Genomic DNA, 144,179 nt, shown 5'->3' with positions numbered 1-144,179 from the left:
ATCTCCAACTTACGTCTTTTGTCTCCTCAGAAAATATGCTGGATCCTTCACAATACGGCTTCCGACAGGGACATGGCATGGAGCCAGCCCTAGTCATGGCAGCAGAGGAGCTTCGCTCTACCCTGGATAACGGTGCAAAGGCCGCCTTGATCCTTTTAGATCTCTCGGCAGCCTTTGACACTGTGAACCATGACATTGTTATCTCGAGGCTTCTGAAGATGGGAGTTTCAAGTTCAGCCTTAAGTTTGCTCAAATCCTATCTCACTAATAGGCGTCAATTTGTGCAGATCGACGACTCTTTTTCGAAACAATTCTCACTTCCTTGTGGGCTTCCGCAGGGCTCATCTTTGAGCCCTACGCTGTTCAACTTGTACGTCATCCCCCTAGTAGATGTCATCAGGAAGTTTGGTTTCTCACTAGTGTCCTACGCTGATGATACTCGGATCATAGTCTCTATCTCTGGTAATCCTGATGAAACAGTGGTTTGATTTAATCAGACTATTACCTGCGTGGACCTCTGGATGAGTACAAACTGCCTGAGGTTGAATGGAAGTAAGACTGAGGTACTCCGCCTGGGCTCTGATCCCTCTATTTGGTCAGAGTAATGGCGGCCTCAGACCATGGGAACGCCTCCAAACCCAGTGTAGAAGGCCAAAAATTTAGGAGTCATCTTTGATGACAGCCTTACATTTCAATATCAAACCAATAAGGTTGCTTCTCAGGTACACCTAACTTTAAAGTTAATTCAGAAGGTGAGACCCTATATTCCACCAGCTGCAGTAAAAACACTAGTAACAACTTTGGCTTTGGCCAGACTGGACTACAGTAATGCCCTTTACTTGGGCCTTCAGAAACAACATCTGCTTAAACTTCAACTGGTCCAAAATTCCGCTGCTAGGATGTTGCTGAATATCCCTAAGTTCCATTCTGTGTCCCATCGCCTAAAATATCTACATTGGTTACCGGTGAGGAAGAGAGCGGAGTTTAAAGCCCTCTGTCTGGCTTTCAAGGCCCTTCAGGGGACAGGACCCGAATACCTTAAACAGCACCTGTTACGGTATTATCCAAACAGGACACTTCGTTCAGCCACAAGTAAACTCCTTCAGGTGCCCAAATTTAGGAGAGCACGTTGGGGAGGAAGTAGCTTTCTTCTTCACACTGTTAAGCTGTGGAACACACTCCTGATATCCATAAAGAATTGCACAACTCTCCTTTCCTTCAAAAAGCGTTAAAACCCTGTTTTTTTCAATCTAATCAATCTTCATCTCTGGTTCTTCCTCCGCTGCAGCGCCTAGACGCCCTCTGGCATTCAAGCTCTATATAAATCTTAAATTCATTCATTTATTTTCAAGGTAGCAAAAGTGTTTTGCAAACTAAACCTGGGCTCTGAGGGCTGGGGGTATGTGTGGGGTGTGTACTATCGTAATCCTAGTGTCCACTCACATCTAACACTAAAATCCAGTTTGAGGGGGGCTCTGTACCCACAACAAACACCGAGACGCAAGTCTGGTAGGACTAAGCAGGGTCCCCCAGCAACTAGACAGTGGATACACAAGCATTGTCTTGAAATCCTCTTCTCTCTCTTTAAATTGTTCCATAAAAGTTACATGCAGCTCAACAGATCTGTGGTGTCAAAAAAGGTGCCCACAGCCTGCACCCTTCAAATTCTGTGTAGTTCAGAGGAGTCAACTTTACCCATTCAGGTCAGTCTATAGTTTACTCATAGGAGGCATTTCACACCTTTTTCACACCTGTTCAAAACCGAGCACAGGTTGAGAGCTGGCAGAGATTTATGCTAATTAGCACCCTGACATTTAAGGTAGATAAAGGGTAAACTTGACAAAGTTACTTTTCCTTAATATTTATTAAACACCAAACTTCACTCTTGAATTGGATTTTTAAAAACTAATACAATGGTGGTTTATTATTTATCTAGGTATTCTCAGTCCTGAGTTATAATATTAGTATTTTAATGTGCATTCTGGTTTTCTACATAGGACAGCTAGGCCTGCCACAGTGAAAACAGCTTTTAGGGCCTTGACACTGTAGGGCCTTGACACTGCAGAGACATTAACTTTCAACATGTCCCACTTTCAATTACTGCACTCTACCTTGTGGGTTACAATGCTTACATAGGGGTGACTTACTAATATTTAAAGGGGAGGTTTTTACCTGTCAAAAGGGATTTATTTTGACAGGGCACAGTGCGTGTTTACAAAGCAACAGTCAGGCTATAGTCGCAGCCAGGAAATCATGTTTGCACTTCCTCTTTAGTGAATGGCACAATAGGTGCTGTAGGCTTCTAGTGGCATTTAACTTCAAGGCCATTGGGTACACTTGATTCACCATACAGTAGCTACTTTGTAGGCAAGTTAAATACATTAAGCAAGCGTAGGCCAATTCAACTGTGTTTTAAGGGGAGCACAGACACCTTTATTACTCGTTAGCAGAAGTAAAGTGTTCAGAGTTCTCAAGCCAGTAGAAATATAGAGTCCAGCAAAAGGTGGAAAAACTAGAGCAACTATGCAGAAAAGGCAGACTTCCTAAAGTGGGAAATTAAAATGTTAAATATAGAATTTCTATATAGGGCAACAATACAATGTCAGCCGTAATAGAATCTTCATGGGAAACTCTTCGAATGGCTCTTCAGGACACTTAGGAGCATATTTATGAGAGGCTTGCGTCATGTCTGCACCATGCAGCGTGGTACATGTGTGATGCATACCTCTAAGTCAGATGTTTGATGCCACGCAACTTTGTGTGGCTCTGAGTGGCTCTAAAAATATGGAGTAACGCGACACAGCTCAAATTGCTGAGTTGCGGTACTCTGCCCAGGGAAGTCATTCCATGGTCATTGCATGGGTGTTCCCAGGCAACTCCCATGGTTTTTGACACGTTCCCAGATTTACATGAATATGTAAACTTGGGAATGCATCAAAATCGTACACCTTTCCACAGGAGGCTTAACAGGAAGAAATATCTGTATAACTGTAGGACCAACACTGCATAAAAACTACTCATATATTTTGTTTGTGTGAAGAAATGTATATCTATAACAAAAGCAACACTTCACTACCCAGCAAATTAATAAATATCACACACAGCTTGCACAGCACTGTTGTAGCAAGAGAAAAGAACGCTATACGTTTTTACAGGTTATTGGTGATTTGTTATTAATGTGTGCATTTAGAAACAGCTGATTTAGAAATATGTGTTAATTGATTTTCACAGGCTTTGTATTGGAGATGTTGAGGTTTCAAATAATAATAATGCTTTACTACGTAAAATCGATGCTTTAGGAATAAACCCCCAGATGCATCAAAGTTATGTTTTGCGAGTCCTTAATAGCGAATTTTAAGGATTCGCTATTAAAGACTCGCAAAACGGGATGCATGTAGGAATCGCAATATTATTTGCGATTTCTACTGATTCCTTATTTGCGATTCGCTAATTGCTAATCGCAAATAAGGAATGGCTTTCCCATTTATTCCTATGGGCCTAAAGGCCCATAGGAATGAATGGGGAGTCATTCCTTATTTGCGATTCGCAATTAGCGAATCGCAAATGTGCCGCAATTTCAAGGGTGCCAGGGTGTCCAAAGGACACCCTGTTGCACCCCTGAAATGGTAATGTTCATTGGTGTTGCGCACGCACATGTCCCAAGGACATGTGTGTGTGTAACATACAACTTAGAAAAATGCACTAAAGTGCATATTTCTAAGTTTTTGCTATTTACCACGTAGTTTGACTTCGCGGTAAATAGCGACCCCAGATTGCGAATTCGCAATCTTGGAATGGTTCATGCATTGCATTTAAGGAATTGCAAATTGCGATTCCTTAAATGCAATCGCAATTTGAGAACTCGCAATTATTTGCAAATTCTTAAATTGCGAGTGCATGAACCCTTGATGCATCTCAAATGCCATTTTTGCGGGCGCAAACGGCCGAATTTTGCGATCCGCACCGTTTGCGCTCGCAAAAATGCTTGATGCATCTACCTGAAAGCCCCATGTTTAAACGTAATCTCTCTCAAGTGCCTCCTTTATGGGAGAGTAAATACACAGAAGCTGCGACTATGACTGCGCATGCCCAGGTGTGGAAGCGAGGTCACAGGAAGTGTTGTGGTGCAGTGTGGAAGGTAAACGTAAACACTGTGAAGCCGGCTCCTTCTTCCACTCCAAAATCAGTGAAGGATGACTTCAAACTCCTCATGACAGTACCTTTGATAGCTGTAGGTCACACTGAGGCTGAAAGTTTGACATCATATGGGGATGAGATGGCCTATGAGATTGTTCCCGAAACAGTGAGGCTGCGTTTAGAATTTGTTTATGTAACATGTTTGTAAGGGTTTGAAGTGAAGCAGTGGTTGGAAAATTCAATTTAAGGTATAATTCCTTAATCCCGCAATGGACAGCGTCCCATATTTTTCAGAGAATGAAAAGAAAAGACATAGACATAGTTGACAAGTTGCTCTAAGTCATGTGTTTCATCTCTAGCCAGGCTTTTATCCATAAGACAACCACTCATATCATGCAGGCACATACTTAAAATATTTGAAGTGAAACTTCGCGTACCAGCATGCAAATAAACTGTTGGCTAAAAAAACAGGACTTGGTGATGGTTCCTCAGATGGCATGTTGCCAGTGAACATTTGATAAAATGAGGTTAACCACTTTTTAGAACCCATTCTGCTACCTGCTAATGTGAAACCGCGTTTTATATGTTTGTGGAATATATTTATAATTTATTATGAAATTAATTGCAGGTAGGCCCATGAATGCGGCTTTGGATCACTAGATGCATTCAAATTACACCAATCCCTCTAAGTAAATGCAAACCATAACTTGTACACCTTCAAGGAAAACCATAACGCCCACCCAAATGCAATGCTCATGACCTAAAATATTACGCTAAGCAATTACCAACACCAAAACACTGAAAAAGCACTACTGTTTAAAAAACAAAAGCCACTGAAGTTCGTCAGATGTACATAGCTAACATGAATATAACTTCACTTTAATCTTTGTTTTTTAGTGAATTTCTGTGTTTCTTTCTACTTAAAGTAATATCTTATTATCATATGGTTGGGGGCAGCCACTAACTGCGCATGACCTTCGGCTGTGTGCTGCAGGGTGTTGCCGCAGTGCCTGGCCAGCCGCCAGGCCCTGTGCACTACCTCCTCCTGGTGGCTAACTCCCAAGTCCTGCTCCCAAACGCCTGCTGGCAGCCAACCCCCCTGCAGCATGCAGCTGTCAGCCACAGAACCACCTGTTCTGTTCATAAACTTTATTCGACAATTAAGTCATAAAAGTGTACATACATAAAAAGAGAATTAATAATTTAAAATCCATTAAAATTCGTACAATAAATATTAAAAAAGAATTAAACTACAATAGACTATTGCCAAATATCAACTTACATTGTTTCAAATATAACTTAAAATCAATCTCATCAATATACAGTTCTTTCAGAGGAATATAGCACAGGAGCTCACAATCGGTAACCCTGATTTTTATGGGTATAAACAGCTAAATCTTCATATGTTGGTCCCTATTTGTTTTGTGCGGATTACCCAAGCCCATTTTAGGAACTTGGGGCCAGATGTAGGTAATTCCTATTTACCGACTCTTAAATAACGACTCATACCGAATCGGTATTTAAGAGTCGGTAAATAGGAAGGAGGCAGATGTAGGTAAATAATTACCGAATCTGTAAGAGTCAGTATTTACCGATCCTGTAATTACAGAATCGGTATTTGCCATTGATTCCTATGGGCCTTGAAGCCCATAGGAATCACTGGCAAATACCGATTCTGTAATTACAGAATCGGTAAAAATACCGAATTGCCAAGGAGGAAAGGGTGTCACTTTGACACCCTGTAGCACCCCAGTTTTTGCCTTGTGTGCAATGTGACACACATACATGCCCTTAGGGCATGTATGTGTGCCACATGGCACTGTTTAAAAAGCAAAAAAAATGCTTTTTAAATGGTTTTCTTAATTTACCACCAACTACTAGTTGGTGGTAAATTAAGAATTCTTAAACCCTTGTAGCACTGAAAACAGTGGTACCTACATCTGAAATCGCAGAATCGGTAATTTTACCAATTCTGTATTTTACCGAATCGGTAAAATTACAGATTCGGTAAAATTACCGATTCTGTAATTTTACATGCCCCTACATACCAATGTCCAAATACCGGTCGGAAACGGCAGAAAATCGGTATTTTTGGCCGTTTCCGACAGGTATTTGGACACCTACATCTGGCCCTTAGCCACAGCAACAGCCATTGTAGGGGTCGGGTCTGTACATAGGATTCTAAGAGCCTCTCCATGCCTATGAATCCCAAGCAATTTACATATAGGCTTGATCCACATCGTTCTGGGGGAAGTATACATGGGACAGAAGAAGAGAAAATTGCTTAAAGACTCTTGTTCCTTCCCACACTTTGGACATCTGTCGTTACCATTTTTTCCTGCCCAATTTGCTGTAAAATACCTTACTGGGAAGGTGCCCACTCTGAGCTGAAAATAGAGCTTACGATCCAGCGGTTTCCCAATAGTGTCCCAATAAGGTTCCACAATCGGATGGGCCTTAACATCCATGAAACGACCTGTCAAGTGCCGGGAGAGACCCTCTGACCTCTCTTCTGCGATCACCATCTCCCAATACTTTTTTTAAAGAACATTTTTGGAGGGGAGAAGAGCGTTTTCCGGGTCTTCCCACAGTTCCCTCATTCCCAATTTAAAAAGTAAAGACCGAATGGCCTTCAACCAGTGTATTTTATGGGAGGAATCCTTAGCCATTATCTCCCTCAGGCCCTGAGCATAGTGGTATAGTTCTTCTGTGGTCCATAGGCGGCGCCAGTAAAGTAGTGGCCGCAAAAGGGCAAGGTCCTGCACCGCCTTTTTTCCAAGGTCCCACATTAGTGGTGTTAACGGGGGAATACTTGCGGGAACGCTAGTAGCTTTTCGCAGAAATTCGTTTTCTGCTAGCGTCAATTTCCTTAGATCTTCAAATCCCCAAAGTTCGGCTCCATAAAGGGCCGAACTTAAGACCTCCATCCCATATAATTCTAATAGTGGGCTAATGGGCTTTGTCAATGAAGAGGAACATTTTTTCAGGAGAATGCCTGCCTGTTGGCGGTGTTTTAGGACTACAATGTCTAATTGTCTAGACCACCCCAGATCTCTCTGGAGGGTAACCCCCAAGTAAGTGAAGGCGTCTACCAGCTCCAGCGGGGAGCCATTCATATATATCATCCCTCTAAAAGGCCTGGCAGTCCCATGAGCTTTACGGCCAGTAAGGACCATAAACTTGGTTTTTGCTGTGTTTATTTCTAAGCCCCTATCGAGACAAAAATCTTCAAAGCGCCTCAGCACTTGCTGGAGCCCACTAGGTGTCTTTGAAATGATGAGGGTATCGTCCGCAAACATGAGGATCGGGACCCGCTCACCAGACAACGCAGGGGCGTCGGTCGGGACCAGGGAGAGGAAGTCCGCAACCCCGTTCACAAAGAGCGAGAACAGGGTCGGTGCCGTGACGCAACCCTGCCTCACTCCCCGTTCTACAGGGAAGGGTTCCGTGACCTCCCCCTGGCGACCCCACTGGACCAGAGCGAACGTGCCCTCATGTAAGCGGACGATCAAGCTCAACAGTTCAGGTGGCATCTCCTGCCCCGCAAGAACTTCCCATAATGTGTTGCGTGGGACCAGATCGAAAGCCGCCTTTAAATCAACAAAGATGGCAAACAAAGTACCCTTTTCCAGGACCACGGTACGCCAGTATAACATTATAAACCGGAAGACCTGGTCTATGGTACTTGTTTTTGGGCGGAAACCAGCCTGGAGGTGACTCAAAATATTGTCGTTATCCATCCAGGTCTGGATTCTGCCCAAAACCAGCCGTCCCATGATTTTTGTATGCAGTCAATTAGACTTATTGGTCTATAATAGGCTGAAAGCCACTTGTCCCCCTTCTTATACACCGGCACTATTTCTGCCCCTTTCCAAGATTTAGGTACTTCCATACCTTGGGCTACGGCGTTAGCCAAGTACAAAATGTAGACCCGCCATCGCCCTCTGTTGTTTAGAAATAAATCTGCAGGGACACAATCCATGCCGGTGGCACGACCCTCTGTGACTTGGTCCAAAGCCCTATCCACTTCCCCCAAATTAAATACAGGCTCCTCATAAAAGGTATAATCAAAAGATCCTTCGCTGTTATCAGAAGCACTACTGGCGTATTGGGGCTTAAAGTAGTCAACCCATGAGTTTCGGTCGACATTATTATGGGGCTTCTCACGATGCCCTCCCCTGTCCCATTTAAAAATGTCCCAGAAAAGTTTGGGATTCTTTGCATTACACGCCATTTTTAGATCCTGCCACATGCCCTCTTCCCATTCCCTTTTAGCTTTGTGTTGCTTGAGCCTATAGTTTGCACGGGCCAATCTTATTGTACCCATATCTTTGGATTTTAAGGCTTGACCCAGCTCAACCCTGGCTTGGTGGCAAAATCCGTCATACCAGCTCTCAGGTTTTTTAATTTGGGTTCTTCTTTTTCCTGAGCTAGGTTTACAGAAATATGTTTTTAGTTTGGTGAAAAGCCTATTATATACCTCCAACAGAAGATTAAGGGGAGATCCATTCAGGGTGACTACCTCCATAGCCTCTAGGGCCCCTGCCAGATCTTCCTCAAGATTGCAAATAATATCCTGTTAGTCTGCAACTTGACACCATTTAAGGTGGCGCTCATCGTTTGCCAGGACTAAATCTGGAAGAGTTTTACCCTCATAGGGATCGTCCACTTTATGTATACCCAGGTTAAATATTGCGGTCAGGGGATTGTGGTCACTCTCAATACGAGTCACTACCTCCATATCAAGGAGAGTAGACCACATCTTAAGGGGGACAAGTAAATAGTCAATATTGCTTGCCCTGGCGCCATTGTCGAAGGTTTCCTTTCCCATTTTATCCGACAATGTGCGCCCATTGGCAGCTCGGAGCTCGTTTTCAATGCAGAGGCCCTATAACTTTATTGCGGCCTCGGTCCATTTTCTTATGGGTTTAGTACCAAGCTGAGGAACTCCCCACCTGGCATCCTCATCCTCTGTTAAATGTATGTCATCCAAGCCTAGGGGTTCAAAGGTAGTGTTAAAGTCACCGGCAATTAGTGACAGTATATTGGGGGGGGGCGGTCGCCTGAAGTAATTTATCCAGTTCCACTACAACTTCAGATTTCTTTCCACCCTGAAGCCCCCTTGCGTAAACATTATAAATATCAATTGCTAAGTTAGCAGGGAAACTAAACCTAACACTAAGAATATCATTACTTACAACTGGGAGCAACTGGGTTTGACATTTTAGAGACTGCCTAACCCACATCACTAAACCCCCCATAGGTCGACCTTTTTTTCTTAATAGCAGGCACAAAGAAATTCAAGTATCCCACTCTAAACATTGGTTCAACCGTCCACACCTCTTGGAACAAACAAATGTCAAAGCGGTCAATGAATTCTGCCCAAGCCTGGGAGTTGAGTTTTGACCCCAGTCCCGCAACGTTCCATGAGACCAACGATGTCTGACGTGGTGGTCCATCGGTTGTTGCGTCCAATTCGCCCCTTAAGGGGCAACCCCCTGTGCCAAGATGTACATTATTATGCTTGCTCAGGAGCAGATCTACATTTGACACCTCAGTAGTGACATCACATGTATTACTTTGGCCAACCTCAGCTTCCCCTACTTCCCTAGTACTCGAAGGGGACACTTGCCCTATCCTGGTCTCTGTCCCCTCCCTTATATCCCCAGCTCTACAACCCAGAATAGACCTTTGCGGCTCATACTGTCAGTCACAGTCCCCTAACCCCGACAGGGCCTGGAATCTATTAAACAACCTTACGTTCCCTAATGGACAATGGTTTGGTAAGGCTCCTTGTGGGAACGTATCCCTCTCAAAGGAAACCGGAATCAGGGGGTCATAAAAATAAGCTAAGGGTAGAACGTGTATCCCATTTGACTGATCATTATGGGGCCAGTTACAGATATAGTTTACACATATCTGGTCTCTAAAATTGATAATGATACAGTCTCCTGCCACCGTCTTACATCCCCTGCCTATCCAATTAACTCTCCTAACTCCTGTTATATCAGCTTGCATATTAACTGGCAGAGGGCGGTACTTGTTAAGCCAGAAAATACATTTATGCTTTAGGTCTAGGTATGATTCTCGTTTCCCCTGAACTACTGGTGGAACCCCTACCAAGACTACCACAAAGGGGGCTGATGGGGGAGGGAGATCAATGTAGGGTAGAGAAGGCTCATTGTGAGCCCTGGGTAAGGCAGGCAAATTTTGCTGTCTAGCGTCCAACCTGGTAGTATCCCCCTGATTTCTCTCTTTACTCAATGGTGTCACTCCCACCCCTATATGGTTGGGCACCTGGGGGACATCTTTCTGAACCAAAGAAGTTTGGGGCGCCCCACTATCCTTGCGTGTATTTCCCGCCCCTGTCGAGGCAGGGGGTTAAGAGTTAGTAGTGTGCACCTTGTCGGTAGCCACGGTTGGCCCAACCCCCTGTCCTGAGCGGGCACCACTATTGAGACCAGTTGAACCATGGGCTACAGGTGTTTTCGCCTGAGCAATGTGACCGCTGTGCCTTGGTCCTGCCTGTTTCTGAGCTGTTGCCAAAGACAGTTCAAGGCACACTAATCTATTTTCAATAGAGTCCAACCGCTCATGCAATGGGTGGCACATTTTCTTAAAAGTGCCCTCTAGTCTTTTCCAGAATGAAGGTCCCAAGTCCAAATATGGCTCCTCCACCCTGGTATCCAAATGGCTTTCTTGCCCATTTTTGTCGGCCATGCCATGTTGTACCAGGCTATTTGGTGTAGACACTGCTGGGTCATCAACCGGATCAGTATTTTTACATGCCCTTGCTTTTTTCCCTCCTGCATTAGTTTGCGGCCCAGGACGCTTCCTTTTTGCTTGCACTCTCCCCTTCGGCTGGACCATGATTGGTTTTATTTGCCCAGCCGATCGAGTTTTAATGTTAGAGGATGGTGCTCTATCTACGTCACTTGCAGGAACTCCATCACCTAACAAATTTTCACTTATATTCAGGATGGTTTCTGACTGAGGCGAGAGGGTAGTTGCCACTCCCGACGGAGGAAGCGTGCCCTGTGAGTCGGTATGTAAATGTATCAGAGATCTGGCTGCTGCCAGGGGGCCCAGGGAAGACCTTTTGTGAAAAGATGTATCCAAGGATAGTCTTTTCTCAGTTAGTTCAATATCCTTAGCAAGTACGGTAGATACCCTAATGAGAAAGTTATCTAGGGTTCCCAATAATGATCCACCCATGGATTTCCTGCTGTTTGGGCCAACGTCTGGTGGAGTAGCCATCCTTGTTTAGTCCTGGATGTTACTCAGTGCAAATAACGGGTAATGGAAAATAGATGGCACAACCAATTTCTTGCAAAACGACACTGACCTTTTTGATGCTACGACAGATGTGAGAGGGGTGGCCCGTCCCGTCCTTGTCTGGTCTTGAACGGGCTTAAACGGGACCGCCCTTGGCCCAGGCTTAGCCCGGCGACCGCCCGCGCGCGTCCCGTGAGGCGGGAGATGAAACGCCTTTTTCTAGCACCTCCGGGCGCGTTTGGAGGCGTGGGCAAGCTGAGGCTCCTGGGTGATGTAGTGCACAGTTCCCCCCGCTCTGCGGCTGCGCCTGGTGAACTGCGGCGCTTGCGGCGGGGGGGAAAGGCACAGGGCAGCAGGGCAGAATAACAGCTGCAGACTCCCGGCACGAAAAGGAGCAAAGGAAAATTCCTGGACGTTTGGCGCAAAGAAGGTGAGCTTCTCGATTCTGGCAACCCACTCGCCTGTAGGTGGAACGCCTTTTTCTAGCGCCTCCGGGCGCGTTTGGAGGCATGGACAAGCTGAGGCTCCTGGGTGATGTAGTGCACAGTTCCCCCCGCTCTGCGGCTGCGCCTGGTGACCTGCGGCGCTTGCGGCGGGGGGGAACAGCACAGGGCAGCAGGGCAGAGTAACAGCTGCAGACTCCCCGCAAGAAAAAGAGCAAAGGAAAGGTCCTGGACGTTCGGGGCAAAGAAGGTGAGCTTCTGGATTCTGGCAACCACCGTATTTGCCTTTTAAAAAAAGTTTTTTCCATTCCTGTGGAAGTACACGGCATTTGAGCAGAATCCCTCTGGACTCCTACAGGACCACAATATGGGGGCACGCTAGCACCTGCAGGAGTCCCACTGTACCACACAGGGAGTCCATGCTGGCTCCTGCAGGAGTTTCACAAGACCATGCTGAACGTGAAGATTTGTTTTACATTTTTGGCCCCAGAGGGGCACAGTTAGGGTTTCAGTGTATCCCTACCCTGGCACCTTATGTTTTTTTTGCTTTGTTTTTCAGGACTCGGGCCCCCAAGCCTGTAGTGGACTGGGGAGAAGGGCACTAGGACCCTGCACTGGGCAGAAGGGCAGGGAGGCAACTGGACACCACTTCCGGTCAAGGGTTGGATAAGCAGTCTGGGATAAGTGAGGCGCGAGGACGGACGTGCATGTGGGCAGGGAACTAGAACAATAAAGAAGCATCAAGCAAACTTACCTGGTCTCCTGTGTGGTTACTTGAGAACAACAACACGACAACTGGCAATGAAGCTGGTGGGATATCGAAGCCCCACCAAACGCATGCACCGCGGTCCCTCGCAACCACCAAAGAACGTAACCAGGAACCCACCCTGGTCCCCCTCCTGCAGGAGAATACTGAATGCGATCAGCTGTGATATCCGGAGCCCACCTGGTTGCAGGAAACAACGGAGCCAGGAGCCCACCGTGGTCCGAGCACGGAAGAGAGAGGAATCGCCCAGCTGCAGAAGAGACGCGGTAAGAAGCCCCCCCACTTGCCTGAAGACAAGCGAAGTAAAGTGAGGACATCACGGTGCACCCGACCACGTCCCCACCGCTGCTGCACTAGGAAGAGCCCCGCTTCACGCGTAGATTCAAAGACAAATCTCGTGTGAACGCGGCGGCCATCTTGTGGTCAGGCGGGAACAACCAATCAGCACTCAGGAAGTCCCAGTGGCCATTTTGGAAGGCCAAGCACCGGAAATCTCGGTCTCGCAAGATGGGGCAGCCATCTTGAAGACAGGCAAACTAGCCAATAGAGTAAGAGGAAGTCCGGGAGGCCATTTTGAAGTCAGGCAAAAGTGAAAAGGTGCCCGAAAAGTAAAGAAACAGGCCAGGAAGCCAGTTCTAAGTAGAACAATATGAAAATAAATAAGAACACAAAGGTGCATGAAAAGAAATAGAAACACAAAGGTGTATCAAAGAAGAGAAAGAGAATAAAATGAATAAAGTGAATGTAAAGTGACAATAAAAGTGACAATAGAGAAAGTAAAAGTACAGCTGTCGCCAAAAGACAGAAAGGGGTTACAGAAAGAAGGCTTTCACAGGAGCCGCACAGCAATGAAGAAATGGTTGACACAGAAAGCAACAAGAAGAGTCCACAAGCAATATTTAGAAGATCGCTGCCATTCATCTTATCAGAACCACAAGCTGGCATCAGGTGGGAAAGGTGCATTAGGCAGTTCGAGCGCTACATGCGCGCCACGGATGTGGTAGACAGTAAACACCTGGATCTCTTTCTGAATCTCGTAGGGGATGAAGTGGAGGATTTGCTCATAACATTTCCCAGCGAGCAAACAGCGACTTACAAAGGGTGGATACAGTGTCTCACAGCGAGATTTGACCCTCAACGGAACATTGACTTTGAAAGATACACTTTCAACAACAGCGTGCCAGAGAACAGAGGAGTCCTTGGATGACTTCGCAACACGACTGCGGAAACTGGTCACATACTGCGAGTTTGACAAGTTCGACAATGAGCAGACAATACGACTGCGCATCATTGAAGGCTGTCAGTCTGTAGAGTTCCATGCACGGGTCCTGAAAATACCGACAACGCTGGAAAAGATACTGATAATGGCTCGCGCGGAAGCGAGAGCAACAGCACATGCCAAAGAGATGCAGCTGGGGAAGGAGAAAAGAGTGGAACAGGCAAATCGCGCCACAGGAAATGTCAAGAAGAAAGAATACCCAGTGGCCTTCCCCGCAAAGAGAAATACACAAACATCATGCTACAGATGCGGACTCGACTTTCCGCATGTTGGTGTGTGCCCGGCAATGGGTCAGAGATGCATGAAATGCAACAGAGACAATAATTTTGCATGAGCAGGCAGTTCAGGAACGAGCGGGGCAGAGCGGCGAGACCACGGACGACCAACAGCCGGTATTTCCGGCACATGAAAATGGCGAATCGCAGTTCCTTTGAAGAGTCAGAAGAAACAGCAGCACCTGTGAGTGTGGCACATCTGTATCTCATGTCTCATGCCCCCAAGGCAGACCAAGGACCAGAGCACATTCATCTCATAGAGAAAGATAAAATAAAGAAAACAGCAACAGTGGACATTGATGTAGGGCGGCAAAGTACTCAGTTCGTGCTTGACAGCGGGGCCACGTGCAACATCATGTGCATGTCAGAGTATGTGAAAATGAAAGTGAGGCTGCCGCTATCACCATCTACGGTTGATGTGTTCACGTGGGGCTCCAAGAAGCTGGTAGAGAACATGGGGAAGTTCACAGAGACCCTAACATACAAAGAAAGGTTGTGCCAAGAAGAAGTACATGTGCTGAGAGGTGACGTCCCAGCACCGTGCCTACTAAGCAATGTCACTGCACAAGTGATAGGTCTACTGGCGATGACATACCCCCCATCGGAAAAATGGAACATTCTACAGGAACATCCGGCCCTCCTGAAGGGCCTTGGAAAATTGAAAGGGAAACAGATAACGGTGCAGATCAACAAGGCAATCAAGCCGGTAGCACAACATCATCGGCGAGTACCCATACACCTACAACCGCAAGTAGAAGAGGAAATTAAAAGTTTACTAGTCCAGGACATCATTGATCCTGCGGAAGGGCTGACGCCATTGGTGACTCCGATAGTGGCAGTCCTGATAAAGAACACCTCCAAGATTCGCATACGTGTGGACATGATGAGGGTACCAAATACAGCAATCGAGCAAGAACGTCACCGGGGCTACATTTAAATGCGATGATAAGCTGTCTCACGGGAGCCTGTACATTTTCAAAGCTAGTTTTGTGCAAAGGGTACCACCAACTAGAGCTGGACCAACAGTCAAGATATATTACCACATTCTCGAAGCACATGGGGCTGTTTCGCTACAAGAGACTGAGCTTTGGCATTTCGTCTGCAGCAGAAATATTTCAAGAAACAATTAGGCAGGTGATAAGGCCGGTGAAGAACAGCCTAAACTATAGTGATGACATTCTAGTATTCGGATGGTCAGATGAGGAACATGATAGAGCACTGCATCAAGTATGCCTACAGCTGGAACAAGCGGTACTAACATTGAACGAAGACAAGTGTGAACTGGGGAGAAGTGAATTGGTGTTCTTCGGTCACATTTTCTCCAAGAAAGGGATGAGGCCGGATCCCAGCAAAGTAGAGACATTGAAAAAAAAGAAGTCTCCCAAGGATGTCACAGAATTGAGGTCATTTCTAGGGCTTGCCAGCTACTGCGCTTGCTACATCAAGGACTTCGCCATGGTGAGCACACCGCTCCGGGAGCTAACAAAGCAAGGTCAAAAGTTCTTGTGGTCACAAGAGTGCAGCTGGGCATTTGAAGCCATCAGAGAGGACCTAATGACTGTAGATCACCTTGCCTATTTTGACCCGTTGCTATGCACGGAGCTAACCATAGATGCCAGCCCAGTGGGGTTAGGAGCAATACTAGCGCAACACCTGCCGGGGAGAGATTCACCTTGAAGGATTGTTGCATATGCAAGCAAAAGCTTGTCTGACATTGAAAAAGCATACTCTCAACCAGAAAAAAGAAAGCCTAGCAGTAGTATGGGCGTGTGAACACTATCACATGTTCATCTACGGGAAGTCATTCAACATTATCACAGATCATCAGGCTTTGGTGACAATCTACGGCAATCCAGCAGCGAAGATGCCGCTACGCATTGCGCGCTGGGGCATAAGGTTGATGGACTATGATTTCAAAATTGTGCACAAGCCGGGGAAAGAACATAACCCGGCTGACTACAGGTCGAGACACCCTCTACCACAGTCACCAGGGATCACATCAATGGCTGAGGAATATCTACATTTTGTATGAAGCAAAACACTATGGTGCCAATAACACTAGCGAAACTGGAGCAAGAAACAGCAAAAGATGCCACATTGCGGCTAGCCAAAGAAACGACAAGGATGCAGAGATGGAGACACATCAACAACAACTGCACCTGGGGAGAAAAAGTAAACAGGGAGGAAATGCGGGCATTAAAGAAAATACAAGAAGAACTATCGGTGACGGAAACAGGAATAATGATGCGAAGAACAAGGATAGTGATACCAAGTTCACTAAGGAGACAGACTGTGAATGTGGCACACGAGTCACACCATGGAATGGTGGCAACAAAAAAAATGCTAATAGAAAAAGTATGGTTCCCTTGCCTGGACAAAATGGTGGAAGACACCATTGCGACGTGTCACGTCTGTCAGGTAACAGGACAGCCAGCTAACCCTGAACGTTACAAATGTCAGAACTTCTAAGGGCAGTATGGACAACGTTGGCGCCTGACTTCTTCAGGCCACTAAACACGGGCACCTACCTGCTCCTGATCATCGATGAGTACTCACGATTCCTGATAGTGCGATACGTGTCATCAACATCAGCAACAGTGGCGCTACCAATCATGGATGACATATTTGCGGCCTGGGGCTCCTCAGAAATACTGAAAACAGACAATGGTCCTCCATTTTCAGGAGAAGAGTTCAGAAAGTTTATGTCCTACCTGGGCATGCATCACCAGAAGGTAACACCGCTGTAGCCACAAGCGAACGGCATGGTGGAGCGGTTCATGGGAAACCTCAAGAAAGCTACCCAACGAGCAAAGCTGGTGCATATCTCCATTGGACAAGCGCTAAGTCAGGTTCTGCGAGACTACAAAAACACACCACACAGCTCCACGGGAAAATGTCTGGCTGAGCTGGTACTGGGGAGGAACAGCAGAACAAGACTACTACAGATAGAAGCAAAAGGGTCACCAGAGCACAGCAAATTACAGCCAAAGACAAGGAAGCGAAAGAAAATATGAAAGCATATGCAGATGCATATGCCACACCATCACACCACGGGTAGCCACGCGCTCTACAAATCCAATTCCATTCCACCTCAAAGAAGGAGACGCCGCGGTAGTGCTCTCAAAGGAACCTCTCACGATCATAAAGGTGAAGGGCGCAATGATCACGGCTGCATCAGAACATCACCAAATAACACGGAGCATTTCTCATTTCAAAGGACTGAAGACCTTGAATGCAGATGGCCAAGATACTGCAAGTGGAGGAGATGAAGCGATGGATCACAATGGGAAAGGAAAGAACCAGGACGAAGGGCGAGCAGAAGAACTACAGGAAGAGACTTGTCCGAAGACAGTGAGAAGAAGGCCAAGGAGACTTATTGAAGAAATATAGTGAGGAATGCATACGTGTTGTTTTCCCACTGTTAGCAATCTTTTTCTTTTCTTTTCTCACTCTCTCTACAGTTTTTTTTTCTCTTTTTCTCTCTTCTCTTTACTGATTTTCTTTGTGACAAAAGGGGAGATGTAGTGGACTGGGGAGAAGGGCACTAGGACCCTGCACTGGGCAGAAGGGCAGGGAAGCAACTGTACACCACGGCCCAGAAGGGGTGGATGGGCAGTCTGGGATAAGTGAGGCACGAGGACGGACGTGCATGTGGGCAGGTAACAAGAATAATAAAGAAGCATCAAGCAAACTTACCTGGTCTCCTTACTTGAGAACAACACGACAAAACCCTGAGTCCAAAAATGGCAGTTGCAACTTTATACTTCATGTTGCAGCTGCCAATCACATCACACGGTCCGTTGGGTGAATCACAGGACCGGGGAATCAGACCGTTCACTTTGTCTCTAAAATGACTGAACAGAATTACCTTAATTCATAAAAAGCAGGCTTTATGCGAAGTATCTTGCTTCCTGACAAATAGGGTGTAATTCTGATCCACCCTTTTTTCTGTATCATGTGTTTGGGCTTCTGCCTTTTCTGGCCCATGCTTGACACATCACCCTGAAGCTGAAGGAGCTGAGGTGAATAAATATTGTTTTGAAAAGTTTTGTGAAAATTCATCAAACTGCGTCAAAGCTAATAGCAAAACAAACAACATTCTTCCTAAGGAAAATGTAGCTTACATATAACTACACAGTAGCTACATGCTTCGAGCTCTGGTATAGAGACACTCACTCCAGGGACAGGGCGTCCTTGTGGGATTACCGGCCAGCTGCTAATATCTACCAAAATGAGACTCCAATTCATAAAGGAACACTATAGTGGCTAGTAGTTTATTTTGTTTGCTCAGTGCCAATTAAGTAAGACACACCATTGGTAAGCTATATAGATATTAACTAAAAAAACAAAGGTATTCATGGTATAGTTAGGTGGAAATCTCAGTTAAAAATACATTTATAATATAATGTCTGACTTGGTCCACCCGGATCAATCAGGCTTCATCAAAGGTCGACTGCATAGGGTGATCCATTTGATTGAAACGATTTGAACGAGTGGATTGGACCTTTCTGTTTCACACCCCTTGGTGATATGGCTTTTTCAATCAATTGATAGATATGGTGCAAGCCAACTTTGCCCAGCCGAGGTTCAGAGTACTGGTGAACGGAGTGAGTTCGGGTCCTTTTGGATTGGGGAGGGGTACAAGGCAGGGATGCGGTCTTTCACAACTATTATTTGCCTTGAGTATCAAACCTGTGGTGGCTAAGATTTGTTCCATTCGCTCCATTCATGGCCTCTGCTTTTGCTCCTTAGAACAAACAATTGCCATCTGCGCTCCTGTTTGTGCTGATGAGTACCTAGACTTCCCTTCTAACACAACAAACAGTACTGCAGATTTTTGGAAGGAGTAGCAGGCTTCCAAATGAATTGAAACTAATCTTTTTGTTGAACCTGACTCTCTCTACACAAGAAATTGAGCAGCTAATGCAAATTCTGCCATTTCAATGGGCTAAAAGGAGATAACCTACCTAGGCATCAAACTAATGCCTAAGATCACAGATCTTTGTAGAGCAAACTACCCTCTGCTAGTGCAGTACCTAAAAGCTGAGTTCAGGCGATGGGCCCCCCCTTTACATCTCATGGCTAGGCCACATCCACACCATTAAAATGGTGGTACTACCTAACTATTATATCTGTTTTGAGGGTCCCCACTGAATTGGAATGAGACTACCTATCTCCAATTTGCTCACTGATAATCCACTTCATATGGCAGGGACGTAGAGTGCGAATGCCATACAAAGTTCGGAGATTTTTAAGGGACGCGGGCGGCTTAGCCCTCCCAGATCTTCACCTGCATTACAAAGAGGCCCAACTTCGAGTGATTTCTGAATGGTCACAGCGGGAATTTGATAAACATTGGATACACATGGAGAGTGCAATAGCAGGTAGATATGTATGGGACTTAGTATGGAAACCAAAGATGGATCATCCTTCTTACAACTTTCTTAGCACCACAACAAAAACACTCTTAACGTGTGGGATGACTTTTCCTTCCCCATATACCCCAATTTACTATAACACAGTGTTTACCGCAGCACTTCATCCAGGAACCTTTGACCCGTGGAAGGTGGGGGGATATCTTACAATCTCAGACCTTTTCCAAGGTTGGGATATTTTAATGTTTGAAAGTTGTCAGCTGGACTTCCATCTCCTCGACACAGATAACTACTGTGAGATACTTCAACCCGGTCCCCGAAACATACCTATACGCCTGGGTACAGGTCCGCGATCTGGCTGTCAAAGGCAGGATGTGACCCGGATACAAAACAAAGAACCCACCCAGTGTTGAGGAATAAACCCTCCTCAGTATCATGTGTCGTCAAATGGGGAGAGGCATTGGTTGAATCCTGCACCAGGAGGTGGAGCTGACCCCGGAATGGCCTTTGGGGTAGAGAGAGCAAAAGGACGGGCCAGAGGCCACGAGGAGAGAGCCGGAAGCAAGTAGAAGAGATGGAGACAACGCAATCGAAGTTGACCTGCCGAAAGAGCCCAAAGAAGGGCCACAAGAGGAAGTTAAAACCGAGGAAGAAGGCGAGCGGTGGAGGCGAGGAGTGGTGGTGTCCTCTGGAGGATGCGGAAGAGCGGCTGAAATTCAGGCGGTTGCGGAGGAGCAGGTAAGTGCTGATGGGACGGGTGGGTAGCTGCGTGAGAATGAGCGCATGGGGAGGAGGGGATTACAAACGGAAGGGTCATTGTTTGTTTATGACCCTCACTAGGCACGCTCCGAGAGACCCCTCACATCCCTGATTCATGGCACGAAGTAGAAAGACAAGGATGGGGGACACAAAGCACCCGCTGTCAATCACTCTAAAAACAATTGGTGTTCCTTATATTAAATGAAGCCGGAGTTATAACCAGCTAAGAACACACACCCCGGAAGAAGCATTCCGTGGTTTTTCTTTTCTTATTTTCTTTCATTGGAAAACCCCACATTCTTTTGCCTGCTATGGTGAAGGGCGCACGATTCTTTTTTCCTGACAAAAACTCAGCTACTGACTGCTCCTTTCTCTTCTCCTTTCTGAGCGGGACGGAGGAAGCAGGACCACGGTAAGGAGGACGAGGGACTGAATTGGACTGCATACCACCCACAAATGAATGGGTTGGTGGAACGGTACAACGCAACTTAAAAAAAGTACCACGCTCTGGAAACCAGGAGATGGGAGGAGATGATGCCCCTATCATTATTTGTCATTCGGTGTAAGGTACAGAAAAGTACAGGCTAATCTCCTTTTGAGCTGTTGTACGGCCGACAAACCCGTTCTTTATTAGAGAAGGCTTAAGAAGCATTGAAGAGCGAGAAAGACAGAACCAAATCGCTAGTAGAGTATGTGTCAAACCTTAAAATCGATTTGGGACAACTTCGGACCATCGTCCGAAACAACATGGAAGAGGCGCAGACTGCCCAAAATCCCAATATGACAAGAAAGCCAAAGAGAGGTCCTTCAACGTAGGGGGTCCAGTACTGCTGATGATGGCATCATACAATCACAAGATGTTAGGCCAGTGGCAGGGCCCCTATACATCGTATGACAAGGTGACTCCTGTCACTTATAGGATTGAACTAGACGCCACTCGGGGTACATCCCAAATATACCAAATAAATATGCTAAAGAAATGGGAGAATCGTGTTCCGGTGTTAGTGGGGATAACATCTGGACAGACACCGTAGCTTGACCAATGTATAGATACAGACCTTTCTGCCCCCTTAAAACAGAAACTGATAGACAAACTCCGCCCATTGAGAGAGGTGTTTTCTCTTTTCCCTGGTAAAACGTCCTTACTGAAACACTCTATAAAAACCCTTCCTGGGAAAAAGGTGCGCTTTAGATCCTACAGGATACCGGAGGTTCGTAGACCAACTATCAAAGAGGAGGTTCAACAAATGCTGTGCATGGGCATCATAGAACCCACCGTGAGCTAATGAAGTTCACCTATTGTCTTGGTACCGAAACCCGATGGATCGGTACATTTCTGTATAGACTTCAGAGAAGTCAATAAAATATCAGAATTCAACTCCTATCCCAACCCAGGGTTGACAAGATGATCGAACGAATGGGAAAGGCAAAGTACATCAACACCCTGGATTTGTGCAAAGGATACTGGCAAATCCCACTTAGAGACCAGGATAAGGAGAAAACTGCCTTTTCCACGCCGGACGGGCTATACCAATTTACTGTGTTGCCTTTCGGATTGCACAGAAGCCCAGCAACATTTCAGAGAGCTGGTGCGGGGTCTCATACTGGTTTTTGAGACCTAGAAATTGGCGTGAAGATTCTGCCAACTAAGACTCAGTCCTTCCTTTTTCCTTTGATGGTGTGGTTTGAATGAAGTATGAGTGTGAATGTGGTAGTATTTTGAGATTGTGTGTATGAGATCAGGTGGTGTTTCTTTGAAGTACATTGTGTTATTTCTTTGTATATATTTATGATCTTTTGTATTTGTTATGAATTTTGAAAATGTTTATAAAATTGAACTTGTGATGAAATGTCTTTTACAAATTGAAAAATAATGAATAATATAAAATGATGGACAAATTGATAATAAAAAAAATTATAAAATAAAATATGACTCATATATCTGTCACCTAGTTCAGATTAATAATAGGATGTATACTAGTATTTGAAGATTATGGCCAGTGCTGGAACAATCTTTTCGTAGTGATGTCTTTCTCTTCCCCTCTGTTCCTTGGCCACATTTAACCTTTTGAGGGGGGTCCCATCATACCTGCTATCAAATCCCACTTAGAGACCAGGATAAGGAGAAAACTGCCTTTTCCACGCCAGACGGGCTATACCAATTTACTGTGTTGCCTTTCGGGTTGCACAGAAGCCCAGCAACATTTCAGAGAGCTATGAACGTAATACTCAAACCACATGATAAATACTCCGCGGCCTACATAGATGACATCATCATTTATAGTGACACGTGGGACCAATACTTAGAAAACCCATACACAGTGATACAAGCCTTGGGCTTTCACGGTCTAAAGATCAACCCCGCAAAAAGCCACCTAGCTGCACAGATGGTCCGGTATCTGGGGTATTTGTGGGGGAAGGAGTTATTAAACCCAAGAGCAACAAGGTAATGGCTATTTCCCAGATACCTTTTCCCAAGACAAAACGTGATCTCCGAGCCTTTTTGGGTGTTCTAGGATATTACCTTAGGTTCATCCCTAACTTTTTCTCAAACAGCTGCCCCTCTGACGGAGTTATTAAAGGAACCGTAAAAACCGAGGCCATATTGCGGCATCCCTCGCATGATCTACACCAAGCCTGTCAGTCATTTAAAACATCTCTAACTTCCAAACCCAGCCTATTCAGCCCTGACTGTTCACGTCCCTTCATCCTGCAAACCTATGCCCCAGTCAGGGGTCTTGGGGCATTGTTATTTCAAAAGACACTCCAAGGAGAAGAAAACCCCATCTTATTTATAAGCAGTAAACTGTTTCCAAGAGAAAAAACCATGCTGTCACAGAAAAAGAAACACTTTCCATCAAATGGGCATTACTATTTGTATTACTATTTGGAGGGATGTGGATGAGAATTTGAATTATTCACTGATCATGCCTGCCTGGAATGGTTAGCCCGTAACAAAGGCAATAACAAGTGGGCATTAAGATGGTTCCTGGCCCTGCAGCCCTATCGGTTTCACACCCAACTTCGAAAAGGGATAGATCAAGTCAACGTGGATTTTCTATCCAGATATCCACAGGAAAACAATACTACTAGAAAGACAGCTATGGAAGGGGAATATGAGATACTCCAACCCGGTCCCAGATACGTACCTATATGCCCGGATACAGGTCCACGATCCGGCTGTCAAAGGCAGGATGTGACCCGGATACAAAACGAAGAACCCATCCAGTGTTGAAAAATAAACCCTCCTCAGTATCAAGTGTCATCAAATGGGGAGAGGCATTGGTTGAATCCTGCACCATGAGGTGGCGCTGACCCCAAGAGGACCTTTGGGGGAAAGAGAGCAAACGGACGGGCCAGAGACCATGGGGAGAGAGCCGGAAGCAGGAAGAAGAGACGGAGACAACGCGATCGAAGCCGACCTACCGAGAGAGCCCAAACAAGGTCCGCAAGAGGAAGTTGAAACCATGGAAGAAGGTGAGCGGTGGAGGCGAGGAGTGGTGGTGTCCTCCGGAGGATGCAGAAGAGCAGCCGCAACTCAGGAGGTTGCAGCGGAGTGGTTAATTGCTGATGGGACGGGTGGGTAGCTGCGTGAGAACAAGCGCGTGGGGAGGAGGGGATTATGAACAGAAGGGGCATTGTTTGTTTATGACCTTCACTATGCACGCTCCGAGAGACCCCTCACATCTCTGATTCATGGCACGAAGTAGAAAGACAAGAATGGGGGACACAAAGGGCCCACCGTCAATCACTCTAAAACAATTGGTGTTCCTGATATTAAATGAAGCCGGAGTTATAACCAGCTTAGATCACACACCCCGGAAGAAACATTCAATGGTTATTCTTTTCTTATTTTCTTTCATTGGAAAACTCCACATTCTTTTCCCTGCTACACCGAACGGGTGAGGTGAAGGGTGCGCAATTCTCTTTACCTGACAAAAACTCAGTTACTGACTGCTCCTTTCTCTTCTCCTTTCCGAGCCTCCGGGGAAAACCCCTACCCAGAAGAAGAAGGCGGGACGGTGGATGCAAGACCGCGGGAAGGAGGACGAGGGACTTAATTATATCACAGTATCCCACTTATAAGTGAGAACTCAAGAACTTCAATAAAAAACATCACCATTAAGAAATGTATCCAGGCTGTTTATACGGCCTGCCCTCCCACAACAACCAACTACAAGCAATTAAAACATTTGGTATTACAACCAGATAGAAGAGACACAGGTATCAGAGAGCTTACACCAATCAAACAATTTGTAAGACGGGTAAGTGGGTCTCGGGGGTTCATTTCCTTTCTTTAATCTTTATTGTTGTCCACTATGAAGTCTCTGCAGCCTGCCATGCAGCTTTTTGGGAACAAGACCTAGGCAGAGCTCTCCCTGAGGCGAAGTGGCAAAACCTGTGGAGAGATATTCCCAGATTTAATCACTCAGTTGATATGAGGGAAGCATATTACAAACTGAACTATGATTGGTACCTTTATCCACTTAGCTAAAAATAATTTTTCCAGATACTTTGAATCTTTGCTGGAGGGGATGTACCTTTCTGGGTGACTTCCGTCACATTTGGTGGGACTGTCCAATAACCCACCCTTTTTGGTCAGAAATTCTAGCCCAGTTTAAAGATATTCTCGGATACTCTATCCCAAACACTCCATGTTTCATATCATTGGGGGTGCGCTATGATTCTCTTAAGCACCAAACAAACAGTGATAGAGCGATAATGTGGATGAGTCTGGGTGCTGCCAAACTCACCCTAGCAAGTGCATGGAAGAAAAAAGACGTACCATTCCAATCCCAATGGCATGTGCCATTCTGGCAAGCGATCACTATGGAGAGGATGGCGACATCCTCCTGGATAAACATAAAAATGATTAATACACCTGGGGCCCCATGGTGGAGTTTTTACCCAGAGGTCCACCTATAGGGGTGTGCCACCCGTGTACTAGGGTGCTCCATCGATTTCAGATTTAGTAGATCCCTTCTCCAAGAAGTTGATGGTACACACGATTTTCGCACTACTGCATGATCTGGCTCCTGACTGCAACCTGACCCTCCTGATTCAAAACAGCTATCAGAAAGTCCCTCACTCATTCACCACAGTTACCAAGAATTGTAGGGAGAGGGGGGTGTTTGTGGGTTTAAAGGTTATGATCTATATACTGATTAGAGATGACAATGTACTCATATTGTTTGCAAAGGCAACTAATGACATCATTAATGGAAAATAAGAAACTGTACACCTCATTAAGTTCTTTTGTGCAATGTAATGATACACAATACCATTGTCACTTATAGTTTTTGATCACTGTAAAACCAATAAAAAAGGTTTGATAAAAATATAATTTTAAACTCAAAAAACACTGACATTTACCAGTTATAGACAACTGAGTAATTACAACTTGTGTACTTGCCCTGCACAGCGATGCCATTAGTGATGTCATTTCAGAAGTCAACAGTGATGTTATCAATGTTGTCATAGAACACGTGAAGAGTGCTATAATGTGTGAGGTCATGAACAGTGCATGGCCAGGGTGCAAATTATAGTTACTTCAGTTAACTATAACAGGTGAATTTCTGTGGTTAAAATTGTATTATTTTTTAACTGACAATTTGACCTAACAATAATGTCACTTTGACCTTTGTTTTTTGTGAATTTGTAGGATTTTTTCAACATGAAGAAAGATATTTTTTCATACCTAACTATCCCAATCCTCTGCACGCATGGCTTTAGGCGGTACACGGCGGGGTTTTGGCACAAGCCCACAACCCCCAATTGGCGCCCAACCCGAAGCCCTGCTCAGCCTTCAGCATGTCAAGGAGAGCAAGCCCTTGAGTCTTGAGATGGTATCTGCAACATTTCTCTTGATGTTGCAGTCAGCTAATCAAAGCACTCAGTCTTGCGGGACTGGACTCTGTCCCGCAGTTCTAGCAAATCAGAATGTTTTATATGTCATTTTTACTTCGGTACTCCCTCTGGAGTACAGCATTGCTATATTGTTATACATTTTTAACCTTAATTTCTCTCAGATGACTAAATGGATTTTCACAAAATGCCAAATAGCGTGATTTCTGGGTAAAAACTCAGGTTTCTGCACATATGGTGTAATTCCATTCAGCTGTTTTGGCTATAGAGTTATCTATAGGTCCTAGAGTGACTGCATGGAAAAAAGTAGTCTAAGACCCCGCCCCTTTTTCTCGCCTCCCCGTATTACAGATCCCTGCAAAACTTTCCAGGAAGGGGCTGTGGCTAATTAACTTTTTTTAGAAAGGTTTTTGAAGATTCATCTAATGGCACCAAGAGCTTTTGGCGCCGTTTGATGAATCTCCTTGAAACTTTCCAAAAACATGCCACTTTTTGACTACTTTGTGCATGTGAAGTTTTGAGGTGATCTGCCAAGCGGGGACCAAGAAAAAGGGGGTCCTAAAACACATTTTCCCCATTCCGTTTTCCATAGGAAATTTAGACTTATCTACAGCCCAAACTGCTGAATGGATTTACACCAAATTTGTCAGAAAGTTAGATCTTGGACCAGAAAACATGATTTTGGTGATTTTGTCCACATCAATTCAGTTGTTTTTGAGCAATTAAGGCTAAAAAAGTAATATATCATGCTGTAGAACATCCGCAGAGCTGACAGATTTCATGCTGAGATCTGACTAGCTTAATAGTAGGGGGGTTAACCCAGTTAAAGTTACGGGGACCTGGGTAATTAGGTAGATAAGAAGAGGGGGTCCCAGTAGCAATGGAACATAAAACCACACAGTTGAAAAATAATCAAGGAAACATAAATTGAGTCCACATTGTTTACTTCACAATGGGAATGCGTATTGAATATGCAGAATAGATACACACAATAATAAAACACTAGTTTACATGGTGCCCCAGAGAGGGAAGCGGGATGGGGTGGTGTAGTGATGGTGGGGAAATGGTGAGGAAGAGAGTGACAATTCGTAAGTGACAGTAAATTCAACAGTTGTCAGTCGTTTGATAGAGTTACACACTATGTACAGAAAAAATGAGACACAAAATGTTCATAAGATTGTTCGGAAACAGTCATACTCCAAGTAGTCCAATAAATGTAGACAGTGGGGAGTGGAGTTGACAAACGAAAATGGATGTCGACGTTTCGACCCTCAAGGATGCAGATATCAGTGGTTATCTTGCTGGGGGGTCTTCATCAGGACTGGAGGGACACACAACCACAGAAGTGGTATAGGTGGGACCGAATCAATTATGTAGAAAATGCCACGGGTTGATCGTAGTATACACCAAACGTTGTAAAATGGTGGCGGGTAGAGAATGGGGTCGTGGATACCTTCGTAGTATACTTCTATCCCGATATCGTGATGTGGACAAATCCGGCAGGGGTAATTAAATGTGTCAGTCAGGTAGGAACGCTCGCATGTAGCGGTCGGTCGTGGAATGAATCCGTCTAAGATCGCTCGTCCTCACGGATCAACACATGAAGCCTACACTGCCGGAACTGTTGGTCCACATTCCTGCTCCCTCACTCTTATCGTAGCTACCTCTAAGTAACGGCTACTATTACCTCAAGGTAGACTCATCCACGCAATCACCAGCTCCTGACCCCGGCTGACATCACTCCTGCGAGCACCTCATGTTCAGTGCCGCCGCCAGCTAATAGAGATCTCAAACTGCTCACTAATTGTCCTCAAGATGATCTTAAATCTATAAGATCGAAACGCCGTCGACCCTTACAACAGGAACTCCTTACATCGTATATAATTCTGTGGAGTTCCCCCCTTATTCTGTTGTCAATGCAATGTTATGCTTTTAAATTCACTATCACTTTGTCACGACACGCCCACTTTTCACTTCATATGAGCATCTGAAAACTATTGAAAATACTTAAAATCTGTGTAAAATAAATTGTCCATTTTACATGACATATGTTACCCTACCCTTCTTTCCCAGTATGACTAATCGCTTTGTTTAAACTTAAAAGTGAGTATCCCCTTAGGGGATCTCACCACTTGCTCTGGACCCACTGTAACCAACATTGAACGCTTTTTTTTCTAAACATTTGCCAACCCCAGGTTCACATATCGGGGTATCCTTGTTCTCCCATACTGACTAGGTACCCAGAAGCAATACCCCTTAGAACTACCACTGCTCCTGTGGTGGCCAGGGCCCTCTTGGGATTTTTTTCCAGAGTGGGTTTTCCTAAATAGGTCTTAACTGGCAGAGGGGCAAACTTCATGTCTAGTTATATTACTGCTATGTGGAAGGAGTGTGGAGTAAATTACAAATGTATCATACCCTATCACCCACAATGCAATGGGTTAGTTGAAAGGTTCAACAAAACCCCAAAGGGCATGATCATGGGCCTCTCAGAAAAGCTTAGGTCAAATCGGGATGCCTGTTGCCCTGCCTTCTCTTTGCCTACAGAGGTTCCTCAGACGGGGGTTTGTTACAGCCCTTTTGAATTTCTGTTTGGACATCCAGTTAGGGGTCCCTTGTGTTTAGTGAAGGAGGGATGGGAGTTACCTCTCAAACCACCGAAACAAGACATAGTGGACTATGTACTTGGTCTCCGCTCCAGGATGGCTGAGTATATGAATAAGGCAAGTAAAACCTTGAGGCTAGCCAAGAATTACAGAAAGCTTGGCATGACCAAAAGGCTGTGCTGACTGTCTACCAGCCAGGACAGAAGGTATGGGTGTTGGAGCCTGTGGACCCAGCAGCTCTCCAGGACAAATGGAGTGGACCACATACCATTCTTGAGCAAAGGAGAGAGGTCACCTACCTGGTGGACCTTAGAACTCACAGGAGCCCCCACAAGGTGCTCCATGTGAAGAGGCTCAAACCATATGTTGACATGGCAGACATGGGCTTGCTCATGGGTACTGATGATGGACAGGAGGAAGAGAGTGACCCATTCCTTGACCTCCTCTCACAGAACCCTGATGATGGCCCAGTTGTTGGTGTTGCCTTGGCAGGCAGCCTCACTGAGCAGCAACAGACTGATTGCAGGAAGGTCCTCAATCAGTACAGGCATATGTTTTCCCTGACTCCTAGTCAGACCACTTGGTGTACCCATGAATTGGACACAGGTGAAAGTCTGCCTGTTAAAAATAAGATTTACAGGCAACCTGACCATGTCAGGGACTGCATCAGGACTGAGGGCCAGAGGATTCTGGAATTGGGAGTGATTGAACCCTCAGATAGCCCTTGGGCTAGTACAGTGGTCCTGGTACCTAAACCTCAATCCCAGTGTGGTAAGAGATACATGAGGTTTTGTGTGGACTACAGGGGGCTCAATGCAGTCACTAGGACTGATTTTCACCCTATTCCTAGGGAAGATGAGCTCATTGATACTTTGACCTTAGCCAAGTTCTTGAGCACATTTGACCTCACTGCTGGATATTGGCAAATCAGATTAGCTGATAATGCCAAACCCAAAGCAACATTTTCAACCCCTAGTGGGCATTATCCATTTATTGTGATGTCCTTTGGCTTGAAGAATGCACCTACCACATTTTAAAGGTTGGTGAACAAAGTTCTCACAGGCCTGGAAGACTACAGTGCAGCTTATCTAGATGAAATTGCTGTCTTTAGTTTCACCTGGGAGGATCACCTGTTCCACCCAAGAAATGTTCTGGAGGCCCTGCAAAAGGCAGCCAAAACCAAAACAGAGAGGAGCCCTTCAGATACAAAGGGAACTGGGTCAAGTAGCACCAATAACCAAAGAGTGTTCCCTATGTGATTCTTCCTCAATTATCAACACACATAATAGCTCATACTCATTCATACATTTAAAGCATACAACTAATAAGCCTGGTTTTTAGTAAAACTTATATCTCCTCCTTTATTTTACAAAACAGATTATGTAATTTGTTGATAAAAACACTTCATGAATACATTTTAATATCCCATTCATTTAAAAACACATTAGTTCTTATTTATAATTAGTTTCTCCTCCAAGCAACAATCCTTTGTTTTAATCCAAGTGTAGAAGAAAGTTCAACAACTTTGAAGTACACATCTCACACATTAGTGATTTATATTGATTTTTTTGATGTGGAATTGTACATACATTCCCAAAGAAAAATATCATGAGAAAGTATTTTCAAACATACACACAGATTGTCTATCCAAGGAAAAAACAATTAGAAAACTAATATCATTAAAAAAATTATCATTTTGTTTAAAACCAAATATTGACGCAGCGTTTCAGTGGACTGGAGTTAGTTGACACCACCTTCTTCAGGAGAGGTTTAGGCGTAAAATACAATATAGTTGATTTTAGAGATGCTCACTACTGAAGTTCTTCATGTTTCATAGAAACTCATTCATTATTTGGCAGGGATGTTCCTCCTATTCAGCTTTCGGTCTGCTTAATCCTTAGATCTGCAATATCAATTTGGGCCGTGGATTTTTCAATGCAATACAGCGGATGGACACAGGACTTCTTATTTTCGATAACCAGTAGTCTGTTTATGTATCTTTGTTATTGATTCGCACGGATAAATACATGTGATTCGGTCAGTCGTTCCTCAGGTATTGAAAATGCAGGCCTCACTCTCAAGGCCACCAAGTGCCAGGTTGGGGAGTAAGTTTGTGTACCTGGGCCACCTTCTGTATGGAGGCCAGGTTCAACCATTACAGAGCAAAATCCAGACCATCATGGACTGGGTTGCTCCAACTACCCAGACTCAGGTCAGAACTTTCTTTGGCCTTTCTGGGTGTTACAGGAGGTTTGTTAAGGGATATGCATCTATAGTGACCCCCTTAAATGATCTGACCTCCAAAAGAATGCCTAAGAAAGTTCAGTGGACAGTTAGCTGTCAGAAGGCATTTGATGACCTGAAGCAGGCCATGTGCACTTGCATCTGGGTTGGGTGTAGGGGTTGTGTTATCACAACTGAATGAAGAGGCTCAGGATCAGCCAGTAGCTTTTATATGGGGAAGGCTGACCCCCAGAGACAAACGTTGGTCAGCTATTGAGAGGGAAGCCTTTGCTGTGGTTGGGCTCTGAAGAAGCTGAGGCCATACTTGTTTGGCCCTCACTTCATTGTTCAGATAGACCATAAGCCCCTGGTATGGCTAAAACAGATGAAGGGTAAAAACCACAAACGTTTGAGGTGGTCCATTTCTCTACAGGGGATGGACTATAAGGTGGAACATAGACCTGGGAGTAACCATGCCAATGCAGATGGACTCTCCAGATATTTCCACTTAGCAAATGAAGACTCAACTGATCAATTAAAGTCTCATGTCCTTTCGTTTGGGGGGTTTCTGTAGGAAAGTAGGATCTGCTTAATTTGGTTACCCCTACTTTTTGCTTGATGTTGCACTGTTGTTGACTAGTCTGACCGGGATCCTGCTAATCAGGACACCAGTCTATCTGCTTTCTCTTTTAAATTTTTAACCAGGTACTCTGGTACACTCCAGATTGAATACTGGGGTACCCTTATAAGCCCCTAGTATATGGTACCCATGTACCCAGGGCATAGGTACCCCAGAGGCCTCCCATGGGCTGAAGCATGTATTATGCCACCGATGAGAGGCCATGCAAAATGAAACTACAGGTCTGCTACTGCAACCTGTGTAAGATGGTGCTAGCACCACTTACTGTAGATATATGTTCACTATATCTATTGGTCACTACACTTAAAACATATAAGTCACTCCTATAGCAGGCCTTATCAATCCTGTAGGCAGGGTGCTGGGTTTTATGTGAGAGGGTGCCCCTGCATGAGCAGAGCCCCTCTGCAGCCTTCGGAGACCATTCTCCCGGGTTGTCTGTGACTCAGCCGGACATATAGGTAGAGGTGCATTATAACCTCGCGGTAAATGCTATCTCAAAAACGGCTGCATAGAAACATATTGTGTTTGGTATCAAACACCTTGGAATCATACCAAGTATGATTCCACCCTTCTGCAGCGAGCTTCCTGGGGTCACTGGTCTATCCGGTGCCAGGCTTCTCGACCCAGACAGCACAAAATGGATGCTGCCGACCAACCAGAGACACATTTCTGCCCTCCAGCTGCTGAGCCAAGCAGATGAAGGCAGCACAATAGGTACCCTGTCACAGGGAGGTGTGACCACCTCCCAGACCGAGTTTAGTGTATTGGGGCTGGGTGGGTGCACTCTGAGAGTGCATAGTCTAACTCAAACCAGTTCTGGGAGCTGTTGGCTCCTGCTCTGGCGCTTAACTGGACAAAGGACATGGGTGTAACCACCCCTCTGTCCTGACCCTCCCCTAAGAGGATCTCCCGAATCTGTCCAACCCTCTCATGGGTACAAAAGGGCTTACTTGGCTGTAAGACTTTAGATTTACATGGACAAGATTCTACAAGAAGATACCACTAACCTTCGTCTGTCTGGACACACTGGACTCCGCTAGACTTTGACTGGGCCTGACTTCATCTCCCTCTCCGTCCAAAGCTTTGTCTGTGCCCTTGCTCCAAACAGGCTCCGTGCAGGACCTGTGGTGCACTAAGGAAGACTGAAGAATCTCCCTTGGAGTGAAGTAGTCACTTCCCTGCACCAGCATGCACCTCAACGCATCTGACTGGTCTACTGATCCCAAGCTCCTGCAATACAGGAGGTGGGTTTTTGAAGGTCCCTGATGTCAATCTGCCCTCTCAGCAAGTTTGAGGCCAGTATCCCTCGTGGGGACCTGCATAACCCGAACCCCTGTGCACAGTGTCCATTTGCAGTTGCATATGCTTGTTGGCGATTCCAGGGCTTGTACACGGTAGTACTAACCCTGAGCAGTATTTGCACCAAAGAACTCTGGCCTCCTCGCACCGAGTGCTCTGTGGGCTTGGATTCCATCTGAACCTTTTTACCTTCACGGCAGCAGTACTTCTTCGCAGCCCTCCGTTGAGAACTACAGTGGTTTCCGACACTACTTCAGACCTATGCACCCGGCTCCTCTGGGATAGGTAACTCGGGTACTACGGTATCCACGGGTGGGGTGGCTCTCCAACCTCTTAAGTTTCATTTAGTGAATATAGGAGGTGATATTCTGGAAAAACAAGCTGCTTTACATTACATCAAGGTTAAGCCTGAAGGCTGCTCTCCACAGCTACTACTAGGATACCTTTCTAAAGGTTATCTTTGATCTCATACATCATAAGGGTCGTTTGGACTGGTGCAAGGTGCCCACTTTAATTAGTGGACAGCATATACCAGGCCAACTTCTCACAAATGCTAACAAACTGTTGGTTAAAAGTGCCAGGTGTTGATGCTAGCACATTGTGATTGCAGTCAAGTGCAATGTGCCGTGATGTAAAAACTCCTCAACATGCTAAAGCCAGGTTGTCAAGCCCTATAAGTCATGCACCTACTTGATTCTACAAACTGTTCGCTTAAGTGCCACCTGATGATAAGAAAGCACTTTGTGAGCATGCATAGTAATAAAGTGCAAGGTGTCCTGATATAAAATCCTTTCCATGTGCTAGGACCAGGATGTCAGATGCCTTGTAAGCATGCATAGCAATAAAGTGAAAAGTAACCTGATTTAAAAGCGCTTTCTGCGTGCTGCAACCAGATTATGAGACCATATTATCTCTAACTTGAACATTATTATGGTGGTGCTAAATGTTTTGAATTGTCCATCCCCCTCTGTGGGCAAACTCCGCACAGGCTCCTTGCAGCCTCATCTAAGAACATGCAAATCCATGCTAGACAACTTTAAGTCTCATTATCCAAATTTCTTCCTGTTGTCTCAATTGTAATTGATGATTGTCTCCTCTTTTGTCTTGCTGCACCGTTTCGAAACCATGGAACTGGAAGCTCCTAAGCTGGTCTTGCTGTGTACATATCAATGTGTGTAAGGCAAAAGGATATTTAGGATCCCTTTGTTTCACCGCTTGAAATTATTCCATCACCCTTTCCTTACCCGCTATCACAGTGCTTTCCCACATAAATCATACCACATTTGTGTAGGAGAAGGGAATACCCTGGGACTGGTCCACAGGCAGCTTCCAATCTGTTGAATAAGTACAGCGCATACACACAAGCGCGCAGAGGAGCAGGACTCTACGTGAACTGAGTAAATATGGGCAGAGGCTATAACCAACAAGACTTGCATTTTATAGCCAAACCACATATCCCCAATAAATGGGGACTGTAGTAATTATTGTTGCTAGAACAAGTTTGTGCGTTAATGGTATTGGTAAGTGGGCAACCGACTTCTCCAGCATTGTGAAAGCAGGGAGTCCCAAACCTGCAGCATCTGGTGGTGTGATGAGTAAGGGGAGGGGTGTGATTGGCAGTAGTTGGGGGTGAGGGAGTGGCTTGGGGAGTTGAGGAATGTGGGATATTCTGAAACATTGGAAGGCCTACTTAGGTACGCAGGACTACACATGGTCCAACACATAATGGGGAGGGGGTAAAATTACCAAAGCCCTAAGATTTGGCCTGGGGCACAAGATCAAAAGCGGAATCATACAGAACTTTCTGCACATACAAGACCCGGACCTGACCTTCTTATAAAAGTCTCATCTAGTGGGTAATATGTGAGGTCCTGGGGAGAGGTGGGCACGGAGTTCTTGTGCACCTGGAATTTACTTCAGGCTCCAATAGGGTGGGAATCTCATTGGCCATGGCATGGTACTGGATTAATCCAGGAGGATGTTGAGCGCCCATCCAGTGGAGGACTGGATCAGAGATAAAATACAGTGGTGACATGGTACATTTCTATGTGCATGCATTGCAAAAGCTGTAGGCCTTTCCTATTAATGGTGATTATATGGACAAATTATGTAGACCTCACTGTGTTGATCTTGGAGGCCATGTGTTTGCAAGTAGACCTAGTTAGAGATCTTATGGTTTTCAATGTTGGGCCTGGAGGTGTGCAGTGCGTTACTAGGTACCTTGTAGAAAATGTAAGCAGGTGTGGTTCCTCTCTGTGGTAAATCTTTAGTTTAGGTGATTAGTACTCTGGTTATCCACAAGGCCCACTTCAGGAATGACTTAATAATGTTGTTCCCACCAAAAACCTGGGTTCTATTATCTATACTGATTTGTCAGTTGTGTGTGTGTGTCTGTGTGTGTGTGTATGTATGTGTGTATATATACATATATATATATTCACTGAAAAAATCATAGGTTTCAGCCACGTTATAGTTAGGAATTAGCATTTAAAAAACCTTAGAAATTCACTGAAAAAACCATAGGTTTCACACATGTTATAGTTAGCTGGACATTTCACTCATACAAAACCATTGAAATTCCCCCGTTATAGTTAGTTCAGCTAACTATAACTCGCGCGCCCGCAATGCACTGCTGATGACGTCACATATTACACCACTCATGACATGGTCAGTGACATCACTGATGACATCTCAAATGACATCACTGATGACATCATCCAGTGAATGTGTGTATTTCTGAAAAATAAATATTTTTTATATATGTATATCTAAAGGTCGATGGAAGAATAAATGGGTAAATAAGTGTCTAAATGGATTTTTTTTTGTAAAATTGATTGTATAACTGACTTATTAAGTGTATCTTAGTGAATACATGTATTAACGAGTAATGTTTAAATATTTAAATATCTGTATCAGTGTCTCACTTTGTGTATAAGTGGCTGCATGGGTTGGTGAGTAGCTACATGAGTGTGTATATGGGTTATTGCTTTGTTTTTTGAGTATCAGTATGAGTGTCTATAGTTCGGTGGAGGATATTACTTAACGTATAGATGCATGAATGAATGACTCACTGTTTGTATGTGTTTTGAAGACAGCATGTTTGCAGGACTGTATGGGTGGATGAGTGTGTGTATGGTTGGGTTAGTGAGTGAATGACTGTCTCAATAGTGTCTTTATGAGTGACTACATATGTTTTAAACTAGTATATGGGGGTATTGATGTTTATAAGTGAGTATATGTGAGAGTGAGAGTTTGGAAGAGTTCCTGTATAAATAAGTCTGTGTTTCTATAAGTGATTGTTTAAGAGAGTAAGTATGTGTACGTTTCTGTAGAAGTAAGTGTAGTGGTGTGTGCATAGCTGTATATGCAAGTAAATGGATGTTTGATAGTTTATTTGCATGTGTGAGTATGTGTGTGAGCAACTCCATGGATCAGTGTCGGTGTGTAACAGGATGTTTAGGTGTATTAGTACATACGGTGAGTGAGTACATGTATGAGTGAATATATAGAACTGTTGGTGAATGGGTGGATGTCTAAGTAGATGTTGGAATTACTGAATAGGTTGTTGTAACTAGTATGGTACTGCAAATCAAACATCCATTTACTTGCATATACAGCTATACACACAGCATTACACTTACTTCTACAGAAACGTACACATACTTACTCTCTTAAACAATCACTTATAGAAACACATACTTATTTATACAGGAACTCTTCCAATCGCTCACTCTCGCATATACTCACTTATAGATATCAATACTCACATATACTAGTTTAAAACATATGTAGTTACTCATAAAGATACTATTGAGACAGTCATTCACTCACTAACACACCCATACACACACTCATCCACCCATACAGTCCTGCACACATGCTGTCTTCAAAACACATACAAACAGTGAGTCAGTCATTCATGCATCTGTGCGCTAAGTAATACCCCCACCAAACCATACAGACACTCATTCTGATACTCAAAAAACCAACTAATAACCCATATAGACACTCATGTAGCTACTCACCAACCCATGCAGCCACTTATACACAAAGTGAGACACTGATACAGATATTTACATATTTAAACATTACTCGCTAATACATGTATTCACTAAGATACACTTAATAAGTTAGTTATACAATCAATTTTACACAAAAAACATCCATTTAGACACGTATTTACCCATTTATTCTTCCTTTGACCTTTAGATATACATATATAAAAAATATTTATTTTTCAGAAAGACACACATTCACTGGATGATGTCATCAGTGATGTCATCAGTGATGTAATTTGAGATGTCATCAGTGATGTCATCAGTGATGTCACTGACCATGTCATGAGTGATGTAATATGTGACGTCATCAGCAGTGCATTGCGGGCGCGCGAGTTATAGTTAGCTGAACTAACTATAACGGGGGAATTTCAATCGTTTTGTATGAGTGAAATGTCCAGCTAACTATAACATGTGCGAAACTTCTGTTTTTTTCAGTGAATTTCTAAGGTTTTTTAAATGTTAATTCCTAACTATAACGTGGCTGAAACCTATGGTTTTTTCAGTGAATATATTTATATATTCACTGAAAAAAAACATAGGTTTCAAGCAGGTTAAAGTTAGGAATTATCATTTAAAAAACCTTAAAAATTCACTGAAAAAATCATAAGTTTCAGGGGTGTTACAGTTAGCTGGACATTTCACTCATACAAAACCATTGAAATTCCTCTGTTATAGTTAGTTGCACTAACTGTAACTCTCGCGCCCGCAATCCACTGGTGATGATGTCACATATTACATCATTCATGACATGGTCAGTGACATCACTGATGACATCTCAAATGACATCATGGATGACATCGCTGATGACATCATCCAGTGAATGTGGTTTCATTTGTTACTTAAATATGTATTATATATATATAGCGATCTGCATTTAAGAATCAGTGGATATATACCTAACTTGATGGAGGATTTAGTAGTAGTGTGAATGACTGTTTAGTTGACTAATTTATAGTGTCTCATTAAATATATTGGATAGTGACTAAACTGTGTGAATATCTGTATTACTTTGTCAGTTGTTGTGTAAACTGATGTACTAGTTGGTTTCTAGCTACGTGAACGTCTATATTAGTTATTGATTAGTTAACTGATTATTTGTATGGGAGAGTGAATGGGGGTGTGTGGTTCGGTGGGGGATCTGTGACTGCCCAAAGATATGTGAGTAGTTAATTCAGTACGTATATGAGGTTAAGACTACATGTTATAATAGTTATTTGGGTGAGTGAATATCTTTATGGATGTGGTGATGAGCAAAAATATTTCTCAATGGTACATGTCCAACAAAGTAGAAAAACAAAAGGCAGTGTATGTGACAGTTCTTGTATATAAATAAGTAAACATAAAACTCATTGATTGCATGAGTGACTGTATAGATAAATGTATACTAGTAATAGGATTTCATAGCACACTAAGTATGAGTTACTATCTATATGAATAAATGAAGTGCTATTTGTATAAGTGTGTAGCTGAGTAAATGTAAATAGGATACATTGTTTGCAAAACTGAGTAGGATGACTACATAACTGAACAGGATGTGTGCTGGTGTGTAATATCAATATAGGTGTATAAGTGTATTTGATAGTGTTCTATTGATCATTGACAACATGTATGAGTGAATCCATAGGTAATTGATTAGATGTGTGTGTAGATCTAGGAATCACTGAGTGGGTTTTTAGATACTTTGTATTGCTGTGTCAATGGATTCAAATATGGTACTCTGTATTTTACAGTGAGTGATGAAAGGTTATGCTAGTGTATGATGAGGTTATCTGATTGTCACGTGAATGATGTCATCAGTGATGTAATTTGAGATGTCATCAGTAATGTCTTCAGTGATGTCACTGACCATGTTGTGAATGATGAAATATGTGACATCATCACCAGTGGATTGCGGGCGCTAGAGTTACAGTTAGTACAACTAACTATAACAGAGGAATTTCAATGGTTTTGTATGAGTGGAATGTCCAGCTAACTATAACACCCCTAAAACCTATGGTTTTTTCAGTGAATTGCTAAGGTTTTTTTAAATGATAATTCCTAACTATAACCTGCTTGAAACCTAAGTTTTTTCATTGACTTTCAAAGGTTTTTTAAATGACAATTCCTAATTATAGTGTTGACCACTTCCTCATATTTTCAACAAGAAACCAAATCTGCAATGCTACTCAAAAAAATAAGCAATAGTGTCACTTACCACTAACAAATTACCATCAACATTTAACTAGTGTAAGGACGTCGACTATGTACTTCGTGAATTACATCCAACTCATACCCATATTTAAAGAGCAATAAGTGATAGAGGTACTAACTATATACTTCCGACACCCAACAAAATCACAATACCCAGCGCCACCATCACTACAACCACCCCTCCTCACCCCTCTCTCTCTACTACCTCAGAGGCAGCGCAAAACAGGACAATAGACCTTCCCAAGATAATATATCCCCTCATCAGCACACTAGATCAATGTTCAGAGATGTGGTAACCAACTATGTATAAGGGAAGGAACTCGCACATCAACAATAATTTACACAATGCCAAGAACTACCAGTGAAATGCTATACACAACTCACTCTAGAAACTAAAAACGTTTCCATGTGTAGATATACCATTGCTATGTGTGTACTGCATAGTGGACGCAACCATATTATCTCAGACTTTGGGGAATATCTCGGCCATGTTGCTGTGTTGTCTCCCCCCCTTGAAGCAGAAGTGGAGTGGGCTGATCCAACATACGCAACTCCAGTGTAAGAGTTAAAATAATTAACCTACGCCTCGGGCGTGGTTCACGTCTGCAAAGAAAAAAGACTCTGCCACAGCGAAGGTCCTCACCCTGCCACGTGACTGCTGCCATGACCACGTGCCTCCTTGATACAGGCCGATTGCGAACTCAGCACACCAGCACCACAGACTTATGTCTGTAGCAACGACTGACTTCGATCTACACTGCGTACAGCAGGGTTCACAACTTGAATTCAGTTTTGGATCTACACTACGCACTGCATTGAAGTTATCCTTCATTTATGTAAGGCAGAGACAATTTTACTCTATGTCCTCAGACTTTGTTAAAATAAGTGATAAAAATTCTTTGTCGGTATCTGTAGTGACTCCTGACTTTGATCTACAGTGCGGTCAGTAAAGTTCACAACTTGACACTAGTAGCACTTATGCACTACAGACAACATTGAATTTAGTCTCGATTTATTTAAAGCAAAGACCATTGTACTATGTCCTCAGATTTTGTTAAAGTATGAACAGTAGGAAATTCAGCCTTAATTTATTTAATGCAGAGACAATTCTACTATATGTCTTCAGATTTTGTTTAAATAAGTGACAAAAAGCATTCCTTCATGTCTGTGTCAACTGCTGCCTTCGATCTACACTGAAGACAGCAGGGTTCACAGCTTCAATTCAGCTTTCCATCTACACTATGGACAGGATTCATGTTAGCCTTCATTTATGTAAGGCAGAGACAATTTTGTTAAATGATGCAACACAAAACATTCCTCAATATCTGTACTGAGTACTGATTTCAAATGTACACTGTGGTCAGCAGAGTGTACTACTTGATACCATTTCATCAGTTCTGTATGCAACAGTCAATGTATGGAGTACATTACAGATAATGCAGTGCAGCCTAAGATCTACATTGCGAACAACAGGGTTCACAACTTCAATTCAGCTCTGTGGGCTTGGATTCCATCTGAACCTTTTTACCTTCACGGCAGCAGTACTTCTTCGCAGCCCTCCGTTGAGAACTACAGTGGTTTCCGACACTACTTCAGACCTATGCACCCGGCTCCTCTGGGATAGGTAACTCGGGTACTACGGTATCCACGGGTGGGGTGGCTCTCCAACCTCTTAAGTTTCATTTAGTGAATATAGGAGGTGATATTCTGGAAAAACAAGCTGCTTTACATTACATCAAGGTTAAGCCTGAAGGCTGCTCTCCACAGCTACTACTAGGATACCTTTCTAAAGGTTATCTTTGATCTCATACATCATAAGGGTCGTTTGGACTGGTGCAAGGTGCCCACTTTAATTAGTGGACAGCATATACCAGGCCAACTTCTCACAAATGCTAACAAACTGTTGGTTAAAAGTGCCAGGTGTTGATGCTAGCACATTGTGATTGCAGTCAAGTGCAATGTGCCGTGATGTAAAAACTCCTCAACATGCTAAAGCCAGGTTGTCAAGCCCTATAAGTCATGCACCTACTTGATTCTACAAACTGTTCGCTTAAGTGCCACCTGATGATAAGAAAGCACTTTGTGAGCATGCATAGTAATAAAGTGCAAGGTGTCCTGATATAAAATCCTTTCCATGTGCTAGGACCAGGATGTCAGATACCTTGTAAGCATGCATAGCAATAAAGTGAAAAGTAACCTGATTTAAAAGCGCTTTCTGCGTGCTGCAACCAGATTATGAGACCATATTATCTCTAACTTGAACATTATTATGGTGGTGCTAAATGTTTTGAATTTTCCATCCCCCTCTGTGGGCAAACTCCGCACAGGCTCCTTGCAGCCTCATCTAAGAACATGCAAATCCATGCTAGACAACTTTAAGTCTCATTATCCAAATTTCTTCCTGTTGTCTCAATTGTAATTGATGATTGTCTCCTCTTTTGTCTTGCTGCACCGTTTCGAAACCATGGAACTGGAAGCTCCTAAGCTGGTCTTGCTGTGTACATATCAATGTGTGTAAGGCAAAAGGATATTTAGGATCCCTTTGTTTCACCGCTTGAAATTATTCCATCACCCTTTCCTTACCCGCTATCACAGTGCTTTCCCACATAAATCATACCACATTTGTGTAGGAGAAGGGAATACCCTGGGACTGGTCCACAGGCAGCTTCCAATCTGTTGAATAAGTACAGCGCATACACACAAGCGCGCAGAGGAGCAGGACTCTACGTGAACTGAGTAAATATGGGCAGAGGCTATAACCAACAAGACTTGCATTTTATAGCCAACCCACATATCCCCAATAAATGGGGACTGTAGTAATTATTGTTGCTAGAACAAGTTTGTGCGTTAATGGTATTGGTAAGTGGGCAACCGACTTCTCCAGCATTGTGAAAGCAGGGAGTCCCAAACCTGCAGCATCTGGTGGTGTGATGAGTAAGGGGAGGGGTGTGATTGGCAGTAGTTGGGGGTGAGGGAGTGGCTTGGGGAGTTGAGGAATGTGGGATATTCTGAAACATTGGAAGGCCTACTTAGGTACGCTGGACTACACATGGTCCAACACATAATGGGGAGGGGGTAAAATTACCAAAGCCCTAAGATTTGGCCTGGGGCACAAGATCAAAAGGGGAATCATACAGAACTTTCTGCACATACAAGACCCGGACCTGACCTTCTTATAAAAGTCTCATCTAGTGGGTAATATGTGAGGTCCTGGGGAGAGGTGGGCACGGAGTTCTTGTGCACCTGGAATTTACTTCAGGCTCCAATAGGGTGGGAATCTCATTGGCCATGGCATGGTACTGGATTAATCCAGGAGGATGTTGAGCGCCTATCCAGTGGAGGACTGGATCAGAGATAAAATACAGTGGTGACATGGTACATTTCTATGTGCATGCATTGCAAAAGCTGTAGGCCTTTCCTATTAATGGTGATTATATGGACAAATTATGTAGGCCTCACTGTGTTGATCTTGGAGGCCATGTGTTTGCAAGTAGACCTAGTTAGAGATCTTATGGTTTTCAATGTTGGGCCTGGAGGTGTGCAGTGCGTTACTAGGTACCTTGTAGAAAATGTAAGCAGGTGTGGTTCCTCTCTGTGGTAAATCTTTAGTTTAGGTGATTAGTACTCTGGTTATCCACAAGGCCCACTTCAGGAATGACTTGATAATGTTGTTCCCACCAAAAACCTGGGTTCTATTATCTATACTGATTTGTCAGTTGTGTGTGTGTGTCTCTGTGTGTGTGTATGTATGTGTGTATATATACATATATATATTCACTGAAAAAATCATAGGTTTCAGCCACGTTATATTTAGGAATTAGCATTTAAAAAACCTTAGAAATTCACTGAAAAAAACATAGGTTTCACACATGTTATAGTTAGCTGGACATTTCACTCATACAAAACCATTGAAATTCCCCCGTTATAGTTAGTTCAGCTAACTATAACTCGCGCGCCCGCAATGCACTGCTGATGATGTCACATATTACATCACTCATGACATGGTCAGTGACATCACTGATGACATCTCAAATGACATCACTGATGACATCATCCAGTGAATGTGTGTTTTTCTGAAAAATAAATATTTTTTATATATGTATATCTAAAGGTCGATGGAAGAATAAATGGGTAAATAAGTGTCTAAATGGATTTTTTTTGTAAAATTGATTGTATAACTGACTTATTAAGTGTATCTTAGTGAATACATGTATTAACGAGTAATGTTTAAATATTTAAATATCTGTATCAGTGTCTCACTTTGTGTATAAGTGGCTGCATGGGTTGGTGAGTAGCTACATGAGTGTGTATATGGGTTATTGCTTTGTTTTTTGAGTATCAGTATGAGTGTCTATAGTTCGGTGGTGGATATTACTTAACGTATAGATGCATGAATGAATGACTCACTGTTTGTATGTGTTTTGAAGACAGCATGTTTGCAGGACTGTATGGGTGGATGAGTGTGTGTATGGTTGGGTTAGTGAGTGAATGACTGTCTCAATAGTGTCTTTATGAGTGACTACATATGTTTTAAACTAGTATATGGGGTATTGATGTTTATAAGTGAGTATATGTGAGAGTGAGAGTTTGGAAGAGTTCCTGTATAAATAAGTCTGTGTTTCTATAAGTGATTGTTTAAGAGAGTAAGTATGTGTACGTTTCTGTAGAAGTAAGTGTAGTGGTGTGTGCATAGCTGTATATGCAAGTAAATGGATGTTTGATAGTTTATTTGCATGTGTGAGTATGTGTGTGAGCAACTCCATGGATCAGTGTCGGTGTGTAACAGGATGTTTAGGTGTATTAGTACATACGGTGAGTGAGTACATGTATGAGTGAATATATAGAACTGTTGGTGAATGGGTGGATGTCTAAGTAGATGTTGGAATTACTGAATAGGTTGTTGTAACTAGTATGGTACTGCAAATCAAACATCCATTTACTTGCATATACAGCTATACACACAGCATTACACTTACTTCTACAGAAACGTACACATACTTACTCTCTTAAACAATCACTTATAGAAACACATACTTATTTATACAGGAACTCTTCCAATCGCTCACTCTCGCATATACTCACTTATAGATATCAATACTCACATATACTAGTTTAAAACATATGTAGTTACTCATAAAGATACTATTGAGACAGCCATTCACTCACTAACACACCCATACACACACTCATCCACCCATACAGTCCTGCACACATGCTGTCTTCAAAACACATACAAACAGTGAGTCAGTCATTCATGCATCTGTGCGCTAAGTAATACCCTCACCAAACCATACAGACACTCATTCTGATACTCAAAAAACCAACTAATAACCCATATAGACACTCATGTAGCTACTCACCAACCCATGCAGCCACTTATACACAAAGTGAGACACTGATACAGATATTTACATATTTAAACATTACTAGCTAATACATGTATTCACTAAGATACACTTAATAAGTTAGTTATACAATCAATTTTACACAAAAAACATCCATTTAGACACGTATTTACCCATTTATTCTTCCTTCGACCTTTAGATATACATATATAAAAAATATTTATTTTTCAGAAAGACACACATTCACTGGATGATGTCATCAGTGATGTCATCAGTGATGTCATTTGAGATGTCATCAGTGATGTCATCAGTGATGTCACTGACCATGTCATGAGTGATGTAATATGTGACGTCATCAGCAGTGCATTGCGGGCGCGCGAGTTATAGTTAGCTGAACTAACTATAACGGGGGAATTTCAATCGTTTTGTATGAGTGAAATGTCCAGCTAACTATAACATGTGCGAAACTTCTGTTTTTTTCAGTGAATTTCTAAGGTATTTTAAATGTTAATTCCTAACTATAACGTGGCTGAAACCTATGGTTTTTTCAGTGAATATATTTATATATTCACTGAAAAAAAACATAGGTTTCAAGCAGGTTAAAGTTAGGAATTATCATTTAAAAAACCTTAAAAATTCACTGAAAAAATCATAAGTTTCAGGGGTGTTACAGTTAGCTGGACATTTCACTCATACAAAACCATTGAAATTCCTCTGTTATAGTTAGTTGCACTAACTGTAACTCTCGCGCCCGCAATCCACTGGTGATGATGTCACATATTACATCATTCATGACATGGTCAGTGACATCACTGATGACATCTCAAATGACATCATGGATGACATCGCTGATGACATCATCCAGTGAATGTGGTTTCATTTGTTACTTAAATATGTATTATATATATATAGCGATCTGCATTTAAGAATCAGTGGATATATACCTAACTTGATGGAGGATTTAGTAGTAGTGTGAATGACTGTTTAGTTGACTAATTTATAGTGTCTCATTAAATATATTGGATAGTGACTAAACTGTGTGAATATCTGTATTACTTTGTCAGTTGTTGTGTAAACTGATGTACTAGTTGGTTTCTAGCTACGTGAACGTCTATATTAGTTATTGATTAGTTAACTGATTATTTGTATGGGAGAGTGAATGGGGGTGTGTGGTTCGGTGGGGGATCTGTGACTGCCCAAAGATATGTGAGTAGTTAATTCAGTACGTATATGAGGTTAAGACTACATGTTATAATAGTTATTTGGGTGAGTGAATATCTTTATGGATGTGGTGATGAGCAAAAATATTTCTCAATGGTACATGTCCAACAAAGTAGAAAAACAAAAGGCAGTGTATGTGACAGTTCTTGTATATAAATAAGTAAACATAAAACTCATTGATTGCATGAGTGACTGTATAGATAAATGTATACTAGTAATAGGATTTCATAGCACACTAAGTATGAGTTACTATCTATATGAATAAATGAAGTGCTATTTGTATAAGTGTGTAGCTGAGTAAATGTAAATAGGATACATTGTTTGCAAAACTGAGTAGAATGACTACATAACTGAACAGGATGTGTGCTGGTGTGTAATATCAATATAGGTGTATAAGTGTATTTGATAGTGTTCTATTGATCATTGACAACATGCATGAGTGAATCCATAGGTAATTGATTAGATGTGTGTGTAGATCTAGGAATCACTGAGTGGGTTTTTAGATACTTTGTATTGCTGTGTCAATGGATTCAAATATGGTACTCTGTATTTTACAGTGAGTGATGAAAGGTTATGCTAGTGTATGATGAGGTTATCTGATTGTCACGTGAATGATGTCATCAGTGATGTCATTTGAGATGTCATCAGTAATGTCTTCAGTGATGTCACTGACCATGTTGTGAATGATGAAATATGTGACATCATCACCAGTGGATTGCGGGCGCTAGAGTTACAGTTAGTACAACTAACTATAACGGAGGAATTTCAATGGTTTTGTATGAGTGGAATGTCCAGCTAACTATAACACCCCTAAAACCTATGGTTTTTTCAGTGAATTGCTAAGGTTTTTTAAATGATAATTCCTAACTATAACCTGCTTGAAACCTAAGTTTTTTCATTGACTTTCAAAGGTTTTTTAAATGACAATTCCTAATTATAGTGTTGACCACTTCCTCATATTTTCAACAAGAAACCAAATCTGCAATGCTACTCAAAAAAATAAGCAATAGTGTCACTTACCACTAACAAATTACCATCAACATTTAACTAGTGTAAGGACGTCGACTATGTACTTCGTGAATTACATCCAACTCATACCCATATTTAAAGAGCAATAAGTGATAGAGGTACTAACTATATACTTCCGACACCCAACAAAATCACAATACCCAGCGTCACCACCACTACAACCACCCCTCCTCACCCCTCTCTCTCTACTACCTCAGAGGCAGCGCAAAACAGGACAATAGACCTTCCCAAGATAATATATCCCCTCATCAGCACACTAGATCAATGTTCAGAGATGTGGTAACCAACTATGTATAAGGGAAGGAACTCGCACATCAACAATAATTTACACAATGCCAAGAACTACCAGTGAAATGCTATACACAACTCACTCTAGAAACTAAAAACGTTTCCATGTGTAGATATACCATTGCTATGTGTGTACTGCATAGTGGACGCAACCATATTATCTCAGACTTTGGGGAATATCTCTGCCATGTTGCTGTGTTGTCTCCCCCCCTTGAAGCAGAGTGGAGTGGGCTGATCCAACATACGCAACTCCAGTGTAAGAGTTTAAATAATTAACCTACGCCTCGGGCGTGGTTCACGTCTGTAAAGAAAAAAGACTCTGCCACAGCGAAGGTCCTCACCCTGCCACGTGACTGCTGCCATGACCACGTGCCTCCTTGATACAGGCCGATTGCGAACTCAGCACACCAGCACCGCAGACTTATGTCTGTAGCAACTACTGACTTCGATCTACACTGCGTACAGCAGGGTTCACAACTTGAATTCAGTTTTGGATCTACACTACGCACTGCATTGAAGTTATCCTTCATTTATGTAAGGCAGAGACAATTTTACTCTATGTCCTCAGACTTTGTTAAAATAAGTGATAAAAATTCTTTGTCGGTATCTGTAGTGACTCCTGACTTTGATCTACAGTGCGGTCAGTAAAGTTCACAACTTGACACTAGTAGCACTTATGCACTACAGACAACATTGAATTTAGTCTCGATTTATTTAAAGCAAAGACCATTGTACTATGTCCTCAGATTTTGTTAAAGTATGAACAGTAGGAAATTCAGCCTTAATTTATTTAATGCAGAGACAATTCTACTATATGTCTTCAGATTTTGTTTAAATAAGTGACAAAAAGCATTCCTTCATGTCTGTGTCAACTGCTGCCTTCGATCTACACTGAAGACAGCAGGGTTCACAGCTTCAATTCAGCTTTCCATCTACACTATGGACAGGATTCATGTTAGCCTTCATTTATGTAAGGCAGAGACAATTTTGTTAAATGATGCAACACAAAACATTCCTCAATATCTGTACTGAGTACTGATTTCAAATGTACACTGTGGTCAGCAGAGTGTACTACTTGATACCATTTCATCAGTTCTGTATGCAACAGTCAATGTATGGAGTACATTACAGATAATGCAGTGCAGCCTAAGATCTACATTGCGAACAACAGGGTTCACAACTTCAATTCAGCTTTCCATATAAACTGTGGACAGCATTCAAGTTATTCTTGATTTATGTAAGGAAGACACAATTTTGTTAAAGGATACCACAAAAAACATTGCTCAATAGCTATACTAACTACTGCCTTCAAATGTACACTGCGATCAAAAGAGTTTACCACTTGATACTTGTGGTGCATCAGCACTACATACAACATTAAATTAATTCTCGAATTATTTAAGGCAGAGGCAATTGTACTGTGTCCTCAGATTTTGTTAACTGTGACACAAAAGCATTCATCGATGTTTGTGTCGAGTGCTGCCTTCGATCTACACTGCGGACAGCATGTTTCACAATTTGAATTCAACTTTGCATCTACACTACGGACAGTAGGGAATTCACCCTTGATTTATTTAATGCAGAGACAATTATACTGTATGTGTTCAGCTTTTGTTAAAATAAGAGACAAAAATAATTCGTCCTTATCTGTGCTCAGTACTGCCTTCGAACTACAGTGCGGACAGCAGGGTTCACAACTTCAATTCAGCTTTGAATCTATACTACAGACAGCATGAAATTTAGCCTTGATTCATTTAAGGTAGAGATAATTCCACTTTATGTCCTCAGATTTTGTTAAAGCATATGACAAAAAGAATTTCTTAATGTTTGTGATGACTACTGCTTTCGATCTACATTGTGAGGGCTCACGATTCAGGTGGAATGGCGATTGCACATGACGTATTCCAGTAGGAAAGAGACATTGTACCAGTGTGACCTGAATCATCGCAGGGTACGCATACTCTGAGTTCTTCAGGTACCACTGACTCACTGCATCACAGGTCATTTCCCTGTGGCCTTATTAAGACAGAATTCACTAGGCAAAAAACATTACTCCTATTTCAGCTGGCACACAACACGCATCATCGCTGGCTGCGTAGACGCTGAGAGCCACACCTACCACTAACTCTATTCAGCTCAAGTCAATGCCACATCGCTGTGGGCCCTTCCAGACGACTGCCTCCGGTCTATACTGCGGACAGTAGGATTCACAATTCTAGATTAGTACCGATGCAAATTGTGTAAGAGATTATAATCGGTTAAGGAAACTAAATGCTCCCAATCTTCAACATCGCCACCAGAAATACGTCCCCATTTTGAGAAAGTTAGAATGCACTGCGTGAAGTGTAATCATTTACTTTGTAATGGGGAGCAATCAGTAGACCTAGTTTGCAGAACAATGGATAATCATCAATGGTAGGTTTTTTTCCCCCTCAAAGTACATGCAATCCAGTATGCAACATTCAATGCTTTGAGTTCAGCCCGTTCAGACCACGCATCATCGCAGGGTGAGCACATGCTAAACACCAGACGTACCACTAACTCAGTACATCATAAATATTTGCCAGAGGCTTTATTAAGGGAAAATTCAGTAGTCAAAAAACATTACCCCCAGTGTGGCCTGTCCGGACCACGCATCATCGCAGGTTACGTACACGCTCAGTCCCAAAGGTACTACTAACTCCGTGCACCATAATTCATCGCCACGTGACAGTATCAAGGCAGAATTTAACTGACTCTTCATTCATTATTTGCAGAGTGCAGTACCAAACTAAATAAAATGTCTCTCAAACCCTATACAATATCCCTTTAGCAGCCTTCCCTCAAAAACTTTTTTTATATCAGTTTTAGGTTTAGTTGAAAAACAAAATTCACGCTGCAAGCCGAAAGGCACACTTAATGGCTGTCTACACTGCGGACAGCACAGGTCACAACTTGAACTATAATGTCCCTGAAACATACACATTTCGACATGTTTCATCTTTTATTTCAATCGTGATTACAGATTATGCAGTCCAGTAGGCAACACGCTGACAACCAGACGTACCACTAATTCAGTGCACCATAAATAATTGCCATGTGGCCTTATTAAGGCAAAATTCATTAGCCAAAAGACATTCTTAGCAGTACGGTCTGCCTGAACCACACATCATCGCAGGTTCCACATAATCCGACCCTACCTTAGTGCACCACAACTCATGAACCCCTCACGATAGAACATTCTGTGTATTATTTTACATGTAGTGCTCCTACCTTTGTACAGCAGAAGTCAAATCATTTACGATTGAATATCTACGTATGATATAATAATTACTATTCTACTTGTTACCAACAGCAACGTAATAAAATGGAGTCGTACACACTTCAACTATCTATTTGTGTCTGTGTATTTATTATGTTTGTAAAATGCTGCTCCTACGCCCTACCACATTATATTGTGCTATAAATAGAGTATACAGCCGTCTTACCTTTGACAGTAAGTGTGGGCTATTCCTCCTTTTTTTTTAGCATATTTATATAGCGCACAATCAACCCAAAACGATATCAGCAATTTACATGAGCACCGTATTTACAGTACATTTTCAGGCATGCATACATTATGTCATTACTCTACAATAACGGGATGTGGACGCAACTCCGAGCCTCGAACACTGATTTCCAGCACCAAGTTCAACAGTATATCTGAATGCCCACATACGTATATATATTATCTGCCTTTCATGTGCCAAAAACTGCAACTTAAACCTTTCACAGCCCTGTATTACTACAGCTACAACACTCCACTGAATGTACAACAAACATTCATAATCGAAGAAATACGTCATGTCCACCATCTTTTATGTATGCAACTATGAATGAATATAGAGTCAGTGATACCCCATACCTTCCATGTTGGCCAATTTTGTGGAACTTTATAGATATAATGACACATTTGCGTTTAAGACCCGGGTGACATCAGCACTACAAGACGGACACCCGAATCACTTGATTTCTCATATAGCTAATGACAGAACCATGCCTATAGCTCCGGAATCATGGATCAGAGCCTCCCGCACCACTGGCATACGCCAGGCCAGCCCACTCCGCTTACGCTTCCAGGAAAAAACAAAAACACAAAATTGCCCAGATTTCCATTGTACTGATTTCTTAGTTCCAGATCTAGTTGTCAGAATGGCACACATACATTCCCTCATGACTGGTATACACCCCCTACCACACCCATGAAATGAAATGAAATGAAATGAAATGCGATTTATAAACGCGCAAACTTAGCCCGAAGGCGTCAAGGCGCCTAACCAAAGAAAATCAAAAAGGCAAAACCAGAGCTAGGGGTAGGCTTTGGCAAATAGCCACGTTTTGAGCATCTTCCTGAAGGCTTGCTTAGTGGGGAGGGATTTAATCTCAGTTGGCAGCGCATTCCACAGCTTAGGGGCCAAGGTTGAGAAGGCTCTACCACCCCATTTGGCTCTGCGGACACGGGGACAAGCCAGCAGGGACTTGTTGGCTGAGCGCAGAGTTCTGGCAGGGGAATAGGGAACCAACAGTTCCCTCAGGCCTCTAACCCCCTTTGAGGCCAGAGCCCCATAGATCAAACAGAGGGACTTAAAGGCAATCCTGGACTCTATCGGGAGCCAGTGCACCCATCCGGCAAATGCGTCACTACACATGTGACCCTACCAATAAAAAAGTAGGGCGCACGTGCTCTACGCCATTTTAGAGTTGCTCCAACTGCAAGCCCTGTCATGGCCCGTCCCAAAGGTTTGGACGCCCCGTGTAGGCCCAAACCACCGAGTAGGGGGGCCCACCACTACGTGCATGGCCTCTTTGGTCACTGAGTTAGTGGTACCGCAAGGACTGAGCGGTGAGGAACCTGCGATAAAGATAGATGCAGGAGTATGTTCTTTCCCATAACGATATCAAGACTCGGCACCATATGTCAGACTTCTTGGTGGCAGAGCATAACTGCATGATGTAGAAGGTGTCCTGTCCACGAAAAGGTGAGCAATGAGGCCTGGGTGCACATTGGAGGGAGTCGATGGAGCGCAGCACACTGGATACAAAAAGGCGACACAGCGGTTTAGGCGTACACAGTCCTATACCGTATCTTATTACATTTATATATTTTTTTCCAATAGCAGGTACGTTTTTATAATCGGTCAAATGTCCGACGCTCGTGATGATCGAAACCACGTGTATCACTTCGCACCACTTGCTTTTACAACCGGATAAAAACATTACTAGTACAGTAGTTTTTCAAAAATCGAAGCCTATTAAACAAGTTGAACTGTACAAATAGTTATTTTTAAATGCGGGAGGGAAGGTGTGTGAAAGGGCGATGTAATTTTACTCCACATTAAGATAGTAACAATTACAATCCTAACATCTTTCTTTTACTATCGTTTAGATGTAGAGCTTCAGGGTGCATTATGTCCCGGCACGTGGTGAAAAACACACCGGTGACAGAAAGATGAGCTGCGAATATTCTTTTCAGTCACTATCTCACTTCCTCTCTCCTTTGATAAAGAAATGACACACAATGTTAACTTCCTTTTTATCTTACAGGTTGTGTTTCAGAAATTGGCGCCCCCCCACACCTCCAAAGCTCAATGTTCGTGCAGTCTGCGATGATGCGTGGCCATCGTAACAACATATGAGAAGGCTGCTTCGACACGTGGTGCACCCTCTTTGAATCACGCCAATGACACAAGGTGAGCAAATAAGCTTGTTTCCAAAACAATGACAAGTCATCTCTGGAAGGAGAGAGTGGGTAGTGTGCAGCAGCTTCACTGCGTAGGAATGTACAATTACCTCCGAGCAGTGAGAATAGGTAGGTTACAACAGTCTAAGGGGCAGATTTACAAGCCCCTTGCACCACTTTTGTATCACTTTTAACATGGGAAAAGTGGCGCAAGAAGCTTGTAAATCTGCCCCTGAGTGCGCAAGAAAAAACACTCACCTCCGGACTCTGGGAGACAATGGGGTGCAACAGTCTGGGTACGCAGTATTGAGAACTCACCGCTATGCAGTGGGAGTGATTGGGATATAGTACTTTGGAAGAAATACAGCGCACAGACACCTCCTTACAGTGGAAGTTGATGAAATACAGTATCCTGTCTTTACAAAGACATAAAGTAAAAATATACTTGTGCAGTTGTATATACTCTGCTATTACTAACTCTATACTATCTTTCAGATCACTAAACTAGAGGGTGCACTATGAACCGGCACATGCTTGGACATACAACGGAGGCAAAAAGGTGAACTACGAAGATTTTCTCCAGTATTAACTGCTCCATCTTTCGTTTCTCGTTTGGTTGCATCCAGTCCTCACATCGGGAAGCTGCCTCCCTCCCATTCTCCGAAGCTGATTCTGAACAGCATCGAGCGTGTGCCCATTTTGTGCCGATTGTGGCAGCAGGATATATCTGTATTGTAACTTTAAAGAGTAGAACCAAACTGGTCCTGGGACCTATTCAAGACTACCCGGGCACCAGCCCATTCCGCTGGGGCATTATCCTGACTATAGGCTGGGAGCTCTGCCGCTCCGTTATAGAACTTTCCTTAAAAACCAAGTGCGCCATATCACATATACGGAGAGGCCATTCCTGAGTGCACCCTTAGCCAACCCCCCGTCAAGCTTCCTGACTGAACCCTGCGCCGAAGTGCTAGGAACGTTGTGACAGTTCCCCCTAATCGCCAATCATGAAATTCCTAGTCAGGAATTCCAGGTACAGTCACCTTTCTGAGAACAGGAACCGGAAGTACGATTGGGTCCGTATTTTAGCACTATTTATTTTTCATCAAATCACTCGTCACATAGCAGCAGCATTTTTTGGTCCTGACGAAAGCCTTGACACCTCGTGGGTCATCACAGCTGAAACATGTTGACCACATATTGTGTGTGAGGAGAGCCCCGGCTTTACTTACCTGGTCATCACTGTGGTCGCTGGTCTTCTTGGTCCCCCCTCCCGCTGCCGCAGCTCCATTCTTCACGGCCTCCGAGCGGAAGAGGGGACTACTGATCCCAGGTTCCTCAGCGGCGGAAGCCGCCCACGCCATTTCCGCGCCCGGAGGCGCATTTAATCGGAGGAGAGCCCCTTTGTCCCGGGACCGCGCGCGGCCCGCGCCGGGCTAAGCCCGGGACAAGGGTAGAACCGTCTGCGGCCGTCACAGGCCGGAGGAGGCCGGGCTGGGCCACCCCCTTACATCTGCTGTATCGAGCCTTGGACTTTACAGGTGAACGAGACTATCATTATAGCTTGATTCTTCCTGCTTGTTATAGGGTTAGATTTGTTTCACTTGTATAATATTGCCATCATTAATAATGTCTCAACCACCAGGGAAAGGGAGGAAGATAGCACAAAGTATAACAGGGGGTACTGTGACAGGGACATTAGACAACTTTATTACTAGAGCAGCAGCAGTGTTGGAGCGCAAAATAGCTCTCACAGAAAAACAGTTATCCCTTGAACTTCTGGGCACAAAAAGGTCCTCTCTGGGCAATATTAAAAATGCCATAACGCCAGAAAGATCTAGCCCAACGAGAATAAGGGAGATTAGCCCGAGGAATATAAATCCAGGTTCAGATGGGTGTAACCTTGTTAATTCTGCGAACATATCAGTGGATAGTATTTCATCTCCTGAAGAACATCGACCCATTGTATTAACCACCAAGACAGTTCCTGTTGTTGTCGATACCGTGAGACCTATAGCCCCATGCCCTACTCACACTGGGAAGAGGAAAAAGGGGCGGTGGCCGTCAAACAGGTAGAAGATCGAAGGTCCCCAAAACGTCAAAAATACCAGTAAAACAACTTCCCCCAAAGAAAAATTCTTTACTAATAGACCAACCACACCAGTGATAGTATTGCCCAACACAGCATCAAATGCCATTTCACACTTTCCTGCAGACGTTACATCTGGACTCAGTGATGTAGTAGGATTAATACCCCAAATAGAACAATTGCTTAAATCCTTTATGCTCCCACTCATAGAGAGACTAAAGATAATTAACCAGAATTTAGGGAAGTTGCAACAGGCAACCTGGGAAAATACACAAAAACTGGAAAGTCTTTCAACTAGTTTACAAAAGGGGGGCATACAGTCCTCAAATACACCTTTTCCATCATGCCTGGCCCCTAACTCTCTTGAGGCTGAGCAAAGGACCACACTTGTTAAGGAACATGGGATAAAAGAAGGAAGAGTCAATACATCAGGGGTTTCTGGTAACACATACACAGTAGGAGCGGCCACTAAGCACCATTCAGATATCATCTCAGCAGCCATTCCAACCAGAAGTATAGGCACCCCCAATGAAGTATCTAGAAACGTGGCTAAACCTCCGGACATTGATTTACCCCCGGAATCCACACCGCTGGTGCTGGTCTTGGGAAATGCCCCATTCCTTCCCGAAGGCATCAAAGAGGATTTTTATCAACTTAAAAACAAGGTTACCCATTGGTTGCACTGTAACACCGGGGAGGGGCATCTGGCCACGCATGACATCATTATGGTTTGCCGTGTGTCTTGGATAGGCAGGTCACGTAAATCTTGAAACGGCGATTGCATAGTGGTAAACTTTAACAATCCAACTACAGCAGAAAGGATCCTTAGAGAAGTGGTGAGAGGGGGGTAACCAGGGGGCAGGGGATAGAGATACTGCTCCATGGCTTCTTTTATAGGGCAACTACACATCTTCAACCCGATACCAGGACTGGGGGCTATTACAATAGGATACCACATTTCAGGGGGCAACAGAGAATGGGGCTACCAATTTTAACACCATCAAGGGTGCCCTCTTGGGGTGGTTATGGGCTCCCTTCACTATTCGAGGCTCCAAATCGCTTTGCAGCACTTTCAGGTCTCAATGAATGCGATTGACTGTGTGGAGACCATATAACCCACAAACCTCATATTAAAAACACTGCATTTATCTGTAGCTGCCCATTAACCAACATAGCGCCTGAGTTTGCAGCTCCAGTGGATACACCAGATGACCTTGTTCATATTCCATCTGTCGAGGTTCAGGAAGATAATTGCTCCGTTACACTCTCGCCCGACTTACCAGGAGAAGTCGTGCAGGGTACTACTGAGACCCACCAAGATCATAATGTTCTTAGTTGGAACAAAGCGGGGTTAGCAGGGAAAGTCATAGATCCCCTATGGGTTCAGTTTGTTATCAAATTCGCGCTAATTTGCTTACAAGAAACGTGGCTGGTGAATTGTGATGTCTCACTTGTAGGGTACAGAGCTTTCTTTGTTCCAGCGACAAGAGCTACTAGTGGCAGAGCCAAGGGATGCCTTGCAATCTTTGTATCATTGGCTCTACGTTGTAGTATTAAGACCATCTCCACGGCCAATAGAAACATTCAGGCTATCTCCCTGGGTCAAAAGGACAGATCCCTCCTGGTGATAAACTTTTACAACGCCGTTAACAAGGAAGATGGTTGCGGGCTAGCAAAACTGAACAGTTTTGTCAAACAAGAATGTGGCCTTCATAGGAAGAATTTGCTTATTGTAGGAGATTTCAACACTCATCCGTGTGGCGACCCAAAGTTGAATGCCCGGGTGAAACTGGGCTGTCCATTGATATCGCGTCTCCACTTCGAGCACACCATACAGGGTAGTGTTCTAAATGCCATTATCGATGAACATGATTTATTCTCTGCAATGAGCTTTGTTGCCTCATTTAGTAACTTTAAGGAGCCCACGTTTAAGGGTCGAGGCTGCGGGACTTTTATAGATCACATACTAGTATCCAGATCCATTTTACCCCTCCTTCAGGGTTTTTCCATCATTCCAAGTTCACATAGTGACCATAACCCTGTCTGTGTGACCATAGGAGGGTGCTAATGAAGATCAAAGAGAAAGCATGCAGCAGGAACAACTTACAACCCATAGAGGGAGGGCATCGTATTAAATGGAGCCAGATAATTCTGTCCACCTTCCACGACTCTCTGAAGGCCGCTTGCAAGGCAGAATTTATTTGTTACCTCAATCATGAATCTTCACCGCCAGGCATTTTAAAATCATTTGAAGGTATTGCGTCCAAAGTAAGTGGCATGTTACTTGCCTATGGCAAGACCAGCATGCCCCGTGGACCAAAATGGTTCTGTCGCTATTGTTCTAAAGCAGCGAGTGATCTTAAGGCTGGGTTGAAAAAAACACCTAGAGACAGAGTTCTGATCTGTACCCTTAGGAAAAACTACAAAATTGCCCTGGCTAATCGCAAGGCGGTAGTCAAAAAAGAATTATGGAGGGAGCTCTTAGATCCCGTGACCCTATCTAGTAGTTCCAGATTTTGGAGCACCATTAACCGATCACCTTTTTTAGCGGAAGGGGTCAGAGAAGTGGGCTCCAATATAACTGAGAATGAATGGGTGTCTCACTTTGTAGGAATATTTAAAAACACATCGAGCCAGCTAGATCCTTCTGATAGGCTCACGGATAAGGAAATACTGACGTTCTCCGTGAATGAAATTGAGGAGGGTATCGCTAACCTGACCAATAAAAAAGCACCAGGCCCCGATGGCATCCCCCCGGACCTTTTTAAATCAAAACCCTCGTTTTGGGATGAGATCCTGACTGCTGTGGGTAATGCTGCAGCCAAAGGAGGATGCCCTGCCTCCTGGGGTGTCTCGACGATCGTCCCTGTATACAAAAAAGGGGACCGAAACAGCACGCTGAATTACAGGCCAATCTGTTTGATTGACTCTGTTGTTAAGGTCATTGGGAGGGCAATCCTAAAAAGATTGTGTACCTCGGCGGAGGATAATAACATCATCTCAGATATCCAGTATGGGTTCCGCCCAGGACACTCTACCATGGCCCAGTGTTTAAACCTCTACTACATCATAGGGAAGTACACCATGGATCGTTCTAGTTCCGTCTACATGGCCTTCATGGACCTCTCATCCACCTTTGATAGTGTTAATCGGGGTAGGCTGTGGTGGACCATGGAGGCCATGGGAGTGGAGCGCGCCCTGGTTGACTTCTTGAGGGACCTCCACAGAGACACTAAGGCCAACATCATATATTCCAACGACCTGAAGGTATCTAGGAACTTCAACATTGAAAGGGGGGTCAGGCAGGGGTGCATACTAGCCCCCTTCCTTTTTAATTTATACATTAATGATTTGGAAGGTTCCTTGCTAGAAACGGGCCGATTTTCCGTATGTGGGAAAGCGAGGACTGCCCGTCTTGCTTTATGTGGACGACGCAGTCCTCTTGGCACGAACCCCCAAAGGGCTTCAAACCCTACTCGATGCTTTTCACGGTTTTATGGACCAGCGTGACCTGTCCATAAATAACACTAAATCGTACGTGATGCACGTAGGGCCGCGTCCTAAAAGAGAGTACTCCTTTGTGGTGAACGGAGTGAGGGTGCCGAACTGTACAACATTCTCCTATCTGGGTGTCCTGCTAGATCATCGGCTTAACTGGGCTGCACTTCTAAATAAAAAAAAGGGTCAGGTAACCAGGCCAAATGCGGCACTTTTTGGCTTTGCTCCCAAAATGGGTAACCGACCAGTGGCAGTGATGCTAAAAATTTATCGGACAAAGTGTATATCCATAGCAAGCTATGGTAGCGATCTATGGGGACATTGTGGCCTCGAGGGTCTTCAGGTGACAGAAAACAATTTTCTAAAACAACTATTGAGCGTCCCAAAGGGGACCGCATATTGTCTGTCCATGAAGAAACCGGAATGCCCTATTTAAGTGATATTTTGGCTTTACTTCCGCTGACTTTGTGGTTGCAATGCTGGCTGAACAAGCGCTTAAACCTTACTCATAATATCCTTAGAGAGGCCCTGAGTCTTGACCATATGATAAATATTCCCTGGTTCAAATATCTAAAAACCCGTTTTTATGAGGTGGGACGCTTGGACTTGTTTTTAAATCCTGAAGGTATTAATAGATTGGACGTCGCGCTTGTAAAGCATTCCTTCACGCAAATTAGGAAAATGGAAAGAGAAGAGAAAGAACTGTTGAAACCTAGTGTGAGGACACACTTGATACTCAAAACCACCCTAGATATAGAGCCGTATCTATTGTGGCCGCTGCCTGCATATGAGCGATTTCTATTAATTAGGTTTAGATTTAACCTTCTTCACTTCTTATTGGCAGTTCCAAGGGGCAGTCATAAAGGGAGTGCGTTGGCATCCTGTGGCTCTAAGTCTTCACAGGACTTGCTTCACGTTATGTTTTTCTGTAAATATTATGAAATGCCCAGGACTATCTATCTGAAATTTCTTTTAAAAAAGTTAAATTTTGTGCAAGTACGTCCCGCCTTGTTTTATTTGCAACTGCTTAAACCTGACTGTATCCCGTTTGTGGCCGGTTTCTTTAAATGTGCAATGAACTACAGAAAATGTTTGGACTTTTAAAATTATTGTGTTTTAACGGTTTTCATTAATGGTCATTTTAGCTTCCTCCCCTTTTCGTATTAATGCCGCTTATAAATTGCTTTTACAACTTTTAAACACTGTAATCAATTCATTGTTTTTAAGTCATTGAATGTGCTGTATTTTAAAGTGTTACTTTTATGATTTCTATGAAAGAATGCCGAATAAAGTATTTGAACATGAACATGAACTGCTCCATCTATAACTTTCTCTCTCTCACAGTTCTAAAGTTGTTTTGTCTCTCTTTCTTTCTCTCACTCTCTCTCACATCGTTTCTCTTTCTCTTTTGAAGTTATGGGCGCTGCTATCCACTCTGCGATAAAAAAATCAAGGCTGAATGTAATACAGTCTGCTGTGTACAACCAAAGCTGAGTTGAAGTTGTGAACTCTGTTCGCCACAGTGTTTACAGAAGGTAAGTAGAGCGGCCTAAATACACAATACCTCTGATTAAATGTGTTTAAAATAAAGGGGCTGATTAACAAGACCCTTGCATCACTTTTGCGTCACTTTTAACAAGGGAAAAGTAACGCAAAATTAGCGCAAGGGGCTTGTAAATAAGCCCCAAAGAATATTGTCCTGCATAATGACTTGATCTCTGACCTAATTCTATCTCATCTCTGAATCATTTTAAAGACCTGTTGGTCCATACTGCAAATCTGACGCAGTAGGCACTCCCGTACAGACACCTCTTGAACGTGGGCCTATAAGAGAGGTGGAATGTATAAGGCACACTGCAGACGTTTAAATTAACAAATATTGCCAAGTATAACCGTAACTTGTAATCTTTGACCTCCTTCAGTCACATCGATCTAATTTTAAACACTTATTTTCATTTTTGTTTTGCAGTTTACCTACCCTACTTCTATTGGAGTCCATATCACATTTAGTTCATTATATTGTTTTATGTTTCTAGTTATTTATTATATTGTTATCTTAAAGTTACGTTTCTATTTATTTATTGTTGTTTTAATAAAAGTTAATTAAATAAGTATATACTTCTTCTTTTTCTGACAACATTTCACTAATATTCAGTGCGATAATCATATAGTTAGAAAACATTTAAAAATAGAAATGATATTTATAACTAGAAGTATAATACTGAGGCTAACTCTTTACCAGCTCTTTTTACCAGAGTCTATAGCTACGACTAACGGTTCCTATGGAAAACTTTTAAAACTCCAACACAGTAACTGTTTCGATTAGCAACATTGTGTGGGGAACTTCTAACCTCTGTACTCACTTAAGTATTCCATGAACTGTTACTATGGTAACACGCAGTAAGCAGATTGGGGTAGGGTTGAAGGTACTGACTGTACAGAAACCATTATATTTACCCAGGATCTTCTACATGACAGAAAGGAAAGCAAAGTTAGACAGAACACTGTGTAGCAGATTTACAACCCCTTGCGCCACTTTCGCGTCACTTTTCCCATTTTAAAAGTGATGCAATAGTAACGCAATGAACTTGTAAATCTCCCCCTATGCACATTACGAGCAAAAGAAGTACACAACTCTTTCAATTCTTTATCGATCACAATTAAACAGTGTTGCTTCACGATTCACAATGACTTCGATAAATACTTCGTGCCTTTTTGAATGGGAGACGGGATTGTCGACATTACAAAACTTAGGGGCATATTTACAAAGACGGCCTTAAAATTGTCGCCGCTTTAACGGCAGCAAACTACAACAAAAACACCGAAAATGGAATTCAAAATCCTTTGTTATCTAACCGGAAGATTTTTTCAACATTGCTGTTTGCTATGCAAGAGTGAGAGCCACCCCCCGGGGCTATAAAAAAATGGTTGGGGGGGCACCAATGCCCCCCGCAAAATTAGAGGTGGGAGGGCCTCAACGCCCCCCCAAGCCCCGGGGACCACCACCTCCCATGGCTTTGTTTATTGTGGGAGACGGGCTGCGTGGCCCCCTCCTGGAGCCGTTGAGGGCCCTGGGGACTGCCACCCACAAGGGCGGGCTCCGGCAGAGTCCCGGGGTGTCTACCCCGGGACACTGCTGTTTGCTATTAGAGGGCGGGAGTATCGCGGCTCCCGCCCTCCCATTGCAATCTTGGGGGCAGATTTATAAGCCACTTGCACCACTTTTGCGTCATTTTTAACATTGAAAAAATGACGCAAAAGTAGCGCAAGGGGCTTGTAAATCTGCCCCTTGGTTTGGATTTTGAAAGAGAGAGCTGTGAAATCTGTTCTCTCTTTCAAAATCCAAACCTGATTGCTTTTCCAGATGCATGTTAGCAGCTCCCCATGTGAAAAAGAAATGCCGGCTTCTGAAGGACGTGGGGAACCGGCTGGATCGTGGGTGCATTGGGGCTTCCCCCCATGGTCCCCAACATATTTTATAAGCCCCAGGGGATGGGTTCCCCGAGGATATTAGAAATTACTAATCGGGGCAATTTTTTCTGGTAAAATTAGAAGTCACGCACTCAGCTTGGCGCTCAGTGCGGCCCCCTGGTGTGCACGCGGTGGATGCACGACTCATAATCTGTAGGGTGTGCGACTCCAGCGCTTTTGGTACACAACTTCTACGCGTTTGGGAGCTGGCATTGCTTTTCCACATGTGGAGCTTCTAACAGGCAGCTCCCCATGTGGAAAAGCAATCTGGTTTGGATTTTGAAAGAGAGAACACATTTCCCTGCTCTTTCTTTCAAAATCCAAACCAAGTTTGCTATGGGAGGGCTGGAGCCGCGAGACTCAGGCCCCATCATAGAAAACAGCAGTGTCCCGGGGGTAGGCACCCCCAGTCTCTGCGGGAGCCGGCCCTAGGGGGTGCTGGTACCCAGGGCCCTCGAGGGCTCCTCGAGGGGGGCCACGCAGCCCCCTCCCACAATACAGAAATACCCAGGGGGTGGTGGTCCCTGGGGCTTGGGGGGGTTGTTGAGACCCCCACCACTAATTTTGCAGGGGGGCATTGGAGCCCCCCCAACCATTTATTTTATAGCCCCGGGGGTTGGAGGTCCCTGGGGCTAGGGGACTTCTCTAGGCCCCCCATACATTTTTTAAATGTGCCCCCTGGATTTGGCCCCCCGGGGGCTAATCATAAAAGAAGCCCCGTTATATTTATTTAGTTTTTTTACGGCAGAATCCGCGCACCCTGCACGCACTTGCCGGGCTTAAAAAATAATAATAATTAGATTTTTGAGCCCTAGGTGTCCCCTAAACAGGTCTAGAGGATCAGGATATTTCTACCCCACCCCCTTTATACGTTTTGCACACTTGTTCGACTGACTTCTACCGAGGCACAAAATGGCTGCCAACAGTTCCTGGTTTCGAATGTTGACAACCACTTGACAGCCAATTAGCATTCAGCGCGTGATCCGAAGGGTGCGCTTATGGTGCGTTCATGCTGCGCTCAGGGTGCGCGGATCCACCGCGACCATAGATATATAAATGATTTTAACTGTCATTTTCTCAGGAACTACTGAACAGATTGACACCATTTAAGCAAAAGGCACGAGTGTGAACTGAGGACTACCTCTTTGCCAAATTTGGTATAAATCCGTTCAGCAGTTCGGGCTGTAGCTACGTTAAAAGGTCCTATGGAAAATTGCTTGGGGAAAACACGTTTTGGGACCCCCTTTTTTCTCGGCCCCCGCTACACGAATCATCCCGAAACTTTCAGGAAAGGAGCAGACCAGAGCTGATAATTAGTTTGGAAAATTTCGCGAAGATTCATCAACTGGCGCCAAAGTTTTTCCAAATAGAATGTTGCGGATTTCCTATGAAAAATAGGTCCTTACTTTCGCCAGTAGGTAATATATATATATATATATATATATATATATATATATATATATATATATATATATATATATATATATATATATATATATATATATATATATATATATATATATATATATATATATATATATTGACTAAAAAACCATAGGTTTCAGGGGTGTTATAGTTAGCTGGACATTTCACTCATATAAACCAATTGAAATTCCCCTGTTATAGTTAGTTGTACTAACTATAACTCGCGCCCGCATTTCACTGCTGATAATGTCACATATTACATCATTCATGACATGGTCAGTGACATCACTGATGACATCACTGATGACATCTCAAAGGACATCACTGATGACATCATCCATGTGACAAGCTGATACACCTGATCATACAGTAGTATAACCTTTTAACACACATTATAAAATATGGAGTATCATGTTTGAAACCAGTGACACACCAACTTAGTGAATCCTATATCTACACACACATGTAAACAATTACGTATACATTCAGTCATACATGTTTTTTTCAGTGAATTTCAAAGGTTTTTTAAATGCTAATTCCTAACTATAACATGTCTGAAACCTATGGTTTTTTCAGTGAATTTCAAAGGTTTTTTAAATGCTAATTCCTAACTATAACATGTCTGAAACCTATGTTTTTTTCAGTGAATTCCAAAGATTTTTTAAATGCTAATTTGTAAATATTTGTATTGGTTTATTTTTTCTAACTACATTTTTGTAATTTTTTTATTTGTAGCTGTTATTTTTTAAATTACATTACGCATTTTTTTAATAATTTTTTTCATTATTTTATATTGTTTATAATATACTTAAATTATTTTTTTCTTTTTTTTGCAGTTGTGTAGCCTACGAACACCCTACTAATTTACTGCACAAAACGTGTCCGCCATTTTAGGGTCGCTGTCTAGGATCCGCGAAGGGTGTGCGACGGGTACAACTTTTCCCATGCGGTCGCTATGCGACTTGTGCGCGACGCCTTGCGCATACGTGAGATGTACGTATAACGTGACGTGACGGACGCGCGGTAGCGTGTGACGTCATATACATATCAGACGTGGTGTGTGTGCGACTTCCGCGATTTTTTCAATGTTGAAAAACGTATTTATATATAGTTAATATAAATATTAAGACAAGAGATTATCTGAGGTTATTATTTTAATAATTTTCTTTAACTTTCTTAAAAACGACATCACTGTTATCCTATGGCAGGAAATTCACTTAGCAGGTAAATAGTGTTATCGTTACCTTTTCTTACTCAGTGGTGGATCCTGGATACAGCACTGCTGCATCTCCTCTAAACAGTTGAAAGAATGCAAATTACCAAAGACGCGTGGAAGGACACGTCTTTTTAAAAAAAAATATATATATTGCTAGCATGCGCGGATCATACGAGCACCCCGCGATTTTTCCCAAAAAAAGAAGAAAAAAAATAGGGGCCCTGGGAGACCTTGTGGGACCCCCTGAGGAGACCTAGAGGATCAGGGTGGGTCTACCCTCCCCCTTTTCACGTTTTAAACACACATTTCACACGCTTCTTCAGCCTCCCTTGTAGCGAGACATAAAGTGGCTGTCAACAGTTTCTAGTTTTGAATGTTGACAACCACTTGACAGCCAATTAGCCTTCAGCGCGCGATCGGAAGGGTGAGCTTATGGTACGATGACAATAAGCGGAGTATACGTATTAATTTTTTTTATGGAAAGTGGGCCATGTGGCCCCCCTCCCGTACCCAATTCCGGGCACCGGGGTCCCCAGCCCCTGATGCATGGCTAATTATATATTATTATTTTATGGATGAGGGCTGCAAAGACCCCCTCCTGAAGCCACTTCAAGACCACGGAGATATCCGAACTCCATCTATGTATGTACCCCGTAGGAGTTGCTTTCACTTTGCGCATGCATTTTTGTGGTAGCGCATGCGTGTTAATGTTATGCATGCGCACAATACGTCCCACCGTCTAGCAATGTACCCCTAAAGTATTTAATTTTATTTGCGCATGCTCAATTACAACATGCCCAATCACAGCTCTCACACCCAGTGACATCATGCTCAACCAATCATCCTTCTGCAAAGAATTTGCAAGCTGCCAACCTTCTTGTACATTTCCTATTCTGCAGTCACAGCCATTGAGAGTGTTCGTATCCACTTCTTTGTAGGTGAGCACCTTTTTGAGAGTAATTTAATTAATTAATCTGAACAATCTTTAAATACCACGTAAATGCAAATTTATGTTCAATTTGGCAATGCTGTTTTTAAGCACGCTTTCCTGCTTTTTTATATCGTTAAATTTGACTTCATAACTTTGTTTCTGTGCAAATCACTTAATCCTGGTGCGTTTGTTTAATTTGCCAAGCGCCACGTGGCTGCTCCTACAGCAGTGTGCTACGTGCTGTTCAAGTGAATACGATGTCGTTTTTCTCGTGTAAGTAGTGCGTCACGTGCACCATGCATTGCAAAAGTAATGTTTTCGGCAAAAGTATATTTTAGCACGGTTTCCAGCTCTTATAACTTAAATATGTTGCCTTGGTAGGCGATGCTTCTGAGCAAATCACTTAATGCTGCCGCATAATAATTTTTTAAGTAGTGCGTCACGTGCTGCTTCCTCCCCATGCACTGCACATGTAATTGATTGGTCAATGTTGTATTTTAGCACGCTGTCCATGTTTTTTAATAACCTTAAACTTCCTTTGCCCCCTGTTCTATCTCATTATACAGATATCTCAATCATGAGACGTACTGGTCGCCACAAGCTGTCCTGCCCATACACTATACCACGTGGTGGTGAACAACTCGACACACCAGATCCACTGACTGCTCTCCAAATGTTATCAGCCGAAAATTGCAATGTAAATAAAGTGAGTGACCAATACCGACCGAACATTTGTATAATGCAATGCTATTTCCTATTTTGCTTGCCAAATATAACCTCTGAAATTGCTTTTCATCCCCAATCCTATTAAGAACAAATGTTTTGATGTACATTTAAATCAATCTTGGACATATGTTCAACATATACATTTTTAACTCTTTTTTCAATTTGCAGCATGTTTGTTGCCGAGGTTGAAAAAAACTATATCCTCCTGTTCCAGCTGATTAGACCGATGTCTCAAATATGACATTTACTAGTTGTCCGAAGCCATGCACATTCAGAAATTTTTAACGGACAACGTTAAGGTAAATACTCAAAATACGACTACTCGACTAAGTTAACAAGTAACGGATATAAGTACTTGAGGGGTTTTCGGTGGCAGATAATCTCAAATTCACACTTCTATGAATGAATCTGATACAGGGTGGATCTCTGTATAACTAATGGATGATTAGGTTTTAGGATGGCATACAGAGCTCCCAACCTTCTTACTTTTTTTCTTAAAGGGTTCCAGATTGGGGACGAATATTAGGCTGTGTAGTACAGGTTGACGGTGTTGCTCCACTGGTACTTGGGCCTCCTCATGAAGCAGGAGGAGCCTCTCTCAATCTCCTTAACTCTTCCCTTGCAAAGTTGACCAGATTCTTAGTCAGCAAGTGCTTCCGCATACTTGCAGTTCCACACCAGTCCTCTTTATTGGGGTCTCCTCTTGAAAGCAGTCTTGCATATGCGGCAAGTAACTTTTCTTGCATTCACCTTTTTTAAGACTTGGAAAATTTATATCAAAACATTCAATAAATACGGTGTCACTATGCATTGTGTCAAATGCTTTATTAAAAATATGCAGAAAATGTTCCCTTTAATTGTTGTTAACGTCTCTACAAAATAATTTGTAAGGAGGAAGTAGGAGATGAATAACAGAGGTAGGATGTATATCTCAAACTGCAAAAATTGATAAAAAGGGTGGACCAAAGTCTGCATGTACAATGCCAGTGGAAGCATTTCAGGCACACTGCAAAGATTTTTAAAAATATAAATATCGTCGTGTTGCTTTGACTTGTAATGTTTGACCTCATTTAGTCACAACAATCTGATTTTAAACACTCATTTTCTTTTTTGTTTTGCAGATTAACTACAATACTTCTTTTGGACTCCATATTATATGTTGTTTATTATATTGTTTTGTTAGTTATATTTATTGTATTGTTATCTTTTAGTTATAGTTCCAGTTATTGTTTTAATAAAAATTAATTTAAAAAGTACGTACGTCTGTTTTTTTTGTGGGGGTAGCAGTCATCAATAGAAATGATATTTATAATTTGAAGTATAATTCTGAGGCTAACTCATTAGCAACATAGTGTGGTGAACTTGTAACCTCTGTGCTCACGTAAGTGTTCCATGAACTGTTACTATGGTAACAGGCAGAAAGCCGTTTGGGGGTAAGGTTAAAAGTTACTGGCTGTACAAAAACTGTTATATTTATCCAGGATCTTCTACATCACAGAAAGGAAAGCAAAGTAAAACAAAACACTGTGTACCAGATTTACAACCCCCTTGCACCACTTTCGTGTCCAACCCCCCCCACAACATTACAAATATGTGGGCCTCAACGACCCCCCTCAAGACCCGGGTACCACCACCCCCTGAAATTTGTATATTACAGGATGCAAACTGCGTGGCCTATGTTTATATTTATTCACATGCCACCTTGCGTGATGCACCACTAGGATACAGGAGGCCTTCAGCCCCAGGAGCCGCAGCATCAACCTGACCGAGACCCTGGATAAAAGCTGAAAGATCAGAATCAGAGCCTAAATATCCCGAACCCACTGTTCGGAGTGAAAAACCCGAAACTGCGCCAAGTCCAGAACCGCTCCGATGAAGAGGAGCTTCTGAGAGGGTCACAGGTGCGACTTCGGCACGTTGATGGACAACCCCAGCAGGTGCAAGAGGTCGACCTTAGGCTGGAGGTGGGAGACGACTGTCTGGGGCGAGCCCGCATTCAACAACCAGTCGTCGAGATACAGGAAGACTGGAACACCTGATCTGCGCAGATAAGTGAATAAACATGTGAATAAATCTACCTGATCTGCGCAGAGAAGTGAATAAACATGTGAATAAATCTTTCTACTTTTCTACGAGACTATAGAATATTGTCCATATACCACAACAATCTGCGTTTCAATATGCATGGCATCTATTAAAGAGATAATGTACATTTTACAGATGAAGGAAACCGAGTCTTCCAAATATAACCTCTGATAATTGCTTTTCATCCCCAATCCTATTGAGAACAAATGTTTTGATGTACATTTAAATTAATCTTGGACATATGTACAACATATACATTTTTAACTCTTTTTCAGTTTGCAGACCTCACACCCCTCACCCCCTCACCCTCACACACACCCTCACCCTCACACCACCTCACCCTCACACCCCCTCACCCTCACCCCCTCACCCTCACACCCCCTCACCCTCACACCGCCTCACCCTCACACTCCCTCACCCTCACCCTCACAACCCCTCACCTTCACACACCCTCACCCTCACATACCCTAACCCTCACATACCCTCACACACCCTCACTCACCTTCACACCCTCACCCTCGCACCCACTCACCCTCACAACCCTCTCACCCTCACACACCCTCACTCACCCACACCCCCTCACCCTCACACTCACCCACACCCTCACACTCCCTCACACAACCCCTCACACACCCTCTCACCTTCACCCCCCTCATCCTCACCCATCCACACCCTCACACCCCCTCACCCTCACACACCTTCACACACCCTCACCCTCACACACCCTCACCCCCGTCACCCTCACCCCCATCACCCTCACCCTCTTACCCTCACACCCTCACCCTCACACACACCCTCACCCTCACATCCCCTCACCCTCACACTCCCTCACCCTCACCCCATCACACCCTCACACCCCTCACCCTCACCCCCTCACCCCCTCACCTCACACCCCTCACCCTCACACCCCCTCACCCTCACACCCCCTCACCCTCACACCCCTCACCTTCACACACCCTCACCCTCACACCCCCTCACCCTCACAGCCCTCTCACCCTCACAAACCCTCACTCACGCTCACACCCCCTCACCCTCACACACCCTCACACCCCCTCAAACCCTCTCACCCTCACACACCCTCACTCACCCTCACACACCCTCACCCCCCTCACCCTCACACACCCTCACACACCCTCACACCCTCTCACCCTCACACACCCTCACTCACCCTCACACCCTCATCCTCACCCTCACACCCCCTCACCCTCACACCCTCACATCCTCACCCTCACACCCCCTCACCCTCACACACCCTCACACATCCTCACTGACCCTCACCCTCACAACCCTCTCACCCTCACACACCCTCACCCTCACACCCCCTCACCCGCACACACCCTCACCCTCACTCACCCTCACACACCCTCACCAACATAGCATAACATGGCATAGCATAATAAAACACAGCATAGCATAGCATAACCAAAAAAGCATAGGATAGCAAAACATAGCATAGCATAACAAAACAAAGCATAGGATATCAAAACAAAACATAGCATAACAAAACATAGCATAGCAAAACACAACAAAGCATAGCATAGCATAACAAAACACAACAAAACATAACATAGCATAACAAAACATAGTATAACAAAACAAAGCATAACATAACATAACAAAGCATAGCAAAACAAAACATAGCATAGTATAACGAAACATAGCATAGCATAACAAAACACAACAAAACATAGCATACATAACAAAACATAGCATAGCAAAACATAGCATAGCATACCAAAACACAACAAAACATAGCATAGCATACCAAAACACAACATAGCATAGCATAACAAAACAAAGCTTAGCATAGCATAACAATGCATAGCATAACAAAGCATAGCAAGGCATAACAATGCATAGCATAACAAAACATAGCATAGCATAATAAAACACACCAAAACATAGCATAGCATAGCATAACAAAACATAGCATAGCATAACAAAGCATAGCACAGCAAAACACAACAAAACATAGCATAGCATAACAAAACACAACAAAACATAGCATAGCATAACAAAACAAAGCATAGGATAGCAAAACTAAACATAGCATAGCATAACAAAACAAAGCATAGGATAGCAAAACAAAACATAGCATAGCATAACAAAACATAGCATAACATAACAAAACATAGCATAACATAAGAAAACATAGCATAACAAAACACAACAACACATAGCATAACAAAACATAGCAAAACACAACAAAACATAGCATAGCTTAACAAAACACAACAAAACATAGCATAGCAAAACAAAACATATATTAGCATAGCAAAACATAGCACAGCATACCAAACACAACAAAACATAGCATAGCATAGCAAAACAAAGCATAGCATAATAAAACACAACAAAACATAGCATATCATAACAAAACATAGCATAGCATAACAAAGCATAGCATAGAAAAACATAACATAGCATAACAAAACATAGAATAGCATAAAAAAACACAGCATAGCATAGCATAACAAATCAAAACATAGGATAGCAAAACTTAGCATAGCATAACAAAAGAAAACATAGGATAGCAAAACAAAACATAGCATAGCATACAACATCACTAAGCACCACCGCAGCATCACTCAGGGGCACCAGAACATCACTATGCGCTAGCACAGCATCACTGAACGCCACAGCATCACTCATTCGCCATCACAACATCACTCAGCGCCACCACAACATCAATCTGTGCAACCATTCAACCACAACTGGTTCAAATATGTTCTCTCAATGTTTCAAGCTTTATTACAAATGTAACAAAAAGATGTTAATATTTCACTTCTGTTCTTGGATTTTCGTCATAATAAAATACACTGAACATAATCTTCACGAAAGTTATTAACTAAAGTTTAAGCTATTGCCATTATAAATTACAATAACTTTTATTTAAGTATTAATTATTTAAAAAAATTAAAAGCCATTGTTATTTGTAATATCAATACATGTCAGTCACGTAAATAGAACACATATTGCATTACAAATGCTATAGGTGTCACATTTGCGAAAGTTATAACTATTGGCATTGTAAATGACAAAGCTATTCATTTCGCTATTTTCAAAAACAAAACATAAATAACAAAATTGTCATTTACAATACCAGTAGCTCAAACGTTCCTAATGCGAGACCTATTGCATTGCACATGCTTGTTGTATCAATGTTGCCATGTGATTTACGGTGCCTTTGTGTTATTCCTCCGGTGTCAGTGTTGGTGCACCCGTGACAGTGATCTAGTGTTCATAATTGAGACCCATATCAATGTTCCAGTTGCACTATCCTTTTGTCAAATTCTCCCGGTCACTGTTGATGTCCCTGTGTCAGTGTACCAGTGTGAGTGTTCGAGTGGCAGGATCGCAGTATCAGTGTCTCCATGTCAATGTCTTAGTGTCAGCGTCCCTCTCAGAATCTGCATATCAGTACACTAATATCTCCTCCCCCCAGCCACTGACGCTTTGCTGTGTTACTGTACTGGTATTGTGACCTAGTGTCATATCCGTTTTGTTCTGGAGTCCCAGTGTCAGTGTTTCAGTGAAATACCCCCGTACCACTGTCACAGAATTAGTGATTGTGCCCCACATCTGCGCTGCTGTGCCACTGTTCTCATGTCAGTATTGTTCTTTTGTTTCCGTGTCCCCTGTGCCAATGACTTAGAGCCAGTGTTGATTTATCTTTGTCATTATACTAATGGCAGTGCCTATTGTCATTACCCCTGTGTTAGTGTCTCCTCGTTAGTATCCTAGTATTAGCCTACTTTTGCCACTGTACCTGTGAGTGACCCCATGTCAATGTCGCTACTCCTGTGGCAGTGAGTCATTTACCTTGTCAATTAGACCTGTGTCTTTGTTGTTAACCTAGTGTCAATTTTCTGGTGTCAGTGTGAGAACCCCCCAATGTCGGTTTACCAGTCTTAGAGTCCCACATAATGTCATTTTTCACTTATAAACAGCTTATTCCATCCAGCGTCAGTATCGAAACACTAAGTGGATGGAAGAACATTGAGCACTGAAGATAAAGAAGGACATTTCTGGTGATCTACAAAAATGGATCACAAGTGATGAATATTTCAGGAAGGATAGCTTAAAAAAAGCTGTGAAATAATTGGGCATATTTACTAAGAATGGCCTTCTGCTGCTCTCTTCCCATCACCTGGCACACAACCAGGCTGCCATGCACCATGCACATACCTTTACACCATGGTGCAAAGGTGATTGTGATATCTAGCTTAGAGTTTGTACTAGAAGCATACCCTTCCAATGCATGATCATATGCCTAGACAATTTTCATCATATTCCACACATCTGACATGTGTTGTGCAGCACACATGCAACATGTGAAATGTTAGGAGAAATAAGATCATTTATCCAACTATGTGCCTTCTTCAAGGAGGCATTATTATTTTGATGCAAGCCTGCCTGGCTATCTTACTACATTGGACTTTGCATAAAAAACATGTGTGTTCGTGCTGTGATGTCCAAATACCTACATGTAACTACTCCTTGATGCACAGTGGTGCAAAGTAGCGCAAGGCACAATATGCTTCAAGAAAAGGACGCATTTCTGGTGAAAGATGCTTTTTGTACAGGAAAGTAAATCCCTTTCCCAGACTTTTTGGTGGCACAAAGTCTTAGTAAATCTGCCCCAATGTTTTTTAAACAATCAATCATTCAATTAATCAAGATTTATAAGGTGCAGCAAATAATCCGCAAGGGTATTGTGACGGGGTGCTAGGAGAACCCTGAAACGACCCGGAATGGTGGTCCGCCGCTACTCTCTCACCTTGCCCATTGTCCCCACAGCTGCCAGAGAACGAGTGGCGAGAGAAACAGGATGAGTGCTGGATACCACCAGAAATGGGAACTGGTACCTTTAAGTGGAACGGCGAGGATGGCGCAGCTCCGCCCCCTTTCTACGGAGCTACGTCAAAAGGCGGAAGTGTCTCTTCATCGAGGGACGGCGTTTCCCTGGAGGCAGACGGTGTGGAGAGAAGTAGGAGCAACGCGAGGGTAAATCCGGAGGAGGACGGAGAGCAGACGAGCCCAGCTGAAATCATCAAGCCTGGAGGCCAACGTTTCAGTGCCTCGCCCCGCCACGGTCCCGAGGGAGGAACGTGGCTTAACAAGGTACGGGGCAGAGTTGCGGAGTGGGTGGGACGGAGTAGCCCTACCGGGTGAAAACCGCTGCCGAGTGTAATTAGCGTCCCATGTGCCCCTCCCTTCACGAGCACTGAGAGCACTACGAGACGTTTGTAAAGTTCACTATCACTTGGTTTCCTTCACTTCCCCTACCCCTCACTGATTATACTGGATGTCCCAATAACCCGTGATTTCTCCGTTTTGCTTTCTGGGTTCTTTGCGGTGCCGACGAGGAAGACCCCAGCTACGGCTGAACAGCCAAGACCGGAATCCTTCACTAGAGTCAGCAGACACCCCGGACTATTCCAACTGAAGTACCCGGACCTCCCAGTTACCAGAACATTGTTTTTTCCCTGGTAAAGAGACTAATTCTCCCCCTCCCTGAACACTCTGTCTGTTATGCAGAGGAAGACCTATATACCAATAAAACCCTCGGTAAAATCACTAATTAAAGATCCAACCTTTGTGTTCACACCGAGTTCGGTACTATCTGAAAGGCAGTTACCAGCTGAGCAACCCCCCCTGGGACAGGTATCTAGGTGCAGAGAACCTTGCTGCTTTAAGGGTGTGTCAGTTGAACAGCCAGATCTTGAGTCCTTTCCTGAATTCCAGATGAGAGGATGAGGTTCTGAGGTGAAGGGGAAGGTCATTCCAGGTCTTCGCAGCAAGGTAGGGGAAGGAACATCCCCCACTGTTGCTTCGGTGGATGTGGGGAGGTGTTTTGCAAGGGAGAGGGAGGCGGAGCGCTGGTGTCTGGAGGGTTGATGGAAGTTGATGCAGTGGTTGATTTATGCTGGTCCTTGATCGTAAAGGGCTTTTTAGGTGTGGATCAGCATGTTGAATTGACATCTCTTCTGAATGGGGAGCCAGTGGCGCTTCTTGAGGTCGGAGTGATGTCAGTCCATTTGGGGAAGATGAGTATGAGTCTGACCACTGAATTTTGTATTGTCTGCAGGTTGTTCAGAAGGTGTATGGGGATTCCTGCGTAGAGTGCGTTTCCGTTGTCCAACCAGATGGTGACTAGGGCTTGAATGACGGTGTGTCTGGTGTTGACGGGAGCCATTTGAAGAACTTACGGCGCATGGGTAGAGTGGGGAAGCAGACAGAAAATACTGCATTGTTCTGGCTCTTGGTGAGCTTGCTGTCCAGGAAACGTTAGGATTGTGGGCATGGTCTGGCATGATGTGTGAGGGTCCTTGTTTGCAAGGCCAGCGGGACGGGTTCCACCAGGAGGTGTTGTTCCCAAAGAACAGCCCTTCCGTTTTGTCTGTGTTGAGTTTTAGGCAGTCGTCCTGCATCCAGATGGCAACTTTCCTCATGCACCTGCGGAAGGTAACCATCATGGTGGAGTGGTCTTTGTCAAGCAAGAGCATGAGCTAGGTGTCGTCTGCATAGGATATGATGTTTAGTCCATGGGTTCTGTCGATGTTGGCAAAGAGGGTCATGTAGATGTTGAACAGTGTAGAGCTGAGGGACAAACCTTTAGGAATGGCACAGATAAGTCACGGTAAGGCCTCTATCCTTCCCCTCCATTCTGCTAGAATACCTGTGGCCTCTTGTTCTCCCTGGTCTTTCTTCTGCAAGACCATTTCCTTTCCCTCACGGTCACTTCCTTTTTGCAGGACCCTCCCCGTAAACTTGATTGCCACCATAATTGAGCAAGCTATGCTGCCCCCTCTTGCTCACCTCCTGCTACCTTCAGGTACACCTGGTTCCACCTCCTTCGCAGCGTCTGGAGTCCCCTACTTTGCCCTTCTAAGTGTGGCAAAAGTGGCTGATCAGGACTTGGTCTTTCAATATGTTCTTCAACAGACCCAGTTGCGACTTACTGATGAATTATTAGGAAGTGATTAAGCCATACTGATGTGATAGTATGCAGATATATGTCAGGAACATTACCCTACTTCCGCAACCTTTGTAGTATGTCTCAGTTAACTTTCACTCTCTAGCCCACAATGTTACAATGCGGGAAAGTAGCACAACACCTACTTTTAGGCCATGCTACCAATAAAGACTCAGTAAGAATGTATCTAAGAGTAACCAATTTCAACTTTTGTGCACTTATCAGGGGGTGCTCTTCAGGAACAGCCCGTCCAGGTAAGAATGGTGGGGCCAGGTTGGGGGGGGGGGGTGATTCGACAGACGACCACGACGGGAAATGAAATAAATAAAATCCTCCCCCCTTACCTACACGGGCCCCTCGTGGTGCTCTTTACAAAGAATAGAGGCAGTTCACAATGCCAGGCCTGACAAAAATAAGTGCAGCTAGGTCTAGCTGACTTATTTCCATTGCAGTGAGCCACCAATGAGACAACTCTGTTTAGATATATGAGATGCGCCTCTAATTTTACTAAAAAAACATACGTGCTGTTTTGCATCCCTCCCAAACAATAACTCAGTCAAAGGATTTTTATCCACAGTTCAAGTTGTACCAGCATTCCCATGGCAAAGGGCCCTCATTACAGCTTGACCTGCTGAAAGGTGTGACGGCCGGGTGAGTGACATTTATATGCTTTGGGGGTGGCGGACTCCCAGGGTTCTGAGCTGGAGGGTATCATTATGAAACTGAATATGTGTGTATTCTGATTGCTTTTGGCTGTAATTGATCAAACACTCGCAGCACAAAGGAAGCTTTTGAAAATGTCAAGTTCAAACACTTGAAAACGTACCTCACCTTCTTTTGATTTAAATACGGGTCATTGGGAAATCTCTCGTTTTTGCAGACTGCTTCTGCAGTACATCATTCACGCCCACAAGGCGAGTGCATGGACTTTACACATGGCTAATTATGCAAGCCATTCGGAATGCACGAGAATGACCCTGGCCACAAAATACCTGTTTACAGATGTGAGGTAATAAATCACGTGATAAGTATTGTGTTTGCAGACAAAGGGAGCTGAGCTAGGAAATCACGTCCCGGAGTGCGAGCTTCAATAGTTGTTAAGCCACCACACAGGAAGCAGACAGCATCCATTATGTGTTTGCATTTTAGGTTGGTTTATTCAGAGACATCTTAAGGATTTGGGGAGACTTGAGCCAAACGTGTTTTGGGGACCCCTGTTCGGAACATCTTTGAATGTATGCTCCAGTTTCAGCTCTATTTTATCCTCTTTGGCCAGGTCCCTGACTGCACATGTACACTGGTCCAAATGCTAAATGTGTTACATACAATATTCCGGGATAGTGACTTTTGGCGATATTTCTGCAGTGGCAGATCATTATTAATATTGCAAACAATCTCTGTGACCCCCCTTTCATTTCTCATATGTGAGGTTCTGTTTTGATCTAAAAGAACCTTTTTTATGGATATTGCCGGAAACATAAATACAACATTTCTCTTCAACAGGTCTGTAACCGGCTCCCACACATTAACCACATTCATTTTTTTTTAAAGGAAAATGTTATTTAAAACAATCTGTTTACGAAGTAATAAAGGCCATTGGGACAAGATTCTCTGCAGAACAGATTTGCTCTATCAGGGGCCCCCTGCAAGGCTGGGGCCCTGGGGCAGTGCCCACTTTGCCCATGCCTTACAACGTCTCCGGGTTTATTCGTGGTAGAATGTTGAGCAGTTTCAGTATTCGTGTTCCCTATCACCCAAAGCACTCTGAGTTACACACATTCCCCACGTGATTGCTTTTACACCTTCATGGAAGAGAAAGACTGTATCTTCATCAGCTGTCTATGATTCTTCGCCATTTGTGTCTGGCTTCCATTGAGTGCTTCTTCATTAAAACGAGTTATGTTTATCATGAGTACCCCAAATTCAGCCTGAGAGGAGCACTCTGTGTGCTTTCAGGAGGGCACTGTTTTACCTTAGGTTTTGGCAGTGCCAGCAGAGCACCATAGTTGTAGTTTCATCACCATCCAGCGAGGACAGCTGAAGGGAAACCAAGTGCCCTTTGACTCTTTGTGTCCGGTGGCAGCTCCTCCGCTAAGGCGGGGCAGCACCGCCCCACTGCTTCAACTGCAAGATGAATGCAAAAAAAAGGATACTAACTCTCATTATTATCATTTTGTTTTTTTGCATTCAGCTTGCAGCTGAAGCCAGGCGGGCGGGGATGGGCTCCCCGGCCCTCACAGGGGTAGGTTTGGTGGCAGCACCTAAATTGTGCATGACGCTTTGTCTGGCTGTCTGTATTACAGCCTGCGTGGAGAACATGCACAGCCTGCCAGCCCCTGGTTGAGCGCCAAACCATGGCGCTTAGACTAATCACAACACTGCTAAGATTGCGTTGTGATTGGCCAGGGGATTCTGGGAGGCTGTCTGCTTCCTGCCGTGCAGAGAGGAGGACAGCGAAAGAAGAGGCGGCGGTTGGTGGTAAAAAGGTAAGTCTTTTTTTATTATTTCCCCCCCTCTCTCTCTCCATCCCCCAGCCCCTCCCCCTGCCCGACCACCCCTGGTTGGTAGCAGCCGCTACTGCGGGTATCATCAAAGAAAGAGACACCATGTGGTCCTTGATACACTGATGTCACTGAAAGTGACATTACACTTCCTTTTCGCTTAATGACATCAAGCAAAGCTACATTTTGAAAGTGGATGGTGAACTAATAATATAAAGATACACTATAAGGTCAGAGAAACGTCGCAATGAAATATATTTATAGAGAACGCACTAAAAAGAAATGCTTTGTAAAAAAATAACCGTAGTTTCCTACAACAAAAATTGAAACTCATTACGAAATATGTTTATTCTAAGATTATGTCAAAGAAAACTTTAAAATAAAGGCGTCAAAGATGCTACAAAATGAGAGGGAATGGTTTGGCAAAAGGATTAATTTAGGGTCGAAGAGGGTTAAGTTTAGTGTGAGGGTCAAAGTTGGGGTAAGATAAATTTTTAATATTACAATTCAGTTAGAAGTTACATTTATGATAATACATATATCTAAGTCTAGAATTAGTGCAAGTTTAGGGGAGGGTGGGCGAATTGTATTTTCATAGTAAAATGAGTTTATGTAGCGGTTTCACTTTATGAGTCTTTCTAATACTATTTTAAAATGTTGCTGGAGTTTTTCTACATTTGTTTCCCTGGAAAATGATGCTTCATATTGACTTACGATAATGATATAGCTCAATTAAAGATACTGATACGCGTAAATTGCACCAAATCAAATTGACTTTGCAGCTGCTCAAACAGATACATGGAAACTCGTGCTAATTAAATTAATATACATGTCCCCAGGAAGGCTACAGAAGAAAAATGATCCAGCCGAAACCATAGTGTTGTGCCCAACAATGTTTTAAGTGGCAGTGGGTAGAACAGAGATACACAGTAAAATCGTAAGGCTTGGACTAGCTTGAAATATATTTTAAAATGCCTTTGCAACATTGGCATACAATAGTGAGTGTAGCACATAACGATGTACTAAGGTATGATTGGGAATTAGTGTTTTAAATCGCAGCTGATTTATAAGAAAGCAGATGTGACACAAACGTGTTTATATTTTTAAAGACTGTAGATAGGAATCTGTGAAACGTATCTTTCCAATTTGACATAGGTTTATACCACGACCAAGTAGCAAATGCTTTGCATTTTTGTGCATGAGACATCTTATCTATCATTCTGGGCTTGGAGCATTTGCTAACTGTTAATAAAACTGTAGCATAAATAAATAACCCGATGAATGAAATATTTACCATTAAGACTGCACTTTACATGCCCGCCGAACATGAAAATGGACTAGAGGCATAAGGCTGGGCTCTATCACCCATGGCCAGAGATCTGATGGCAGTGGACACCTAAACAGGAAGACAAGGACTAAAGAACATATATTTGCTCAATGTCCTGATGACTGTTCAGCGTGTTTTTGGTTTTTCCCACTTATATTTTAGATGAGATGGATGCATTAATGGAAAGCATTAAAGGAATATTCAAAATATATAATAGTTGCATACAATTTAGATACAAATCAGTAATACAAACATCAAACAATACAAATAACTGAGTAATTCAAAAGTTTATTTATTTGCATTTCACCTTTTTTCTTTGAAGTTATTTAACACTAAACTCTAAAGTACTACAGGGCATATTTACAATGTCTGGCTCATCTCTGCAAATCAGCAGGGATGCGCCAGAACAGATGCGCCACACATTCCCCCCCTTCCGCCACCACGGATTCATCGCATTTACAATGCGGCGCACCTTGGTGCAAGGAGGGGCAGATGCATGACGCATCTTGTGGCGTAAGGGCAACGCATTGCTGGAGTCGCGTCGCAAGTGCGATGCAACTCCAGCAATGCACATGGCCGCCCATACTTAACGTGGTGCGTCAATACTTACGTCTGCTTCAAACAAGCATAAGGGTTTGACGCAGCGACATAGTAAAACTGACTCAGTGAAATCTTGTGGATTTCACTGCCTCAGTTTTACGGTGCTTTCCTGCGAGGGAACGCCCACCCAGCGACAGAACGCCCACATGAAACCTGACGCAGGTTTCATGAGGCGCAGTGCTTTACAACGTGACGCATCTGCCTAGATGTGTCAAATTGTAAATAAGTCGCAACGTGGCGCATGATTTACGCTGCCGCTGCATCACAAAAGTGACGCAACGGCGGCACAAATGTGTCGCAAGGGGCTTGTAAATCTGCCCCTCTGTATATGTAAAGCAGCAGATGGGCCGAATATGGGCTTGCCTATAATTACTTATAAATTGTAATTTCAGTTTTTATTATACTGAACTCACCATTCTTCAGTTCACTTAATGTCCCTTCCATAACATAAAATGTGCATGAATGTCTTAAATAAATATCTATTAAGAGAGAGCTCACTAGAAGGAGGAGAGAGGACGCCCTTGCATGCATGCCCATACAAACTTTTAGGTCGGCAACTTTCCTTCTCATTGTATATTTATATGGTATGTCTAGGGGGCTCGATATGCATCTGCTGGTGATGGCAGCAGTAGCTACTTGCACCTGCCTCCCGATTGAAACCATGAAGGGGCTAGTCTGCTGGCAGTGAAAGACAGAGCATGGTTTCCAACCACAGCTTCCTCTCACAGTACTGTGCTCACCTGAGAGCAGGCTCGAACCTGCCTACTCTGGTTAAAATGTGTTTATTTTTGTAATCCGCAGCTTGGTCCCAATTTGTGTCAGCGACACAAATAGAAGGGGCATAAGGGACAAACCTGGTCCATGTGGTGCATCAGTGTAATCTGGAACTGGAAGTGTTACTGGTGAGTGAATGTCAGAGTACAGAACGAATTTGGCAATTCTACTAATTGAGCTAAAATACCAACTGATAGCATATGGCCAGGTACGGCCTTGCCCCCTCTTCCTATGACTACAACCCCTACTAGAGAGCCCCTCTTATCGGTGCCCCAAAAATGACCTGCCTCCCATTTACTCCTAGGGTGGCAAGTCATTTATCACAAGGGAATCTTTTGGACTAGGGGTCGTTAAAACCCCTGGCGTATTTATTAAAAAAGAAAATTAATAATCAAAAACAATTTTTATCCAATTTTTCATAATACGCAGAAAGTCCATTGCATTACATTGATTACATTGATAGGTACAAATGTCATGTTTGCTAACCTTAACATATCTCTAATACATAGAATTCCTATCCGAATCTAAACATTCCATAATCAAATATCGTTTTATCTTTCTGCGTATCCCTATTTTGAGCCTACAGCAAGGTCAATGACTGGCGCCAGATCCTGATCAAAACTTTGTCAGCACTCCATCCGGAGTGCGCATGCGCAGGGGACCCATTCACCAAGAGGGTACTTCCCCCTGAGCACCCCCTACACCCCGCAGATTAACTCCATAAGGGGCCCTTGCAGTTATGTGATGTTTACTTGTGCCCTTTTGGAAGTGCGGGGTGGCCAACCAGCCTATTGGAAAGCGTAACTCCCCTCCCCTGCACCCTTCCAGCCAACCGGCTGTAACTGCCTCTGGAGTTCCGTGAGAAACCACTTGTCCATCCCCCTTGGGCGACCCCATTCAAGAATGGCGCCGCACTCTAAGGACCTTAAATGTTATGCTCACCAATCATGACCTTACCGCTGACCAAGGAATAGCACTATAAATACGACAATAAACATTTCCTGTAAAAGAAACAATAAAACTTCCTGGGAGAAAACAACAGTACACATAATGAACACAAACAAGTCAACCTGAAAAGAAAAAAACGCTGCAAAACAAAAGCTTGGAAAACCTTGCTTGAGGGGATGGTGGGTGGGCGAAATTTAAATACAGCCTCCTAGTGAGGCCGGAAAGATGCTTGTGTAGGCTGTGGGAGCGGCGAGCAAAGAGGTAGCCTTCGCTGCTTCCCAGCCTTTTATTGTGCCTTATGGTCCAGCCTGTAGCCGGTTCTAACCGGCCCCCGGCGCATGATGCGCTCCCCGGTAGAGATCATTTTCACTTCCAGGCGCGAGCCGGACAAACCAATCCCCATGAGGCGCGCCCCCCGCGTCACGATTGTGCGCGACAGGCCCGCCTCCCTTTCTCGTCATCGGGGTGAGGCACGACCGCCATACATACAGCGTGTCCGTTGCCGGCTCCTGCCTTGCTATAATTCCATTGCATTACATTGATTACATTGAGAGGTACATATGTCATGTTTGCTAACCTTAACATATCTCTAATACATAGAATTCCAATCCGTATGTAAACATTTCATAATCAAATAACGTTTTATCTTTCTGCGTATCCCTATTTTGAACGTACAGCAAGGTCAATGACTGGCGCCAGATCCTGATCAAAACTATGCCTGCACTCCAACTGGGGTGCGCATGCGCAGGGGGCCCGTTCACAGGGAAGGAACATACCCCCCGAGCACCCCCTATGCCCCGCAGATTAACTCCATAAGGGGCCCTTGCAGTTATGCGCCGTTTACTTGCACCCTTGTGCGTGTGCAGGGTGGCCAACCAGCCTACTGGAAAGCGTAACCCACCTCCCCCCGCACCCTCACCCTTACTGCCACAGGCCTTCATAGTTGCCCGACTTTCATGCCCCCCCATCGCTCACTGAAAGGTCATGCCCTGTCCCTATACCCAACTAACCAAGCCGGAAGTTTCTCCATGAAGATTTCATTTCCCAATTTGGACAAATGGACGCTGTCTTTTAAGAAGCACAGCTCCACCCTGATGCACCCATGGGCGTTTGTCTGTAAATGTGGAGCCCTGAATAATCTCAAAATATCATTGTCCATAGGGGAATCATTTTACAACATTTGTTATTTAGAATATTGTCACAATAGTGATCATTAATACATCCATATAGGGAATTCCTTCATAAACACAGGATTATATAAAGGGTTATTTTATTCAAAAAGCTTTTCAGTATAAATCACAACCTGGCAATGGACATACTACTGCTATTCTTCATTCAGTTACCCGTAGTATACAAAACACCTTTTGCTTGAAATTCATATGGAAACCAAAACACCTTATTAAGCGAGGTCAACCAGAACATTTCATATGGTTTGCATTCTGTACTATCAGCATATACATATAAGCAAAGCGATGTTTGTGCGTCGACGTTTCGGACCCTCGTTGGTTTACAAGATCCCAGAGACCATCTTCAGGACGGTATTGTTTCACATCCACATTTCTCAAAAAACTTCCAACGAATGTCCCAAAAGAGACTTCCTCTCTAGTCTCTTAAATCCCATATGTATGTCTTCAATATGAATTAAACATACAAATACAATCCTTCTACTTTGACAAAGCGTACACTCACTTTAGCGCAGAACCAGCCTCGCTTGGTCCTCGTACGCCCGACTCAAAAGACCGAGTCTGAATAATCTCGCCAATTTGTTATTAATTCTTTTCACCGAGTGGTTCAATGCCCTCACAGACTCTTCTCCCCGCCATTGGAATCTCTGCACCATCTGTGACCAAACCAGGAAGGACCCTGGACATAGCCGTGCCAACCAACCCACTTCAGTGAACTGTAAAATGAGCAGAAAAGAAACCCAGCGTCAGAACAAACTGTCTGAGGAGTTCTCATAACATATGCAGCCGCACATAACATTTATAGAAATTGGAAGACCGCCTACCAATTTTCTGCACTTCGCTCCTGGTGAAACAACTTGCCGCCGCTTCTGTGGCAGCCCCTATCCTGCAGGAATGTGTTCCAAAGCTGCTGGGATATAAACCTGCCTCCTGCACTGCCATGTCCGTGACTTTTTTAAATTGAAACCTCATGAGTGGGGTACATGCCCCCCTGTCCTCCTGGGTCTTTGCCGCAAAAAGGCCTCCAGATTGGTGATAGGGCAGCAAAGATTCCCCTGCGTCTGGTACAGCACCACCCCTCCACCCGGGCCTCCTGGTCGATCTTAGATCTCTGAATAGATATGAACAAAGTGTCGCCTTGGATCCTAACATGGCTAAACTGCAGACCACCCTGCTCATCTTGCTTGTTTTTGAACACCAGCTCTCCAATTCTAAATGCGCCATAAAATGCCAGTGAAAATGCGGCACGGAACAAAAAGGATTCCGCCTCAGTGTTGCAAATCCTCGCTAAGAGCCCCAAGTATTGATGCAAGGAGATCAACCCCTATAGGCCACCTTGGGTCCGGTTGTGACCCCTGGAGGCGCTGCCATCCCTTCAGAGCTTTCCAGACTGTGAAAATATTTGTGGGGTCCCCCCTACCCTTTACTTGCATGAAGAAAGAGATTGCTGCTACATGCCGCCTTGCTGCTGCCACTGAGCACCCTTCATCTTTCAAAGCCCTCAGGTAAGAGAGAACAGCCCCAGTGTCATGCCACCTCTCCCCCCACTCCTTCACCAAAAAGGTACAGTATGCCCAAAACACCCCTTCATAGGCCCTCCTATTCCTGGGTGCTAGGCTAGCTGCCACGAGGGCCAATCGTTGGGGGCACCAATCTGCCAAAGTCATTCTGGGAAGCGTGTCGGGTTTTCTGCCGCAGCCGGGAGATGTGCCCTGAATACCTGCATCTCGAAGCGAGAGAGTGCATCAGCAGCATGGTTTAACACTCCTGGGACATGCTTAGCCCTAAATTGCATATTTAACTTCATGCATAACAAGATTATTTCTTTCAATAGACGGAGGATCATCTTACACCTTGCTGCTTGCTGGTTGATGCATTCCACTACTGTCATGTTATCTGACCAGAAAACCACTGACTGATTCTGTAATTGCTCTGGCCACACTGACAACGCTACAAAGAAAGGAGCAGTTCTAAAAACCCAGTGTTATCTGTCAAACCGTTGTTCACCCACCATGCCGGCCACCGCTGTGCCTCCCACTCAGTGCCCAGTATAGTGCCAAATCCTTCACTGCCCGCAGAATCAGTCATTAAACCCAACTCAGCGGAAGAAGTGAGCGGACAGGGCCGTATTACCGTTCCATTAAAGTCACGTAGGAATGCCATCCAAATCCGCATATCCTGCTTAACCTCAGCAGACAGCCTGGTGTGGTGGTGTTTCTTTCTGAGATCTGACATGGCTTGTGAGATGTATCGCGAAAATGGTTGTGCCATAGAGATGACACGAACGCAAAGTTCAACTGACCCACTGTCTGCTGCAGCTGATGCAGCGTAACCTTCTCTTTATCCAAGCACTGCTGCAAGGCTGACCTGAACTTAGTGATCTTTTCTGTGGGCAGCCAAAAACACCCTGGGTTGAGTCTAACTCTATCCCAAGAACTCAATCATTGTGGAGGGCCCGGCCATCTTCCCTGGTGCTAATGGGACCCCAAAACTCTGCATGAGCATGCAAAATTCCTGCAGTGCCCTCCCACACTCATGGGAGCCTGGTGATCCCGGGAAGAGATAGTCATTGAGGTAGTGCAAGTGCAAGACATACTGGTGGCCAGTCACCTGTCTAAAAACCCAGTCCAAAAATTAACTGAATTTTTCAAAGTAGGTGCAGGAGACCGAGCAACCCATAGGCATGCACATGTCCATGTAGAACTTCCCCTGGAACTGGAAGCCCAGAAGATGAAAGGCTAAAGGATGGACTGGTAACAGGCGGAAAGTTGACTTAATGTCTGACTTCACCAGCAGCGCAACAGGGCCCAAACCCCAGAGCACCTCAGCAGCTTGATCAAAGGATGAGTATTTGACTGTGCACAGTTCATCATCAATAGCATCATTCAAGGATTTCCCCCAAGGGGCAGACAGGTTATGAATCAACCTAAACTTCCCTGAATCTTTTTTTTGGGACCACCCCCAGAGGGGAACAGACAAAATTTTTAACTGGGATGGTGTCAAATCGCCCAGCTACTCTGCCAAGGCGCAGTTCTTTCTCTATTTTTGTTGCAGCAACAACTGGGTTGGCCCTTACCGATAGCTAGTTCTTGCACTTGGGTTTCCCGACATAATCTGGCTCGGGAATCCTAAAACCATATCTGGAACCATCTAGCAACAACCTGGCAGATGAAGGACAAGAGTTTCTATTTAACCATGGGACCAATGCAGTTGTTATAATGGGAGAACTGCTTTATTCAGAGAAATATCATCAATCCTGATTCTTTCTCCCTCTATTCTTTGATTTCTTAAAACACTTGGATTCCGGGTGTGATGTATTGGTACAGAAAGAGCATGCATGCTTAAACTTACACGTGTCTGGATCCCTAGTGCATGTGCGCCTGTTGAAGTCCCAATACGCCCCTTTTTTTTACCTCCCCCACTACTGAAGCTAGAGGGGAAAAGACTGAAAAGACTGAAAGCACTGGCCCTTGGCACTGTCTTGTGACAGCAAAACACACAAGATGATGGACGGAATGTTGCACAATGGCAAAACATTCACCCCCAGTCACAGATCTGGGTTTAATCCATCGTTATTTTGCTCACCAAGCCACCCCAGTTCAGACATGACCATATGCAAATCTGTCTTGACCCTGTGCCTCATGGGAACAGTCCAGCCCGAACTGCCAAGCCATGTCTTCCCTGGACCAGAATCAAGCATCCTAGGACCGGTTTCTGGCTATCAGCCGTCTTCAGCCGGGATAGCTTGACTCCAGTGGCTTAGTGAGCACGGGACCCACGTCTGGGCATACCCTTCCCACATAGGGTGAATAGCAAAACACACAAGATGATGGACGGAATGTTGCACCGTGGCAAAACATTCACCCCCAGTCACAGATCTGGGTTTAATCCATCGTTATTTTGCTCACCAAGCCACCCTAGTTCAGACATGGCCATATGCAAATCAGTCTTGACCCTTTGCCTCATGGGAACAGTCCAGCCCGAACTGCCAAGCCATGTCTTCCCTGGACCAGAATCAAGCATCCTAGGACCGGTTTCTGGCTATCAGCTGTCTTCAGCCAGGATAGCTTGACCCCAATGGCTTAGTGAGCACGAGACTCACGTCTGGTTTGCATATGGCCATGTCTGAACTGGGGTGGCTGAGTGGGCTAAAGAACGGTGATGGATTAAACCCAGATCTGCTGACTGGGTGTGAGTGTTTGATTGGTTCAGATGCTCCATCCATCACCACCCCCTTTTGTACCACTGTCTTGTGACACACAACCAAATTGATCTCACCATGAAGTCATATCAATTTGTGAGGGCAGGATCTGAGGCCTTAGCTCTTCTGAAGCTTTTATCATATTCCTTCCATCCTATCCCACCATATTTGTTGTGTGCCCCAGGGATCCTGCTCTGTTAGCATGCCATTTTTGCTGCCAAATTTGGGAAACACTCTGCCATAACAGCCATGTAAACTGAGTAGCCCCTCACCCAGTTCATCAGTTTCCTCAATCCTATATTTTTGCAATTCACTTGCCCACTCCCTAGGAAGAATCCAATCTTTCTTTTTCTTTGTCTCCTCCCTTTCAGTTTCATCAAGCAGCAAAGAGAACATACTGATATAGCTCCCCTTCCAAATCTTCTCTTTCACTTCCTGCGTGACATGTCTTGCCAGTGTTCCCTAGGGGTGCGTGCTTTCCCCACACCTAACACGGGCAAAGCCTGCCACTTACCTGCTGCGGCTGCCCTCGCTGGTTCTGCTGGCTTCTCTTTTGCTGAGCCTACACCTGAACTGCTTGCTGCCAATTCTTAGCTTGCCCCACTAGGGGTTGCATCACCCACTGGAGTGACAGGGGTAAGAGCACTCATCCCTTCCTCTGGTGTACCCCCCAATGCCCCATCCAACTGAGCCACTAGTTGCCTGGCTTTATTAAGTAAGTCCTCCCCATTGCCGGACATCCCAGCTGCCGGGGACCAGTTCACAACCTTACCCAACCAAGGGAGAACTGCCGCTAAACTGGATACCAAATCCTGAGGAACTGGGGAAACCCCCGCGGGCCCCCCCCCATAGGGGCAACTGGGGCCTGCAGGCTACTGCCCTCCGTTCCCGGCTGCCCTCCTGTACCTGCTGGAGGAACACCCCCACCACTGCCCGGTGGCTCACTACCCCCAGATGACCCTAGATCCCCCTTCCCCGCTCGTCTGTGGAACTGGAAGAGGGGCCACTGGCTCAGTGGGGCCATTTGCCCCTTCACCCCTCGGTGCCCCCCCTTTTAGATCTACTCTTTTTGGGTAGGGGAGAGAATGCTGCCTTGGGAGCCACATTGGACTGCCTGGCCCTGCCTTCAACCTAGTCGTGCCCATCAACTTTCTCTCTGAGGTCTGCAATGGCCTGTCCCATCTCATCAACCTTTTTTAATCTATTGTCCATATTAACCATTTTTCGCACCATTGCCTCCATCAAATTCTACATGCGAGAGCGCTGTTCGCCCGGCTTAGCCTTACTATCCATTGTACCTTCAACGGTAAGATGCATGAAACACCTGTGTGTAATGTGTAACCAACTACCCCAAACTATCAGTGCCCCCCACAGGCTAACAGGCAACCCTGGAGCAGCCTACACTAACACACCTCAAAGCACACCATGGCCTGGGACACTGCGCAGGCACTTACCTTGTAAATTCATAGGAGGTACACAACTGGCCACAAGCACCCACGCAACCAGAGCCACGCCCACAAGCTAATCCAGTGGGTCAGGTGGGTATTACTCAAACCCACAGGGCTCCCAGAAGCTCTGGAATGCAGACCTGTCCTTGTCCCCTTAAGGCCCCCCTTGTGCTGATGATCCAAGAAGAAGTCATCCAAAACCACGCTGCTGATTGGCTGTAGATCAAACCAAAGTACACCAGCTGCTCTTGTCTACACAACTGCGTTTTCAGCGCTACCCACTCACTGATTGTTGCCTAGAACACAAAAACAGATCAAGTGAGGCCTCCAAGCGAGGCTGAGGAGCTGATTGTTGCCCAGAACGCAAAGACAGATCAAGTGAGGCCTTCAAGCGAAGCTAAGGAGCTGCTGTGCCTCCTGGGTCTGAGGCAGCTGCCTGCACTGCACCTGGCTGCTCTCCCCCGTCTGATGCTGCTGCTAATACCCCTTATTGGCGCTGTGGTGCACGCTGTGCTGGGCGCCGGATCCTGCCTCTAAAATAACAAAGGCAGAATAGGTGAGGACTCTTGGTGATGCTGGGGAGGTCCCAGTACCCTTTAGGGACGCTGACCCTGACCCCCAAAACTGCTGATGCAAATTCCCCCAATCGCGCTGCTCACGCGCCGCAACAGACTCCACTTTCACAGTGCAGCTCGGGTGCTCTAAAATCTGTCTGCTACCGAGCAGGACCCGTTGAAAAACTCCCCGCTGTTCAAAAGGAGCAAGGGTGAGATCTCTAAGCGAAATTTTGAGGAGTCCCACCAGCCGCTTCGTTCTCTCGGTTTAATCTGCTGCGGTCCAGCGCCGACCTGCAAAACAAAAAACAAGTAATATAAAGCCTCCCAGTGAGGCTGTGGATCTCCGAGGAGCCGTCCTGCAATCCGACGTGCCGACCTGAAAAAACAAACAGAGAAATTTAAATACAGCCTTCTAGCTAGGCCGGAAGGATGCCTGTGTAGGCTGGGGGTGCAGCGAGCAAAGAGGCAGCCTTCGTCGCTTCCCAGCCTTCTATTGTGCCTTAAGGTCCAGCCAGGAGCCGTTTCTAACTGACCCCGGCACTTGTGCGGCGTGTGCCTTGGAAGTGATCATTATCACTTCCGGGGCGCGAGCCGTACAAACCAATCCCCATGAGGTGCGCCCCTGTGTCACTATTGCACGCAACAGGGCCGCCTCCCTGTCTCGTGATCGGGGGCTGGCACGACCACCATACATGCGGCGTGTCCGATGCCGGCCCCTGCCTTGCTAACAACCTTCTGTAGACTTTGGTAACTCAGGGACATTTTAGTGATTTTGGGGGGACTGGGCAATCGTATTTTGGGGGCCCCTGTGCGGGATAAACTTTGAATTTATGATCCAGTTTCAGCGTTTTCATGCTCATCACTCAAAGTGCACATAGACACCCCTCCAAATTCTAAAGGTGTTTACATTTAATATTCGGGGATAGTGATGTGTGTTTTCAATATTGTAACACAGCAGCAGCTCACTAATATTACTGGAAATTATCTCCGTGCCACCCTCCTATTTCTCATATGTGAGGCCCTGTTTTGATCTTTTTATCTAAAAGAAACGTTTTCATGGATGCTGCATGAAACATAAACACAGCGGGCAGATTGACAATCCCCATGCGCCGCCGGTGCATCATGTTGCGTGACACACTGGTGGCGCAGCCTGCTAAGGGATATTTACAAGCACAGGTAAAGTCACCCTGCGTGACTTAACAAGTGCTTGTAAATATCGCCCATGTTCACGCAACACTTTGGGTGTTAGGGGTGGGACATGGGTGTTGCTGTGGGTGTTCCCATGCAACACCCATGTCCACTGATGCATTTCCAGAATTACGAGAAATCGTAAACCTGGAAATACGTCAGTTTGCTGCGCCACCATAGGGGTGGCGTAGCCAAGCGAAACGAGGAGAAATGTTTTCATTTCTCCTCTTTCAATGCGTGCTGCATTCTACAGCACGCATTGAAAGAGGAAAATGCCTGCAGTGATTGCTTTTGTGCAGGAAGGGGCCCTTTCCTTCACAAAAGTACTCTCCCCATGGTGCAAGGGTGCCTGCGCTGGGGCATGACAGCTGTTTCTGTGCCAGCGCAGGGAAGAGCACAGGAATGCGGCATATCATTGTAGATATGTCGCATTCCTGTGCTCTGAAAGTGCTGCAGCGTGGTGCAGCCAAAGGGCTTGCGGTGCCGCGCTGCGGCTCTTTGTTGTAGATCTGCCCCAGTATTTCTTTGAAAAATGTCTGTAATACACTGTCACACATCACCCACATTAAAAGTAAATGAGAGGAAAACAGCATTTAAAACAATCTGTTTAAGAATTACTCAAGGTCATCATGGAAAGACTCTGCAGAACAGAGCCGGCTCTATCAGGGGCCCCCTGAATGGCTGGGGCCCTGGGCCAGAACCCACTTTGCCCTGCCTTAAAAGATCTCTGCAGTAATCATTTGTGAGATGTATCTCCATCAACTGGAGTTTTCTCCTTAAGAGCTCAGTAGAAGGAAAAATACAAACGCCAGAAACAAGATTCTGAAACTCGAAAATATAGAAAAAAATAATTGTCATTAAAATGTGGGCTTCATATTCAGTGGGAGCTGTATTGAGCATGTACAGATCAGATGCTGTCTATCCCTGAATTTTGAGATGAGAAAGGGGAATACATGTCACTCACCAGTTGGAAATTCTAGTTGACCACTTGTGAATAGTTCCTACTGGAATGGCGTGTTGGTCTGTTTTTGGACATTTCCTCCACCTGTTCAGCAAGGAAAGATCTACTGATGAAAAATTGCCAACTTAAAATATTTGAAATCGACAGCAGTTGATTTATTAGCTCAAACATTCGTGTCCATTCAGCTGAACAGGGGTGTAGCTTCCAATAGTGCAGCAGGTGCAGTGGCACTGGGGCATAGAGGTCCTAAAGTGCCCCTGGGACCTTGATTATCGCTGTCATTTCATTCAAAAAGCAACCAATGACCCATTTCATATATTACACTCGGGCGTATGACACACTGGATATGCTACTGCAGCGGAGTCCAGTAAAACATTTGCAAATGGTCACTGGAGTTTTCGATAGAACTGTCTCTGATCTGGGATGCTTTCGAGCTACCTAAATGACTGAAATGATTTGCACGTCTATGTGGCGCCTTGGCGGGTTTTTGAAAACACACAGAAGACCAGGAGGCCGGACGCTCAGTCAGGGCAGAGATTTTGAGTTTTCTTTGTTAATCTAAAACTGCCTCGAACTAGGCAAAAAGCAGAAAAATAGATCTGCTCCTCCACCCGCAGACTGGAGGTGCTCATTAGCCTCTGCACCTTTGGCGCGGTTGAAAAGGTCACTGCCGCGTGTGTTTGCAGACTGCCAGGCCCATTAAAATATTAAACGAAACGACAATGCGCCACTCAAGCAGCAGATGCTGCGAGTGAAAAAAAGTGCTTTTTTATCCAGTCCGCGCCAGGTTTCCTCCCCGAGACTCTCTATTTTTAGCATTTTAGGTCACTAACTTAATGGAGCATTAAAGCCCCTGGATAGCTGAGGCCTGCCCGTGAGCAAAGGCTGCCAGTGACGACAGTGTAAATACAAATCTCTATAGCAACTTCTGTATTTAAGGTGCTTTTATCTTTATTTAGTTTCCAGAAATAAAAATCCCAGCAGTTTATGATAGCACTCAATACACCTCAAGCCTCTTCCCTTCAGTGTGCTCTAAAAGCCTCATTATGAGGTCCTAAACCTGCCTAGTAGTAACTCCACCGACCGCAGGAATTACCACTATTAGAGGCAGTGTTAATTCTGAGGGGCCAGAGGTACAGTGGAGTGCAAGTAGAACCTTTAGGGTCCCCTAAGAAAAGAGAACTTTTAAGGGGAATCTGTAATTCTGTTCCCAATTCACCTGGTGAGTCCTCACTTCAAATGGAATGCCACTGGCAAACTCCGCCTCCTCTCAGAGGCAATGGAACAGAGGGATTTCTGTGGGACTCATTATTCTGATGCGCTTTATCAATGCTACTAAAATAGATTACGAAGCCTTGAAATCTAAAACAAAGATGCACAACAAGTCCTGTTCACTTTTTCAAGAATAAAATTATCTGGCGCCGTTTCACAAAAAAAAAAAAACTGTTTAACAAAAATGAAGCAAGAACATGAATTCAAGTTCTTTGGTCCACGTTTAAAAAAAGAAATGGGAGTTTGTTTTGGGGAAAATAGGTACTTCCAGTCTTATTAGAAGAGTGGTGAAAGCAGTGAAAAATCAGTTTGCTCTTTTTTTTACATGTTCTTCTTGAGTGACATTTTCTTTGATAAAATCTCTGGGACACTAGTAAAATAATTTATAGGCAAGAGCATGTGTTAGATTATTTAGGAATGTGTCAACAATTCGATTTTCTCAATTTGTGCTAAAGCAAAATGTTTTTGGTCATGTGGCCAGGGACAAAAAACGCTCTATTTCGTATTTCAGCACCAGTGAAATAGTGCAAAATAGTTCAAAATAATGGAAGTGTGCGTGTGTACCATTGCAAAGTTTCTGCTATATCACTACTCTTGTTGTCTTAGCAGGCCCTCTCACGGGGCCAGAGAGGCGTGGGCCGCCTGAATTGTTTCGAGACACCATGGTCCAATTCTAGCTTTATGAAAGGCAACCATTTTACAAATGTATATCTGAGCCCCCTTATGCGCTTCAGGTCCCAACCAATCACCATGTCAGGTCCACCCTCTATTGGCCCTACCTATGGAATCAGCGAAAATTGTTTTACTGACCCAGTAATGCCCTGTAAAAATGTCACTTTACAAGTTACAAAACATTTTTGCAGGTTCCAGTTGCTGTATTAGACGGGGACGAAGGGAGCTAACAGTATTTGAGAGCTGTTATTGCTGATTTAGATTCAGTTAATAAGCTGTGGGCCTCATTTACAAGGAATTAACGCAGCGCAGTGCTGCAAGCCATTTGGCTGTGCCGTGCTGCATTAATTCTGAAGCACACGGATGAGGCACATCTACAACGATATGATGAATCCCTTTGCTCTCCCTGCAGTGGCGCACAATTAGCTGCCACGTGCCAACGTACGCACCCTTGCACCATTGTGCAAGGGTGCCTGCGTCGAGGGGAATCATTGTTTATCAATCATCAATCATATCACTTGTATAGCGCGCTACTCACCCGGATGGGTCTCAAGGCGCTTGGGGGAAGGGGGACGCTACTGCTCGAACAGCCAGGTCTTGAGTTGTTTCCTGAAGGCGAGGTGGTCCTGGGTCATCCGAAGGTGGATGGGGAGGGAGTTCCATGTCTTGGCTGCCAGGTAGGAGAAGGATCTGCCTCCGGCGGTGGCTCTTCGGATGCGTGGAATGGTGGCGAGGGCGAGGCTAGCTGAACGTAGCTGGCGGGTGGGCGCGTGGAAGGTCGAGCGGTCGTTGAGGTACTTGGGGCCCAGGTTGAGGAGAGACTTGTGTGCGTGGGTGAGGAGCCTGAACGTGATCCTCTTGTTGACGGGGAGCCAGTGCAGGTTCCTCAGGTGGCCGGAGATGTGGCTGCAGCGAGGGATGTCCAGGATGAGTCGGCCGGAGGCGTTCTGGATGCGTTGAAGTCTTTTCTGTAGCTTGGCTGTGGTTCTGGCGTAGAGGGTGTTACCGTAGTCCAGCCGGCTGGTGACGAGGGCCTGGGTGACCGTCTTCCTGGGTTCGATCGGGATCCATTGGAAGATCTTGCGGAGCATGCACAGGGTGTGGAAGCATGAAGAGGAGACGGCGTTGAATTGTCTGGTCATGGAGAGGGAGGAGTCTAGGATGATGCCCAGGTTGCGTGCGTGGTCTGTCGGCTTGGGGGCGGTGCCCAGGGCAGGGGGCCACCAGGAGTCGTCCCAGGCGGAGGGTGTTGGTCCAAGGATGAGGACTTCCGTCTTGTCTGAGTTCAGTTTCAAGCTGCTGTTCTTCATCCACTCGGCGACGTCTTTCATCCCTTCGTGGAGGCTGGTTCTGGCGGTGTCGGGGTCTCTGGTGAGGGAGAGGATCAGCTGGGTGTCGTCGGCGTAGGAGATGATGTTGAGGTTGTGTTGGCGAGCGATGGCTGCGAGGGGTCTCATGTAGACGTTGAAGATGGTGGGGCTGAGTGATGATCCTTGCGGGACGCCGCAGATGCCTTCGGTGGCCTCGGAACGAAACGGGGGGAGGCGGACTCTCTGTGTTCTTCCAGCTAGGAATGAGACGATCCACTTCAGTGCCTTCTCTTGGATGCCGGTGTTGCTGAGGCGTTGGACTAGGGTGCGGTGGCAGACAGTGTCGAACGCGGCGGAGAGGTCCAGGAGGATGAGTGCCGCTGTTTCCCCGTTGTCGAGGAGGGCTCCGATGTCGTCGGTGGCTGCGATGAGGGCGGTTTCGGTGCTGTGGTTGGCTCTGAAACCGGACTGCGAGGGGTCGAGGGATCCATTCGTCTCAAGGAAGGCGGCAAGCTGTCTGTTGGCGATCTTCTCGATGACTTTGGCAGGAAAAGGGAGAAGCGAGATGGGGCGGAAGTTCTTGAGGTCGGTGGGGCCTGCTGTTGGTTTCTTCAGTAGGGCGTTGAGCTCGGCGTGCTTCCAGTTCTCCGGGAAGGTGGCGGTGTCTAAGGAGGTGTTGATGATGTCTCGGAGTTGGGGTGCGATGGTGGAGTCGGCCTTGTTGAAGATGTGGTGGGGGCAGGGGTCAGTTGGAGATCCGGAGTGGATGGTGTTCATCGTGCGGGCTGTGTCTTCGGTGGTCACTGCGGTCCAGGTGCGGAGGGTGGCAGTGGGGTGCGTTGGTTCGATGGTAGGGTGCGAGCATGGTGTGTCGAAGCTGTTGTGGATGTCGGCGATCTTGCGGTGGAAGAATGAGGCGAGGGAGTCGCAGAGATCTTGTGAAGGGGTGATGTCGTTGTTGCCGGTGCTGGGGTTGGAGAACTCCTTGACGATGCTGAAGAGTTCCTTGCTGTCGTGGGCGTTGTTGTCCAGACGGTCCTTCAGTGATTTCTTCTTGGTGGTGCGGATGAGCTGGTGGTGCTTGCGGGTCGCGTGTTTGAGGGCGGTCATGTTGTCAGTGGTCCGGTCGAGGAGCCAGGCTTTCTCGAGGGTGCTGCAGGTCTTCTTGGAGTCCTTGAGTTCTTCGGTGAACCAGGGGGCCTTCTTGCTTCTGGGTTTGCTGGGGGGGTTCCTCAGTGGTGCGAGGTCGTCAGCGCAGGCGGTCAGCCATTGCGTGAAGTTGCGGGCTGCTTCGTTGGGGTCCGGTGTGCTGGCAGGTGGGTTCTGGCTGAGGGAGGTGGTGAGCTGGTCGGCGGTGATCTTGTTCCAGCTCCTGTGAGGAACCTGTTGCAGGTGGTGGTGGGTGGTGGATTTTCTGAAGCTGAAGTGGACGCAGCTGTGGTCTGTCCAGTGGAGTCCGGTGGAGTGACTGAAGGTGATGTGCTTGCTGGATGAGAAGACGGGATCAAGCGTGTGGCCGGAGTAGTGGGTGGGGGTGTTGACCAGTTGCTCGTGTCCGAGGTTGGCGAGGTTGTCCAGCAGGGTGGTGGTGTTGCGGTCCTTGTTGTTCTCCAGGTGGAAGTTGAGGTCCCCTAGGAGGATGTAGTCGGCGGAGCGGAGGGCGTGTGGGCTGATGAAGTCCGTGATGTCTTCGCTGAATTGTGTGCGTGGTCCCGGGGGTCTGTAGATGAGGGTTCCTCTGAGGGTCGTCTTTGGGTCGGTGAAGATCTGGAAGTGGAGGTGTTCGGCGGCGGTGTAGGTGTTGTCGGTGTCGGTCGTGATGCGGATGGTGTTCTTGTGGACGATGGCGATGCCTCCTCCGGTCTGGTTGACGCGGTCCCTCCTGATGATCTTGTATCCATCCGGGATGGCGATGTCGGGGGCTGAGGAGGCGTTCATCCATGTTTCAGTGAGGAAGGCGATGTCCGGTGATGTTGTGTGGAGGAGGTTCCAGAGTTCGACGGCGTGTCTGTGGACGGAGCGGGTGTTGAGCAGGATGCACTTGAGGTCGCTGCTGGGATTTGGCTTGGCGGGCGCGGTCCACGGTCGGAGGCAGGTGAACTTGCAGGATGTGCAGGTGAAGGGTCCGTGGAAGCGTTTTGGTGCGGCCCGGCAGCAGGCGGGGTTCCGGCCGGCGTTGAGTGCGTTGAGGGCGGCGGCGTTGTAGGTCTGTCGAGTCAACTTGCGTCGGTGGGGGCCAGGGGTTCTGGCGCTGGGCGCGGTCCAGGCGCGGACGGGCACAGACGGGCTTGCCTTTGGCGCACAATCGGCGCACCCGCTGTGCGTCAACACTGCGCGTGCGCGCGGTCGCCATATATGGTGAAGTGGGAGGGAGGGAGGATCAGCTGGGAGGCGGGAGCGGGGCGGGCACAAAACAAAGAGGGGGCGTGTCCGTATGCACGGCGGCGGGAAGCGGGGAGCGGGGAGCGGGGCGGTAAGGCACACGGGGGCTGGGAGATAACACCTAACAACAGCAACGTGCAGGGGGGTACCAGGGACAACAGTACAGGGCAAGGAACCAATCGGAGGCAAAACGATTAAACCAGGTACAACAGTGCAGGGCAGGAAAAACAAAATAGGAGGCAAAGAAGCGATTAGACAGTCAGACAGTCACAATGGAGACACGCAATACGGCGGAGGGGCGAGGCAGGCACAACGGGCTTTCAGGCAGCAGCGAGGCCGGGGCACACACACAGCTGGTGGCCATGCGGCGCGGGGGTGTCCTACGAGCAGGTCACACTCACCTGCGCCGCGCGGTCGCCATATATGGTGAAGTGGGAGGGAGGGAGGAGCAGCTGGAAGGCGGGAGCGGGGCGGGCACAAAACAAAGAGGGGGCGTGTCCGTATGCACGGCGGCGGGAAGTGGGGAGCGGGGCGGGAAGGCAAAGGGGGGCTGGGAGATAACACCTAACAACAGCAACGTGCAGGGGGTACCCGGGACAACAGTACAGGGCAAGGAACCAATCGGAGGCAAAACGATTAAACCAGGTACAACAGTGCAGGGCAGGAAAAACAAAATAGGAGGCAAAAAAGCGATTAGACAGTTCGACAGTCACAATGGAGACACGCAATACGGCGGAGGGGCGAGGCAGGCACAACGGGCTTTCAGGCAGCAGCGAGGCGGGGGCACACACACAGCTGGTGGCCGTGCGGCGCGGGGGTGTCCTGCGAGGTGCCCCTTCCTGCTCATAAAAAATCACAAGAGGTGATTTCCTCATTCTATGTATGCTGCCGAATGCAGCACACATAGAAAGAGGGAAAAAAAATAGGAGAAATTAAACATTTCTCCGCCTTGCGCCTCCCCTGGGGACACATAGCATTCTGACGCATTTCCAGGTTTATAATTTCTCATAAATCTGGCAGAAGCCAGGGGTGTTGCATGGGAAACACCACAGCAACACCCATGGCACTCCCCTTTCATGCAAAGTGTTGCATGTAAAGGAGCCATATTTACAAGGACATGAAAAGCCACGCAGGGTGGCTTTACTTGTCCTTGTAAATATGGGGTAGCAGTTTGCGCCACCGGTGCTCCTCAAAAAGTGATGCACAGGTGGAGCAAGAGTTTGTAAATAACCCCTATGATTTTATTACCCACAACCTCAAAATTGTTCTAACATCAATTCAATTCAATACTTTATTTTGAATATAATATATAATCATAAAAGTACAAAACAGACCAAGTTAAAATAACCAAATTACATTTGCCATTGACTTTGACTAAAACACAAAAAAATCTGAACAGCTTATCAGAATCTAAAAAGTAATAAGATTGTGCCAATAAAGTGCATATCTCAGAAAAGTGGCCACCGAAAAGGTCACACAGGGAGATAAAGCGTCCGTAGAAAATATAGGACCAGGCTATACTGATGAAATACAAAGCCTTTAACTATTGGTGATAATAAACATTTTCTCGCCACCACATAAAATTGACAAAAAACAAAATGAGCTATGGTTTGGGCTAAAACTTCGTCACAAGGGCGGAGCATAATGTCCCTCAGATCAAATTGGCCAAGAGGGAAGCACAAATGACATTGAATGGTACTTAAATGAAACTTTGTCAATAGAGCTTTCTCCCTTATGTTGTTTACATATAACAAATACCCCAGGTGTCAATTGTAAACCCATTAATTCTCTCATGTTAGGCCTCATAATCTCCATTACTTCCCTGATCAAAACTTTCTTTGTTAAAAATAAATCTTCAACCTTAACGGATTCCTCCATCAATATGAAGTCCTGGTTAAAGAACAGGTCTGTCAATGACTTTCAAAGTTTTTTGTAGAAATTCAGCCATGGAATTCTTAAGCCGTGATGACAAAACAGGCAGTCCTCAATAATATCACGATTAAGGGAGGTCTCTGAATTGCTTCAAATAGAGATCCATATTAGAAGAGGGCAGGCCCCACCAGTTCTGAAACACAGGACAGACCTTGGTCATCATGAATAAAATGACTTGAGCTACCGAGACCAATGCTAAGTAAATGTCTACAAAAGTGTTTTCCTCCCTCTGGAGGTTGCTGCAATCCCTATACCCCCAAATTCCTGTCCCATAGGTAAGAACAGGTAAACTTTTTAATTTATATATTTCCAATAAGGTGGCAATGGGTTTGCTGCCTACTCTCATCGATATACTAAATAGAGCCCCCACTACACTGTTAAATCGTGAAAATCTATCAGAGAGACAAGGCACAAAGCAATTGTTATAATCAAAAGTTGCACCCAAATAGGGGAATTCACTGACCTTGGTGATATTAGCGCCTTTAATACTTATAGGTTTCACCTTACTACTGTGGGGGCCATGCACCTTGTAATGAGACTTTGTAATGTTGGTATCCAGGTCCAATTTATCCATAAGGAATACATAATTATCAACATGGCCCGGATCCCATTTGGCGTGCTGTCAAGCAACACCGCATCATCAGCATAGAGACGTGCCGGCAGAGGGGAGGTCTTAATTCTAAGTCACTGAAAATACTAATAAGAGAGGACTCTAGAACATTTATATATAAAAGAAAAATAATTAGGGCCATAACACACCCTTGACAGACACCACGAGCTAGTGAAAACAGTTGGGTGCATTCTCCATCTGTGCCATACCTCACCGTGGCTGAAACCTTCCAATGCAGTGTTTGCAAAAAGTCAACCAAATCCTGCTGCAAACCAATCTGCTTAAGAATGTTCCACAATTTGGAGCGCTTGACTCTTTTGAAAGCACTGCTCAGGTCCATAAATGTGAGATATAAGGTTCTAACATCAATGGTAGCATATTTTATTGTGAAAGTTGTATTATATATGTTTAGTCAAAAAAGGTAAATCAAGCAGAAATCATTTTGAAATGGACTTTCCTCCATGGAAAGCAGTGATATTTGATATTGAGGGTACATTCAGTATCTCATCAAGGGAACCATGCGCAATAATGCAAGCATACTAAATGGTCTCCCACCCTTGGTAGGGCAGAAAAAAAAATTATTACTAGGGTGCCTTAAACACTTGGGGCCCGATGTAGGTAAATCTTTTTTACCACTTCTTAAATACCGATTCATACCGAATCGGTATTTAAGAAGTGGTAAAAAAGAGGAGGGCAGATGTAGGTAATTTTATTTACACAATTACCGAATCGGAAGGAATCGGTATTTACCGATTCGGTAAATACCGAATCGGTAATGCCCATTGATTCCTATGGGCATTGAAGCCCATAGGAATCAATGGGAATTACCGAATCGGTATTTACCAAATCGGTAAATACAAAATTTAGCAAGGGTGCAGGGGGTGTCACTTTGACACCCTCTGGCACCCCAATTACAGGCATGTGTGCCATGTGGCACACATACATGCCCTAAGGGCATGTCTGTGTGTCACATGGCACAGGTGTGCATGCACAGATGTGCATGCACACCTGGATTCGGTATTTCACCACCCAATTGGATTGGGTGGTAAAATACCGACTCCTAAAGGCCTGTGGCACTGTTTGCAGTGCCACCTACATGTGAGATTTACCGAATCGGTAAAATTACCGATTCGGTATTTTACAGAATCGGTAAATTTACCGATTCGGTAAATTTACCAATTCTGTAAAAATGGTCCCCTACATCTCAATGACCCATTTACCGGTCGGTAACGGCCGAATTCGGCCGTTACCGACCGGTAATGGCCACCTACATCGGGCCCTTGGTCCCTTGTTCAACTGCACCTACTTTACTATTGATACCCAAGCCCCTGGCTACATTATCTTTAACAGAGTAATGGAACTTTCGTGTAAATTTCCTTCATGTATCATGTTTTGTTATTCTGATAAAACAATACCGGGTTTATCTCCATGGCTTGATTTATTTTTTGATGTGCCAAAACATCCATGTGTAAGACCAAATCATTTTTGGAAAGGATACACAGTTATCAGCATATTAAACCCTCTAACGTGCACCTGAGAACAGAATCAGGATGAGAGCAGATATAGGTTATCAAACTTTAGTTTGTTTCAAAATATGTACTTAAGTGGGTTACATGTGCACTATGGACCTTGCTCTATATTTCAAAGTAGGTGCCTAATTATTAATAATACAGCATTGTATTGAGTACAATATACTAACTTCAGACGTAGCTGGATTTGAAAAAAATATTATGCCTTGCATAGTTAATATACTTGGTTGGCTGCAGTTCCGGATGGCGTGCAAGAAGTTTCTTGTTGTTTGCATGCATGTCCACTGAGTCAAAATTTGAGCTGAACTTGTGGAGCCACAGAATTTGGTGCAGTGTATTACGTTTTTAATGTAGTGATTACTACCCCTGATAAGGCCCTGAAGCACTTTGCTGACTGGGAGCACGCTACTCCATTGGCACAAGTGGTAAATGTGTGTGGGTGCTTCTGTGTGGGTCAGGGATGAACCGATAGGGGTAAGGACAGCATGGGAGGGAAGGGGAAGATAGGTTCTGGCAGGGGGAACATTTGCACTGTAACTGTAATTGTAAATTATATTTATATTGTGCTTGCTACCCTTGACGAGGTGTTGAAGTGCTTTGCAGTAAGTAGAATGCTAGTTCAGAACCAAGGTTCTGAACAAAGCTATGCCTCTCTGAAGAGCTCTAATGAGAGCGAAACATGTGTCAGGGGTTGCTTTTATTAATTTCAGGTTGGCTTGGCTGGTATTTTACCAATCCAAAGCTGTAATATTGTGCCTGGAGTGGTAAAAGGTTTTGGTGATTTTGGAGCTCGACATGGATAGCACTGTGCTATTCCTATGCTTAAAGACTTTGCCGTAGAAATGGCAAAAGACTTCTGGCCAGATGTCTAAAGCTTTTTACCGGTCGCAAACGGGCCGATTTGCAGAGTTGGGCTGTTTGTGAATGGTAAAAAGCCTTTTGGGATGTATCATCTCAAAAGGTAGTCACAAAATAGGGAATCACAATTTTTGCGATTACCTATTTTGCGGAGGTATTTAGGGAATCGCAATTTGCGATTCCTTAAATGCAGTGCAGGAAGCAGTTAAAAATTTCAACCCTGCTTTAGGGAATCGCAAATACCACCAACTTCAACTTGGTGGTAATTTGCAAATCCTTAGAAAAATGCACATTTTTGCATTTTTTGTAAGTGCCATGCGGCACACACACATGCCCTTATGGCATGTATGTGCACCACATGTGCACACTTTCCTTTTTTGGGGGTGCAGCAGGGTGGCGTTTTGGCCCCCTATCACCCTTGAAACTGTAATTGTAATTTGCAATTACCAATTTGGTAATCCCAAATTGGGAATGTCTTCCCATTCATTCCTGGATTGAATGGGAAGGGATTCCTTAATAGCAAATTGCAATTTGCGATTCACTGTTAAGGAATATGTAGGAATCGCAAATTGTTTTGCGAAACCTACACAAATTGCATTTTGCGATTCCATAATAGCGAATCAGTAAAATTAGCTATTATGGAATCGCAAAATGCAACGTTGATACATCTGTTAGATTGTCCCTTTCTATCTCTGCATGGATGGCACTGTGCTCATCCGACGCTTAAAGACTTCGATAGAAAAGCAGACATTTGAGGTGAGCACATTTAAAGTGTCGCCGGTGTTGAGAGTGCTCTATATTGGAGCTGCTTTCCACCTAAACTTGAGCACTACCCAGAGTTCTCTGCTTCTTTTTTTGCATAATTTATGCATCACTCTAGGCATGAAAGGGTTTTGTTTTGCCTTATACTGGGTGGTCCCTTGTGTCTGGACAAAGTTATACCTCTCTGAAGAGCTCTATTGAGAGCAAAACACGTGTCAGGGGTTGCTTTTATTCATTTCAGGTTGGTTTGGCTGGTATTTTACCAATCCAGAGCTGCATTAATATGCCTGGAGTTGTAAAAGGCTTTGGCCATTTTACAGCTCGGCATGGATAGCATTCTGCTAATCATATGCCTAAAGACTTTGCTGTAGAAATGGCAAAAGACTTTGTCCCTTTCGGCGTGGATGGCACTGTGCTGATCCTATGTTTAAAGACTTTGATAGAAAATCAGACATTTGAAGACGGCAAATTTAGTGTGTCTCTTAGCTGTTTTACTGGCGGTTACACGTCCGCTGACATTGAAGCATGTTTATATTGATTCACCTTATTTCCCGTTTCTGAGGTTAAACACTAATGACCATCAGTGTTTTGTGATAATTAACTTATATAATAATGTCTTTGACAGTAATAGAAATCAAGTAATTCTATCCCTTTAAAAGGAGCTTGATCTATTTCTAAAACAGATCAAGGGTGACTACCTTTTGTTTTGGGTTGGAGATTTTAATTGTAGGAAATGTGACATTCTCGAAGGAAAGTACTGTGGATATGAGAATGAGTTCGGAGAAAGTTATACTCATTTCCCACATAATTCGTACGGAGAATCAATTAACTGGGTTCTGTGCAAATATAATTTGGAAGTAGTGGATCAGACGCTACAGAAGGGACAAGTGGAGTTACCAACATTTGAAGGGCATGGCCAGTGTTCAGTAATTGACCATATAATATTCTCGGTACAAGGCCAGAATCAGATAGTAAAAATGGAGGTGGAAAAAAGCTGTTTAAGGGACCACAACCCAGTATTTTTAACTGTCAGGTTAAATGATATCCCCTGTGGAGGATTGTGTTTGGTACAAAATATAAAAACCCAGGGAGAAAATGGTATTTCGATCAAATGGTCTGGGATAAATCAGACCAATTTTATAGAGAGATTATTGAGCAAGTGTAAAAATTATATAGAATTATGTAACAGCGGGGATTCTACAAATAAAGATATTAATGGGGCTTTTCGCAAAATAACCGAAGCAATTTCTCAGGGCTTAAAAGTAAAGAATAATAAAAATAAGAAGAAGATAGTTAGTTGGTTTGACTCAGATTGTACAGAGGCAAACCGCCTACTAAAGAATGTTCTGAAGATTAGGCCAAAAGACATCGAACAGATTAAAAATCGGAGGAGGATATATAAATTGACAGTGGGAAGAAGAAAGAGAGAAATTCAAAGCGAGACATAGGAGAAGCTTACACAGGCAGCAAATACTAGGGACTTCTCCCTTTTTTGGAAAACGATAAACCATCCATATTTTAAAGACAATAGTGCTGTAAAGATTGAAAGCTTAGTACAACCCCAAGAGTGGATTAACCATTTTACGAAGGTTTTTAACTCAGAAAATGACATTTCTGTATTAACAGTTCATAGTGACACAATATATTCTTCTGAATCAGACGATAATAATATCTTCATAAATTTTGATAACGTTAATTTAGACCCATTACTGTAAATGACGTTACTTCGGCCTTAGAAAAATGTGCTAATGAAAAGGCACCTTGTGTTGATGGTGTCCCTATAGACATCTTCAAACAAAATGTGGGCCTATTCTTATTTCCAAATATACAATTGCGAAAAAGGGTCACTTACATCTTTGTTTTATTGACCTCACATGTGCGTTTGACCTAGTAAACCATTCAAAATTATGGGAAACATTGATTAACATGGGGGCACCAAATGACATCATGAATTATCTTTCACAATTGTACAGTCGTCTGAGTACTAGAGTGCATTACGGGGTTGGAGGAGAGTGTACATCAAGTTTTAGGGTAACTCGGGGAATTAGACAGGGCCCCCCTTTTATTTTCCCTATATGTAAACGGTGTGAATGCAAAGTTTCAAAATGTAAATGCTGACACCTCAAGAGTAGGTAAACGCGCCGTTCCACTTTTACTCTATGCGGATGACGCAGTTCTTCTATCAAGAACTGCAAATGGATTTCAGTCCCTGATAGAAAAATTTGCTGAATATATGCATGATAGGGACCTTGCTTTAAATTTGAATAAAACCTTCTCGATGGTGTGTGGACAAGGGAAATCAAAAACAAAGATTCACCATGTAAATAGTGTTCCTATTAAAGAAACAAACTCATTTGTATATCTGGGTTTAGTTTACAATGATCAAGGACACTGGAGAACCCAGGTTGAGCAATGCAAATTAAAGCTTACCAGGTCGACAGAGGCGGTCTTTAGGTTTTCAAAAAAGATTGGAAATAAACCTATTAGGGAAATCATGACTTTATATAGTAGTAAATGTGTAAATGGAACTTGTTACGGAGCAGCACTTTTGGGAGTGACAAATTGTTCATCCCTCCAAACCCAAGAAACTAACTTCTCACGAAGATTGCTTGCTGTACCAAACTCCACCCCTACATATAGTGCACATAAAGAACTTGGGGCACCGTACATTAGTATTTTTATAAGTACCGTAAGTTTAAATACTTGGTATGGGATATGGAGCAAAGAGGGTGCAATGTTTACACAAGAGGTAATCAGAGACTGCATTGCCCTTGACCATGGGAATAAAATCCCGTGGTTAATATATATGAGAAATCTTTTAAAGGAATGTGTCGAGGATGTTGACCTAGAAAATCCCTCCCAAGTACTCGAATATGATAAAAATGAATTAAAAAGAAGTTTGGCGGACTCACGTAACTCTTTGAGGGAAGTAGATGCTAATGTGAAACCCTTGACAAAGAATTACTGTGAGAGAACTTTTGGGAATGGGACACAAGATTATTTACTTACTACTTTTACAAACACAACACACAGATTTTACCTTATAAGATTGCGGATGGGTCTGGCTCACTTTTTAATAGCTTTTCCAAAAATGGGCATGTGGAGCCAAAATTTGCCAAAGTGCCCCTGTGATGGAAAATCAAACCAGACAGCGTTACATTTTATTTTGTTTTGCAACTTTTATAGGAAGCTTAGGAAGTGTCTTTTACGACCTCTGTTCTTAAAGGAGAGGTTATTTTTATATGGACCCACTTTTGAATATATCTGCAGTCTAGGTAATGTTAAAGTCTGTAATGCCGTGGCAATCTTCATTCAGAAGGCAATTAAACTGAGACACAATAATTCATAACTCGAAGCACTGGTTTATGAAGAAACTGGGACATAATATGACAAATGATGTTTGTACTGTATACTTATTTGTAGTTAAAATAAATGCCTTTGTACTTTGCACTTTCTTCCTTATTCCTTGTACCATATTATTAAATATTGAGATGTCAAACACTACTATAAATTAAGTATGGGTGAATTTTGCGGATTTGCGGTCCCCAAATCCGCGCAAAATTGCAAAAAAATCCGCGAGTTTACAAAAAAATTCGCAAACTCTTGGATTTGCAGTTTTGCACATATAGACTGTACTTTCTGTACTTCTACTGGCTAATGAGTAAGTGCTACCTCGTTGGGTAAATGTATAGTGCTTTTCCTACACTACAGCTGCGTAAAGTGCTAGAAGAGTTGTCTCCAGTGACCATGTGTGTGTTACTATGCCATCGCGTCAAAGGGCGCAGGGGTCCCTTGAGTGAGCTGTCCATCATAGTGGGTAAATGGCGGGAAGACGGTGCACACAGCTAGTGTGTGGGCAGGGCCAAACGGGCGGGCTTCTGTGCGAGTTCACATGCCTCTTGTGTGTATAAAAGGTCAAAGACCAATCAGAGCAGCAGATGAGGAGAAAGAAGCCCCTGGTCACAGGAACTGCATGGGGATTGCGCTCGTGAAAGTCAAGGACGCAAATGCCTCCATCAAGCATCACAGCCAATTTTCGAGGGTAGATATGGGGAGAAAGCCCACCTGCCCAGCCACGATGAAGCTCACGATTCCTACGGGCAGATAAATCAGCCACTGAATTTGAGCTTGAACTCGGCCAACCGCTCCATCTATACCTGCAAGTGCTTCCCATTCAGGTCTAACCCTTGTGACAGGAGCATCGCTCCAGAATGAACCCTGCCCTGCATCCTTCCAAGAAGATGCCATCGTTCCGCGCGACGCCTCCACACAACTTGAGTACCCTCCACTGACCAATCAGCAAGTGCTAACTCGCTGGGCAGATGTATCGTGCCCTTCCTACACTACAGCTGCGCAAAGGGCCAAAGAGTTGTCTCCAGTGACAACGCGTGTGCAACATTGCCATCACGCCGAAGGGCACCAGGGTCCCTTGAGTGAGCTGTGGGTAAAGGGCGGAAGACGGTGCACACCGCCAGTGTGTGTGGTGGGGCCAAACGGGTGGGGCGGGCTTCTACACGAGTTCACATGCCTCTTGTGTTCATAAAAGGTCAGAGACCGATCAGTGCAGCAGACGAGAAGAAAGAAGCTCCTGGTCACAGGAACCGCACGGGCACTGCGCTCATAAAAGTCAACGATGCAAATGCCTCCATCAAGCATTACAGCCAATCCTCGAGGGTAGACATGTGGAGAAGGCACACCTGCCCAGCCTCGACAAAGATCACGATTGTTTTTGGGCTGATGAATGCGTTACTGAATTTGAGCTTCAACTCGGGCACCTGCTTTATTTATATTTGTAAGTGCTTCCTGTTGAGGTTTAATTTTTGTGACAGGAGCATCGTGCCAGAATGAACCCTGCCCTTCATATTTATCCAAGAATACGCCATTGTTTTGTGCGATACCTCTACTCAACTGGAGTACTTTCTACTGGCTAATCAGTAAGTGCTACCTCTTTGGGTAAATGTATAGTGCTTTTCCTACACTGCAGCTGCATAAAGGGCCGGAAGATTTGTCTCCAGTGGCCATGTGTGAAAAAAAATCCGCCTGCGAGCAGATTTGCGGATTTTTTTGCAATTTCGCGAGATTCGCGGATCGCGAAATTATCGAAAATCCACAAATTTCGCAAGCGGAACGGATTTTTCGCCCATACTTACTATAAAAAAAAATATGTCATTGAGTTATAGATAGGAAAATCCTTAATTAGATATTCTGGATACAAAGCTTGCGGGGGGGTAAACTGCTAAGTGTTTGTTTTTATACATGAATTGTCATTTTTAATGAATTTTTAGTACTTTGTGATGTACAAAGTTTTATGATCTTAGGATGCTTTTATGGTTTGTGTTTTTAAAATCGAATAAAGCTTACAATTGATTGATTGATTAGTGTGTCGCTGGTGTTGAGAATGCTCTAAGTTCGAGCTGCTTTCCACCTAAACTTGAGAACTGCCCAGAGTTCTCTGCTTCTCTTTTTGCATATATATATTGATCGTGTGATCAAGACATTTCTGTTGAAACGCGTAACGAATAATAAACGAGCTACTTGCAATCCAGAACTTCGAGTGTGCGTTTACTTGGAAACTTTGAAGGACATATATATATATATATATATATATATATATATATATATATATATATATATATATATATATATATATATATATATATAGCCCCGTTCAGCAAGTTGGCCGGGTCCTTTACTGGTTCCTGCTCCGGCAGTATTTCGTGTTCCCAAGGTATTGGATCGGCCCGGGTCCAGCTCCTGGTCCAGGTACAGCAAGGGCAGCTGCCGCGCTGTTCGTGACTGCACGAAGGGTGAGATGCATTGTAAGTCTTGCCCCTGCCCAGCGCTTATCTGTCATCAAGGGGGCTTGAACGTCAGGGGGCCTGAGGAAGCTGTGGGATATATATTCAGATGCTCTCTCAAATCTTTTAACTCATGACTTTTAAACAGCGGGCCATTGTCAGATTTCAATATGGCTGGAACACCCCATGTCACAAAAATGCCATCTAGTCTCTTAATGACTCAGTCATGAATGGTAGATGAGAGATTGTCAATTAATGGAAATCATGAGTATCTGTCCACAATCACCATCAGTTGAGGTCCATTGTCAAGTGGACTGAAAAAGTCAATGGCTACTTTCTCGCAGGCATGCTTCGGGATCTGTGACATGTTTAAGGTGTGTTGAATAATTTTAGTAGAAAGACAGTTGCACAGATGACAGGCTTTTAATTCCTTTTCAACCTGCTCATCGAGATATGGTAATCAGACTCAGTTTTGGAGAGCCCATTTTGTGGCAACGATTCCACGAGTTGGAATCAGGGTTCTCAAACTTCACAATATAACTCCTTCCTGAGATATGGACAGTTTGTCTTTGACATTTTTGTATTTTTTTTTATATACACAAGAGGTCTGTGTGTTGGTTCCATGACAGATGTGTGATTATATCTTTTAACTTTAGCACATCACTATATTGGCTCATGACAGTGAAATGGCAGCTGGTGTGTTCGATTTTACAATTAAATTGATACAGGCTTCAGCCGTCTTAGATGGAGTACAATGACCTTGTATATGCACTCTAGAAAAGTAGTCAGTAGGGTTCTGATTCTTCCCAGGATGATGCACAGCATTAAAATTATACTATTGTAATCGTAGACCCCATCGCTCAATGCAAGGAGGTATCTTGGCCTTTGGATTGCCAAATATAGATAGTAAAGCTTGATGATCAGTGACCAGCGTAAAAGGCTTTCCATATAGGAATACATGTGAATGTTCACAAGCCCATAACACAGCTAAACTTACTTTTTCAGGTTGTGAATGAGCACATTCTATTTGTCACAAACTCCTACTTGCATATGCCACAATATGCCTTTGAGCATTCGGGTGTCCACTGTGCTGTGCAAGCATGGTACCTAACCCAACTGGGCTAACATCGACAGCAACCTCTGCATGAATCTTCGGATTGAAATATGTAATTTCAGTAGCATTCTCAAAGGCTTGTTTGATTTTCTTGAAACTTTTCTCACGTTCATGTGACCAATGAAATGAAGCTTTATTTTTGTCAACTCTTTCAATGGAGAACTTACAGTGGCAAAGTCTAACATACATCTGGAACAGTAGCTTGCCATGCCAAGAAATTAACTCACCATAGAAACATCTTGTGGGGGCTCAGCATTTAACAGCACTTGTACTTTAACAGGATCAGGCGTCATACTCCCATCAAAAAAGATATGCCCAGATAATTTCAACTTTGTCTTGTGGAACTCACATTTATTTGCATTCAAAGTCAAACCTTCATTAGCAAGTAAATGACACACTTGTGTGTGAGCTTTATCATACTCCTTTTGTGTAGCTCTGAAAACCATTATGTCATCGCTATAATTGAACGCATTCATGACAGGCTGTATGATACGTCAGATGGTGTCTTGAAAAAGTTCTGAAACTGATGACACCCCAAAAACCTATCCTTTTGTTTTGAAGCAGACCAACATTCGTAGAAAAGGTTGAAATGTACCTGCAATTTGATGTACCTGCAATTGATGATAACCTTTACTCAAATCAAGGTGATAGAAGACGCTGGCATCATTTAATTGCACCATCATGTCAGCAATGTGTGGACCTGGATGTCGCTCCAGTTCAATTGCCTTGTTTTACTGGTGCATTTCAACGCATAAGCGTACTGCTCCTTCAGTGTCTTTTTTTGGGCACTACCACTATGGGAGAAACGCAGGGCGTGGGACCAGTAGAACGCTCAATGAGATCATGCTTAAGTAACTGCTCAAGTTCCCTTTAAGCAGAGACTTGTAAATGAAACACAATTTTTCTACGTCTTTGCAAAAACAGGACTGACATCCTCATTAATATGCAGTATTACTTTCATTGTCAACATCTTTCCGAAACCATGAAATAATTAAGGGAATTGACTTACTATTTTGTGGTGAGCATTCATGTTGTAGTTTATGGAAATCAGTCCCAAATCAGCAGCAGTATTGAAGCTGAGTAGACAGGCACTGGACGCAGTACCTTGAAGCACAATGGATGGGTGCTTGCATGTTTGTTTTCTTTTGTTTCATTATTGCTACAAATGAACCTTGACATTCTAAGGGTGTGGAGACAGCTCATGTGTATAATTTAGTTTTCAATGGTGTTGTGGTAATGGAGACAGTTCATTATATTTCTCCTCAGGCATAATGTTTATAGAAGCACCACTGTCAATGATGAAATGTATCAGACAATCATTTACTTTCAGTGTAATCTTTGGACATTGTTTGAATGACTTTGGTGCTTTAGCATGTCGAATTTTATTTGACTGACATTTTTCTTTACATGCAACCAGTCCAACATGTGCATGCTTTTCTGAGGTAAACATTGACATGACACAGCCATCTTCCTCACTTTCACTTGGCACTGATTTAGAAAAACAGTTTGATGATGAATTAGATGAAAAGTGACTTTCTTGAGTGTTGATTTGTTTTAACTGATGTTGCTTCTGGGACATTCCCTTTTCTTTACAAACCATCACAAAATTATTATTCTTCCCACAACCTTTACATAGCTGTCCAATGATGGGACATTTACCTTCATGTGGAAATGAAAATCGACAACTGAAAAACAACTTGAGCTTTCTTTTCACACTCATGACTGATTCATTCTGGGCACCTCCATCTTACATGTCGGCAGCTTGTCAATCGGCACAATCTTGAGTTCGGGCAGCCATTAACAATCGCTCTGGACTAAGAGTTTCTCTCAGCATTTGTCATCTGAATAAATCTGACAAGCATCCATTCAAATCTCTAAGACGTATAACTTCTTCGTCATTAAATTCATTTAACTTCAGTGTTTGATGAGTGTGTCAAGTCTCTCCACAAATTCATCGATGGCTTAATCAACTTTCTGTCATTCTTAACTAAAATGTATGTTTCGTAATCTACATTGGGCATAGGATTGAATTTGAGATTCAAAACTTTATTTAATTTGATGGTAAGTGATTTCTTTGTCAGTTTGCTGTATCTTCCTTATGACTTCTTTTACACCATCACCAGCAAGATTTTGAGGTATTTGCTAATCTTTTTGTTATCAGTTTCTTCGAAGTGTATCAATGAAATCTTCAAATGTCTCTATCGAAACAATCCATCTATCACCAATATTTTGCTTTTTGGCTGTATCGAATGGTGGTGGTGGTTTCAGGAAGGCGTCAGAATTGTAGCCATTTATTGGAGTGGCTGACATTGAGGGTGGAACTCTTTTAGAGATTGGCGGCTGTCCACTAGGACCTGCATCATCTGCACCATCTCTGAGGCCCTGCAATGGATCGGCGTCCTGGACAGCTTGTGATACGGTGATCTCCTGCTTCATTTCTATCGGAGCCCTTCACTTTCTGGAGACCTCGGAAGTTGTTCTGAGCCGCCACCTCACAGCTTTGGTGGTGTGCCACTTAAGGTATTGGACAGCTCAGTAAGCACAACTGTGAGAAAATGAGGTTATGTTGCAGTACCCCCCTCCACTTTTCCCCTGGCTTTTGATGCAACTTTGACTGTAGAGTACTGGGTCCTTCTGTCCAGGTTCTGAGTACCAGTGTATTTCCCTAAAAACATGTCCGCAATTGGTACTTCTGCCCCCATGTAAGTCAAAGTAAGTGGTACCCTCAGTACCTAGGGCCTGGAGGCAGTCCCTGTGAGGTAAAAAAAGCAACCAAGTCAACATGGTCCATTGCCTTGGTGCCATGCCCGATAGAACTGTATAAGATATAGGTAAGTCACCCGTCCAGTAGGCCTTTACCAGCCCTAAGGCAGGGTGCACTGTATCCCAGGGGTGGGCATATCCGCATGTGCAGATACACCCCTACAGTATTAGGGTCTCTTCCTTAATATTTTAAGTGTCAGGGAAGCCAAAGAGAGTGCATTGGCTGGGAACTTGGAAACTCGAATTCTACAGCACCATGAATTATTCACTAAACCCAGGAGTGTTTAGTACCAAACAGCTTCTTGTATTAAACCCAGTGATGCCAGTTGAGATTCATTAAAACATGTACTCAGAGGGCACCTCAGAGGTACTCCCTGAAAGCCTGCCAACCTTGGTGTGGTCTCTGACTGGCTGTGGGTAGCTAGCCACCGCCAGGCATGTTTCTGAACCTCTAAGTAGAGGGCCCCTGCTCTCTGGGACCAGAAACAATGCACATCCTGGGCAGAGGTATCACACCTCCTCCCCCAGGATGGGCCAGTGCTCGAAGAGGGTTGCTTCAAAGGCCTGATGTCTTTGTAATGTGATCCCCCAGCCTCTGCTGCTAGCAGCAGATGGCATCCCTTGGTTTACACTCCCACTTTGGGTGGGAAAACTCAAAAGAGTAGGAGGTGAGCCCACCTATGCCAACTCTACCCCTAAAGTGGGTGAAGCACATCTTTCAGTCTCCACCACCTTGAAGATGGGTGACCCCTCCAATCAGGGCTAGGTCTGTGCCCCTTCCCACTGGACTGTGGCATAAAAGAGGGTGTAGCCACCCCAGGTAAGGTGACCATTAGCCCTACCTATTACTCCCCTAAAACACCTTCTAAATTTAGTATTTAGGTGGCTCCCCCAGACCTGGCAATTAGATCTGTGATGACCTAAGAAAAAGGAAGACTACCTTGCAGAGAAGACTGAAGATGATGACTGCCTTGGCCCCAGCCCTACCGGCATGTCTCCAGCTTGTGAGAACCTGCGTCTCATCTTGCAGCCTGTAACCTCTGAAAACCCTGGGAGGAGGGCTTCTTTTGAAAAAGTCTCCAATCTCCCTTGGACAGCAGACCTGTCCAGAAGAAACCTACTCCAAGGACTCCGAATCCAGGCGGTTCCACTTCTTCTGCCAACTCTGCATCCGACGCCCAAAGCTGAAGTCTAAATAGCTCACCTGTGCAGTAATTTCTCCCCCATGATCCTGACCTTGTGATCAGCATTGACTGACTGCTCCTGACCCCCACGATGGCGCCTACATTGTGAATCCAGAGGCTTCCCCCGGAACTGGACCTGCTCTAGTAAGAAGACTCCCATGTTGAAAGGCACCTCTGCATCTGAAGCCCCTAGGCCTTGGTAAGCTGAACCAACAGTGCCTATACAACTCGCTACATCTGTACTCTGCTGTCATTAATGTTCCTCCTGCAACCTACGGTGCCACGCCTGCAGCATCTTTGCCAAAAGAAGAATCGATATTGAAAAGCATTGGGTGCCTGATGTTGAAATTGCACCCTGCACACGGCTGCCCCTCTGCCGCTGGTTGAGTCTGTTTGGTGCTGCTTTGTGCCCACCCCTGTGCTTAACCTAACCTCCAAAGCTTGGCCTCTGCAACCGATCTACTTACCATAGAGAATTGTGGCTCCAGGCATCGCCTGTCTCCATTGGAAAGCATTGGGCCTTACTCCGATTTTGCCCTCTGCACCCGGCCGCCCTGTGCTGGTAGGGGTGCAGTTTTGGTACTCACCTGACCCCTGGCTCTTGCTGACTTATGGCTCCAAAGCCTGGGATTGTAAGTGCAGTACTTACCTGTTTAACCGCAATATTGTTATCCCCATATGATAACATTTGACTGTGTTGAAAAGTTTTTGTGTCGATTTTTTAAAGTGCAAAGTATTTTTAATTGAAAACATACTTATCTCATTACGAAGATCTTGGTCTTAAAATAAAGTAGAAACAAAGTATTATTTTCTAAAATTGATGTGGATCTCCTTCTACAGTTGTGTGTCCATTATTGATCACTGTTGTGTAAAAAATGCATTACACTCCTCTGTGTTAGTCATAAGGCTGCTTGCCCACACTACCACTAATAGAGAACTTTGGGAATTACATTGATCCTTGTACTCGTTTGGGGAACCCCTGGACTCTGTGCATGGTATTACCTCCTAGTGGCAATATCACATACGGAGGCAGCTTCCTACAACAACCTTTGTGCTTCTTCTTTGGTCTCCTCACCCGGTGCTGAGGTCGTAGAGCCCCAGTTATAGAGGATCTGCTAAGTGCAATGACAGTGCTTTCTTGTCAATTGTTTAGTCAGCCAGCACTTTATGTATTTTATTTGTATTTGACTTCTGCAGCCTTTAGTGCTTCTTTTCTGTATGTGCACGAATCCGCCTTTGACAGCACCGCTCCGTATAACGTATGACTTTATCTTGCGTGCCAGCACCGTACCTTTATGTATGGCCTGACCAATAGGTTATCGGCCACCGACGTGTAGATTCTCTGCAATGCTCTCATTTTCTTCAACTGCTTCACAGATATTGGAGCTGCGCTTTGACTCCACATGCATTAAGTGTAAATTTCGTACTTTGACTACGGTACACGTGGCCCGCACGAGCAGCTTGCTTGGACCACAGCAAACTCTCTGGGGGAACACTGTCGATCTTCGGATTACTTATCTCCCATTTCGTCACCAATTTGTAGTATCTTCTTTAGCCTGGGTACCAACCGATAATTACACCACACATGGAGCTTAGTAATACACGTACTGATCCTTCTGTGTGTAACTGCGAAATTAACATTCTAAATCAGCCTTCATTGCATTCTGCTCTAACACTTACATCACAGATCTATGGAGTCCAGCAGGAGCCAAAAGGATGCTGTCACTTTTTAACTCGCAAGACACTACACTAATGTGATTTTTTTAGAATCTGACAATTTGTTGCTCAGATGCTGAAGCCTGGATAAGCCACCTGTACCCAGCTTCCACGATCAATAATGAGACCACATGAAACAGGCTGGGATGGAGCGTAATCAGGGAGATTTGGGCAGGGCTTAAAAAGCAGTGGACTGCAGGGTGGAGGGGAGAATTTACCAAGGTTTAGGATGGACTGTTCTCAATAGGAATAGCATCACTACTGATTTGGTGGACCTTTATTTGGTGTGGCGAAGTGGTTGAAAAACTATAGGTTCTAATATTAACCTAAGCACTCGCCACTAGTTAGACTATTTGCAAGCATTCATCTAATCAACTTTTGAGTGTTTGATTGCCAGTAGTATGCCTGGAAACCTGAGGCTGACACCGTTTTCCAAGCCTAGTACTGACAATGTTTGTGAATTCCAAAAAAGTAGTAACTTTGCAACCATTTAAGGAGTAAAGCTATGAGATCAGATTTACATTTTTTTGGTAAACCAGTCACTATACATGTTTAATGTTGCGCTCCAAAAAATGAAAAGTTAACCGCTCTTAGTGTACTGAGAGTAATTGGAAAAATTGACACAGACATAGCAGACCCAACTACCAAGTCAAGAATGCATTCTGGCTGCACCACAAACACACCTTGGAAGCTACATCCTTGCCCATTCTACCCGGGCTTGAAAGTTCTCACTGGAACTTTAGCTATGGTAATGCGCAGCACAATGGCCTGGAGTTCCAGTCCTGGGATCACTTATTTTGAATGTATTTTCACTGCACACACTCTCCTTCGTCTCTGCTAAGACAAGCCTCAATAGTGGAGTTTCAAATTATTGTAGGGTTGTCAAATCTGATCATATTGACAGGGCTCCATGTTTCCAGTACTCTCCTTTTACAAATCATTGAATCAAGTAACTGGTAGCCCTATGTACTAAGCCTGAGTTGCAAATAGTGTTGGGCGAGCCAGCAAATTAATATAGTGTGCTGAACCAGAGGAGAGTCAAGGATCTGACTGGACTAAAAATCTGCGCACAAGTCAAGCCATAAAAATATGTGGCAACAAACATAATGTAAAAATATGATACAGTCTGTTAAAAATTCAAAAAAGTCTGTTTCTTTAACATGCAGGAAGATTTTCACCTTAGTACATCAGATTATATCACTACATAGAGAGACATTTTTTAAAACATAAACTTAGAAACATTAATGACTCGCCCCTGCAACGACATTGCCATATGTGAACTAAGAGGCAAGGCAGGAGTCATGTAAACCCTAAACGTGGCCTAGATTCTTATTATAGATGGAGCAATTTTATATTCTATTCAATCAAACATAAGAGGTGTTTGTACAGTGCACATCCTGAACTCAGGTATTTGAAAATACTCTCCTATATGATAAAAAAGAGGCACTATTTGCTAAGAATATCGTCCTAGGATCACACAATTTGAACAAGCATCGCAGCCACTATTGATTCCAGGTTATCTGGTTTCACAATTTGAAATTCATCCTCCGGATTCATTTCTCACTCTCTCTCTCCTATGCTACATGCAAGGTCACTGTTTTGTATTTTATTCTATGTGTGTGGTGACAAAATCCGACACAGACATAGCAGCCCTGACTCAGGGTCCCCTGGCCCATTTACCAAGCCAAGAATGCATTAAATTGAGTAGAGGTTCACATCCCATGTACATCCCCACACCCCAAGCCACGCCCTTGCTAACAGGGACAACCCTATATCCTTATAAAAGGCTGGCATGAAAAACACACTTACATCTTGCCCAGATAGTGTTTTTTAGGTTTTGACTAGCGATGCATGCGTACGAAGTACGCATGCGCTTGCAAAATCTAATGATATCCTCTAATCCTCTATGTGGGGTCGGGTATCTGCCCCCTCCTCCCATTGGCTAGCTCCATAAATGGAGGCTAGCCATTGGGAGCCGGATCTGTCCGTCAAAGGCCGGACCAGATTCGGGGGCGTTCCCGAGAATTTTTCCCTTTCTGCTCACGTCATGTAGACGTGTTCACTCGGTGGGCGGGGCGTTTTTTCGGGCTCGTCGAGGTTTGTTTAGGCCGGCCGAGGAAGTCCAGGTGAGTCTTCCCTTTCCTGTCCCCCCTCCCGCTGTTGGTTCGTTTCCCGCCCCCCTCCCGCTCTCCCGTGGCCGTTCCCGCCCCCCTCCCGCTCTCCCGTGGCCGTTCCCGCCCCCTCCCGCTCTACCGCACACAGTCAGATCTGTGTGCGGTCATAGCGCCTCGGTGCCGTGAGCAAGTCAAATCCGTGTGCGGTCATAGCGCCGCGGTACTGTAAGCATGTCAGATCTGGTTGCTGTCATAGCGCCGGGGTACCAGGCGGGGAGATGTGTTGGGTTAATACAAGATCACAGGCTGCTAGAGGCAGATCGTAACCCAAGATCACACTGAGTGCAGTTAAAATAGAAATGAATACACACAGTGGAAGTCACAGACACCAAGATCACACACACTCACACAGCCAGGCGAAGATCACAGCCCAAGATCACACAGCGAGGCCGTTGCACAGAAACGAGTGTACAGAATGGGAATCACAGACACAAAGATAACACACAGCCAGACTCAGATCAAAGCCCAAGATGAGACAGAGTGGCAGCTGAATAGAAATGAGTGTACACAGTGGGAGTCACAGACACGCAAGATCGCAACCTGCCAGATCAAGCTCAAATGTAGTGTGTTAGCTGCACAGACACTAAGGCCACCCTCTGTGTCATCTTCACTGATGAATACTGTAAGCTGCAGAGAGCTCATACCAGAGTCCCGGCTGCACAGATTCCAAGAGACAGAGGTATAAAGACCAAGATCACACAGTGTTAGAGCAAAACTGACGAACATCACACATGGCGTCAGCTCCATAGAAAACACAATGACACTCAGACTGAGGGTCGCAAACGCCTAGATCACACTGTGTTAGAGCAAACTGACGAATACCACACATGGCGTCAGCTCCATAGAAAACACAAGGACGCTCAGACAGAGGGTCACAAACGCCTAGATCGGCCACTGCCAGACGAAGACCACGCACAGATACCAAGATCACACATACTGTCAACAGGATAGGATCATAGCGTCAGCGGCACAGAACTGAAGGTCAGGCACAGTATCACACGCATGGATAACACGAACAAACACCAAGATCACACAGTGACAGAGCACCCTGTTAAAGATTAGACATGGTGGCGGATTCACAGACACCAGACCAGGATCAAACTTGGTGTCAGAGTCTCATATAGGATCTGCGGCACCGCTGAGTAAAACTCGGCTCACCCTGGGGCATTGCTGGAAGAGACCGAAGCAGGGCATGTTCTCTTAGCCTGTGCTGGGGAGAGGTCCCATGTTCATCCAAGATCATACACTGTCAGACGAAGATCACACAGAGTGTGATCCACAATCAATTGTGCTGCAACAACCTTCAGAGTGGGGGAGGGAGCTAGAGGGCGCTGCCGTTACTGTTAGCGAGTGTGAAAAATCTGTTTTACACAAAGAACAAGTGAAGCAAATCAGCGCGGTGAGAGCGGCGTGTGTCCCAGGGTGCATTTTAGCGCAGTCTGTCCTGAATATACAAGTGCGGGAGATTACCTGTCATGTACAAAGGCGAGAAACCATAACGTCTGGAAATCGGGGCTCAGCATATATTTTCCTTTGCTCCTCACGCAACTAAAGTGCCTTGATGTGTTGTGTTCTTATCACATGCTTTGTTTGTTTCCCTCAAAATCAGAATTACAAAAATGCCTTATTTGTACTTTCATTGCTGCTGCTATATTTTGAAATATGTATAGATTTCACTTTACATTTATAAATGTTGTTGCATGGTAGAAAACATTACCACCTACATCCTTTCCCTTTTCACCCCCTGTTCACTTGGTTCAAATTACAAAAGTACATGCAACATGATACAGTCAAAATGTAAAGGCACTTTTATTGCTCATTCTCGTCCTGCTAGGTTATTTTGGGGGTGTCGCAGCACCCGTGCACCCCTACTTCCAGGACTCATGGGTACAGTGCAATAAACACATGCATCTTCACAACACCTGCATAGATAGCAAAATCAAAGTGTCAATGTCACATACGTAACACACACTACGAGTGGACCCGTTAATGTCCGATCCCGGTGCAAACTCCTTTTTGCACCGGGATCTGTGTGATGACGAGCACGCCCTTGCAGTTTTCCCTGTATAGGTTCCAGCATTTATAGGGGGAAAAGGACTGATAGTATGAGAATCGTTACTTCTTCCCAGTTATTTTCCCTTCAGTGGTTGGTGATGAGGCTTCACTTAGTCCTTTTGTTGGTCTGCGGATACGACATAACGTGCAGCTTGTGATATTTATTGCATATATTTCTATTTTTTTCTTTAGGAAGTGTGTTGTTGGTATGCCTTAGACTGTCATAAAAACACAGCGTTGTTCACTATTTGCCTTTGCACCCGAATTTAAAGTAAAGTAAAGTAAAGTCCACATTTGTAAAGCGCACAATCACCCGTAAGGGTCTCTAGGCGCTGGGGGCCGTCGGGAAGATTAAGCGAGCTATTGCCCAGAGTCACATGGTGCTGGGCTAACCTGCCGCCGGAGCCGGGGATCGAACCGTGGTCCCCAGATTCCAGCGTCAGTCGCCCTGGCCGCGGCGCCACACCTCTGTACTTTATTGTCACAGAAGCTCATTGTTGAATTTATGGCTTTCTTGCACACTGTAGAAACGTTTGCGATCATGGACTGTCTTAAAAATCAACCAAGATAGTAGCCTGTTATGTTCCACTGCTATTGCTGGCTTATTTGGTTATCAGCAGTGTTTGAGAACATGCATAGTTTGTGTCTTTTAGTGGCAGCGTCTATCTTATCCTGCCATTTTTACTTGGGAGCATCATCTTAGTTGCCTCCTGATATGAGGGACAGATACAACAAAAACAGCTTAATTGGCCATCTATTAATAGTCAGACATGATCTATTAAGAAGCCCAATCATTAATAACTAGCTAGAACGATTGCATTTGTCAATGCTTGTTTACCCTAAACCTAAGGTGACCCATTTCATTAACTCAAATTGATTGAACTTGCTTTTTAGGTTTTGACTAGCGATGCATGCGTACGAAGTACGCATGCGCTAGCAAAATCTAATAATGATATCCTCTAATCCTCTATGTGGGGTCGGGTATCTGCCCCCTCCTCCCATTGGCTAGCTCCATAAATGGAGGCTAGCCATTGGGAGCCGGATCTGTCCGTCAAAGGCCGGACCAGATTCGGGGGCGTTCCCGAGAATTTTTCCCTTTCTGCTCACGTCATGTAGACGTGTTCACTCGGTGGGCGGGGCGTTTTTTCGGGCTCGTCGAGGTTTGTTTAGGCCGGCCGAGGAAGTCCAGGTGAGTCTTCCCTTTCCTGTCCCCCCTCCCGCTGTTGGTTCGTTTCCCGCCCCCCGTCAGTGTGTGGCCGTTCCCGCCCCCCTCCCGCTCTCCCGTCAGTGTTTGGCCGTTCCCGCCCCCCTCCCGCTCTCCCGTGGCCGTTCCCGCCCCCCTCCCGCTCTCCCGTCACTGTGTGGCCGTTCCCGCTCTCCCGTGGCCGTTCCCGCCCCCCTCCCGCTCTCCCATCAGTGTGTGGCCGTTCCCGCTCTCCCGTGGCCGTTCCCGCCCCCTCCCGCTCTCCCGTCAGTGTGTGGCCGTTCCCGCTCTCCTGTGGCCGTTCCCGCCCCCCTCCCGCTCTCCCGTCAGTGTGTGGCCGTGTGTGGCCGTGGTTTTGGCTCACACTACTCGTGCTGCACAGCAGTTTCACAAATAGGCCGCCTCTGTGATACCTGTACTCATGACCCCTGGTCCGAAGCCCACACCTCCCCCTAGTTCATGTACATCTCAGAGATATTTAAATACCTGCCACCAGCACTATCATCTTCTTTATCTTTTCTACATTTAAAACTTTACATCTCCCATCACGTGATTTCTGGTGCATATTACACCATCTTGGAGTATTAATTTTGGACAACATGCAATCTACTTTTATGTTCCTGCCAAGGTAGCTCCGTAGAAAAAACACAACCGTCAAAGCGTGGCTAGAGAAATTGCTTATACAATGGTAAATACCCAAGTTTAGGAAAAACAAAATAAAAGACGTTTCCTTAACTGATATTCAGCGCAAGATGCAAAATAATGGCATTTAGACAGGGCAACCTTTTGTACCATGGGGTAACAAATATATTACAAGGAAAGGAATATGACAGACTAACCTCTCTAGTTTTATTGTATTGGCCCCTCCTCCTCCTTTAGCTCTCCCCTATCCCACCATCCCTCCATCTGCAGTCCGCTAGCAGATTCATAATGAATATTCAAACGTTTGATGGGTTCAATCAAGAGCGTGATGACAATCTAAATGAAGCGCATCTTGGCATATAGAAATTAGGGCATTCCCGAGCACTATTATTCCATGTAAAAATAGTTTACACAGCCCGGGAGACCCATTTGAAGGGGGCAGGTGAGGTTGATAAGGGTCAGTCAATGTCATCAAAAAAGAACTTCACCGTTCCATGTAAAGAGGAAGAGTGGCTCAATTTTTCCTTATAAAACTGCTTCCGTAACATAAAGGAAAGACATTGCAAACTTTTTTTTACAAATTAAAGGAAACCCTGTGTAATTGGATTTAAATGTGGCTTCGTCTTATGTCTAGTGCCTGACAGCGCAAGGGTGACATGTTATAGTGAACCAGAACAATGTTATAGGCAAACTGTGATTATTTAGGATATTTAGACTCTTGTGCTGCTCTTACAATGATAGTATACATTACGGGGAAGACCATCTCAAGTAATTCTGAAGAACGCTAACTATGCTTGATTGATCGGATAATGAGATTACAAGAACTGACAGGCTTTGATTATTAAAATAATGAGCTTGTAAAGATATCAGCCTGGAAGCTCTGACACAGATCCAGAGGGGAAGTTAATAAGAAGCCGCTTACCCTCGGTCACAAAATGCTCCTTTTGTAACCGAGAATCGTGTGCACATTGAACAAGGTTTACAAAAACAAATTTGACAATCAAGGATCCAAACAAACAAGGTTTTGCAACAAATCCCTCTGTCAATGTGCCTGTGTCATTGCTGCTCAACTAATTAGAGCCCCAGGTTATCCCAGGTATTAATGCAGCGTTTTCCAAGGGAACTTTTAATTCATAGCTGGATGCGTTTCTTTTCTTTCAGTGAAGTTTGCTATTTTAGAATATTCACACAGTTTGCATTTGAATTACCCGGAGGTGTCCTGGCGCTGATTATTATTCCTCTGTGTGCCCCTGTTGCCTGCTTGTGCCCCTGTTGACTGCTTGTGCCTCCGTGTGCCCCTGTTGCCTGCTTGTGCCTCCGTGTGCCCCTGTTGCCTGCTTGTGCCTCCGTGTGCCCCTGTTGCCTGCTTGTGCCTCCGTGTGCCCCTGTTGCCTGCTTGTGCCTCCGTGTGCCCCTGTTGCCTGCTTGTGCCTCAGTTTTCGTGCCCCTGTCGCCTGCTTGTGCCTCCGTGTTCCCCTGTTGCCTGCTTGTGGCTCCGTGTGCCCCTGTTGCCTGCTTGTGCCTCCGTGTGCCCCTGTTGCCTGCTTGTGCCTCCGTTTTCGTGCCCCTGTTGCCTGCTTGTGCCTCCGTGTGCCCCTGTTGCCTGCTTGTGCCTCCGTGTGCCCCTGTTGCCTGCTTGTGCTGTGTGAGTGTCTGTGGAAGGCTCTGTGTGGGTGTGTGGAGGGTTCTGTGTGGCTGTGTGTGTGGGGAGCTTTGTGTGGCTGTGTGTGTGGGGGGCTTTGTGTGGCTGTGTGTGTGGGGGGCTCTGTGTGGCTGTGTGTGTGGGGGGCTCTGTGTGGCTGTGTGTGTGGGGGGGCTCTGTGTGGGTGTATGTGTGGGGGGGCTCTGTGTGTGTTTGTGTGTGTCATTTGCGAGAGATAAAGCTAGTGGCATTGTAAATGACAATGCCATTTATTTATGTTAAAAAAAAACATAAATAAAAATAATGTCAAGAGCAATGCCAATAGCTCTAACTTTAACAAAGGCAAAACCATTGCATTGTAAATGCTTGTCTTATGGTGTAATCACTGCTCTCCATTTTTGTCGAGTTGCTCGCGCTCATCCTGACTAGGTTGAAGCCACTTAGGTGCCTCGTGCAGGCCTGCTCTCCCGCTCAGACAGTGCTGGGCTTTCGTCTGAGTGTGTATTGGAGGGGATTGGCGGGGAGTTGCGAATGGTGCCAGAGGTGTCTGACTGAAAGCTGGGCGCCGGAGGAGGAGGTCTCTGCGGACGAGAGAAGGTGTCTGGGAATTCGCGTTTAAGAGGGAACTTCATTAAGGAGTTTTGATATGCACACGGAAGCTTTAAGAGAATAAAGTTGCATTCCCATGAAGCGACGTGAGAAAAGGTGGCACGACATCAAAGGGAAGAGGCTCAGTCATTTAGGTGGTGAGAGGAAATAATTAACGTTCTAAGGTCCTTCTCACTTGTATGCAAATCAACAACATTATTGCCTATTAAAGTGCAAAACATCTCCAGCGTGAAACGCGCACCCAGGGTCACTCTTTCGTATTACACAGCCCATATCCACACTCGCTTTTCAGCCGAGTGTTTGAAAGAAACCGTCTAGCCATTGTGGCGTTCCTGTGTGGCAAGGCAGAGGCTTTGCGAGATTCAAGAGTCCTCTTCATGTCTGGGCTAGTTTTTTTAAAATCTTTTATAATCGAATATTGGCCACGTCTTAGTTGAAATTGTTGGTAAGTCCAGTATGTTGCTAACTGCGTGAACTACAGAGGATGTGGCCTAACGGCTAGGGCGGTTCACCGCAAATGTGGGAAACCGGGTTTGAGGCTCAACATGCTGTGATTGTGGGCAAATCACTTAATCTCCCAGTGCCTAACAAAAATGAATGTGTCCGTCTGTAACGCAACTAATGCTCATGTAAAGCGCTCTGATACCTGATTATCTTCGGGTCGAGTTCGCGTTTTATATAAAACTCCAGGAAAAAAAAGAAAACTGCATCGCTTATTGTGACTGTTCTCAAACCCTTTATTCGGCCTCCCCGTTTGAACCGGATTCATGTCAGTAAACAGTTTTTATTTTTTAGCATTTTCTGAAAAGATTTGCAAAAAGGTTACTTTTTAACTGGCTTTATACGACTGTTTCTAATGCAAATGATTGCAAAGCCAAAGTAGCCAGCTATAGATATTAAGAAGCTGTTTAATCAACGGATTGGTAATAATGTGTGGTTTGGTTTCACGTCTGCTTAATATTGCGCATAAAACACTATTTGGTGAATGAAGACAGCTCAGGTTAGGTATGGAAGTGGGGCAGGTAAGCCACAATGAATAAAGTAAACAAAAAATGATATTTTATCTATTCACACAGTGGCATTGCAAGAATCCTCAATGCTAACATTTTGCCAATAGTAAATAACACTTGTTAACCCTACTTGCATGGGCTGCACCCATTAACATCAGTGGGGGCTCCTCGAGGGAGTGCTGCGGGGTGTGGCAGGGTGGGGCACTAAACTCCGGAATGCGACCCAACGGAGTTGTGTATATAAATAAATAAATAAATCGAATCACATTGCACGCTGCATCGCTGATTTGGCATTGCAGCGCGCAATATAATTCGTTTTATTTATTTATTTATTTATTTATTTATTTTATAGTGGAGAAGTGTGGCTCAATGGTTAGAGCGGCAGACCCTGATGCAGAAGTCTGGCCTGGGACCAGGGTTCAATTCCTGCCTCGGCGGGTCTTGGCCTCAATTTCCTTGGACCTGATAATTCTCGCCTCTGTACCTATTCTAATCATGAGTCCCACTCTGCAACTCTGGGCAATAGCTTGCTTAATCTCCACAACGGCCCCAACAACGCTAGGATGCCTGGCTTCACCTTGGGAGTGCCCAGGAATGGGCACTTCATAGGGAAAGGCCAGGAGGGTTCCTCAGCGGTATTCGTACAAGTGCCGAGATGCCTCCAGGTAGTTGTGTGCTATACAAGTACCTTTACATTTACATATACACAACTCCGTTGGGCCGCATTCCACATTCCAGAGTTTACTACCCCCCACACTGCCCCGCAGCAATCCCTGGAGGAGCCGCCGCTGATTAGCATCCATAGAACTGCACATTACGAGGCTAGTGGACCAGGTAACAACTATTCAGAAAGGAAGTAGAGCACTGAGTCAACACTACCACTGTCAAGGTGCCAACCAGGACTCAGGCATGCTGCTCCTATGGTGGCTGTGCCGGTCCCGAAGCATTGGAGGGGTGGGCGGTAATCATGTCCATGGTGATGCGGCCCCCGTCTCTCGTCCTGACTCAGATTGGGCGACACAGGGGTTGTCCCCGGAAGTGTAGGGGGAACTGCAGGTTCATCCACTCGGGACACAAAACGGAGTGTGGAGCGTCAGGACTGCCTTTTACTTCACTGCTCCACAGCCGTTTCTTCCCGCATGGCCTCATCGCTGCGATCGGCGTAGTTCCCGTGTTTTTTCTCTTCTCTGGTTTTCTTTTCAGCAGGTGGCAACGCAGGAGTGGAAAGAAATTGGGCAGTGGCAATCAGCATCGGCATCGACTAGTGCGGTCTCACCGCATGCTGGCAGCAACGCTGGCTGAGTAATACTCGCCGGCCTTGCATTACTGGTCCTGTGGTGGTGGCTCGGGCTGCAGGCTGAGGCGCACGCCGATCTTCATAAGCTTTGAACTGAGGGAAGAGGTGGGGTGTTTTCTTGTTACCCTCTTTAGTGCAGCTTATTGTGGATGGAGTGGGGAAGTTGGTTTTAAGCATAATACAGCTTAATTGTTTATTGAGTCTCACAGAGTGAGGGGGCTAATTCTGTTTAAATTGATCTGTATACAGTTTGAGGTGAGGGAGGAGGTGGTGGGTTTCTTTGGTAGCCTCTTGGGTACAGCCTAGTGTGGATGGAGCGGGGGAGTTGGTTGTTAAGCCAGGATACAGCCTAACTGTTTATTGAGTCCCACGGAGTGGGGGTGCCAATCTGTTTAATTGGGATTGTGGGGAGCCCAGTTGAAAACAGTGTTTTACCGAGTGGTGCTAGTGGCAGGAAAAGTTAAGTTTAGGTGCTAAGTATTGGGGCCTATGGCAGTTGTTGAAGTTTGAATGCTTGGCATAAATAGTAGTAGTTTTGGGCCAGTGTCCATGGATTGTTTGTCTGTGTTGGCATGCCTTGTGACTTGTGCATTATGGTGCCAAGAGCAGAGAAAGGTGAAAAGCGCCGCATATGGAGGAATTCATGGAGGCCATGATGCGGAGGATCGATGATATGGGGCAGTCCTTAGCGGAATTACAAAGCAGAGTTGAGGGGCAGGAAGGAACTGAGGAGAGGCTCAGGCGGTCTGGGGTTGACTCCAGAGGGTATTCCCACCAGTGACAAAGAGGACTAGAGCCAAGTGAGTGGGGGGTGTAGGCACCTCACCCCCTAGGTATGCTGAGGACACGGGACCTTCAGCTTGGTGGGGGAGGTCCCATCCGATGGAGGGAGTGGTGTAGTACCAGCAGTTGTTTCACCGGGAGGTACTGGGGGCAGTCAACCTGTTCCGGTGGTGCCAGCGGCCATCCACCCGTGAGAGGGACCCCGAGCCAGGTGATACTTGTATGTGAGGGCACGTCTGGTGGTGTTTCTGGGCACCCAGATTTGGTAGCCAGCTTGGCAGCACTGCTTCCCTGGTTAGCTAAGGCAGGATTCTGGATCTCGGCAGTTGGTGGTGGGACTTTGTTGGTCGAGGGTGATGCTTTAGAGAAAGCCAGGAAGCTGGAGACACAGGTTGAAGGGTCTAAACCAGGGGTAATGCAGAATGTGCCAGAAGGGGCAGCAGCTACTAGTAGCACATCGAACCTCCCAAAGCAAGTATTATATCAGAAGGTGACTAGGCCAAGATGCAAGAGACTACAGCAATAGGTATGGCACAAGTATTACCAAATTTAGGTTTAGGTGAATTGCGATCTTCCATGAAACTTCTGGGTAGGCATAGCTCACAAGAAGTGAGAGATAAAAATCTGGAAAGGGGAGTATGTTGATTTGTTTGCTTTGTTACTGGATAACGCGGATAAGGAAGACGCGGAGAAGAGTAAAGAGTGGGTGCATCCTAAGGAGTGGACCAGTTGGTCTCACAAGAAAAAGATTGAGGAAACTCTGGTTAACTCGATAAAAGGGTTCTCTAAATACCAAGTGATAATGGCTGAACGTTTCACTGGTTTAGGTGCACAGATGGCATGCTATCAAAATAGGATAGCTTGTGTGCATGACAAATACGGGGAGTGGGATATAAAGAGTATGATAAAGAATTCCGGAGGGCAAAAGCAACTGAACCTGGCCTCACTTGGATCAACCACTAAGACAAAGGGGGCCCCCAAAGGCGAATAATAGACAGGTCGGACAGGGGAGCAAGAACCAATAATAATCAAAGGAAAACAACCTGTCTAAAGGTCATATAAGCAGTGCTCATAAAGTCACTACAAAGTTAGAACATAGCTATGCTAACAAAAAACAGATTCCCCCAAAGGAGTAGAGAATTTTTTTTTAGAAGAAAATATATGTATTTTTTTAGTATTCTTGATATTTCAATATTTTATCAGGGTTTGCAAACAATAACATGTAACATGATTTCATTAGTTCAAACAAACATATAAATAAGGTCCCACACTCAGAACAAACTCACATCCACAAATGCACACATACTCATACTCATGCACTCTAATCACTCAAGAGCAATTCATTGTAGAAAACGTGGTCCAAGATACAACACAGTTTAGGGTCCTATACAAGAAATTAATGTTCGCAGAACACTATTGTGCGTCCTCTCGGTAGTAGGTTGTAGAAAAATGTAGAGGCACAAGGTTTTCCAGCACCTTTGCATTAAAAATCATCCTAATGTCCAGTCCCGCGTTCCATCGTGCAGTCAATGTCGGGTCTCAAAGAACAGCATCACACACCCGGTTGTCCGGCGAGGTCTGGGAGGATATGCAGATTTGGATGGCATTCCTGCGTGATTTCAGTAGCACTGTGGTGTGGCCTAGCCCAGCTAGATCCAGCCCAGAGCTGGGCCTAATGACAGATGCTGCAGGAAGCGAGGGGTTTGATGCCATTCTTGGTATGGCATGGTCTGCATAGCATTGGCCAGCATGGTTGGTGGAGTCTGGCCTAACAGGTAACACTGGGTAACACTGTTCCCTATTTTGGTGGCCTTATCCGTTTGGCCTGAACAACTTCGGAATCAATCTGTTGTCTTTTGGTCTGACAACATGTCGATAGTAGAATGCAATAACCATCAATCAGTTAAGTGTAAAATGATGCTGCGACTGTTAAAAGAGCTAATACTCGAATGCATGAGGTTGAATGTGCTGTTTAAGGCCAGACATGTCCCAGGAGTATTGAATCGTTCTTCTGATGCTTTTTCTCACTTTAAGATGCAGGTGTTCAGGTCCTACCACCGGGAGCAGCAGAAAAGCCAACTCCCTTCCCACACCAGCTACAGCAACTTGGTACCCGACCTATCGGACCTTGTGGCAGCTAGCCTAGCACCCAGGATGAGGCGGGCCTATGAGGGGGCTTTTGGCACCTATTGCAATTTTTCTGGGGAACAATGGGAGGGGGCCTGGCATGAGTCATCTGCAGTGGTATCATTCCTGAGGGGATTGAGGGAGGGGGCGCTCCGTTGCATGTGCAAGGCGCCACATGGCATTGGTTTCCGTTTTTGCAAAATTCGAAGTAAACGCAATCCCACCAGCACCTTCATAGTGCAAAGAGCTCTGAGGGGGTGGCGGTATTTGCAGGGTCCCCAACTGGACGCCAGGCGCCCAATTATTATTGACACTTTGCCAACAATATTGGGGGTTTTGGAACAGGTGTGTAGATCCGCTGGGTAAGTTCATCTCTTTAGGACAACTTTTACCCTGGCTTTCTACGGCGCTTTCAGGGTTGGGGAACTCGTGGCGAGGAATAAGAAAGATCTGCACGGGGCTGCCTTCAACTTGGTCATGTTCATATGCAGGGGGGCTTGCTGTTCATATCTATCCCTGTGGTTCTGAAATTCTGGACCCTACTGTTGTCCCGGTATCGAGGTCCGATACCCGTGTCCCGAAACATCAACGTACCATGACGAATTTGGTATCGACAAACCGATAATGATTAGGACATCATTCCTATGCATTTGCATCATGATCGAGACATGCTAACACCCCCGAATCGTAGTTTCCGTCCCGACCCCTCAGACTCCATTTTGTAAACTGTATCCATCTTGTGTCTTGCCCTCATGATAAGTCAATTAAAGGTCGAGCTTGATCTAAAAGGACACGTCCACCTTCCCTGACTTCCCCCTGACCTGTCCCAACTGACTCCCTTGCCTCCAGCCAAACCTGTTTGAGCAGCTCCTCGCCCAGTGGCCAAACACGATAGCATCAATGCACAACATACCACAAACCATTCACCACATACAGATCATGTTTTCTACACACATACACACCTGTCCACGCTCCCTGTTTATGGCCAGTTTTATGACTAGGAGGTGCCTTCCTTTATTGGGGCTTCACCGATATCTGATGGGAGTTCCGGGCCTGGCTAGGTAATCTATCACGAATTGGACATCTAAAATACGGGCTTGCCTACATGACTTCGCTCCTTTGTATTATTGCAGAAATATGTGTATAGCCATATCATAAACTCAAGAATTCTTGCTTGCAGCTATTATTTTTGTATATAAGGAGAAGGCTGGTTCTGTAAAGACGAACAGTCTCCTGAGAACACATGACCCGTGTTTGTCGTGCTTCTAGGACACCTGTTACTTGGTAGCTGCCAATAAAACTTGATCTCTGACTCGACTAGAAGACTCCGTGTTTCTGTGGTCCGGTACAGGGAGAACTCAGAGGTCTTCGGGTGTTATCCCCTGGCACCAAACGGGTTCCTAAAAACCCGTTACCTCAGTTGGCGCCCAACTCGGGGCGGTATCAAGCGGCGACGGTCCAAGCCAGATGTTCGTGAGGAGCTTCGTGTGAAAATTCCAGAGGACGGCCAGCCACTTCAGCGACCCCTGTATGTCGACGTGGTTCCGAAGGTCTTTGCTGCGAGGTTCCCCGCGTCCCGACGGCTACGAAGGACTGCTGCCCTGACTATCGCCTTGTTTTGGACCCAGTGATCCTTGGTAGAGCGAAACGATAGACGAGTCTTCTAGCGACGTCACTGATCTGCAAATACTTCAGTTAAGTATAAGTGGAGCGTCTCCCAGTCCTTAGTTTGTCCTTAGTTTTTGGTATCCTTGAGATACACTTTGATTTGGTACTTGCAAGCCCCAAAGCCGAAGGACTTGTGTATTCACGAGAAATATCGTAACAGATAATCCTTTGAAGTTTGAAGCTAGACTAGTGAGCAAAGATGCCTGGTTTTAGCAGACTTGGAAACTTGTTTTGTCTTGGTTATAGTAAGGACTCCCGATTAGAGGATTCCTGTCCGGTTCCTCCGATTGGAACTCCAACATACGAGCTCTATGTAAAGCACGGCGTAGGTCCTATCACATATAATGAAGTGTGGATAAAATACACCCGCAAGGATGGTGTTTTAAAATGGCCCCAATATGGTGGTTTCGACTCAGAAATATTAGATAACCTAGAGGTCAAATTATTTAAGAGAAAAGCCCGGCCGGCGATGTTTGACTCTTTCCGCTTATGGCGCAAAGAAGCCAAACAGAAAGAAATAAAATTAGCAAAAAAGAATAAGAGAGGTATGTCAATGGTGCAAGCTGCCGTTGCATACAGGGATAACAAGGAAGAGCAAGAAAGCGAACAAATGCTTAGGAGCAAGAAACTAGCAGTAGATAAATGCTACCCGATGTTACCAAATAAGGGACAAGGTCAAGAGGAGAGATCCGAGAAAGATCCATTGATGTCCCACTTATTAAGCTCACCTCCACCGTATGCATTAGACGTTACTACAACGCCAAAGCATTTTACTATACCGCGCCCCGGCGCACGTAACACAGCTCTTGCACGAACGCCAGCTCCTCTTCAGCTGGTTTCTACTTCTGCGGCGCAGCCTTCTCAAGGGCCGCCATCTTTGCTACATACTCCATCTACTTCTACGACTTTGCCTACAGCTCCAGCTATTGTCTATGATACTACGTCTGCTACTACTTCAACTTCCTCTGCTATTGCCTCTACTTCTTCTTTGCCTCAGCCTGTTTTTTCCGATGCACTTGCTCCTCCGCAAGGTTCTCCTTCTATTAGACAAAGAGTGACAGATACCGTCACTGGTCTGCTTTCACCTTTCTTCGGGTTGCCTAAAACGACCCCTAAAACAGAAGATAGACAGTTACGTAGTCAACTGCCTGATTACGAGGAAAGAAAAGTGCTGAATGAACTAGCCCGTAAATGGATTACGGATACTGTTAGATATGATGTTCAGTCTGTTATGGAAGTTTTCCGTCAATGGAACGCACCCACTCAGAGATACGTATTCGAAGAAATGTGTGTATATCTGGGCAAAGATGTGAAGACAAATGATCCCAAATACACAATGAACGAACTATGGCGTACACGCTTTAAGTTCTATGAAGGTATGATTATAGGTGCAGATGTTGAGAAAGCGATAGATTTATTGCTCTCTTATAGGAGTAAGGGAAACGTCTCTAGATCATGTCACGAAGACGATGTATCAGGCGGGAAAAGAGCGAGACAGTACCCCATGAGAGAGGTTCCTCCGGTTTGGAGGGAAGGTGATGCGAATGCGAATCCACCGATTCTGCCTCATTTCCAGCGTGTATGGGTACATGTCCCCTGGAAAAGATCCGATGTCTTAGCACTCAAGCAGACACTGCCTGATCCTCGTAAAAACCCGACTGGGTATTATAAGGAGTTATCGCAAACTGCAAGCTCATGTATAATGAATTTAGCGGATATAGACATGTTGTTCGGGAACATTGTTCCAAATCCGTTATGGGGCAAAATACGTCATACGAACCAAGACCAAGAACTAGGTGACTCATGGGCGAACATTGCCGCTATAGATGCTAGACAAATTGGTGGTTCTAAACCTGAGCCGTTAATAGCTGAACTTCCTGGTAGAATTATCGCGTACATGAAAACGATAATGCCTGAAGTACGCGTAAACTGGGACAAGCTATCTGCGTGCAAGCAGAAGAAAGATGAGAATGTGTCTGACTTTTTCACAAGATTTGAGGAGACTTTCACCGATCATAGTGGTCAGGATATGGCTACCGAGGGTGGCCAAAGATTGTTTGTAGACAAATTCGTACATAATTTAATCCCTGAACTGTGTAATAAACTGAAAGATTCAGAGAGTGCTTGGGCTGTCTCTACGTCAGCGCAAATTTTAGCTACAGCCCAGTACTATGAAAATAGGCGAAAAGACGAGCTAGATAAAGTCGACAAAAAGACAAAAGATTTAAAAACTAAAGTTCTTCTCCAGCAAGCCTATCCGCCTCGCACGCCTAGTCAGCCCAATTATCAACCACAACAGCAGTATTCGAGAAACGCGCAAGGAAACAAGTTTTCCCATCAGCGTATTGCTTATGGCCCGAATCAATGTGCGTATTGCAAGGAAGAGGGTCACTTTAAAGGTAATTGTCCGGCTCTTGCACGACGTTTGAGCGGTGCTTCAGGTGTAAGGGGAAGAGGTGTTCAACATGCCCCTAGAGGTAGGGGCCGTGGAAATTTCACCCGAAATACAACTTCTTTTCCGCCTCAGAATTCGATGAACAGCTTTGACCAACAGAATAATGCGTCGTCCAGGTCAGCTCAATACTATGCTGACGACTATTACACCGAACACGAAAATGAGGGTAACGATTGCTAGGACAGCCATGGACAAAGAGAGGGAGTTGTTTCAGTTCCAGTAGATCAGAATGGACCTTATGTCAAGGTAATTACGTCAGGAGTGTCAGAGCCATTTCTGCTGGATACTGGTGCTACAAAAAGTTCTATCATGCACTTGAAACTTCCTGGCGCACCTTTGTCTGGCGAAATGAATGTTTCAGTAGGTTTCTCTGGCGCCCCTGTTAGAAACCCGATCTCCAGTCCTATATCTCTTTCTATTGGCCCGAATTAGAAGCACCCCTCATTCTTACAACAGGTTGCGGTGAAAATTTGTTAGGCTTGGATTTGCTAAAAAGGTTATATGCGACTTTGTACTGTTCCCCCTTGGGAGTACAACTTACTTTAGGTAAGAAAGTCATATCTTCAATGTATTTGTCAAAGGACAATATTCCGACCGAATTGTCATAACTTCCTGATATACTTTGGGCTAATGGCTCTAATGATGTAGGTCGTTTGGAGATAGCACCGTATGTCATAACATTGAAAGCCAACGTTAGGTTGCCACGTATTCCCCAATACAAAATATCTAGCGAATGCGAAAATGCATTATTGACGATCGTTTATGACCCGATTGATAAAGACGTCATCGAAGAAACAACAGGAAATGTTTGTAACACTCCAGTTCTGCCCGTCTTAAAGCGTACTGATCCTTTACAACCGCCTGTGTATAGGTTCGTGATCGACCTCAGAGAAGTGAACAAGATAGTTATCCCACAGTTTCCAGTTGTCCCCGACATTACTGCTTTATTGACAATGGTTCCAGCTTCAGCAAATTGGTTCTCGGTGATTGACCTGAAGAACGCTTTCTTCAGCATCCCAATTGCTGAGGAGAGTAGAGATATTTTCGGATTCAATTTAGGAGGACGAAGCTTCCGCTTCAAGTGCGCTCCTCAAGGCTACTGCGAAAGCCCATCAATATTCAGTCAGGCCCTGAAAACACAACTAGACACGATTGTTCTACCGAATGGTTCAACTCTGATTCAGTACGTAGACGATCTGCTGATCGCTACAGACACTGAAGAGATTTGCAAGAAAGCTACGTTATCATTATTGCATCACTTATGTGACATGAAGCACAAAGTCTCTCTTTCCAAACTACAATTTTGCCGACAAGAAGTAACCTACTTAGGTCACATCTTGTCGAAGGAGGGAAGGAGACTGACACCAGAAAGAATACAGGCAATTGCAGAACTGAGTGCCCCAAGGACACAGAGAGAGGTTCGAGCCTTCTTGGGCATTACATCGTACTGTAGACAATGGATACCGAATTTATCACTACTAGCTAAACCCTTGCTGGCACTACTCTGCAAAGACACGTCAAATCCTATGCCTTGGTCTGAAGATTGCCAGACGAGTTTCCACAAGTTGCGTGATGCATTATGTTCGGCTCCTGTGTTGGGAAACCCCAACTACAGTAAGCCTTTTACATTATATGTCCATGAGAAGGAAGGTTGTGCATTATCAGTTTTAACACAACATTTTGGGGACAGACAGCGCCCATGCGCGTATTTTTCGGCAACTCTAGACCCTGTGGCTAAAGCCCTACCAAGTTGTCTGAGGGCTACCGCCGCAGCAGCTGTCTGCATTCGACAATCCGCTGGATTAGTCATGAATAATACTCTGATCGTTATGGTTCCGCATGCAGTAGACATTTTACTAAACAGGACGAAGACACAACACCTTACTAGCGCTCGACTATCCAGTTACGAACTTACACTGCTAGCAAGTCACATCCACATAAAGAGGTGTGATACACTGAATCCCGCAACATTATTACCCATTCCGACAGAAACAGACAAGATTGATAACCATGACTGCTGTTTTAGGACAGAAGAAGAGACAAAAGGGAGAGTAGACTTACAGGACACTCCCCTTCCTGAATGCAACGATACTTTATGGGTTGATGGTTCATGTTTCAAGCTGCCGAATGGTGATACGACTGCAGCATATGCCGTAACGACATTACACACCATTATAGAGACCGCGCGCATTTCCCATAATTCTGCACAAGCTGCAGAGCTAATTGCGCTTACCAGAGCATGTGTGTTAGCGAAAGGAAAGCGAGTGAATGTGTACACTGACAGCCAATACGCCTTTGGTGTGGCTCACAGTTTTGGGAGATTGTGGCGTGAACGTGGGTTTCTTACGTCACATGGAGCAAAGATACAACATGGTCAGTTAGTTAATGAACTCCTCGAGTCACTGACGTTGCCACTACAAGTTGCCATTGTAAAATGCAGTGCACACAAAAAGATTCAGGATGATGTTGGCCGCGGGAATGCATTTGCAGACGAGGTTGCGAAAGAGACTGCAAGGAACACAATGAGTCGGATGTATGTTGTAGGTCCCGCTAGATGGATTACTGATGTGGGAATGTGTGAGGACACCATCGAAAGCGTGAAATCTATACAAGCCGAGGCAACTGAGAAAGAGGTGAATGAATGGAGAGAAAGTAAGGGTAGGTTAGATGCGAATGGTTGTTGGGTCGAATTGTCAGAACACCAGCGATGGCTATTACCTAACGCCTATGTACTTGCAGTAGTAACAATGGCTCATGGATTTGCGCACATCAGTTCAAAAGGAATCTGTAAAGTATTGGCCCCAGTATGGCAAAATAGCAATATCCCGAAATATGCAGAGAATGTGGTCAGAAACTGTATGGTATGTTTGAAGTACAATCCCGGTAGGGGAACCCCAACTCCAGCTGGTCATTTTGCGCCTCCAACGTATCCGTTCGAGGTTTTGCAGCTCGATTTCATTCACATGGAGAGATGCAACAATCTGAAGTATGTGCTCGTTGTTGTTTGCGCTTTCTCCAGGTGGGTGGAAGCATACCCCCTTAAGGACAATACTGCCTTGTCAACTGCCAAAGCTCTTGTCAAAGAGTTCTTCCCGAGATTCGGCATGCCTAGAATCGTCTGGAGCGATAATGGAAGTGAATTCGTAGGACGCGTGATGAAGAGAGTGTGTGAATGTTTAGGCATACAACAAAAATTCCACTCGGCGAATCACCCCCAATCAGCTGGATTAGTAGAGTGCTACAATGGCACTTTAAAGCTCAAATTAGCCAAGATCCAAGCCTGTACAGGTCTCAAATGGCCTGACGCCTTGCCTCTAGCACTCTTGTTAACCAGAATGACAGTCCATTCCAGGTTAGGACTTAGCCCCCATGAGATAGTGTTTGGCCGCCCAGCCAACGTCTGGGGCGTGCCTAGGCCAAAGAAACTCAGCGAAATAGAGCACCCCATACTGCTTGACTATTTGTGCGAATTGACAACTAAATTGCGTGTTTTACACCAACAGGTTAACAGCTCCTCTCCGCCAGCCTCTGACGATCCAGGTCACTCCATCACACCCGGCACGTGGGTCTTGGTGCGGAATTTCCAGCGCACAAACTACGGACAGCCGAGGTGGACCGGACCATACCTGGTACTCCTTTCTACGAGATCCGCTGTTCGGGTGGAAGGCAAAAAGAACTGGGTGCACGGGACCCATTGTAAACGGGTCCCTCTGCCCCTTCCATACGACCGGTGGGTCAACGAAGGAATTGCCAACTCCGAGACAGAATCCATACCTCGCTTCATCCCTTTCAGCGATGCACATTTAACCTGAGACATTGTTTGAAGACCACACCGTACCTGGGAAACAACAATATAATCTAAGGTCAAGACAAAGAGACTAATAAAAAAACAAACGAATATGATTTTCCCTTCCCCCAAGAACTATTTTTGATTTTTCAGCTCTCTCACTCTCAGGAAACTTGCTTATTTTTGATTTTCGAACCGCCATCCGGTTCTGCTGCTAGGGTCGCGGTTGAAGTCTGGGGAGTGCAACTGGGGACGTTTAGGTCAACGGTTCTGGTTGGTCCAAGGGAGTTACCCCGGACTGAACAGAGCGCACTCCCTGGCAGAACCAACCTACCACCGCGGGCAGCAACTAGAGGATGGAGTTTCCTAGGGTAAAGAGACCTACCAGACTCACGAACTTTGAAAGACAATTATGCACTGTACTGGCCAAAAGAAGGTTTTTGATAACATGTATTTTAATGTTGTGTAGCATAACGATGTTTTTGACTGGTTATACTCTATTCGTATTCCAAGTTACCTTTTCAAATGACACCCGGCCACCAACTCCTCCTACTATCTCTCCAGACTACTTTCACCCTCTACCTGAACACGAATCTGCCAGAAGACTCGAATTTGTAAATAACTCATTGATTCAACTTCTACACCAACACCAGTCCATAATGAACACATCAAACTGTTGGGTATGCGGACTCATGCCGCACACGACTGATAAGGGTATCCCATACTTCATCCTGCCATTCAGTTATTATGGTTCTCTGTGGGCTTTCCAGACCATGTTCCTATTCGCCCTAGAACCATACCCGACCCGTTCTACTGAAAGTGATTCCAGTAACAAGGCACTAATAGCAGGGATAAGAAATATGAGTAGAGAGTTCGACACCTATCTTACGATTCCCAAAGATGAACTCACTCCGTACACTCGTTGGAACGTAACTAAATATGGGGTTTACCTGAGTAAGAGCCAGACAGCAAAGAAATCCCGCCCAGTTTGGATAGTACCCAACCGAGGTCACTTATGTATACAAGGTATCGGCAGGGATCCCAAAGCACAATTAGGAAAGAGTATATGCTCGGAAACATATGTGTTCGCTTCCCGAACTTCCCCTATACTATTAGCAGCCAAAGGCACGTATTTCGTCTGCCATGACCAAGCTTACACCTGGTTGCCCCCTGACTTCTCAGGTACATGCTTTATCTCGTTTCTGCTGCCTCCCACCTACACGGCCAGAGCAGATTACCATCGGACAAGGACAGCTAGAGGTGTCGTGAGTAAAGACGACACCGCGGGTCAGGAATTCGCTGACTTCGCAAAGGGTTTTCTGCCATTTTGGGGGCTTATGGTGAACAGCAGGAATATTCGCCAGTTATCGAGGACAGTTGAATCCGCCGTGATTACAACGGCCGGAGCCCTTGGCAATTTGACGACCGAACTTCAGTCGGATCGACTTATGACCCTTCAGAACCGAGTTGCCCTAGATATCATACTCGCCGATCGTGGTGGTGTGTGTAGAGTGATCCAATCCAGTTGTTGCATTTTCATCCCTGATAACGCGCCAACAGTGTACCAGGCCATCTCTAAGCTACACGAGATATCTGGTTCCCTTCACGTAGAAAAAGGGGACTGGTCCTTACTAGGGTGGTTCTGGGAACTGATCGCTACATGGGGATGGAAAACACTGATCTTCATTGGGATGATCTTAGCACTTCTGTTTATGTTCTGCCTGTGTGTACAGTGCGCTCCTGCACTATGTGGCCTCTGTGCTACCTCATGTGTACAGAAGCCTGTGTCAAGGGACGAACTGAGCAACAGAATGATGCTACAACAGCATCTCCACGAATTCCTTCATACAGATTTAGACTCGGATTAACATGAATTATTGCCTTATATGAGGGCAAAAGGAGGGTCTGTGGTTCTGAAATTCTGGACCCTACTGTTGTCCTGGTATCGAGGTCCGATACCCGTGTCCCGAAACATCAACGTACCATGACGAATTTGGTATCGACGAACCGATAATGATTAGGACATCATTCCTATGCATTTGCATCATGATCGAGACATGCTAACACCCCCGAATCGTAGTTTCCGTCCCGACCCCTCAGACTCCATTTTGTAAACGGTATCCATCTTGTGTCTTGCCCTCATGATAAGTCAATTAAAGGTCGAGCTTGATCTAAAAGGACACGTTCACCTTCCCTGACTTCCCCCTGACCTGTCCCAACTGACTCCCTTGCCTCCAGCCAAACCTGTTTGAGCAGCTCCTCGCCCAGTGGCCAAACACGATAGCATCAATGCACAATATACCACAAACCATTCACCACATACAGATCATGTTTTCTACACACATACACACCTGTCCACGCTCCCTGTTTATGGCCAGTTTTATGACTAGGAGGTGCCTTCCTTTATTGGGGCTTCACCGATATCTGATGGGAGTTCTGGGCCTGGCTAGGTAATCTATCACGAATTGGACATCTAAAATACGGGCTTGCCTAGATGACTTCGCTCCTTTGTATTATTGCAGAAATATGTGTATAGCCATATCATAAACTCAAGAATTCTTGCTTGCAGCTATTATTTTTGTATATAAGGAGAAGGCTGGTTCTGTAAAGACGAACAGTCTCCTGAGAACACATGACCCGTGTTTGTCGTGCTTCTAGGACACCTGTTACTTGGTAGCTGCCAATAAAACTTGATCTCTGACTCGACTAGAAGACTCCGTGTTTCTGTGGTCCGGAACAGGGAGAACTCAGAGGTCTTCGGGTGTTATCCCCTGGCACCAAACGGGTTCCTAAAAACCCGTTACCTCATCCCTAGGTCAAATACTGACCAGAATGGCAGGTGAGACCGAATTATATTGCATAAGGCACAGGGAAGCGTTTGCTATCCCGTTAGCAATCTGGAATCTTTCCTTGCATACAGGCAACATGGCGCGGGGACCCACTTCTAATTCATGACAATGGGACTCCACTTACCAAATTCTAGTTTACTAGAATTTTGTGTTTAGCTCTCGGGGCAGCTGGATTGGATCCATCAAAATTTGGTACCCATTCTTTTGGGATTGGGGCCGCACCGAGGCCAAAGCCAGAGGCCTGTCGGGCATGCAGTCTAGAGGATTGGTCGTTGGTCTTCTGGTTGTTACAAGTGGTGTGTGCGTCTACACATGCTTTGAAGGAGACTATGTTCAATGAAGGTGTTTGTTTTTGGTTTTGGTTTTCTCAGTTTCATGTCCTTTCCCGCAGGAAGGAAGCTTGCCATGGTTCACTGATGGATGGAATCTCGCCCAGCCCAGGTACCGGCCTGGGGGCCAGGTAGAGTGGAAGTATGAATAGTTGGCCATTCATATGTGAATATGTTGAAACAATATTTTTTCGCAGGCAATTATTAGGAGAGGGCCCGTCGGGCTGGTTTTAATGTTTCCCTGTAAGGGCGAGGGGGCCTGCGTCTGGGGCAGTTGAGGGGTATGTTGGAGGTTTTACTGGATAAGAATCACATTACCCTTTTTCAGCAGTCATTTTGCATCTGGGGCAACAACCTGGTGCACCTGGGTAGAAAGGGCCAGGTGGAGGCTCTGATCACTGAAATTGGTTGGTTGTCAAGGAAATGCCCACAGGCGGTGCTGGCATGGTCCCACATACTCCCCAGATTCCAGTGGCGGTGGGGAGAGTGAGTCAGTTTGGGCATTAAACTACTCAGTGAAGAGAATTAATAAGCGGATTGATAAATTGTTTAGATCCCCAAAATTGTAGAACATCTCGCAGGGGTACATCGGGGGGAGAGGTTCTTTCTACAGGATGGGGTTCATCTCTTTAAAATTGGCAACACAATTTGTCTGGAAAACTTACTAGCCTGGTTGGTGGTGGCCAGGAACAGGCCATGACCTTGGAATGTGAGGGGGGGCAGATAGTCGGGCAACTATCATGGACTGTGGTGGTAAGGTCATGATTGGTGGGCAATTTGTACAGTCCTTAATAGTCATCACCATTGTCAATGGGGACGCCTGGGGGGACAGTGGTCTCTCATGGAATTTCAGGGGGCGGTTACAGCTGGTAGGCTGAAAGGTGCGGAGGGAGGGGAAGTTCTGCTTCCAGCAGGCCTTCGGGCCAACCCCTCACTAGCGCATGGGCGCTAAAGTTGGCATTACAGCACAGGCCCTTGGAGATAATATTGAGGGCGTAAGGGGTGCCTAGGGGGATGAAAACTTCTGGGAAACTAGGCCCCCAGGACAAGGTCACTTTGGTAGGAGGGGAGGGACCTAGTATGTAGTTGGACCAGTAGTGACTTTGCCCGTACGCTCAATTCGGGATATGCAGGAAAGCAATATTGTATATAATTTAGTTTATGTCAGGAATGGCTATGCATTAGATCACATGTTAAGGGTAGTCACCTGAAATAATGTATATACAATGTATTACAAATGTTGGTGTACTGGATTGATGGACCAGACTTTTCTGTGTATTGTAAATATTGTAAAGTATTAAGGGCTAGATGTAGGTAATTTTAATTTACCGATTCGAAAATACCGAATTTTACAGATTCGGTATTTTCGAATCGGTAAATGCAATGTAGGTAATCAATCGGTAAAAAATACAGAATCGTTAAGATTCGGTATTTACCGAATCGGTAATTACCGATTCAGTATTTGCCATTTATTCCTATGGGTCTGGAGGCTCATAGGAATGAATGTCAATTACTGAATCGGTAAATACCGATTCGGTAAAATTGGGAAAAAGTCAAGGGTGGCAGGGTGTCACTTTGACACCCTGCTGCACCCCTGATTAGGGCTTGTGTGCACATGTGGCACACATACATGCCCTAAGGGCATGTATGTCTGTCACATGGCACAGGTGTAAATGCACATATCTGCATTTACATAGGAATTCGTTATTTACCACCAACTAATAGTTGGTGGTAAATAACGAATCCTTAAAGCCCAGAAGCACTGTTTACAGTGCTTCCTGCATCTCATTTACCGATTCGGTAAATACCGAATCGGTAAATGATGATTCGATACATACCGAATCGGTAAATACCGATTCGTTATTTACCGAATCGGTAAAAAAGCCTCCTACAATGAAAAAGTCTATTACCGGTCGGTAACGGCCGAATTCTGACGTTACCGACCGGTAATAGCCTACCTACATCTGGCCCTAAGTCTTTAAATTGTTTGTATGTTTTGAATAAAATACGACCGAGATTTTACCACCCCTAACACAAGACATTGTGTTGATGTGGATTTAAGCCTCGGGGGAGAGCGGAGGGGGGTTGGGATCCCGATGGGGGCATGGTTGGGGAGACACTGTAAATACTGGTGACGGGACTCGGCAATACCTGGCCGTATGGAAGCTTATGCATCAGGTAACATACCAATACAAAAGTGGACAAGATGCTGAGAAGTGGGAGACAGTCAGCAAAGTGTTGCCCTGGAAGATGGTAAGGAAAGGTAAGTGACAGAGGAGGAATAGGGTCACAAAGGTGTCCCCCACGCTACAAGAAGCAAATGGTCTAGTGACATCAGTTCTGTTGCTTAAAGAATATTCCCATGACTGTAGAAGAACCCACAGAGAGCTTCACACCTTCTCCAAACCTCTACCTCAGGTCTGCAATACTAGTACTCTGAGAGGAGAAAGAAGGAAATGGTAAAGTGAAAGAAAAAGAGGCAGTGGGCACAGCTGCTTCTTTTTGATGTAGTCAGTCTCAAGCCGATTGCCAACCTTACTTCTCCCTGGTGCATGTACTAAAGACAAATAATAGGGCGACTTGATTGGTGACTACTTAGATTGCAATCAAATGATGAGTACAGTTTGGGTTTATCATACCAGCCCTCATAATTGTGAATGTGGTAATAAACGTTCAGGACGACTTGCAATGCAACAGCAAGCCCATAGCCAGAAGCAGATGTTTTGGAAATAACCTTTCTGGCCAGTATCTCACACATAATTCTGGCTCTCATGAGCAATTGTCTTAGAATGCCAAGGCACACCCAAATAGGTAGCTCCTTGCCTATGGCGGATGTGCCGGGGCCAGCCTTTCATGTTTGGGGGGCAGTGGTCTGATATGCTGCTGCCACCAAACAATATTGGCCGCAGGGATTGGGCTGCGGGCGGTGACCTGGGTGTGTATTAACAAGTCTGGGTCCACACCAGTCTAGTTTACACCAGGTTACGTGCATAAAAGGCACAATGGAGCGGTCTCTTTTCTGCTCACTGCTTTGCCCACAGTATGCTGCTGGTCCCTCCCTGCTAGGGAATCTGACAAGTTCAAGTTTTTGTCCCGCCCACCATCTTCTCAGACAGCTGATTGTTGTATGGTTTCAGTTTTTCCTGTGTCTTGTGTGCATTATTTTCTCTTTCAGCTTTGCATTATGTAAGTTTGTGTTTTGGTTATCTATGTGCTGTTCATTTGCATTAACCTTCTTTTGCAGCTGTTTTAATGTGTCTGTCATATTTATTGTAGTATCCTAGGTCTGCAGGCGATGTCATGATTGGTACAGCACTTTAGGTCCATAGAAGGCATCCTTTTACTTGGGATAGGTGGGACAGCGGTCTCACTGGGTCTCCCAGGAGGTGCTTGCAGCAAGTCCGCAAGAGGCTGAGGGGTGCGGGGGGTGTGGGAGTACTCACTGCCAGCTGGCCTTTCTGGCCAATCCCTGCACTGGGGCATAGCGGCCAAACTAGCAAAGGCCCTTAAAGGGATAACAAGGGTGTATGGAGGTGCCCGAGGTAGATAACCTGGCAGGCACACGGGCCTCCTGCACAAGTTACTCTGGTGAGGTATTCCCAGGGGGGTAATGAGGGTGTATGGGGGAGTATGGGAGTTCCCAAGGTAAGTAACCTGGTGGACAGACAGGCTTCCAGCACAAGTTACTCTGGGGGTGGGCCTCCCCCCTTAGGGAGGGGCCCTCGCAGGTTGACCAGTCATTGCATCACTCGTAGGTAGGCTCAACGTTGGATACGCAGGGACAAAGGTAGATTTGGTTAGGAAATGGCTATATATTAGAGCATGGGTACTCACAAACTTTCTCTCGGGGGCCAAATTTACAGTGTGGTTTGTGTCCGAGGGCCGCACCGGTGGGGGCGGGGTCAGTGGGGGAAGGGGCGGGGCTAGAGCAACAAAAAAAACTCTGACCATGAGGTTGATCACAGATCCCTGCAGCGGACGCCTTCGTCCACTGAGCCACCAGACCGGCATACACACATCTCTCCCTCTCTCTCTCTGTCTCTCTCTCTCTCTCTCTCTCTCTCTCTCTCTCTCTCTCTCTCTCTCTCTCTCTCTATCTCTTTATCTCTCTCTCTATCTCTCTCTCTATCACTCTCTCTATCACTCTCTATGTCTCCCTCCTTCTCTCTAGCTCTCTCTCCCTCTCTCCCTCTCTCCCTGTCTCCCTCTGTCTCACTCACTCTGACTGTCTCACTCCCTCTCTCTCCCTCTGTCTCACTCTGACTGTCTCACGCCCTCTCTCCCTCTCTGTCTCACTCACTCTGACTGTCTCACTCACTCCCTCTCTGTCTCCCTCTGTCTGTCTCTCTCTCTCTCTGCCTCCCTCTGTCTCCCTCCCTGTCTCCCTCCCTCTGTCTCCGTCCCTCTCCCTCTCTGTCTCACTCTCCCTTCCTCTGTCCCCCACTGACTCCCTTCCTCTGTCCCCCACTGATTCCCTCGGTCTCTCCCTGACTTCCTCTGTCTCCCTCGCTCTGTCTCCCTTCCTATGTCTCCCCCTCCCTTCCTCTGTCTCCCCCTCCCTTCCTCTGACTCCCTCTGTCTCCCTCTCTCTGTCTCCCTCTCTCTGTGTCCCTCTCTCTCTCTGTCTCCCTCTCTCTGTGTGTCTCCCTCTCTCTGTCTCCCTCTCTCTGTCTCCCCTCCCTTCCTCTGTCTCCCCCTCCCTTCCTCTGTATCCCACTCCCTTCCTCTGTCTCCCCTCCCTCCCTCTGTCTCCCTCCCTCTGTCTCTCT

Source organism: Lissotriton helveticus, chromosome 6, assembly GCF_964261635.1.
Source record: "Lissotriton helveticus chromosome 6, aLisHel1.1, whole genome shotgun sequence".
NCBI lineage: Eukaryota > Metazoa > Chordata > Amphibia > Caudata > Salamandridae > Lissotriton > Lissotriton helveticus.
Note: the sequence above shows the minus strand (reverse complement) of the source record.